The 108704-nt window shown below is 34.5% G+C and overlaps 7 protein-coding genes across 8 annotated transcripts; 2 read left to right on the forward strand and 5 right to left on the reverse strand.

Annotated features, from left to right (window-relative positions):
• The first annotated feature begins 6124 nt into the window (after nt 1-6124).
• Nucleotides 6125-13024, forward strand: LOC132299626 (kinesin-like protein KIN-14I). The gene is made up of 19 exons (XM_059796367.1): nt 6125-6581; nt 7144-7310; nt 7421-7564; nt 7681-7911; nt 8003-8074; nt 8369-8434; nt 8581-8658; nt 8802-8933; nt 9017-9098; nt 9181-9276; nt 9423-9599; nt 9699-9805; nt 9939-10117; nt 10238-10399; nt 10542-10795; nt 10913-11076; nt 11227-11367; nt 11831-12333; nt 12607-13024. The coding sequence occupies exons 1-19, from the start codon at nt 6464-6466 to the stop codon at nt 12722-12724; spliced, it is 2991 nt and encodes a 996-aa protein (XP_059652350.1). The 5' UTR covers nt 6125-6463; the 3' UTR covers nt 12725-13024.
• A 487-nt stretch (nt 13025-13511) lies between these two features.
• Nucleotides 13512-14129, reverse strand: LOC132301141 (wall-associated receptor kinase-like 20). The gene has a single exon (XM_059798420.1). The coding sequence runs from the start codon at nt 14127-14129 to the stop codon at nt 13512-13514; it is 618 nt and encodes a 205-aa protein (XP_059654403.1).
• Nucleotides 14130-18370: 4241 nt separating this feature from the next.
• Nucleotides 18371-23066, reverse strand: LOC132299627 (single-stranded DNA-binding protein, mitochondrial). The gene is made up of 6 exons (XM_059796368.1): nt 22908-23066; nt 22498-22682; nt 21375-21583; nt 21196-21296; nt 18728-18787; nt 18371-18627 (listed from the first exon to the last, which is right to left on the reverse strand). The coding sequence occupies exons 1-6, from the start codon at nt 22978-22980 to the stop codon at nt 18611-18613; spliced, it is 645 nt and encodes a 214-aa protein (XP_059652351.1). The 5' UTR covers nt 22981-23066; the 3' UTR covers nt 18371-18610.
• Nucleotides 23067-24076: 1010 nt separating this feature from the next.
• LOC132299628 (eukaryotic translation initiation factor 3 subunit A) lies at nt 24077-35935 on the reverse strand. Of its 2 annotated transcripts, none has more exons than XM_059796370.1 (14): nt 35863-35935; nt 35121-35218; nt 34219-34700; nt 32617-32835; nt 32123-32491; nt 31999-32028; nt 29417-29644; nt 29145-29306; nt 28456-28677; nt 28162-28368; nt 27877-28083; nt 26706-26786; nt 25807-26008; nt 24077-24841 (listed from the first exon to the last, which is right to left on the reverse strand). In XM_059796370.1, the coding sequence occupies exons 2-14, from the start codon at nt 35164-35166 to the stop codon at nt 24393-24395; spliced, it is 2904 nt and encodes a 967-aa protein (XP_059652353.1). In that variant the 5' UTR covers nt 35167-35218; nt 35863-35935; the 3' UTR covers nt 24077-24392. The 2 variants fall into 2 exon arrangements, with proteins under 2 accessions (XP_059652353.1, XP_059652352.1); XM_059796369.1 differs by having other exon boundaries at nt 35860-35935.
• Nucleotides 35936-37952: 2017 nt separating this feature from the next.
• Nucleotides 37953-47865, reverse strand: LOC132299629 (pre-mRNA-splicing factor 38). Its single transcript, XM_059796372.1, has 6 exons — nt 47342-47865; nt 44918-45039; nt 44712-44802; nt 41541-41670; nt 41341-41411; nt 37953-38839 (listed from the first exon to the last, which is right to left on the reverse strand). The coding sequence occupies exons 1-6, from the start codon at nt 47629-47631 to the stop codon at nt 38380-38382; spliced, it is 1164 nt and encodes a 387-aa protein (XP_059652355.1). The 5' UTR covers nt 47632-47865; the 3' UTR covers nt 37953-38379.
• A 3674-nt stretch (nt 47866-51539) lies between these two features.
• LOC132301142 (uncharacterized) lies at nt 51540-53614 on the forward strand. Its single transcript, XM_059798421.1, has 4 exons — nt 51540-51605; nt 52407-52709; nt 52846-53496; nt 53585-53614. The coding sequence occupies exons 1-4, from the start codon at nt 51540-51542 to the stop codon at nt 53612-53614; spliced, it is 1050 nt and encodes a 349-aa protein (XP_059654404.1).
• Nucleotides 53615-61238: 7624 nt separating this feature from the next.
• On the reverse strand, nt 61239-73755 carry LOC132299630 (topless-related protein 3-like). Its single transcript, XM_059796373.1, has 25 exons — nt 73453-73755; nt 72844-73023; nt 72628-72741; nt 71473-71631; nt 70739-70913; nt 70509-70638; nt 69880-69995; nt 69610-69745; nt 69379-69488; nt 68970-69042; nt 68825-68898; nt 68650-68745; nt 68471-68563; nt 66094-66221; nt 65663-65897; nt 65404-65571; nt 65230-65316; nt 64698-64850; nt 64503-64613; nt 64210-64389; nt 63998-64126; nt 63815-63910; nt 62630-62812; nt 62372-62547; nt 61239-61589 (listed from the first exon to the last, which is right to left on the reverse strand). The coding sequence occupies exons 1-25, from the start codon at nt 73530-73532 to the stop codon at nt 61373-61375; spliced, it is 3399 nt and encodes a 1132-aa protein (XP_059652356.1). The 5' UTR covers nt 73533-73755; the 3' UTR covers nt 61239-61372.
• Nucleotides 73756-108704: the final 34949 nt, after the last annotated feature.

Raw genomic sequence — 108704 nt, forward strand, 5'->3', positions numbered from 1 at the left:
CTTGAGTTAATTCTCTCGATATTACCACGACAAGCCTTTTGTTGAATATCACGGATATAATATCAACAAGCACATTTAGAATTGGTCACACGCTTCAATCAAACTTATATTTTGTCTTCTACAAAGCAGGGACACTTCTACAATCATATTTGTGTCATGTATCGGACGTTAGCTAACCAACCGACACTTTCTGACACTTCTTAGACATTTGACCAACATTTTCCTACATTTTTAACACAAACACATGTAGATATATAGTTATGTACGTTCACGTTGCATCCGTGTCTTTCTATTTTAGAATTTAATGTGTCGACGACTCGACGTATTCATGCCATATTGTGTTTGTGGCCCGTGTCTGTGTCTATTATTAGAGATATTAATCTCTAACCCATCCATAATCGGCTATTATTGAGAGTTAAATCTCTCATTCATTACAAACAACATAAGTATCATTATCACATTAATTACACCAGAATATACGAAGATAAACAATTATATACATCCACATATAATATAATATTTTATTTTATTCACCCAACTCTATGATGAGGTTAAGAGATTTCGGACATTTTAAATTTAAAATAAAATAAAAAATTAATTCAAATTTTAAACTACTTTTTTTTTTGTTTCTATGTTAAATTTCAAAAAGTCAATTCAGTATTTCTAAACTTAACTTAATTTTTTGTTTCTTTTTTACTCTTACGTTCGGGTGTTATCATTAAACCAAGTTGGCACAGATTTTTTTTGTTAGGTAAGTTGGCACAGTTGTTTAGTACGTAGGATGTTTTCAAATGTTAAAAAGTAGCGACTTAAATATATAAGGTGGTGGGCTGATTAGATAATAACAAATAAAAGTAGCTAATCGAAATTTTAAAATTTGTAATACTTAATGACTAAATAGAAAATTTAAATAAATTATTTTACGTAAAATTGAGTCCTATAATCATGGTTACATGGTTAGCCTTGGAACATAAGCAAAGGCACTGTATATTATATGGAGGATTATCATAACATCACAGGGAATAAATAAGGGAGGTTAATTGATTGATCATATGTTGCCATATACAATTGTTCAATTTGTTTTCTTCATAGATATAGTTTAGATATAGATATATAAGAACACATTTAATTATAGATACAAACAAGAACACCCATTAAAATTAGTTGTGCTGAGATAAAACTTTCAAATCAAATCACTACGAAATCTATTGATTTAATATCAAATCTGCGATCTTCTCCTCCTAATAAACGTACACCTTTTGTTTGTGTAATAGCATAACCTAATCCGGTATCCTATCCATCATCTCTGTATCTAATGTAACAATTTGACATCGTAATGCAATAAATTTAAATATGCAACAACTTTAAATCGATAATACAATAATTATGTAAGTATGTTAAAATTTTGATTTAATAGTATTAAAACATTGCAACATTATGTATTTTATTACATGAATTGTTATATTGTTATTGCATTTTGTGATATAATTGTGTGGCAGACGTAAGATAAATAGGAGAGGATCCTGATTCAATCACGTACAGATTGGGGACGAAATAATTAATTGCATAAAATTATGTAATTTGTATCTTTTTTTACTTATAATTTGGCATAAATTTCAAAGATAATATTATTTCATAAGTTCAAATAAGTAAAAATAACATAAAAATGTACAGAAAACAATAGCTATATTTGGACAGTGAAATAAAATCATATTTGGAGAAAGTTATAAAATGGAAGTATATACATGCAATTACCCAATTAATGGTCATAAATCAACAATTTAACTTATAATACACGTACCTTTATCTTTGGCATGCTTGGAGTGATTCACAATAAAGCCAAATAAATCTTTGAATTTATATGAAATAATTATATGAATGTATCCAATTGAGAGGTATATATATAGACACCACTGTATTTTATTCACATTCAATCTGAGCCACTAACCAACCCTAGTACTTGTACACTTCTATTTTTTGTTTTAATGTATGCACCGACCATTTTGTGTGAGGGTAACTTAGATTTAACTCCACTTTACATTAATTTAGATATAAAGAATGTTAGACATATTTCAATAAAATTATAAATGATTATTTATGGTGGGTTTTTAATGAGAATTATTATTATTTTTATTAGCATCATGATTAAAAAAGAAAAAGAAAAAAAGGTGGTCTCCACCTCTCAAAGGCTTTACTAATATACTCTATTTTCCTTCTCCACTTTACTTAGTGTTATATATATATATATATATATATATATATCTCGTAAAATAATAAAGTATTTATGCTACACATAGATGTAAAGCATAGATACTTTATTATTTTACGAGTTGACATATAGACTTTAATATGGAAAATATTATTTTTGACAAGTAAATCTCGACCAACAAAAAACTATTTGCCCACAACACTCTCTCCCTTCCTCTGCGCATAACCCTTCCCTCTCACTCCATTGCAAAACCCACCCCTCTCTTTCTTCACGTGTTTTTCGGCGACGGTAGTGGACTGAAATGCAGAAACGGCACTACTAAACTATGACGAGGCCGGTGATGAACTGAACTTCGAGAAAAGAGCCCGGTGAAGGCAAGGAGGAACTACACTAGCGATTCAAGGACGCAGTTCCAATGTCAGAATGGCGTGACTAAACTGTAGTGAGAACGAACGGTGGCGACGGGATTTTCTTACCGGTGGGTCTGAACGGCATCGACTACTCAACTTCGGCAACGGAGTTGGAGAGGACGAAGGGCAGCGGGTCTGAAGACTCTGAACAAACAAAATGTTATTCCCATGATATCGTCGGATTCGTAATTGGATTCCAACCAAAGGTCTCCGATTGCTTTGGTGGAAAATAATTGAAGCCGGTGAAAAAAAGAAAAGAAAAGAGGAAAGGAACGTAAAGTAATTTTATGAGTCGGTTTTTGTCGGTTGTTTTCTAGTTGGGTGGAGTAGCAACACTCCTTAAATATAAACTTCACCATAAGCTTTAGGACATGTTTATATGTGCATCTCTATCATCCAGCTCTTATATATTGAACTCTATTTCCATTTATTGTTAATTTTAATTATGTATTTTTATTTATTATATATTAATTTACATTTTATTGTTAGTCAAAGTTGTTCTAAATATATGATTTTTCAATTATAAAGTTTGTATCTATTAAGTTATGTAAATCATGATGATCGAAATCTAATAATTAAGAATGCATGCACTACCTATGAGAATTCAAATATAAATTATTCCAACTTTGGGATTAAGTGCATTCATTTTTTTTTTCCCTGAATTAATTAAGTGCATTCTTGTAAAGAAAATAGTACATCTTTCGGATTCGAAAGATTCTGAAAGAAGGTTATGTGAGCGGTAATTTCACATCATATGATGAGATCCATATCTGTCACACGAATTTTATTAATCGGGATCATTTGAAAAAATTTCGTTACTCTTCTTATAAAAGAAATTAAAAAGAAAATAAATGAAAAATTGCAGGTTACACCAAGAAATTCCTTCAGTGGTAAGTGCAACCATTTTTTTTTTTCCCTCTTGAAGTGGTTGCTTTGATTGCTTGGCTTTAACTACTTTTGTAGCCAATGAGAGAAATTATATAAAATCAAAAAGTAGTTTGTTGAAATTCACATGTAAAAATTAATATGGAACTCATTGTAGGCACATGTCGGTGCCCTTTTAATAGCTTAGTTTAAAATTTAAGTTTATATCCATCAATAAAATTTACTTAAACCCATAAATTTTTAACAATTAATTTTATAGAATGTCTATTTCATTTTTAGCATGCATGTCAAAAATCAATTTAATCGGAGAGTAAAGTTGCCTTATCAAAACATCACAATTATATATATATATATATATATATATATATATATATATATATATATAAATAGACTTTTTTTCTCCCAAAAACTAGACTTTTATTATGATATATTATCAAATAAAAAAAGAAGAAGTAGGTTAATGGACTAGACAATATCGATTGATGGTGATAAATGCACTCTCTTTTTAACCGGATAAACTCATTATTAATTATTATTATTATTATTATTTGAAATAAATGACAAATATACCTCTAATGTATCCGATTAAGGGTGATAAAAGTTTTCTTGTTTAAAGGTTTGGAACTACTTTAAAAGTGGAATGCATCTTATGATACATAACCTAACATTTCAGTAGTCCGTGTCAATAAAATCGTTGTGATTTTACTTTAAAAGAGGAATGCATTTGGTTAAGAGTTATGATACATAATCTAGCATTACAGTTGTCTATGTCAATAAAATTGTTAGATGCAACATAAAGGGACCTACACGAATTCCCTATATCAACATATAAGAATTGTTCAACCAAGCACTTCTGTTTGATGAAACAAATCATTTTTCTTTGGTTAAAAAGAGATTGTTAATATCGTCTCCCTATTAAGTTTACTTTATAAATATATGATTGAACAGACAAAAGATAAATTTTAAAGAAATTTAGTTTATGATTTGGTGAAGTATAAGTAATTATCCCTACAATGCATGTAAGTTTTATCTAACCTTTTCATGATTAGTTATAATTATCCTTAATGATTAGATATAATTACTAAGGAATCTAATTGAGAGATGTTAAGAGTTCAAGCTCATTAGCATAAACTTCTGACTTCAAAATATACATATAAAATTGAAGTAACATTTTTGTATAGGTATGACTTATGTTATTAGAAATATTTTAAGTCTTGATGTGTTTGTTATTACGTGTAAAAAGAGAAAAGAAAAGCATAGATCAATAGCTAAATAAAAGGGTTAAAATCATAAAACCTTTCATACTTTCAAATTTTAATCATAAAATTTTAACTTGTTTTAAAAACCTATACACTTTTAAAAAATGATCACATTGTTCCAATATCTGTATCCGACTCTTGAATCGGATTATAAAATGACAAATTTAATCTTATTATTTAATGTTAAATTAAAAATTAAAAATTATTTTTTAAAATTAAGTTACAAAAGTTATGTTTGAGAGAGAGAGAGGGAGACCAACGAGTCAGTGGCTTAGCGGTATCGGTCTCTTACTTTCCAAAGGGAGGTTAAGAGTTCAAGTCTCAGAAGAGACGTGTGTGTGAGTACCAACTAAAAAAAAAAAAAAAAAGAGGGGGTGTGAGAGGTGAAGAAAAAGATTAAAGGGTATTTTTGTAATTTTAAAAAATAATTTTTAGTTTTTAATTTAACATTAAATAATAAGGTTAAATTTGTTATTTCATAGTCCCGGGTCGAATACGGATATTGGGGATCACTTTTTAAAAATATAGGGATTTTTTGAAACAGATTAAAATTTTATGATCAAAATTTAAAAATAATGAAAGTTTTATAATTTTAACCCTAAATAAAATAAATAGTTAATTTTATAGTACCTTATATCTACAACTTCAAAATAGCTTGAAGACACGATAATCATGTAATTAGATTTTGAATACACCATCAAAAGCTATAAAATACAAGTCTATCTAAAATTAATTGACTTTTTCTTTTGCCCCGCAAATACTTTTCAAAATTGTTTCCCTCTTTTTTCAGTGTTTGGTGCAACCCTGCAACCATAATAAAACACATAGCAGAGCATTCTTTTTCTTTTTTCGTGGGCGCAATTTATTAGATTGGTGGTCAATATATATATATATATATATATAAATACCAGTATACCACATAAATATAATGACACCAATATCACTATTATAAAAACATTTTGAGAACGAATCTATAACATTTTTCTTTTTATTATGATAAGTTGCCAAGAAATATACCAATCTATGAACTTAAACTCATCATGATATATATATATATATATATTTTTATAGTCAGATCCCGACAAATTTCATTTTGCCAAAAAAATATATATATTTAATATTTTAACCAAAACAACATATAAGTATATTTTTCTAAAGAAATTGATTAATCACAACTCATATAAAGCAGGGGCAATTTCGGAATAAAGAATAAGAACATGTAAAATTAGCCACTAGTAGTTTTTTCTCAGCCGTCGAATACAAACCGTCAGGGGTCCGAGCCGAGAGGTTCGGAACCTGCTTCGTTGTATAGATTTAGAGAGAGAGAGAGAGAGAGTTGATAAAGATACAGAGAGGTAAAAAGAAAGGCTATGGCGGAGGAGAGAGTGTGACGAAAAAAGATCCAAACACCATTTGTTTCTCTCTCCTCTCTCTATAGTTCCCCACCATTTCTCTCTCTCTCTCTACTTTCTCAATAGATCTTGCCATCAAACCCTAGCCCTCTTTGTGTATATCTGTAACTATATAGTGTATATATATATACACACACACGTACATTCTCTTTCTTTTGAGAATTGTATTCAAATTGGTACACTTGCTTGAATTTGGAAGACTCTTTTAACACAGATGGTGAAATATTGAATTTCAATTTCAATTGTTTAACGGTCAGTTTTGTTCCTCTGCTTTTCGGCGGTGGTCTTATGGCGACGGAGGGTATTTTATCGTTTTCTGTGGCGTCTGTTCTTGAGGATGTTCTTCGGCAGCATGGAAAGCGCTTGAACGACCTCGATATGGCGTCTAGGAGGGTTCAGGAAGCTTGTACGATCTTTTTTTTCTCCATTATTTTGAAATTTGTTCTTGAATTTTCGATAATTTGATTTTTATATATATCTGAATTTTGATTTGAATTTGTGATTTCTAGTCCACAATGATTAGTATGTGACATTTATCTATTGGTTTCCTGAATTCGACTGAATCTTGTTTGGTATTATATATATACGCACACAATTTAATCAATTATATCCTTCTGATGCTTTTATATGAATTTCTCAAAGCTTCCTGAACTGGGAGTTGTTTGAATTGTACAATGACGTTGAAGGAGTTCATCCCCAATCCATAAATTATCTTTATTATTGCATTCTTGATAGACAGTGGCCTTTAAAAGAGATCAGAGTATCATATGAAGCGGGGTCTTTTCTGTTTAATTTGAAAAGATAAATACTCTTCATTTTCTTTCATAATATCGAATTCTATGAGTTAATTGGAGACCATTTCAGTGCAATGCATCTCTTTTTTGTCAGTTTTATGCTGCTAGGTGAAGTTTTTCCTTTTCTTGCCTTGATTTTGTTTGAAAGAATTATGTTGGGATGTTGTTTTGCAGCCATAAGAAGATATGAAGTGGCTGGGTGGCTAAGAAAGATGGTTGGAGTTGTTGGGGGTAAAGATTTGCCAGCTGAGCCTTCAGAAGAAGATTTCAGGCTTGGGTTGCGAAGCGGAATAATCCTTTGTAATGTTCTCAACAAGATTCAGCCTGGCGCTGTGCCAAAAGTACGGTTCATTTCAGTTCTTGATTTTATTTTATTTAATTTGTTGCTGTTATTGCTTCTTCTTTATCATATGTCTTTTCTTTTAATGCTCTTAGTTTCCATTTTGCTTAGGTAGTCGAAGCTCCTTGTGATTCTGTTATTGTTCCTGATGGGGCAGCTCTGTCTGCATACCAATACTTTGAAAATGTAAGGAACTTCCTTGTGGCTGTGGAGGAAATGGGACTGCCAACCTTTGAAGCCTCTGATTTGGAACAGGTAGTAGAGATGTGTGGTAATTCGGTACTGGCAGAAGTATTTTGATCTATTTCAATTACAAAATTTTGCCTAAAATGATGAATGGGGAATTGAGCTTCCATATTCTGAATTTTCAGGGAGGAAAATCTTCAAGGATTGTGAACTGTGTACTTGCACTGAAATCATATCACGACTGGAAACAAGGAGGTGGAAGTGGTATGTGGAAATATAGCGGAAATATGAAATTCACCAGCTCTGGGAAGCATTTTGTACGGAAAAATTCTGAACCATTCATGAATTCCTTTTCAAAGAACTTGTCAAGTGAGAGGTCTCTGGATAGTTTGTCTAACGAGGATGTCAATGAAATGGTAAGAGAGCTTTACCATTTGAGAGTTATTCTAGTCTTTGACGTTATTGAAAATCGTCTCTTTAAACTACTGTTTGCATTTTAAATTGCAGGGTAACACCCGTTCCTTGCATATGCTTGTCCGTGAGCTTCTTTCAGAAAAGAAGCAAGAAGAAATTCCTAGTGTAAGTTTCCTTATGCTTGTTGCACTAAGTAAAATATCTTACCTGAATACCTCAGCCAACTGCTGTAAGTGATGAGGAGTTGGGGTAAGCTTATACACAGCAAACAAGGGGATCATATTTTGACATTTGTTGACTTAGTGAGTAATAATAACCGAAGGAACTTTCTATAGAACGTTTGATTATATCTTGGTTAAATTATCACTATATCACTGATGGATAGATTCTCATCCTTCTTTGACCAGTGCATTCTATTTTTCGTTCTGAGAAAACATGTTACTTTGTTGTTTGTAACAGATTGTGGAGAATATGCTCAGCAAAGTTATGGAGGAATTTGAACGCCGCTTAGCAGGCCAAAATGAGGTAATCAGCTTCCTTTCTACCATGTTTTTGGTTTGACGTATAACATGAGTGTCTTGTCTTTAGAGTAGAAAAGTTTCAAATGATAGGTGGTTAATTTTTCTATTGAGCTTTTCATTATATCTAACATCTTTTTGGTGATTTGACAGATGAAAGCTACTCTAGGAGACATGGATACCTCTGGCCCTAACAAATGTGTCCCAATATCTGATTCTGGGGAAATAAATGTATGGTTTTCATTTTTTTAGAAAGTTCAGATAGAACAAATAAATTGTACAGTTTAGTCCATTTTGCACAAAGCATCTCAATTTTGTCTATAGTTCTTGAATGCAATCTAGTGACATATTCCTCTACTGATGTAATGGTTAAGATGGAAGATGAAGCAACCACAAAGATAGTAAAAGATGAATGCTGCAATAAAAAGGATATTCATGATGAGCAATCAACACACCAGGTTTTGAAACAGCGGATGCTGGTTGAACAACAACATAAAGATATACAGGTAATTGAGTAATTATTGGACTACTATGTGTTTAACTAACTTGCATATGAGTGTAATTGTGAATTAATGTTCATATTTTGTAGGAATTGAAACATACTCTTCATAATGCAAAAGTAGGTATCCAGAATTTGCAAAACACTTATCAAGAAGAGGTCAATAATCTTGGTTAGTTTCAGATCAAATTGTTGCACATTTATGGAGATTACAAACATGAAATAATAATCTAATCCCTTGCAATTTTTAATAGGTAAACATTTGCATGGTCTAGCTCATGCTGCTTCAGGATACCACAGTGTCCTTGAAGAAAACCGCAAGTTATACAATCAAGTGCAAGACCTCAAAGGTAATACTGTCAGTGACTTAAAGCTAACTATAACGGGTGGTTGTTGGGTTATGTAATGACAGTGAAGGCTTAAAGCTAGCTAACGTAAGAAATTGTTCTTAGGATTTTTAATGACACTGAATAATTACTTGCTTATGTTTAAATAGGAAATATTAGGGTGTACTGCCGAGTGCGACCTTTCTTGCCTGGGCAACCAAATCGTTTGAGCAGTGTGGATCATGTAGATGAAGGGAACATTACAATTCTCACTCCTTCAAAATATGGAAAAGAGGGCCGGAAATCGTTCACATTCAACAAAGTTTTTGGTGCATCTGCAACTCAAGGTCGCTAAGGTCCCCATTGTAGTTATTCTTCTTCTTATAAATCCCCCACATGTCAGCAATATTTTAGACCACATTTTTTTTTTTTTTTCCCTCCTGCAGAAGAGGTATTTTCAGACACTCGGCCTTTGATTCGTTCGGTCCTTGATGGTTACAATGTTTGTATATTTGCATATGGCCAAACAGGATCAGGGAAGACTTATACTATGGTAAGAGATTCCATACATGGTTTGCTACACTCACAATGATGAATCCATACATTAAATGCTTTTTAACATTAATAGATTTATGGTCATTTTTAATGACCTTCCTTTTTGCCATTTTGACTATTTTTATACGCAGACTGGACCTGGAGTGATTACACAGGAGGGCCTAGGTGTAAACTACAGGGCATTGAGCGATTTATTTCTAATCTCAGAACAGAGAAAGGACACTTTTTTGTATGATGTTTCCGTTCAGATGATTGAGATCTACAATGAGCAAGTTAGGGATCTGCTTGTGATAGATGGTTCTCAAAAAAGATATCCTTTATATTGGTTGTTTATTTTTTTTTCCTGAATATAATGGTTGTTTATTCACTCACCTTAGCTTGTTTTGTTCAATCCAACTACATTATATTTGTGTTCTTAACTCGTACGCACATTAGAAATTCGTAACAGCTCTCAGAACGGAATAAATGTACCAGATGCAAACCTTATACCGGTTTCATCAACATCAGATGTTATTAATTTAATGAATCTAGGGCATAAAAATCGTGCAGTCGGTGCTACAGCCATGAATGATCGTAGTAGTCGTTCTCACAGGTACAAAATATCAGAAATAAATATAATTTACTGAATTTTTCACAATTTTATGTAACCCAATTATAATATTTTGCAATTATGATTTTGAGACCATATCAGCAGTTTTCTAATCTTCTAGTGCAATTGTATATTTTAACTGCAGTTGCTTGATGGTTCATGTTCAAGGAAGAGATCTGACATCTGGAACAATTCTTCGTGGTTGTATGCATCTGGTTGACCTGGCAGGAAGTGAAAGAGTTGATAAATCTGAGGCAGTAGGAGATAGATTAAAGGAGGCGCAACATATTAACAAGTCTCTTTCTGCTCTAGGAGATGTTATATCTTCTCTTGCCCAGAAAAATTCTCATGTTCCCTATAGAAACAGTAAACTCACACAATTGCTCCAAGATTCACTTGGTAAGATTAAATATCCTCTGGCTGTAGAAAATTCTCTTTCTTTCTTTCTTTTCTTTTCTTTCTTTTATTTTTTTATTTTTTTATGTAATTAGGTTTTTGGCTCTTATATTTTATTAGGAGGGCAAGCCAAGACTCTAATGTTCGTTCACGTAAGTCCTGAGTTTGATGCTATTGGAGAAACAATTAGTACACTTAAATTTGCTGAACGAGTTTCAACTGTTGAGCTGGGTGCTGCTCGGGCTAACAAAGATAGTGCAGATGTCAAGGAGCTGAAGGAACAGGTTTTTACACTCTTTATATCCATGTTACTTGAGGATGCCTGTTGCTTTCATAATCGGACTGTTTACTTTAGGAAGCACTTATCTTTTACCTATCTGGTCTCTTCCATTTTGTTTAATTAATTGCTGTTTTCACTTATGATGTGCTTCCAGATTGCTAGTCTTAAGGCAGCCTTGGCAAGGAAGGACGGAGAAGCAGAGTACCAGCAATCCAGATTCAGCAGCCCTGAAAGAGTGACAGCAAAGTCTCCTGGGTCAGACAGTCGGAGGCTGAGTGATGTTGGTACAGCAGAGGTATGCTTAACTCATAACAAAGTCTCTGATAATTATGCTTCAGTGAAGTATCTGTTTCCCCAAACAGATTGGCAATGTCTCCCAAGCACCATAACCTTGGTTATTAAAGTGGATTCATAATAATTGAATTGAACTTGTAGCGAATTGGATAGGACAAGGGGATTGTTTCAGAAATTGGAGTCATCAAAAAAGAAAAATGAAAATTAGATTATAATTTATTTGAAACAATTTGGTTCTCTGAAATGAATTGAATTTCTGTTATTAGAGGAAGTTACTAATTTATTATATGATGGCAAATAAAAATGAGAAATAAAAAGAAGAAGAAGAAGTCATTAAATGCCAAGTAGAAGGTTTAAAATGAAAAAACAGATTGGCTTTATTTTTGTGTTGTCTGAAAATCAAGTGTTTGGGATATAATAGAATCAATTTAACCAGAGTTCGACTCTTCTCTTCTGGCCTGCAGACTAGGAAGTTGGGAAGGCAAAGAAGCTTAGATCTTGACTTGTTGACGGAATCACCTCCTTGGCCACCCATTGACAGCCCTGGGTTAAAGGAAGACGAGAAAGAAGTGGGTTCTGGTAATTGGGTTGATAAAGTCATGGTAAACAAGCAAGACGGGGTAGGTAGAGATGAAATTTCACCAGGACGTTGGGTAGAAGAAAACAGACAATTGCCTGAGATGTTTTATCAGAGATTTGCCTCCGACCCATCAAAGATATACCCTGAACAATCCTTTAACAAACTTTCAGCCAATAGAAAAGACAGCCAAGACTATGAAGCACAAAGGAATCGGTATGAGACAGCAACCACGGATGAGTCCGATGACTTTGAGGCTGCAACTAGTGATTCATCTGAGCCAGACTTTCTTTGGCAATTAAATGTTCCCAAAGTCAGCAACATACCGAATGGACTGGGATCAAAAATTAAGAGACCTAACGCAAAGCAAACAAAAATCCCAGAAATAAGGTACTATGATCTGTAACCATCATAAACTTTCTTTTTTCTTTGCTGATTTTCTTCTTTCGAACATTCCATTTCACTATTTGGCAAACTTTCCATAATATAATAAGGAACCATTTAGAACCATTCATCCAGTTGGGTGAATTGAATTGATGAAGGGAAAATTTGGTGACAAAGAATAATTATTCTATTCGCAGGCTTGCACTTATTGCTCTTTAACTTTGTCATTCTGCTACATTCCAGCAGTGCTCTGAATGTGAATTATTTTGTTGTCAACAGGAGTTTGATTCCAGCACCACCATCACGGAGACAATCCACTGGTAGTTCACCGTTGCAAAAGACTATAAAGCGTTCGGCTTCTGTTGATGGAAAGCGGAAAGTAGCGAATGGGAAGTAGTGAGATATGCTGTTATGGGGTGTTGAGGGAAGTGTTTTGTGTTGGTCTTTTTCTTTCGTTTTTCCCCATGTGAATTAGTTAGGTATAGAGAGAGAGAGGTGTTCATATGTGAAGTGGCAATACTCTAGTTGCCTGTATTTTCTCCAGTGGGTGATCCCTGAGATTTCTGGTGTCCCATTGACGGTTTCGATTTGTTTATACGAGTGTTGATTTATTTGCAACAATTTTTTATTTTTTTAAATTTTTGTTAGAAAAAGAAAAAAAGAAAGAAAGAACGGATAAAAATCATTTGTATCTTCATACTCTATTATGTGTCACTTAGTTCAGTACATTGTATGCGGCATCTGGATGTCTACTTGAATTGGTTTAGTAGAAAAGTTAAATCTATCTTGTTTTCTAAGTATGGTCAGTTATGTTTTTGGCAAAAATAATGATTTCTTTGGATGCTTATAGAAAGTATTATGTAGTGATACCCCATTTCATGTTACCAACTTACCACATAAAGGATGTAAGCTAATCTCCAAATTTCAGATATTCCTATGATATTTTACACTGAAATATTTAATCTGTGCCTTGTTATTAAATTCAAGTGGAGAGGTTGTACAAGGTCAAACACTCTTCAAAAGCTGTTTGGTGATCAGTGGATCAACCAAAGCCTGCTTATCATGAACCTCTTTGATAGTTGCAGGAACAGATAACAGAAAAGCTAACAAGAAAAAGAAACAAAGTGTTATTCCATTCCTCCCAATGGAGGCACCTTTTCCCTACCGCAACATCACGGCCAGTCTCAGTTAGGAGGCAACCATTGCAGCTCGACGCCATAGTTCCAAGATTCAGGTGACTCCGACTTGATGTCCACGATAGATGTGTAAGCACTGCAGCCTCCAACCCTGATCCTGATTCTATGCGAAGTCATGGATGCATCTTTAAGGTAAGTGCAGCATAGTGTGTTCTTACAACCTCTACCCATTACTACCTTGTCTTCAAAGAGCCTGCAAAGGCTGTTCGAAGAACAATTTAATGGCGACAAGAGAATGTTTTTAGAGCAGTTCAGTAACATGACAGTGTTGCGAGTAGAAATGTTGAAGGGAGACTCCTCATCTAGGCTGAGGCCTCCTAAAGTGAGATCAGAAGACTGGCAAGTGTTTTCTTGTATCGAGGGTGGGCTTATAATGAGCTTATAAGCACTTGGATTGGTGCTGAGGATTTTGTAGTAAAATCCTGTGGCTGATAAGAATTCTAGGTTGCCATTGTTGCAGTAGACTCTGTACTTAGGGTTTCCACAGCTTTCGTCGGTGCTAAGGGGGTATGGAACATCCATGTTGCCACATTTAGGGCAAGCTTCTAGCGACGAGACGCAGATTAGTGAAATGATGGAAAGAAAAATCATAACAAACATGTTCATGGTTAGAACATGAAGAAACACCACAAAGAAGCAAGAATAGCCAACAGTTAGATGCCTATTTATAGTTTAGAACATGAAGAAACACCACAAAGTAAGAATAACCAAGATTTTAGATGCCTATTTATAGGAATAGAACATGAAGATACAACACAAAGACGCAAGAATGTCCAAGAGTTAGATGCCTATATATAGGAAATCATAGAAGTTATAATACAAAAGAATATTATGGCAACGTACCTAACCTTTGTTAATCTTTAAATTTATAAATTATTATATAGTAAAAGAGTTCTATTATGGTTTTAATCGAATGGAACCGAATGCCTCTCTATTCATTAGATCATTCATATGGGACCCAAACAAAAGTCATACTTTCAGTATCTGGATAGGTGTTACAAGGGTCTCACATCGGATCAATGGGCGGGTATATAACACTATTCAATAACTTAAGCTTTTTGATAAATGGGCAAGCTCTCACTCATTACAGTTAATATTAGAGTTAGACTCAATCTTTGATCCGGTACCACGCCAAGCACCTGTCTCAGAAAGCGTCCGGGTAAGTCACCCGGATAGGCAGGGTGGCCTGACCGCAACGAAGGGGTTGCGAGTTTGGGTGGGGGAAAGGGTATTTGTTCCACATCGAATCCGAATGTAAAGTAAAAAACGTATAAATAGGTAAGTATGTAGCACTACCCAATAAGAAGATTATTATTCTGTTGAATTGTTGTCTGAGTGCAAACCTGTTAAGTTCATTCTCATCCTAAATGTGGCCAGATACATTTCTAAATCTGACTAGATACATGTGTCTTATTTCATTTGTAGGTCTTAAATAGGGAATAAAATAGTTATAAGAGTAGAAGCCACTCCCATGAATTTTGAAGCTAATTAGCCACTTTGGTTTACATTATAACAAGTGTTTCAGTCAGGTGATTATTAAAATGGATTTATTTCTCCCCTGCCTTTTAACATGATTTAATGATGATTCCTAGGATTTTGTAAAGGATCAGTAATTCTTTTCCTTTCTCCTCCCTCTTTTCTCCCCTTGATGGAATGCCAGTAAGAATTTTTCTCAGCAGAATTCATAATGAAAAGACACTCTGCACTTACAATGAACCGAGTAGGGTCCTCTCTTATGCAATGGCCGATCCCGTGCATATGAAAAGATGAAAATCTCTCACATGGGGTGAGATTTACTCAACTTGTGGAGATTACATTCCATGTAAGGTGTTCTTCATCCTTTCTTGTGTATTAAATTGTTCAGTGCAAAATAAGAACGGAGCCGGTTAAGGCTTAAGTGGGTCCCCCTAAACTTTTAAAAAAAATTAAAATTGCCCACCCTCAATTTTTAATTTTTTTTTTTAATTTTTGTATGTATAATTCTTTAAAATTTTAAAATTTCCCTTCCTTAAATTTTTTAATTGCATTGTGTCCCCCCTCAACTTTTAAAAAATTTCAATTTTGTATGTATAATTCTTTAAACTTTTGAAATTGCCCTGCCTAGAATTTTTTTATTGGGGGTGACCCCTAAACTTTTAAAAAATTACATTTTTATATGTACAATGTTAAAATTGCCCACCCTCAACTTTTAATCATTTTTATATTTGTATGTATAATTCTTTAAAATTTTAAAATTGTCCTTCCTTAAATTTTTTTTTTTGCATTGTCCCCCCTCCCAACTTTTATGTATAATTCTGTAAAATATTAAATTTGTCCTGCCTTAAAAAAAATTTATTGCATTGTGCCTCCTGAACAAAATTGCAGGCTCCATTGCACAACATATGATCCTAATTGATAATATACATATATGTAGTATGTATACATGTTTGGAATAGGATCTAGACTTAAGATCAAGCAAGTGTGCCCATGAGAATTCACTTTAGGAGTTTAGTAGCTTGGTTTATCTTTAGAACTCAGGAGAATGAAAAATGATTTTTACAATGACAAGATGAACCGAGTAGGTGGGTCCCCACATGAGTGCGTCATGTGGCTGCCAAATTGCCAAATCTACACTCACAATATTACTCATATCAAGACAACGTAATTTTTCGTACAAAAAGAAAAAGAAGAGATCATGTTATCTGAAATAATGTCCATTAATAATGAAGACAAATTTTCTTCGAAAAATCGCAACGTGAAATACAATTTGTCACGTAACTAATACTAATACACAATAATGATCCTTTTCAGGACACATTTGTCATTATGAGTGAACATATGCAGATATTTTTGTTTTCGTTACTTTTCTTATTATTTTCCTAATGCACATATTGGAGAATGACGAATGCAATGAGTTATAATTTCTACTACTTTGACCATATTAATCTTAAAACTCAAAATATAATAGGCTAATAATAGCAACTAAAAAAGTTTGAAACATAATATATGAAAAGTAACACACAAGTGCTCTTAAGAAGAGAACAAAGCAAATTGGTCAACCCTCTCTCTCTTCCAAGTTGTGTTAGGGGCAAAACAATATAAATTACAATCAATCACACACTAATCCCCCACTTTACTTGTTTATGGTTTTTCATTTGCAAAGAGGGCATCCCAATTCCCAAGTGGTTGTACCTTTTGAGCCCTAGAAAATTGTTGAGGTTGATATAAGTGGAAAGGACAGTCTCATCAAAAGTTGTAAAGATAGTGCGAGTGTACCTTAAATAAACAAGTGTGTCGGTCGTTAATGTGTAGATGTGTCAAATGTTTCTTAGGCCATGAACATAAATAATGCCCATAAAAAAGACACTTCAATCATACAGTTTGGAGGATGGCAAACCTTGGACCAAGTCGTGTCAAAATTTTATTGCTGTGTGCACTAAAATTGTTCCAACTAGGCACCAAGGAAATCAGCAATGTCACTTGCATTTGTTTGTTTGATACACACACATACATATAATATATATATATATATATATATATATATATATATATATATATACATATCACTTGAAAACTTATAACCTATGTGGAGAAATGCTTTATGTGACAAGATATGACCTAGTATCATCGGTGCAGAAATGCCTTTCTTGTACCAATAGACTATTATCTTCATTTTATACCCACAAGATATGACTTAGTATCATTAGTGTAGGAATGTCTAGTATCCGAATGTCTTTCTTGTACCAATAGACTATTATCCTATTTTATACTCACAAGATATGACCTAGTATCATCAATGCAGGAATATCTTTCTCGTACCAATAGATTATTATCCTGATTATATACCCCTCCTCCTCAAAAGATAGAAGGGGTTTAACTCCATGATGAACGAGAAAAACTTAATTGAGCCGATTATAGTGATAACATGGTATCACCGTCTTATTAAATAATGTCATGTAGTGATAAGACCACCAAAATAAAACACTTTTACTTGTGTAACATGATACAATCGATTGATGACACATATAACAAAGTATTAAAGGTGACTTTCTCGCGGTGGACAATTTGTGAAGTATGTGAGTACTAAACAAACCCCAGAGAAAAAAATAAAAAATAATTATTATCATTATATAACCTATATAATAAGTGATTTTCAACAAAGATTTCCCTTGCCAGTTATGAGCAACCAAACCCTCTAAAATCATTCAGTAAACCAAGTTAGATAACATGTAGTAGCTGCTACAAACATCAGACTCAAATTATATGCAGATGCATGTCAGATCACTAACACACATAAATTTTGGAATACTAAAGGAAGAAATGCTTTGAATTTCACCCCTATATGTCAGAATGTACAATTTGCTGAGTTGACTTTATAGAGTTTGTAGTGCTTATGGAGGAGTCTAATTACAAAGCTGGGAGAAAAACTACCATAAAAGTATTGTCACAGGAATGAATGATTTTAAGTAATGTCTTCACACCAAATTTACAGTACTCTCTCCTTTTGGTCTCTTATGAAAATGGCTGCACAAAAAAAACCTAGATAATTTTTTTTAAAAAATATTAAAAAGAGTGACATACCCCTGAAACAATTTAGAATAGGAAGAGAAAATTTTACACAGTAGAATGCACACAAGTGTGACAAGGAATAATAATTCAACTTGGTTGTACAGTAACCATTCTGAGGGAAGAATGAGCATAACAAAAATGGAAGACACTTATAAATTTAACCAAAATTATCAGTAACAAGACCGCAACCTTCCTCTCGACAGTGCTTCTCGAGGCTCCACAAAGTTTGACAAGCAGTGATACCTGATTGGCACCAAAATCTATAGTTGTAGAAATAATACCAAGAGAACAAGCACACGAGAAAAACGAGCATCTGATCATATTAATCAAGGTAAGGTTCTCTTTTAAGCTAGGACAGAACATAAATTTCTACATGCCCGCTGAAAAATCAAGTAGATAAAATAAAAACAAGATACCATAACATTCATCTTGGCCTGGTTACGAATCAAACTAAATATATATTTCTGGTGAAAATGTGATTCTTCAGCTGCTGTCCCCCATTCGAGAATTAGATTTTCATGTGTGCCAATTGATTTCTACTACAGCAGCCCCTCTCCTGGCAGCAAAAAATGGGCACATTTTAGCCCAATATGAAGATTATAAGAGAAAACAATCCCCTCCAGTGATAACTTTTAGATTAAAATAAGAAAACTTACGCAGCTCATCGAAGGAAAGCTTGCTGACACTCTCTCCTGATTTTATGAGACGAATCCTCCCTGCAGGAGAAACATGCAAAATAACAGGTAATTAGTGATCATAGTTTTTTTTTTTTTTTTTTTAATTTATCTTCTATTTATGCAACAAGGTTTAGTTTTTTTTATCGCCTTTTACAACCGTCTTCGGCATCAACACCCAAAATTTGCATTAGTTATACTACAAATCAACTTCTACAGAGTTTTCTCTGAACATCTTGCACCTAGGACACTATGTTTGTGACCCAATTCATAAACAGTAACCAACCAGGTTGATCAGAAACATAATAAAAAGTAACACATCATACTTTGAAAGAGAGTACTTCTTATCCCCTCCAAAGGAAATTTAGCATACACTTAAACTCAAATTTTCCTGAAAGAACAGTTAGGACAATCCTTTTTTGCTGTTCGGCTCTATATGGGGCCAAATTCTTCTCTAGCTCATCAAATCAACATTTTGTACTCATCTCCTCAACCCACACTATATTTGGCCTTCTGCTGTCCTTCTGAGACGGTGAGACCTCCAACTTCAGTCTGTTTGGGTCTTTACTGGACATGAACAATATCTTATTTTCCCCCATCATGTCCTTATTAGGCACTACCCTGAACTTCTGACTAATACATGACTAGCCTTACAATAGCCTCAAAATGACAACTGTTTTCTTTAATCCCTCGTTAATAATTGATCATAACAAAAGATGATCTTGTGGGTTTCTCCTAAGCAACTTCAAATTTTCCTTTCCTGTCATTACCCTCACTAATTGAACTAAAGTAACCGGCTTATTCTTTTTTATTATAAAACCATTAGTTTGTAAACTACCCATCCAAGTACTAACTTAGAATCAATCCAAACTTCATTTTTATCAAATTAATGACACACACCCCGAACTACAAATTTCAAGCAAAAGTACAAGCATATGAGATGTTGTAATATACATTGTAACCAAAGTGATAAATAGTTTTTCTTATATTTCCTAAAGGAAGATAAATCTATATATCTCTATTAAATATATTACAGGACTCCAAGTCTCCCACAACATGCAAGGCAACACATCTAACAAGTATCTAAAATATGTGAACACATGAGTATCCATGTGACTTGGCCAATAGGTCAAATAGAAAATTTACCAACAAATAACCAAAGAAATGGCTATATGTGGGGGATTAAAGATTTGCAGCATAACATGTACATTATTATTTTGCCCATCTGCCAGGGGAACCCAATAAAACAGTATAATAGGTTTCCCAGTCAACATATGCATCTTTTTCTGCATATATTGATTGTTCAAGGTAATTGAGATGAACTCTTTTGCAAGTCTCACTCATAGAAGGCACACACAAGTTGATGGAGGTATCATGTTGACCAGTGTCCGAAGCAACATTTGTTGATAGGGACATGCAACAAGAGCCATAAGTAGGGTTTATAAGAAAAGCCACCGGGGTAGAAGTGGCATCCATAAACCAACATCTAAGCAAGTAACAGGAGCCATCAATGGAAACCAAAAAGAAAAAAGAAAATAAAAAGACTAATGTTTTTGAATCATATTAACATGTTCTCGCTCAATTGCTTCTCTTTACTAAAGTTCACAAAATTTTCACTGACTAAGTTTATTTTGATTGGTTGCTATTGTAAGAGAATTACCAGAATAATGAGATTTAAAGCTGCCATGTAGCTCATTGAGAAAATGGAGTGCTTTCCTCTAAGCAATGATGATCACAACAATATATATTTAACAATTGACGTATTCAACATTTAGGGTTAGCGACCTAACATAATTAATTATTCGGTGAAGAATTACCTGTTAATGAGCATAAATAACTTATTAATGCAAAACAATGGGACACTTTTCTTTCAGGATCCAATGACAATACAAGTATAAGAGACCAAAAAAATGTAAAAAGAAACAAGCACAACATGCAGAAAACCAGGGGTTAAAAGAAGAGCACTAAAGGGAACACATAAGAAAGTGGTGTTATGTTAGCAAGAAACCTTAATGAATTTCTTGGGGGGGGCCGGGAGGAGGAGGGGGAAATTGAAAATGTAAATAATGTCAACACTTTGTAAAAATAATGACAACAGAAAAAATAAATAAACAAATTACTCAAAACAAACAAACAATAAGTAATAATTTGATCAATATGTTGGCAAATGACAATTACAACAGGAAGGAGAAGGGAAGACTTTCTAACCATACTGAAATTGAAACCTCAATCATAATTTGTCCTATACCAAACATAACCCTAGGTTCATTGGTAAACAAGCCTAATTCCTTCTACAAAAGATCAAATAAACTAGTTTCAGCTTTGCAGATAATTTGCAAGGTAACAAGAAAGAAATCGAATATATCCATTGCAAGCTAAAGAACGTGACCTTCTGGCTTGTCATAATAATAAAAGACGAGAAAGAAGTAACGCACTACATGCTAACATACCGTCACGGCGCACGCAAACCTCTGGCACACTTTTAATATCGCCATTAATATTATCATTGTAAACTCTAGTTTCAATTTCACCCTCAACATAAACTGAAGAGCTGCAGGAAAAGCTCCACGCATTAGACAGAAACAAAGTAAAAAAATTCCATCTTTTTTGGAAAAAAGTGGATGGATACTTTTTGACAAGTTGTTGAACTGCATAAGCCCCTAGCTGTTCATTATGCACAGCAATTCGATGCCATTGAGCTGGTTTCGGCAAGTCTCTTGCTCCCACAATTCTTTGATCAAACATGCCCCCTGTCCCAACCGTAAAGATGGTTACAGTTCTACCATTTCTCAAGATCTTCTGCACAGGGGATTGGCCGATTTTGCCACATATAATGGCCTATAAAAGCAAACATTAACCCGTTAAATAAAACTCTTAATTTCTGTAATACAGTAGAAACTGAAATTTACAAACCCAAAATTGAGGACAAGAACAGAAAGCATCATGTCTTGACTACAATGTAGTTTTGGTTTCAGAAAAACAAAATTCTCAGCTAAAAGAATAAATAAATCAAGGTTACTTTATCCGAGTTCACCAATAACAACAACAACAATAAACCAAATTAAATTAAATATCTTTTCTTTCCATTTATTTTCTTAGCAAGAAAATGGGAGCACAAGGGTAAGTTTGAATATTACATGTTTAAGCCATACTCACAAACTACGGTAACATATTTAAAACAAAAATATTATACTACAACAACAATAAAAATAAAAATGATTTTACCATTATTTAGGTCATTGCTCCTTTTAAAGTAATAGCTTATTCTAGATCATCTATAAAAATGTTGCAAAGAAAATTGAGGACAAGAACAAAAAGATTTTCTCTTTTCTACAATGTATTTTTGGCTTCAGAAAACAAAAATCTCAGCCAAAAAATAAAAAATTTGTTGTGCAACAGATCAAGGTAAATTTAATTTCTTTTCTTTCCACTTATTTTCTTAGCAAGAAAACAGTAGCTCAAGGGTAAGTTTGAATATAACTAATAACATGTTTAAGCCATAATCACAAACTAAGATAGCATATTGAAACATCATTTCCAGGAATCAAAAAACATAATAATAACAACCACAACAATAAAAATGATTACACCACCATTTAGGTTACAGCTCCTTTTAAAGCAATAGCCCCATTCCAGATCATCTATTATAGATTAAAACCATGTAAAACACAATGGAGCTGTTCAAGTTCCAAAAAAAGGGCATCTAACAGAACACAAAGTTAATTTCTTCAGTCAGAACTAATATCAAATACCTTATGGACGCCCCTAAAACCCCAACCCCTTCTGGGATCCACGCCCTGGGGTTGTAATTCTGGCTTCTCAGGGAGAAAATCGTCATCATTTATTTCAGCTTCACCGACATTAACATCCGCATCATTGCCATCATCAAATGATGCAGTTGAGTAACAAAACTCTGAGCTTCTTCGGACACCCACCACTAGATTTCATCACAAACACACATTAATTAAAGTTGCTCTAATAAACACTATCCCATATATAAAAGAAACCGCACCCATTACCAATATATTAAACATTAGCACAAACCCATAAAAGAACACATCAAAATGGTGTGATTGATCTTGTGACTATCATCATTTGATTAATCAGAAAAAACCCAATAAATAAAGGTAGAGTAATCCATAAGATATAGAGAGAGAGAAACCAAACGAAGAGTTGGGTCTGATAGAAGGTGAGAGTCTCACGAACTTGGCGTATCTCACAACCAGTGAATTCATCGTCAGCAGCTAAAAACGTACAAGTTTGAAGAAGAGAGTCGCAAATGTAAAATAGGGGTGAAGAAGGGTTTTAGACGGTATTTGAGTCTGAGGTCGGATTATCCAACCAGTAATGGGAATAAGGATCCTCATTCGGACCGGAGCAGGCCCAAAACATTCAAATCCAGGGTCCATACCACACCTCATTAGTCTCATCAAAACCTTTAGTTTTCAAATCATTTTATTTATTTATTTACTCAATTACTCGTATTTAGTTAGTCTTGTCCCACAAGAGGATTCATACTGGAAGTGAAATAAGTATAAATGGGTTGAATATTAGTTCAACTTAATAACTTAAGTTTTTGAATTTTAGATCAGATTATGAAACACACTGTTTATTACAGATCATAAAGCACCCGGTCTGTTAGAACCAATCTTCGTCCTTGATACACCCCCGGCCTACCCAGGGGTGCTCACCCACACGCCTAGGAGCCGGGTGATCAAGGACTAAATATGTCAAAAAAAAAAAAAAAAACCTTAAGCTATTAGATTCATTTCACTTTTCATCCGAATCCAACATGGGACTAAAGGCTTTGCAGTTGTTATAACAGTCCACACTGTAAACCATAACAGTCCACCATAAAGACCTAATGCGCACACACTATGCATTTAAGGTTAAAAAACACAGATGTAATTTAGTTTTACGAGATTTTCTCACTTCATATAATCATGATCAAGATTGATTTTATTGTAATCATGATCAAAGCTCGACTCGATTAATCACTTTCAAGGACCAAAATTCTTGTAATTTGGTACCATGTTAGACGCAGTATCTTGTGCTTCTTTTTCACTGAACCTCAAACAAGCACGTTCAAGACTGCAGAAACCTTTTGAAATAATCTTTCTACACATTTTAAATCATTGCGAGTTCAAACAAAATTGTACAAAACAAGTGAAGAATAAACAAACCCACACAAGCACAATGTCGTGGCAATGTTGATAGAAGGCTTTTCAAGTTCCCTAGTTGCGAAATACCACTTTAATTACAATGCAAAAGGAACATTATAATGTAATAATGCACTAAGCTCTACACATTTGCAATAAGAACATTATAATGTAATAAAGCACTGAGCTCTACACAATTTAGCTACAAAAATCAAATTCGAACAAAAAACAATCTCTAGTCTCGGCAGTTGCCTGGCCACGATAACTCGCGTTTCCGAACACATTGTCTGAATTATTCATTATATCTGGAAAAGTGATGACAAAGGCAAACTAACCATACTAAGATTTACCACAATATAGAACTCTGCCAAATTTCAATGCCATCCTCAAAAATTAGGAAAAGAAAGATTCCTCGGGTACCACAGACACAATTTGACAAATACACTTTATAACTCAAATGACCGGAATCCAAGCAAGCCACCTAGCGTTCAACCGCGTGGAGGGACTCTGGAGGATGACCAGGAAGACCTTGAGCCACTACCGCCACCAAATGAGGGTCGACGGTCATCGCGTTGCCACCTATCACTGGTTTGGGACGTGCGATCATCCTGTCGGCCGCTGCCCCACCGGTCAGGTTCTGGAGGTGGAGCCTGACCTGAGCTTTCGACCCGCTCACGACGGAACTTGGGCACATATTTTCCAGCTCCAGAGGATGGTGCTGCTGCTGCAGCAGCAGGTGCTGCAGCTGCAGCAGCTGGAGCAGCAACTCCAGGCTCCAATGGACGAGGCCCGCTAGGAGGCTCAATTCTTCCTAAGAGAGCTTCTTTCCTTTGCCTCTCTCTTTCTTCCAGTTCCTGCTCTCTTTTCCTCTGCTTTTCAGCAATCTCATCCAACTTCGCCCTACGATCCGCTTCTTCTTTCCTTCGCCTTTCAGCCTCTGCAAGTTCCAAAATGCCAAAGGATAATCAATACAAAATAAGTAAAATTTTAGTGGCCAGATCACAGCAATAATTCAAGATTCAGGAACGTCAACCATCAGACATAGCTTGGAAAGGAATAATCAGGAAGCAATCTCATTTTGAAAGCACATAAACAGGAAGTACTTAGTACATTATAGAATTACTGTTAGAAAATAAATTTTAAAAGGTGATTACTGATTATTGTTTTCCAATGTTTAGATAAGAAATGAGGATGAGGTAACTGAATATCTTAAATTAGGAATTACTTTGAATAGACCCTAAGGTTGTGAAACAATAACCTAGTTCAAAAAGGCCAAACGACAAAATAGTGTTGATTTTCAAATTTTGAAATATCAACAAAATCAAGCCACCATTAAGAAAAATCCATTGGGTTTTAAAAGAAAAAAATATGTGCTTTGTTATTTAATAATTTAGCTTAAGTAATAGAACAAATAAATACAGGACAAGAACAGGCTGTTTATGATGGGTTTCATTGTACTGTGTCCAAATTACTTTAAAAATCACAGGTATGCATTCTGAAGAATAAAACTTCAGATTGCTGTTTCCTCTGGACTCATCTTTGAGCTTCATATGTCATATAATGTTTTATTCTTCGAAGAATAAATGGCTTCTACATTCAGTGGTAAATCAAGTTGGTATCAGAGCAACTAAGATCCATCCATATTTGGGCATATAAAATTTCAGATTTATTATTTCCTTTTATTCCTCTAATCCATGTTATGATTTGTTTTGTACACAATAGCACGTGGTATCTGAGCTTTCATTGCAAGAAAAAATAAACCAGTTATATAACAGATTTGCAAGGTTTTCAACCTTGTCTCGGGTTTACTAGTACTTTAGCATCAAATTCTCTACTCTGCAACAACATTTTCTAATGAAGGTAAAAATCTATGACCAAACGAGTTTTAAAACGAGAAAATACCTTCACGCTTGCGAGCTTCCTCCTCTTCACGCAACTTTATCTGTCTTTCCTCTTCAGTCCTCAAATAGAACAGCATTTTCCTCTTGTATTCCCTCTCATGCCTACGCTGCAAAAGGATTTGGTTCATCCGCTCCTCTCTCTCTGCTCTCAGTCTGTTGTATTCCGATTGCCGACGGTTCATGACTCTCTCCCGGAATTGAGTCTGCATAAGAGAATCACAAAAAAAATAATAATAATAATTGCTCAACCATTATTTGAAGGCGACAAAAAACATGCACTAGTGGAGACTAGAAAGCAAAAGAAAAACATCGCAAACCTCAAACAAGATCGGGACAAAATGAAAAGATGAAAACCATTTTTTTCCCAAACCTATGGTGGAAGTAGTCCAGAAAATGGTCCAACAAATTTCCACTCCCACTTCATTATGGCATATATCCTTTAAATGATATAATGTCCCATATTCCAGCTCAATTTCCAAAGGCAGATACATTTCCACAATATATATATATTTTTTAATTTTGAAGAAATAATTGTTTTGAAAATGCTGTCTTGAGAACCGACAGAGTTACTTAATCAACTCATAACCTGCTTTCCATTAAGAACCAAAAAGGAAGGTCTAGATTCAATCAAAAAGCCAAAAACATATGATCAACTTCACCTTAATTAAAATGCAAAAGAAAATTGACATGTGAGTAATTATAGTGCCAACCCATCTCTGGTGAGTCTGGTGACGAAGAATAATAAGAAATGGGAAGAAACAAAAAGAAAAGGAATTTTGATGAATGCTGTAGGCTCACTTGTAAACACACAAAAGAGATTTTGATGGAAATCGTGGAATTAACATAAAACATACTACCACACCAAACATTATGTGAATGAGTCACAACATTGGTACCAACCTTCTGGTCCAACATCCTGGACATCCTATTCTTCTCCTTTAGGTCTCCATCATGGCGCTGTCTGCTTAGCTCAACTTCTAGCTGCATAGTAGCAAAGTGAACCACAGTAAGTATATATATAAGGAGGAGCGCAAAATCATAACAATTATAGCACAAAAATTTTTAGGTGGAATGTATAAAATCCTCAAATAGACAAAAATCACCCAGGTGCCAAAAAAAAACAATATAAAAATGAAACATGAAACAATATTAGGCACTCACCTTTAATAAATTTTAAAATGATTCAATTATCAATTTACATTTTACATTCTTTTCAATAAATTAGGATTTCAGAACAATCCAAGCAATACAAATAGATTGTTTATTGGAAGTGTCACCCTCAAAAGCATGAATTTCACATGCATCTTTAGTCTCTACAGTCCAAACCCAGTTACCCAGATACTTGTGCTCATATTTTTTACATTTTATATTATCTAAAATTTCAAAACTTGTCAAAGACCACAAAGGAATCATTCGGTGCAAGAAGAGTGCCTCGAGATTCAAAAGATAGCATTCTTGCATTAAAATGCAACATATTATTTGGAAAAGGAGATTTGTAATCACTGGTACTGGGACTTTTGCATTTAAAAAAAAGAGGCAGGATCATAATACTGAGATGCTGTAACAAGTAGTACCAGCAATGAACAAGGATTGAGAATTGGTTGATTGAGGTCTTAAAAATAAAAATGAAATGAACTGAACTGAAATGAAATATAAAAGTCGTTGAATACAAGCTTTATTAATTATCTACTGATTTGTTATTATTCCTAGTGACTCAAGAATATTGGAAGAAAGCCAAATCGAAGCAAACTTGGACAAATGGAAGATGTATGCCTAGTGTTATAAATACACACACAAGTACATATAGCCCAACATGGGTCAAGCAACTACTAGTTGGATGAGTAGGACCCTAGGCAACCATGCGCATTCCAGAGAAGAATTTGACAACTATTTATTCAGGATTGAAGTGAGGTGGGATATCGAAAATTTTAAATGCACATATTTAAATATTATGGGTGGTCCCTGAACTATTCAATAAACTTGATAAAGATAAAGAACTTTTGGAAAGAAGACTACTCTTTCAAATGCATATAACTGTCGAGTAAAGAAACTATATAACTTCAAACTATACCTGTTGTTCACGTTCATGAAGCACCTTTTCTTCGACTAGCCTCTGTTGAAACGCAGCTTCAATCAAGGGAGCTGCCTCTTCTCTTTTTGCTCTTTCCAAGTAATCCATTGTTTTAGCTAGTTTCTGTAATTTCTTCTCCATTTCATGACGCTCCCTCAGTTGCTCACTCAGTGCCAACTCCATCAAAGATTGCTTGGTCACTTTTTCCTGGATACATGGATATAACAGTCATTATTAAATCTCTCAACCCAGATAAAGATGGCATAATGCCAAAATTTTACTCACCCCCTCTAAGATAGGCTTCTTTCCCTTCCTTTTAGTACGCTTTTCAGCCTCTTCAAGTAGAGCTTTTGCCTCTTCAAGCTCCCGCTCCTCTATCTCTCTTAGGATCCTTTGATTCTTCCTCTGCTCGTACTCAGAAGCAAGCCTTTTCTGCTCTGCTTCTTCAGTGATTTTCTGTAGCTTTAATCTTTTCGTTTCCTCCTCCCGTTCCTTTACAAAAAATAAATAAAAAATCTCAGACTACAATAAACTATCATCAAATGGGAGACCATCTACTGGGAGTTTAAACACAAATACCATTTCCAAAAGTTGGCGTTCTTGCTCTTCCTTGCGTTTCTCAATAATCGATTTCCGAGCAAGAAGTCTCTTGTGCTCCTTATCCACAATCTCTGCTAAATCTGGCAGCATATCACCAAGTTTAGATGCCCTCTTTAGTGGAGGATATATCATTGCCCTTGCTCTGTTCAAGGATTCAGCAAAAACTGCCAGGTGATCATGCAGACCATCGGATTCAAGGCCCTGAAAAACAAAAAAGCCATCTATAACACATTGAAAACCAAATTTCTACCAAATATGGTGAGAAGCATGAGCAAATCGCACACGAATTCATAATACGGTTTGGGGTGCTGATGAGAATGAACTTTAATATATTTCACTTCCACATACTTCTTGTACATCTCTAATGCGAACATTTAGACATTAATCCCTACCCCATCCACCAAAAATAATAAGGGGCTAGTGAGGACAGAACTTGGTTACCACTACATTTAGCCCCAGTCCAAATTCTAACACACCATATGAATTGCTATTTTAACAATTTAAAATTACAGCAACAGCAATTGTTATTTGCTTATCAGATTAGGAAGAAAAAGCATATAATCCACAATTAATAATTCTTAATATGTTTCATCTATCCGTATAGCATCGGCAAGTGATTTCAATTTCTGTTTAGCAAAGCGACTGAATAAAACATAAAATTAACTTACCAAATTACCGAATATGACAGCACCCTTCATATGATCAACTTTCATCACAACAAAATTGTGTTTCACTGCATCAACAGAAATCTTCTCCACGGCAGAAAAATCAAAGAAGGGGATCATCTTAGATAAACTGGAGACCGTGATTGTCTGATAAACCTGAGACACCTGAAAAAAAATAAAGACGCTTCATGCACAATGAAAAACGTGTATACATAATGTACGATAAAAACTAATAATAATTACCATTAAGAGGAAGCCAAAACACAACTCTGTACCTGCTGAAGTAATCTCAGGGTGGCTAATTTTTCCAATGCAGGAATGCATTTAGACAGTTGCACTTCTGGTACAGAAGATGCTGAAGAAAGTTTACCCCCGAGTTTTGCGATTTTGGTCAACAAGGGCTGCACCTTCAGTGCAAGATCCATAGGGAGAAACTCATGCTCCAAAAGATGGTATAAATCTTTTACTTCCTGAGTTACACAGGTCATTACACCCTTGGATACCTGTAACAGTAAGACCAGAGTCAAGAACAACTAAAGAAACAAGAAACTGTTTTACCATTTTTAACAAGATTGGAGAATGAGGAAAACAATTTCAGGTACCAAGTCAAAGCAAATTTTCATTTTAAAGTCTCTGTGTTGGAGACCTCGAACTAATTCATGGATGCTTGAGTTTAGCACTAGAATAGGGATGATTGGTCAGGTCGAAGGACAACCCTAAGTTCAATCCAAAAGGTTGAAGAGGCTGACAACCCTGCCTCAGCTTCAAGGTACTGCCTTACGTTAAATAGAGCTTTGGGTTATTTCTGTTGGAGGAATAAATATATATCCTTTCCAATTAATTCAATCAGTGTTGTTAAAGGCGCGCCTAGGCTCGAGGCGCAGGTCTAGCACCTGTTGTCATCCCAGGCTCGCTGATGTTTACTAGGAGCGCACCTCAGTTGTGCCTCGTCCTATTTGTCTAGGCGTGCCTCACTGTTTTTTGTTTTTTTTTTTTAAATGATTGTTCTATCTCTTAAGCCAAAAAGGGTACTTTTGGCAACTTCAATAAACAAATAAGAAAGCCTAAGCTTATTAGAGAAGGATCTTTTGTTCAAAAGAATAAACAAATAAGAAAGACCAAGACCGAATATAGAAAGAGTGAGACTGTGAGAGCAACAACGAAGCCCAAGTGGCAGAGACGAATGACGAAGCCATGTCAGTTCTTTCTTCTTCTTCTCTCTCTTCTCCTCTACTTCTCTCTCCTCTCTTCTCCTCTACTCCTCTCTTCTCATCTTTGTTTACTTCTTTCTCTCTGTCTAGTTCTCCTCTCTGTCTTTTTATTTTTTTGGGCTCTATTTTTTTCTCCTTTTTCTTCTTTAACACTTTCTCTCTTTTCTCATCTACTTCTCTATCTTCATCTACTTCTTTTGTCTCTACCTCTTTTTTTTTTTTTTTTTTTTTTTTTTTTTTGGCTCTATTTTTTTTTTTTTCCTTTTCTTGTTAACAGTTTTTTTAATAGATTTATTTCTTTTTGTACTCTATTTTGCCTTTCAAGAAAACAAATTTGTGCTATATTTTATGGTTCTGGAATGCTTATATAGTTGATGGATTTACTTTTTTATATTTGATATTAATTTTTAGAATATTGATATGACTTGTGAGATATGAATGCTATTATGGTAGTTTAAATTTTCAATTGTGCGCCTCACTTCACTCAGGCGCGCACCTCACCATGCGCCTCGCACCTAGGCTCCAAAGGACCTCTTGCGCCTTGAGCCTTTAATAACACTAAATACAATACTCTTTTCTCATGCATTATTAATACATTCATTATTTGAATTTGGAACACCTTAAAAGCATATTTTACAAAGAAAGGTATCAACAATCTGAAGAATTGAAACAACTTGCAAGAAGTAGTATAAAAACTTGTAACAATCTGTAAATAGAAAGAATATATGATAAGGATTAGAGTTAAAAAGTATATAGCGAACCCACACAATTTACTTGGCTGAAATGATGGCTAAAAAATCAAATATCTCAGATTCAACTCATTGGGCTTAAAGATTCAAATTTACTTTTGGGTATTTGCATGAAATAATAGGATTATTCCCATATATCAACTCAATATGTACCTAGAGATCCAGGCATAAAGCAGCCCCGAAAGAATGAACTTGGGGCTTTCTTAAACCCAACCCAAACGCTATGCTGAAAAACCAGTCTATACTTGCCCATTGATTATTTTGGGCTTTGGTATAGATTTGATTCAGCCAGTTCAAATTGCAGCATGTGTCAAAAAGGTTTCTTCTATAAAGAAAATTACTACAAAATTAATAATGTTTAATTATGCCTCATACAGCAATTTAGGACAGCCATTTTTTCATTAGAACTGAAGAATCTAGGAGCTTAATATAACCAAATGACCACTAAGGAGAGAACAATATTTAGGAGGATAAGAAAGCTGATGTTTCAGAGCAGTAAAATAAAGCTATAGTTTCTTCTCTTTTCCTTTCTTTAACTTTTTCCTTTTCAATAGTTTGCTTTTTGGAATTAATAACATTGCCAAACCCAAAATTGTCCACTCAGCAACCAGCAGTCTCCACTCACAAGGCTAAGACAAATATGAACAAGTTCCAAGTAATATATCACCAAAAACTAAATTAATACACAACCAGTAGTTCAGAATGTAGACTCAAATAGTTAAAAACTATATAAACATAATGTGTCACACATGGCATATAAAACCTTAAAACATTTACCAACCAACAAGCCATTAATGTATTAATGATAAAAATTAACCCCATCCTGGCATCCAACCCACCAGTATATATATAGATAACCAAATAAAAATATGATAAAACAGATACATTTGATCTTACCAGTTCAGTGAGAAGAGATGACCTTGAAAGCTGGAAAATGATCCAAATTCAAAATGAGGAAACTGTATTATAAAAACCAATAAAAACCAATATAAAGAAAATAGAATTGAAAGATTGACATTACCACTTCTCTACTCTCAAGCTTAGGCTCAAGATTGAATCCTATCAGATTAGCCATCCTCAAATTGCGCTCTTTCTCATGTTCAAGCTCCAAATGAGAAGCACCGCGTGTGTGGTCATAGGGAGGAACTGAGAGGGCAGCTAAGACAACGGATGATGCAATTAATTGCAGATCCTTTTGGCTTAGGTTCTTATTGAAACTTTTCTGAAGTGAGAAGAGCTTGAACCACGCATAAGCATGATAAAGATGGCTAGACGAAACCCAGAATATCTCTGTTAACTTAGCATAATAAACAACCATCAAGGACGGCTTTGGGGTTTTCTTAACCATGCACATCAATCCATGTATATCTTCCACAGAACGAAAAGCTTCCTGCAAGAAACAATCATGTGCCAACAAAGCTAAACAAAAAAATGTCTAGAACACAACAAAATACATAATCAAATCTATATATGACATTGATATCTATGAATATATAAATGAAAACATAAATAGACCTGCCAGAGTTCAAGTTCAGTGGCAATCTTTAACTGCTCAAATCTTGTATCAAGATACAATTGCAAGCTTTCTGGAGCTGATAGGTCTGGCCGATCCCTCTGATGGTCTCTGTATTTGTTAAGGTTTGCCAGATGATTCCTAATGATTTCACACAGCCTCCGAAACTCTGTTGTCCGTCTGTATTGCTTACAGAACTGGAAAGCACGGTGTGCTGTCATCTACAAACAAAATTTGAAGTTAATAGAACTCTCAGAATCCTGTCATGCCATGAATTGACAAAATTATAAATATAACATGCTAATGAATGATTTTAATATCATCCATTCCTGGTCCATATTAAAATCATAGACACATTCCACCATAGCCCCTTCACTTAGATTTAGCTGCAAAGTCATACCATCCCAAACTATAATAGGAACAACAGGCTCTCAAACTGGTTTATAGTCACGAAACTACAAACTGGGATGGTATATCCCAGCATACTCTGCAAAAGCCTAAGAAGGCATTTTCCACTGGATATGTTTTTGCTAAAAGCCACCATAGGTTAACTATCCTGCATGTTGCCCCCTCACCATTTCTTAGCTGATCTATTTCATAAAAACCTTACTTTTTATAAGTTGATTAATAAAAACCTTGTTACCTCATCTTACTGATATAGAGAAAGCTGTTGTTTTCCAAATTTAAGTTCATAAAGCAAACACCATGTTTTTGTTATGATGACCTCAACTGATGTGAAAAGAAATACAATTCCATGACTATACTGAGTTTCAGTGAGACAAACTGACCCAAGATAATAACTCTCGAAGAAATAAAGGGTAAGGGATTGAGGGAAAGAGAGAAAGTGAACAAGACATTTCTATTAAGATTATAAAAATAAATAACAGAATTCCACACAACTAAATGTCTCGGGCGGCTTCAAGCTAAATAAGAGACCACATCAGTCCTTGACATAGTATCCAACTGTTTCAGCATAATGTATCAACTAAATAAAGCATGCTGAAGCACTCACTACAGTTTTGATTGAAGAAAATGGTAGCAAATTTAACTCTTACACAAAGGAAAATTGTCTCATCATATAAAATATAATGCAAAAAATAAAAAATGACAAAATATGTTACAGGGATTCATCTATGTGTGTGAAGTACATATCTCTCATATGAAATACTAAATATTTACACAAAACCCCCCTTGCACTGTTTTCTTTTACATTATTACTTGAACACCAAAGTTACTGATATTGACACATAAAAGACATCATGCGAGATCAATAATAGAAGAATATTAAAAATATATATATTTAACAATGTCCTAAGGTTTAGGTTTGATAGATTCGACCTTAGACAGTTACCTGCTTTGAAATTTACCAACTCAGGACACAACTACCTGAGTCCATATAGCATGACTGACAAACCATCCCAGATAATTTATCTGATTGAGACTGATTCCATTACTATTGTTAGCATTCCAATGTAGGTACAGCAAGATGAATTAGCATTTAATTAAACCAAATGCATACTTTTGAAAATATGATAAGAAGGGATGTCAATGAACAATAGATCTACTGAAGTTTCCAAAAAAAATCTGTTTGTAGCAGCAATTACCGCATAAAGAGCCTCCAACTTTGAGTTGTTCCTTAGTATTTCAAGAACTGTTCTATAGGTCTCCCACAAGAACTTAAACCATGGGGTCACAAGCTCACGGTCAGACCTATCCTTACCCTTCTCACCACTGACATAGCTTAGCATTAGATCTTCTGGCCTTTTATCAGCTTCAAGGTCATCAACGTCGAGAGCTTCTTCTAAGGCCTGTGCTTGACTACGAGCTAATTCAGCTTTCTCAGTGGATAGCTGCATGAAGTGCTTGATTACCTCCTCCAACGAAGTAACATTCACTTGCTGACATACTATGCGATATTGGATCAGGCCATCCTTAGCAAACCGACCCCTTCTCATGTCAACACACAGCTCGACGTACTTGAACATTATCCGCTCAAGGGTCTTCTGCCATGCCCTGTACCTCTTTGAGGTGATAAGATCATGAAGTGCTTGCAAGGCATCTTGCTTTTGACCAACATTGATCAACTCTGCATCCAAATTTTTTACCACAAAATCACATTAAATTTTCAACTCAACAAAACCTTGGAAAATAATTAACTACCGGAGCATGTAAAATTCCAAAAGCAAGGAAAAATCAACGTCAGAAATATATATATACATATGAATTTCAACACATCAAAGCCTCTTTCCAACTATTTGGGGTGCCCCAAGCCAGAAAAAAGGAGAAGGGTTCCATTATTTTCAAATAGTTGGTCTCAAATCAGGAAAAGAAGGGCTACATTATATAGCTTGACAAGGCAACCAAAAAAAATTATTTGTACAACTATATTAACACAAGTAAAAAGATACTCGTACATATCAGTGACTGGAGTTATAATTCCAGTTATTTTTAGGACACTTATTCAAAAGGATATAAATATTTAGGAAAAGAAAAACATGACACTTGCCTTCAGCGCGCTTCAGAGCATTTTCTGGTTTAGCAAAAGTCGCCATGATCAATCAATCAGCCAGCCGTTCAATCTCAAGAAAAAAAAAATGCAACAACCTGCAACATATCACGGTTGCATTAATTAAAGGTATGCATAAATTTGTACAAATATATGTATTATATATGAATAAAAACAGAGCATAAGGAAAATATTAACAGAAACCCAAAAAAAGTGATAGGAATTTAGTCGAGATGAGTTTAGGAATGGCAAGGGGGTGGGTTTGGTACAGGACGTCTCAGACCCTACCCTGCGGCGTTTATTAAACAAGGGACTAAAAATGAAATTAAATGCCATTCGAGATCTTGCAAAGAAATTGGTCGACCCCAAATGATAAAAACCCAAAAAACAGGAATTACCAATTCGACTAAAAAAACTGCAAAAATCACATGCTATACTATCAAATATAACATAATATATATAGAAATATAACGTATAATTAGATCGGATAGCGCAATTGAATGAACTACTCTACAGGAAACACAAAAACGAAAAAAAAAAAAAATTAAACAAGCACATCAATCACATCATCTGATATTCAAACATTTATATACATATCGAACCCCTAAGTTTTTCCGGATAATCATTCCATACAAATATAATATAAAAAAATTATCAGAGTCTCGAATTTCACTGATTATGAGCTTCGAAATCTATTAACCATGAATCTAAGTTCAGAGATAGACAGAGAAGAGAGTACCACCGCAGAAGAGACTGAAAGAGGAGTAGGGATGGGAATGGGCCGTAGACGAAGAGCGGCTGAAGTGGAGAGAAGGGCAAACTGAAACCCTAACTTTTATATATAGTCCATGTAACATGCAAGGTTAAATTAGTAATATTGTAATAACCCGAAACCAAACCGATGAGGACCAATTCGACCCTGACCCGATGTCATCTAGACCAAATTTGTAAATTTGCGGTTGATCGGGTAGAGCGGGTTAGCCCGCAATGCCCTGTTTTCAGATCGTAACGTAATGCATAAAATTAATCCATCTTTTCTTCTCGTTTTCTCGAGTTTTCTTTGATTGATGGATTTCAATCCTCTTCCCATGGGTACGGAAATACACACATGAGTTTATATATATATAATTGTAGGAAAAAATTAAATAGATTTTTGATAATTCAAATCATTTTTTACATATTGTACATTAAAAGTAGAAACAAAATCATACCTTCGACGTGAATTCGTCACCGAACAAAGTAAAAACACAAGCAAGAGAGCTGAGAATGAAATACAGAACTTTGAAATTAGATGGGGCGAAAGAAAAAAAGTTGAAAATACAATGAATATTATTATTAATATTAGAGAAGGGTTATATGTTATTGATATTAAAGGTATGTTATTGTTTAAGTCGAATCTGAATTGGAATGGTATTAGTGTACATGGCAGGTAATAATCTTATGTCCGAATTTAATATTGGACAAAAACACCCCTCTAAAATTAATTATATGTAGCAGTTATGTACCCTATTGGGTCAGATTTTCCTTTACCAATTCTACCCCCATCTATTATATCTATATATTTATATTCCCAATAAATATATTTAGAATTTTTTATTTAATGTATCTTTTATATTGTTTATCGTCGAAAAAGAAATAGAAGTAAGGCAAACCATTTCAAGCACAAACTCTTTATTCTTTGTTTAATAGTAGCATATTATTTTTATTCAAAAGGTATAAAAGTGAAGGGAAAAAATTCCTCAGTTTTAAACAAATTACACCATACTGATAAAAATAAATTAATAAAAAAATAAAACTCCTCAATATAAACTTTATTATTTGGGATTTTTCGTTAATAAATATATGCATATGTCAGATGAATACGATTGTAATTACCCGGGAAAAAAAAAAAATTAATACAACGTATTCATATCATCATTCCAGAAAATCAGATCCCTAAAGTGAAATTTATATACCATCAATGTAAATATCCAAACATGTAAAATAGCAATAATATTTTCCTTTCCTTCCATTTCATAATTGATAAAAATAAATAAATAAATAATCAAAGATCCAAAATCATATTAGGCGATCAGATGGCTCTTCTAAATAAATAAAAAATAATAAAAAAAGGGCCTACATAAACTAAATACTACTAATTACATATACGACACAGACAGAATATTACCTTTTAAAAATATATATATATATATATATATTTGGTAAGAATAAAATAAGGGTGAAGTACACACCAAACACTTATAATATGTTTACAATGCATATAACACTCTTGGTGTGCCAAAAATACCCTTATATTCTTTGTTTAATAGTAATATTTATGAGAATTCGAATAATTTATAATTTGTTATTTATATCAAATACAATTAAGTGAAGGGTTCTATTTCCTTATTTGTTGCATAGACTAATTAAAAGATATCTAACAATTCACTACAACTATTCAATGAAAGAATCATTTTTCATTATTTTTTTATTCAAAAGGTATAAAAGTAAAGGGAAAAAAATCCTCAGTTTTAAACAAATTACACCATACTCATAAAAATAAATGAATAAAAAAATAAAAACTCCTCAATATAAACCAAGGTCTTATTTTCATGGCCTTCCGCAATTTTGAATTTATCTCGTTTCAACTTGTCTCTAAAGTACATGGAAATTGCAAAACAACTCTGTGTCTATAAATAGATGGAAATATTTTTTTAGTTGAAAGGTAAGCATTATAAATAGATGGAAATTGCAAAACAACATTAACGTGACATTTAAGTCCTCAAAAATGCAGATAAAGAACTTCTTGTATTCACGTGGAATGATCCGCTTTCCAATCAAATGCACGGCATATTCAAATCCAAGAAACAATTCTCGATAAATCAAAAAAACATAAAACTGTTTTAAGACAAACCATGAAAGGAATTTTCTCGAAAACGGTCAACAAAGCAAATTTTTGTACAAATTTCTGATTTTCAGTTCTCAAAAGACTGAACCAAGCTTACCCATAGTATCTCAAGTTCAAGTTGTCTGCTAATACCAAGTCCACGCTTGAGATCAGACCCCAACAAGTAGCTAATTCCAATTAAAAACTGAAGTTATAGGAACAAATGATTTATCTGACGCCAAAGGTAAAACAGGCAAAGCAATAACCAGGCAACAAAGCTAAGGTCCTGCATTAGCCTATTTTTGTGTTTACAGGAACTGAAAACAGTAGTGAGATCCACACGCCTCGCCTCATGTTCCATCCATGTTCCGAGAAACTAGTCAGCCAGCAGATTCAAACGCCCTGCAACGGTTTCAACCCAAGGGAAGCCCGAAGTCTATTTGCTTCTGCTATCTCTGGGTCTGGATGGTCTGTTCCATCACTCTTCTTCTCTTTCTTTCCTCTCTTCTTCTTTGGTTCTTCCCGAGTGCCCCCATCTTCTGGCCCATCCCCGCGCCTTCTGGGGCTCAGACTGCTGCGAGCATGCCTCTTACGGTTATCTCCACCATCACGATCCTTGCGATCCCTACTCCTACTTCGGCTCCTTGAGTGGCTTCTTCGTCTCCTGTCTCGCCTATCCCGTTCCCTGCCTTCCCTCTCACGCTCCCTATCACGACCATAATCCCTGTCTTCTCTCAGGCGATGACGATCCCTGTCCCTTTCCCTGTCTCTGTCCCTATCTCTATCACGGTCCCTATCACGCCCTCTTCCGCGTTCCCTGTCGTAATCTCTATCTCTGTCGTAATCTCGATCCCTGCAAAAGGTAAGTAACAATAAGAATGCCAGAGTAAGAAAAATATTTGCCTTATCAATGTCCCCGTATTTTGTCCTAATCTCTTGTCCATGTTTATGCTTCCTAGGATACACTCGGACCACAAAGCCCTTGGTGGGGAAATAAGGTCTTACAACCTAAAGGAACAAAGGAACAGTGGGAAAAGAAAAATAAAGAGAAAGAAAAGAAAGTTTCAATGAGAACATAAGGGAAATCTGAACATGACATAACAAAAAGAGCAACATCATTATACCGACTTTTAAGCCAGTGCCGTAATCATAATTGAAAACTGGTAATATAAGGTGGAAACTGATTACGTGCACGACATGAATATATAGCAGCCATTACAAAATAGTAGTAAATAAATAACAGAAGTTTTAATAATTTGATATTACAAAATAAGAAATGCAATCATTTCAAGTGCAATTGGAGAAGAAACCACTGAAACTGCAGTTACACAGTTACACAACAATAGAATTGTGTGATCCATCATACTTCTCAGCTGCACACTGCCAGTACAGAGAAACCTGGCAGGATCACAATATATTACTGTAGGAAGCTTGTTTAAACCCACAATGGCTTTAAACGCCATGGTAGCAGAAAGCCTTGAAACGTATGTATGTGTGTGCGCGCGCATGCCCATGTGTTCATCTGTTTATATGCATGTATTGATTTCTTTCTTTAATCAACAACAGCTTCCACGGAGAGAGATCACAGATTCCACATTATAAATTTACCCACTACAGGGCACAGTTCGATTATGGTAAAAAAAAAAAAAAAAAAAAAAATTTAAGTAAACTTTTACTTATCACAAAAAAAATTACCCACTACAGGGGGAATATGATACAAAATGTAAATAAATATGCACCATAACATTTCACAGAGATTATTTTTCCTTTTGGTTTAGTTTGTAGGGGTAGAGAGAGAGAGATACAAATGAATCGATGAGGGGGGAACTTCATTAAAATGACTATTAGGGGGGTGCACACAAGGAGACCATTTCAATTACAACATAATGGAACATATTCTCATCATGATCAAACATTGCCACGATAAGAAGCAGGACCAGTATCTCAAATGACAGACTAGCAGAGAGCACTCCCTTGATGCATTAGCTACTACTAGAACATTACACTCATCATAACTAATGGATATTAAATCCCACTTGATGGGTCCCATCTAGAAGTATACATTCTCGTAAATCTACAATTTGATGATTCGGCCATTCATATTCCACATGCTACCACAGGTATGTAGTTTGAGTGGTGCCTACCCCTGAAGAATAGGTGCATATGGGTTCATGCATATAACTTATCAAAACATTAATATTATAATACTCCCTCAGTCCCATATTAGATGCCCATGCTTAGAATTAGAAGTTGAGTTTGTAAGGGGACATGCAATTAATGCACTGTCTCCTTTTAAAATTACCAACTTGTCCTTTTCAGTTTAAATATATATAGTTACCAAGTTTGAATTTTTTTGAAAATATAAAGGACGATAATGGAAAGATAAAGTTTATTTGCTTTAACTTTTCTAAGGGGACAACTATTTTGGGACATCCAAAAAGGGAATAATGGACTACTAACATGGGACATAGGTAGTAATAATTAATTATCAATAGAGTCTAAAAATATTCAATCGTGCTTCAATTGAATAAGTAAAATGGTTTACCTCATATATTCAAAGAAAACTTTTTCATAAGTTGATCTACTAAACAGAAATACCAATTTGTAATCCCAAACCCTCATTTAACTATTAACATTTTTTGGCTATTATGATTAGATGGAAGTGGTTCCAAGAAAAAGTCGGACATAGCTAACTTGAAAGGAGCCAAGCACACATCTATATGTTCAGAAGCAAAGATCCATTTATATTTGGGGAAAAAGGATGTCCACAGTGCAATTAATTTCAAAAACAAAAATGAACACAACCTTGAATAATTAAAATAAGAAATAGAGAAGGCAAAGAAGTTTCAATCGGCTTTACTTCTCAAAAAAAGAAGAAGTTTTAATTGGTTTCATCCAGTTGGCTTTGTACATCTATATGAATAATTTTTGCCACATCTGTGCATGCTCACATTAACTCAAAAGTGAGGGACCCTGATTATAAATCCTGCTGAAAGTTAAGTTCAGCTTTCATAAGCTAAAATGTGACTATAAGACCAAAATTTCCAACATTAGTCCTAAACTCCCTAATATGCATGTCGCTTATAATAGTAGGCACCAGAGTAAAATCTGGTACATAGAAGTGTTCCCAGTTCCCAAAGTAAAAAAAGAGTGACAAGATACAGTTTTCTGGTTACTGATGTATAGCACTTATGCATGCAGATGAAAATTCAAAGGCGAAGCACTCATCTTTTACCTAAGCAATGCGGGAAAATGTTCAAGCAAGGACCAAGAAACAGAAATAGCTGATAAGAAATAAGTTCATTGCACATGGAACAAAAGAGATGGTACAAAAAGCACAAACATAAGTCATACCTGTATCTGTGACTATCACGTCTTCTATCCCTATCTCTTTCCCTTGTAGGGCTTCGCCCCCGATAATAATCCTGTTATAGGTCAAAACCATTACCGAATCATTAGAACCCCAACCAACCAAAAATAAAAACAAAACAGCAAATGACTGTTTACAAAGACTCTTAGCAAGAAAACTAGAAAAGTAACATAATTGTATTGACCTTCTCGTGGGCATCAGCATCTAATCCAGCCATTAGTTGGTCATCCTCATCCTTTTCTTCTTCCTCCTCAAAATCATCTTCTAGAGCACTTTTTCTAGGTTCCAGTGAACCAATGGATTCAATAGTCCATCTGGCAGTATAGAAAGTAAATGATAAATTTTCCATGAAAAAGTTAACAAGCATAGTCAAAATACAATTATCGCTAAAAACAAACATGGTACAAATAAGAGTACGATAGAAAAAATTATGAAAGGATTTCCACAAGACGTTTGTGAAATATTACAAACTAAAATTTAATTTTAGACACGGCTAACTAGTTCAAAACGAGGTCCGGACTCTTCATATAGACCTATAACTAACCAGACCCAATACCAAAAACCGAGAGAAATTCTTTGACCTGGGATCGGGCTAGTCATGATCCGAGAGGCCCTTTTTCTATCATCTACTAATGTTCTACATCTCCTCATTCCTACAAGAAACTTTTTCCCAGTGACACCTCCAATCAAAGTATAGGGGATGCATAATATCAGTAAAAATGCATTCCACACAATTGATCACCACCAATCGGCCCATAATATTAATTCTGATGCATTATAAACAGTAATTCGGAGAAATTTATACTACGTCCTACTTCAATAGAAAAATATGTTACAAATTAGACATGCAAGTAAGACAATCAAGTTGACCATTGGGTGGTTCAGGCTTATGTCAATTCTGAGGGTGTTCCTTCCCAGCTTGGGCTCAAGTCTAGTCTCACTATGCTTGTTTAAACTTGACTTTAATATCCTCAAACGCTTTAATTCAGCTTAATATGAGCTTGTTTTGCATATCCAGTTTTAAACGGAAAGAGAACCTATATACAACATGCCAAAATAACTGTTCCAAAACATATATCAAACCAGATGGAAAAGTAAAGAGAAACCTAATCCCAATAACAATAACACTGCAAATTAATTAAAGAAAATTTGACAGCTCATTCCCAACAGGTAAAGGGAATCAAGATCCAGGATGAAACATAGTTGTCAAAGGCGCCGGAGGCGCAAGGCGCCTCCAGGCACCATCACATCGCCTCTATTGACTTAAGGCGCTTGGGTTAATGAAGGCGTGCGCCTTTACTTCAAAGGCGCTAGGCGAAAGGCTCTCTAAAGGCGCGCCTGGTTGGTTTTGTATTATTTTGTTTGTTTATTCTTTGTTTATTTGTTATATTGTTATTGTTTTTATTATATTATTATTTTATTAATTAAAACATGATAGTTACAAGTTACAACATAAGAAAAAACAAAAAAGAGAACAAAAAAGTAAACAAAGAAGACAGAGGCAGTCAGCGACGAGGACGACTTGTCTCGGAAGCCGGATCTGCGTTGGATTTGCCGGATCTGTGTCAGCAACTCTGCCGGTAAGTTCTACAACTTCTCTTCTTCTTCTCTTCTTCTTCTCTCCTCCTCCTTCTCTTCTTCTTCTCTCCTCCTAGGCTCCTTCTCTTCTCGGATCTCGGAAGCCGGATCAGTTTTTTTTTTTCCTCTATTCTTCTTCTTTTCTTCTTCTTCTTCTTTTCTTCTCTCGGCCGAGTCAAGTTTGGCAGATTTTTTTTTTTTCTTTTCTTCTTCTTTTTATTTTTTATTTATTTTTATTTTATTTTTTTTTTCTCGAGTCTGGAGACTCTGGAGCATAGTTGTTGCATTGTTGCTATTTTTTATCTTGATCTTGTGCTATTTTATTTTAATCTTAAAATAACAGTTGCTATTTTTTTTTTTTGTGAACTTTTATTTTATTTATTTATTTTTTTTATTTTATTTGTTGAGTTTATCAGTGAACTTTTCCCTTGAAACTTGCAGCATCTTAAAGTCTTTTTTTTTTTTTTTGGGTTTCATAACATGATCAATAGATTTTCTATTATTCAATAGAGGATGAATACTGAAAATTTTAAAGAGCTAAATTTTATACGATGGTGCAAATGGTGAAATTTGCATTAGTGAAGTTACTGTGATTTAAAATGTGAAGTTACTGTGATTTAAAATCTTACAAAATTTAAAGTGATACATGATTTTCGTGATATTTAAAATACATTATAAAATGCACTGAAGCATGGATTTAAAATACATTATCAAATACACTTTTTTTATTATTCACTGTTGAATTTAAGTACTTGATTTAGTTGGCTTTGACATCTTTATGTTGAATATTGAACTTAAGTAATTCATTTAGTTGACTTTTGCATCTTTATATATATACTATTGCATCTTTAATTCTTTATTAGGTGGGTATTGTTTTATTTTTTTTTCAACGTGCGTCTTGCTTCAGTCGGGCGCGCGCCTCGCCTTGCGCCTCAGGCTCCAGGAGGCATTTGCGCTTTTGTGCGCCTTGAGCCTTTAACAACTATGGGATGAAATATGCAAAAGAGAGGAAATACAAATAACCAAAAAAAAAAGAGGAAAGAACTAAAGGATTCACAAGGAGGATGAGCAACAGGAAACAGTACTTAGACCCTGTATCTTCTACCACAACACATAATCTAATTTCTAGTACAGGAGGAGGATCTAGAGTTAAGAGGAGTTCCAAAGCCCATCCCCATCCTCTAAAACAGTACTGACATTACTTTTACATTTCTAGAGGCTACCAACAAATTGTTGTCTTCAAATCCATCATCCAAAAATATTTCAACTTAATATCCTTTTGCAAAGGATTGTGAAATAATAACTAAAATAAATGGCTTGTAAGTTGCAGTATCCAAGAAAGGTGGATTATTACGTGAACAAAGAAGAGGATGATCCTAAATGTGCCTAGTGAACCAACAGTTCCACTGGAGCTTGGTCTATTCACCGAAACAAGCCCATCAGCCTCTTGTCAATCCAAGTCTAAGCTACTATTTAATAGCTTAATTCATCCACAGCTCTACGCATACTTTATCCACAATAAGTACAACAGTCGCTATTCAAGACATCCAAAGAATGATTCAGAAAACAATGACAAACAATTCTAATTGGAGTATTGGACCAGAAAAAACTAATAAGAATAGATGCCAAAAGAAAAAATTATATTAGAGATTATACAGATAAAACTTCTTTTTTTTTTCTTTTGGTAAGTGATTATACGGGATAAAACATAAGAAATCATTATCATAAAACAACATTCACAAAATTCACTTAAAAAAGTATCAAGTCCATCGAGTACCTTCTTTTAATACGTGGCATAGCAATATCACAGGAATAATCTTTTGTCAAGAGCTCATCAATGACCTCATCCACGTGTGTCAAACTGTATTCTACAATTAAAGCAAGACCGTGACATGATAAGTTGATATATTAATAAATAAATAAATACTAATAAAAGATTGCGGCAGATATAAGAGAGGAATACTAAGAGGCAAAAATTCTTACGCCCATCAGCTAATCTGCGCCTCAATTTTCGATAGTCGTTGTACAAAGGTTCTAGATACCGGTAAACATCAATGTCAGTCCCTGTAAGACGTAAATAAAAAGCTCCAAGCACCCGTACATATCTGCAGCCAAACAATGCTTGTTAAATCGTAGAGACTAACATATCAAGAAACAAGAACTTGCATTCACATGACACGTATTTAATCAAGAACATAACTAAAAAAAAAAACGATTAAAAAGATGAATAAATTTTATAATTTGTCAAGCAAAATAAAACAAGATATAAAAATTCCACAAAATTCAAAAACTTGGGACTCAGTTGTTTTAAAACTTTTCATGAAGTCCAAAAATTTAGAACCATTTTGGTTATCCACCAAAACATACCTGAGCAAATCGCTTTCACATTTATGTTACCTTCTATAGATATATTATATTATATGATTCCCTTTCTAAAATATGCACACGTGTACTTGACTCTATAACAGCACCAAGTACAGGTGCCAACCATGAGCAAGAAGATTACTAATCCGACTATCATTCAGCCAACTCTTCCTCCTCCTTTTTTTCATTTTTGGTTTTTTTTTTTTTTTTTTTTTTAACCAATGTTCTAAAAATTTCATATATGAAACCAAAAATATGTCATCCTGTCTATTAAAACCACCGGTTAGATTCATAACAGAATGGACCCCATTTAGGTTCGCAATATAAGATGAATTACAAGTGTCGTCCGTCATTTAAATCAGAAACTGTTGAAGCATGAAAGAGCAAAATAAAACCCGAGGAGAATACAAAATCAATTGTTTTACTAAAACCGAAGGATACATCGTTACAAAATTTGACCCATTAAACCAGGCAAGTTAATGGAAGTCATAAAAATGATCAAATATAATGCAAAATTTTGAACGAATCCCAGGGTAAAAAACTGTTCCAAAATCAAATTCTAGAGAAGAAGAAAGAGAATTAACGTACAAAAAAAGAATTAAATCGGATCTTCACTCTTAATCACTAATGTTGTGTTTGGAATGGAAGGATTTCACCGGAATTGGATTTGAAATTAGATTTCAGATGTTTGGAAAAGATAGGATTTTAAAAAGGTTGGTTTTTGTTGGAATTTCATGGGAATGGGAAAAATGGAAGGATTCGAGGGGATTTGGTAACTGATTCCTACTCTTTTTTTAACTTGCCAAAATTACCCCTCCATATTTTTATGTCTCTCCTCTTCCGCTCGAAATTATATATCAGTCTTACTCTATGCAAGCCACAACCTATCAGTCTTTCATTATTCTATTTGGTCTACTGACTCTACTGCACAAACCACATTCCATCAGTCTTTTATTTGAAGTTATCTATCACTCTCTCATTCCCTTTCATCCTATGCATACCACAATCGATGCTATGCTCTGATTTATATAAAAAAGTTGTATGAGATATAGACAGACGTACTTGGCTTATATAAGAGGAATTATATATATATATATATATATATATATATATATAAAATATGTTTGCCAACTGACGAAAATATACGTTTATCATATACTCATTTTTATAGGGATAAAATGGTACAAATTTTATTTTCCTTTAAATACCTTTTTACATCTAAATATAAAAATTAATTCATTTAATTTGAGTTACAGTTTATTCAAAAGAAAATCTAGACATATATTATTTTGGTCTAAATCAAGAATGCATCATCTCAGAATCTTATATAACCAGTATGATTAAATATTAAACTGGCTCACCATACCAACCCATTAAAAAGTAACACGAATTATTCATTCTCATTCAATAAAACAATATTTTTTGGACAACTTCGACAATATACAATTTCAAACCATATACATCAGAACACCAAATCTTCATTGTAGTTGACTCACTGGCAAAAAAAAATCTACACCGACTTAATGAAAATACAATACCATTGATCAATTTCATGAATAAACAATGTAAAATCCCTGTTGCATTAAATAATTCATAATCAACAGTTACCTAATTATAGATGCATTCCCTCTAAAAATCCAACCCAAGATTAAAAAATGTTTCAAAATCCTAATCCATTACAAAGGAAATAAATCATTTTAACACCCAATACATTTTCATATTAAACTGCACAAATTTAGTGATAAATTGCTCCAAGACAATGTCAAGAATTACTGTGATCGTCAATATAGAAACAACAAAATTAGTGCTTGTAACTAGTGAATTGATTCTGACTGCTAATGTACATATATGCATATATATGTGTGCGTGTCCTTGATTGAATTAGAAATACTGTAATTGTCGATACAGAAACAACAAAATTAGTGCTTGTATCTAGTGTATTGATTCTGACTACTGATGTACTTATATATATATATATATATATATATATATATATATATATATATATATATATATATATGCATTCGGAAAAAAAGTACTGACTTGTAATCTTCGTTCTTGATGAACTCGACGACAATGTCCTTCTCAGGTTGGATCTGGAGCATCTTCATGACGAGGCACATGAAGGGGGTCGGCTTGCGGTTGCCACCGAAGGTGCCTCCGAGGTGGTCGAGCTCCATGGCCTTGTCGACGAGCGTCTCGGCGGTGAGCCCAAAGCACTGCTCCTTCCAGTAGGTGTTCTGGTATATCTTCGACCTCAGAATCTTCTCCACCAGATTCTGTGGGTTCGTCCCCCTTATGCTCTTCGCCGCTGGGTCAGTACGGTTCGCCATCGATCCAAGAACAGTTCTAGGGCTTCAATTATATGGATATATTGTACATCAATAGAGGTGAAGATTGAGGAATAGTGTTTAGAAACAAATTTCTTTGAAACTCTGACCTAAATTAAATGGAGAATTTCGAGAGAACCAGAAACCCTAACCCTAGCGAAACGAAGAGAGAAAAAACCAACCCCAGAGAGAAAAGGGCAAAAGCCCGAGAGATGAGGAAATGCTCTGAGAGTAACTGGTCTTGTAAAATTATAGAAAGCCTATCGGACTCGGGTTCGGTGTGGTTCTTTTATACGGATTGTCAAAATTCTTTTTATTTGTACTTTTTTTTAAATAAAAAAAAAAATCCTAAAGACATTGTTGGTTTTATAATTTTTGTAATAGTTTTTTAGTTTAGAAAACAAAATTTAAAATTACTTGGTTGTGTTTTTTAAACCAAATTTTTAGAAAAGGGATTTTTAAAACACCTTTTTATAGTTCTTGGGAAATTTTATTATATTTTCAAAATTCTTGGAAATTGATTTAAAATAAGGTTTTATTTCCTCATTTTCACAATATTTTGCAATTATCCACTAAATTTTTTTTTTTGTGAGTTGATTGAAAATGCATGAAAATATTTTTCAATGTTTTAAACTTAAGTATCCTCAATTAACTAAAACCACACTAAGTAACTTTTTAAATTCATGCATGTTTGAAATTTATGTTACTAGTAATCAGTTAACAAACGTTACGATGATAATATTTAACTCATTTGACCAGATCGTTTATTATGATGAATATTTGAGAATGAAATCAACCAAATAATTCGAATAAATTATGTAGTGTTTGTTCAATTGGTTTTTTAAATTCTAACTTATTTTATTTATTGTAAATCTTTTTACTTATTTTATTTAATTTGAATAATGATGGGTTCAAAATATAACATTAGTTCAGCTTTTGGATTAGAACTTGACATGTTAACAGTGGCAAACCCATAATTTTATTTTTGCGAAGATGATACTGAACAATGTTGAGATAACTTCTTCTTTTTCCTTCTCCTTTTTATCAAAATAATTAAAAATGAAAACTAAGATATTTATAATACTATTTTTATCAAAATAACAGTGGCAAAGCCATATTTGGAAAGCCAATTTAGACAGAGAGGAGCCTATTGATATTAACAAAATCCTTTTATTTTTTTAATTTTTTATTTTTTAGAGAAAGACTGAGAAGGTAAAGGAGAGATATGAATGACTAAACTCTAAATAAAGGAAATAAATACATTAAGAATGAGATTCAACATTTTATATAAGTATCCTTAGCCCATTTGAAAATTAATACCTAATATGGTATAGCCATGGAGAGCTCTCTCATGACAAAAGTCATGACTTCTCCATTTATTAATTGTTGAATTTGTTGGATTGAAACCATTTTCGAGATATGTGAAAACTAAAAAGTAAATGAATCTTTTAATAAAAATGTTAATTCAAAGACTTGTCCCTAAGGACTCTCTTGATAGCATTTCTCAAATTTACGGTATATTATTTAGGGTAAAATGCAAGAAACCCCCCTGGACTATTGGGGTTTTGCAACTAACCCCCCTGGAGTACAAAAAAAAACCCCTGGACTTTGATTTTGTTACATATTACCCCATCAGGTCACCAAAAAAGAAAAATGACATATTTGCCCTTACTCTGAAACGACACCGTTTGAAGCAACTAACCTTATTAGCTTGCTGACGTGGCAAGAAAAATCTCAACAGCAAATGGGAGCTCGACAGCACACCAAAGAGATAAGGTATGTTATCTCTTATACTGTATCACCACCACCAACCAGTTTATTCGCGCCACAGACCCCCAAACATCCATTTGTGGTGTTCATCTATACTCTGTGCTCGGCAAACCTAATCAACAAAAGTGACATTTCACATATGTGAAACCCTATATCACGCTGGCGTTAAAGAGCCCAACTTGTGATCAGTAACTCTCTTTCTCTATTCAGCTAATTTTTTTAATTTCTGTGTGCATCAATTTTTTTTATATCTCGTGCAGTTTGGATAAGTAACTCTATAAATGATGTTTCTTGCTTTTTACAAAGTCTAAGTCGACATAATGAAGTATGGGACTAAGAATATATATTTGATGGTCTGTGATTTTATCTTTTTGTTTTTGTTTCTTTGTGCTGAAAGACTTTTGATAATATCATGTTTTTTTCTATTTTTTTTTTTTTGTTGAAAGGTCATAGTGTTTTGCTTTTCAATCTTAATCGACATTTTGTTTGTTTGTATGTTGGTGTTGTTTGCATCAAACTTTGTACGTTGTTGTTGTCTACATCAAATAGTATAAAATGTATTTGTTTACTGACTTTATGTTAAATAGTAGTCCCTTTGTGTTAGTCAAATGGCCTTTTATGATATGAAGTGGTCTTGTTGTGTGTTGAATTTTGACCCACCATTATTGATTGCATAGTTTATAGTGGTCCATTTATATAACTGAAATTGTAATTGCATACTGACATACACACTGAACATGTGCTCTAATTATTTGTTGATACTGACATACACACTGAACATGTGCTCTAATTGTTTAATGATTGCATTATTTCTACTATTTGTAAATTTGCTGCCTATACACTATTTGAATGTTGTATATGTACATTTTTTAAGTAAGCCCACTTGTTGTTGTAGATGGATGCTATGCTTACTATTGAACTTCATCATGGTGGTATCTTTGAGAAATCACCCCCAATGACATATCTAAGAGGAAATATAACTCAGTTTGAGAAAATAGACTCTGACAATATGTCATTTCTTAAGATTCAAGGGATGACAACTGAGTTGGGGTATGGGGTGATCAGTGAAGTGCTTTACAAAGTACCCTATGAGTGCTAACAATTTAGAGAAGTGAAGTATGATTTAGATGTGTTTATAATGTTTTATGACCATGAAGCTCATATGAAAACTTCTGTTATAAAATTGTACATTACTGCACCCTTGTTGAATGGGGCAGAAAATGAGGTCAACTCAAATGCTAAGTTTGGGTGGGATTATCCAGTGGGAAAAACATAACTCATTCCTCCTATGTGTAGTGATTATGGTCCTAATACTGAGTTGATAAGTTTATGTGAATCTGATGATAAAGGTATTGATAGTGGTTCTATGCATTAGGACTACATTCATTCAAGAGATTTTGGTGAAAAAGAATTTGAAATAGGAATGAAATTTGGGTCAGCTGCTGATTTTAGGTTGGCTCTTAGGGAAAAAGCATTGAGAAACAAGTTTGATATCATGCTCACAAGGAATGATGGAGATAGGATAACTGCAGTGTGCAAGGCTGAATGTGGTTGGAGGATACATGCAAGCAAACCTGAAAATGAAGATTGCTTGATTATTAAGACATATGTGCCAGATCATACTAACTATTTATGGTTTCATACAAATGGACAAGCCTCATCATCCTACTTAGCAAACAAACTGTGAACAAGTGAGGTTGAACCCTAAGAATCCTTTGGGTACACTTAAGAGCACCATTACAGCTGATATGGACATTGATGTGTCCAAACACAAAGTCTATAGGGCAAAAAGAAAGGCATTAGAAATGATTGAGGGGAATGATGCTGAGCAGTATGGTAAAATGAGGGATTATTGTATTTTAATATTAAGAACTAACCCTGGCAGCATAGTTGAACTGCAAACTGAGACCACTGGTTTTGAAAATGTTAGAAGGTTTCAAAGAGTCTTTATTTCTTACTCTGCAATGATAGCTGGTTTTAAGGTAGGTTGTAAGCTACTAATTGGTGTAGATGGATGCTTCCTAAAGGGACCATATGGTAGTCATCTACTTATTGCAGTGTCCATTGATGGTAATGGTCAAATGTTTCCAGTTGCATTTGCAGTAGTGGAGTCAGAGACTAGAGATTCCTGGGAATGATTCATGGGAGAATTGATGGAAGCTGTAAGGCCATACCATGATATAACCTTCATATCAGACAGACAAAAGGTATAATTTATCTAACACATTTGTATCCACACACACTTGCAGTCACACACACACATACACACTTGCAGACACAAACTTGTACTCACACACACTTGTAATCACACATTTATATCCACATACACTTGCAGTCATGCACATACACACACACACACACACACTTGCAGTCACACACAATTGCACACACTCTCTCTCACACACACACACACTTGCAGTCACACACTTGTATTTATTGACATTTTGCAGCCACACACACACCTGCAGTCACACACACATTTATATCCACATACACTTGCACTCACACACTTGTATCCACACACACTTACAGTCACACACTTGTATCCACACACACTTACAGTCACACACTTGTATCCACACACATTTGCAGTCACACACATTTGCTCTCACACACACAAACTTGCACTCACACACTTGTATCCACACACACTTACAGTCACACACTTGTATCCACACACACTTGCACTCACACACATACACACACACACTTGTACTCACACACATTTTGCAACCACACACACACACATTGTCATACACACTTGCAGGCACACACACACACTTGCATATTGTCACACTTACAGCCACACACACACACACACACACACTTGCAGTCACACACAATTGCACTCACACACACTTGCAGCCACACACTTGTATCCACACACACTTGCAGTCACACATTTGCACTCACACAGTTGCACTCACACACACTTACAGTCGCGCACACACACACACACTTGCAGTCACACACTTGCATTTATTGACATTTTGATGTCTCATTTATAGGGTTTAGTAGAAACCTTTGATTCACTTATGGAAAGGTCAGATCACAGGTTTTGTGTGAGACATCTTTATGAGAATTTTAAGCTGAGGTTCAAAGGCCAGCAACTAAAGATAGAATTGTGGGAAGCTGCAATGGCATACACTGAAGCACAATTTCAACAACATATGAGAAAAATCAGAGACTTGAATGTTGAAGCTTATGATTGGTTAACAAAGGTGCCAGCTAAATCGTGGGCAAGGTCATCCTTCACTGAAACTTCAAAAAATGATGTGCTCATTAATAACATTTGTGAAAGTTGGAATGCTGTAATTCTTGAAGCAAGGGATAAACAAATAATCTACATGCTTGAATGGATTAGAATACATCTAATGCTAAGGTTCCATTGTAAGAGGGAGTGGATGCATACACAATTTGGCTTCTTATGTCCCATATATACAAAAGGCATTGAACAAAGTCAAACAGCAAACGACCATGTGTAAAGTTCATTATGCTGGTGAGAATAAGTATGGGGTGCAATGTTATGGCATCAGTGAGGCAGTTGACATTGATAAAAGAAGTTGCAGCTGTAAAGTTTGGAACTTGACTGGTATCCCATGTAGGCATGCTGTGGCATGTATTTTCATTAAGAGAGACTCTCCTGAGGTATGTGTTTACCCATTTTATCAGAGGGAAACCTATATGAAGTGTTATAGTGGCATGATCCTTCCTATTCCAATGGAAAGGTTAATGAAAACTAACACCATTGACCCATTACTTCCACCACATTATAGGAAACCCATTTGTACGCCAAAAAAGGCTAGAAAGAAGAAGAATGATGATCCCAAAGGTTCAACCAAGCTTAGCAGGAGGTCAATGGTTGGTCTAAAATGTACCAGGTGCAAAGAGAATGGGCACAACTCAAGGACTTGCAAATTACCTGAGCCTTTGGTAATTGACAGACCTCCACCAAGAAGGGGAGGTAGACCACCAACTGTTGGAAGAGGGGGAGCAAGAGGACCTACTGGGATGCCACTAAGAGGAAGAGGAAGAAAGGCTGGAAGAAGGAGAGAGAGAAGAGTTGAAGTTCCTGCTCCAACACCTTCAAACCAAGAGGTATGTCCAATTTTATGTTATGTACACACACTTGCTATGGTTTCTTTATGTTGGAACTTATTTGTTTCGCAACCAATTTTATTTTCAGGTTCAAAATATACCATATTCTCAGCTGTAACAAACTCAATCATCAACTTCTTATAGATATATTTTAATTTTCAAGTTCAAAGCATACCCTACTTTTTCAAGTTCAAAACATACCATATTCAGATTTAATGTTATGATTTGTTTGTTGTTATTAAAAAATTTCTTGGTTGATTAACAACTCAATGATGGATAGTAAGTATGCATGTTAGTAGTTAATATTGCCACGGAGTTGATGATGGTTTTGTCACTCTACTGTTGCTGATTTGAAGAGTCTGATTTTTTGGTGATTGTTAAAGGTAATGAGTGAAGACTCCATATGTTGGCTTTTTTGGTGTTGTCACTCTGTGGTTATGTGAAAGATTAGCTCAAAACAGTCTTCTTATGTACCTTTTGTGAATGTATGGTTGTTTTATCAGTGTAACTGTTCTAAACTTTTTTGAATGTGTATGGTTGCTTTATCAGTGTAACTGTTCTAAACTTTTCTGAATGTATGGCTGTTTTATTAATATGAAGTGTTTTCTTTTCTTTTTTTTTTTGCAATTGAATGTATGATAGGCTATGTTTGAGAGAGAGGAAAATTCTGTATGTTATGTCAATAAGAGAAGCTCCACTTATTTACCCTTATTGACTGGTTTAATCTAATGATATAACCTTATGGCACACACAATCAATAAGAGGGTATATCATGATATGCGTGGTTTAACCATTGTAATAGGCAGTGTTATTATGGAGTTTCAATAAGATAAGCTCTTATTGACTGTTATTATGAAGTTCCAATTGCAATGAATGAAAACTTAAATGGATATCAGCTGAGTCTTCTCTTATTGACTATTATTATGGAGTTTCTAAATTCTGTTATGAATTTAGAAATTTTTTGATCCATAACAGTTTACATACGAGCATGTGTATAATATTATGAGGTTTTTCCCTTATCGTGTTGGAGCAAATTTGGTTTTGCTAAGAAATTTTCAGTGAGGGAAAATTGATTTTATGGGTGGGGGTAAAAATGGAGAGATGAGCATGTAGTGTTAAGTCTGTTTTATCACACACACTGTACTGTCATTCAGTCTTCATCAAACAACCAAGTGCACTGCACTCTCATTCATCAAACCACCAAAAATACCTTCTTGAATTTTTTGTCATTGCACAACACATACAACCAGAAAAGAGATACAATTGCATTACACTGTCATTCAACAAACAACCAAAAACAGCTCCTTGCATTTTTTGTCATTGCATTGCACAACATATACAACCAAAAAATAGACACAATTGCATTGCACTGTCATTAAACAAAATAGACACCATTTTCATTCAACATACTTAAAGTATACAAGAGGTTTAAAAGATACATAAAGATACAACATTACTAAATCCCAACCAACCAAAAAATTCCACTCCTAAAATTGATCTTCAACATACAACACTATCAAGTCCCACCCAAAAAACTCACTTCATAAAAAGGCAACCAAATAAGATCATAACTGACAACCCAAAGAAGAACATGCTTCCAATAAACATTAACTTAGCAATTGCAATGAACGAAGCAAGAGGCACAACATGACCTACTCGAACTTCATCTTCATCTTCAATGGCTTCACCGAAACCTGTTGGAGAAGTCCATCATTGGAAAAAATTACATTCCTTATTCTTGCAATTGAAATAGAGCTTGCCAGGATTGTCGGTTGACTCAGATATGAACACAGCTGCCCTTTTGTCACAACAACATTTCCTATTCCTGAAAGAACCCCTTTGCACCTATCACGACCCTTAACCGTAATCCAGGTTGTGAATATAAAATAGAACAAAGAAATACTCGTATTCAAAAATGTTTGACCGAGCCTTGGAACAATGTCAAATTTTTTTTTTTTAATAAAACTTTAATGTCCATAGCTGATAATAGAAAAATCCATTGATTCAAAATCATTTTAAATAAAGTTTCCTATTCTCACATTATCTAAAAATATGAAAGTGGGTTTCATACGTAAAATCTCATAATCCTTTAATTACAATATTTAAACACGATCTATTTGGAAAAATATTTACAAATATACATACTGGTCTCAAAATATACATTTTCCATTTAGACAAAGATAAATAACCAAATAGAACCCAACATCCATCCATGGCTATGGAGGAATCTGAATCTCTCTACGACCTCTTGTCCATAACCTGAAAAAAATGTATATATAATAGGAATGAGCAACCAAAGCTCAACAGGAAATGCCTAACCACCACTCCTTAATACCCCCATGAATCCAAACAAAGAATAGGAATCAGAAAGGGAGTCATGCTAATCAGGGGGAAAATAATCATCACATAATCATGCTATCACACAAAAACAGTCAACACAGAATAATATAAAGTGCCATATAAGCAGACTCAAAATCATTCCCCTTAATACAATCTTCTATACAAAGTATCACCTTTTTAATTAGCATAACCATTAGTCTAAAGGTAAACCCCTGTACCGTGAAAAGACTATCTTTCTATTAATACCTAAGGAACCCTTTAGCATTAATGATTTACTGCACCTAGACAAAAGGATAACTACCCATGTCTAATCATAAATACAAACTGAGAATATCCATCTCTATTACTCCATAATTACCACATTCATGTCGGGAGAGAAATAACCACAATATCACATTTATAAACCAAGTCATGAATGGATATGCCATGCAATGGGTGCAATGTCATGCGATGTGGCTCCCCATTTTTCCAAAACCAACCGTCACTTTTCAAACTGTTAATGTAACCCCCTTCGGTAACCCCTCAGCGCCGAGAGAAGGATTGGCAACTGTCCTTGACCCTTGGTACCCCCGCGACGTCATTTGGGCCCAGATAGCTCAGTCACGCTAGGGCGATCTCCCTAGTTCCCTCTAGATTACATTAACTCTATGGACCGTTGGTACCCCCGCGGCGTCCGGGTTTTCATAAAAACTATTTTATCAAAATTTCTTCTCCCAAACATCCCTTTCACTTTCATTTCAAAACACTTTCCCCTTTTCTTTCATGCCCAATGCTATGGATGAATGCACATGCTTCACAATATTATAATACCACATCATTACTCACATTAAAATCCAATTCTATAAACATACTTTGGCAACAAATATATCATGGCAGCAAGCTTCATAATGACATACTATCACAGCCTTCAAGAAGTCAACTCAAGCATGTTGTCTTCTAATCTATACAACATAGAAGTTATTAGACATCGAAAACATATAGAAATTCTATGAACACACTTTGGCAGCAAATTTATCATGACAGCATGTTTCAAGGACAATGTATCATTCAGTTCTTTGAACATTATTACAATACCAAACTTATATCAAAACAACCCATAATTGAAGTGAACTAAATATATAATTTCCAACTTGTCAAACAATAACAATACAACCATTGTGATTACTAGAATTTCAGTTTTTAGGCGCATAAACATCAACAACATTTTAAGAGCTCAAATTCCATATTTGAAACACATAACGCATCATTTCTGTCTAAGCTACAAAATTTCAGATTTTAATTACACAACCTGCTTGTAAAGAAAGCCTAATTCAAGTCATATAATGGTTCAATTTACAAGATTTAATTCACAAGGAAACAAAGGGTGTGAGGGTTAAAACAATCCCTACTAGTTGTTAACAATTCATACGCAGCTTGTTATCTCCATCTTTGAAAATTCATAATAATTTCAATTATATGTCAAATTGAGTGATTCTAAAGCCTAATGAAAGCTTAAACAATGTACTTTGAAAGTGTCAATTTAGTTTAACAAAATCCCTTCCCAATTGGAACAGTTTTGACCCAAAATTTTGAAATAAATTCTGCCCAGAAAATTAATTTCCAGCCTGTTGCTTCCAATTTTGAAAAATCATAAAAAATTCAATTCTCATCCAAATTGAGTGAATCCAAAGCCCATTGAAAGTTTAAAGACTATATTTTCAAGCTAAAATCTCACTTCACCAAAATCCCTTACCATTTAAATCAAGTTTGATGAGAAAAACTTGGACAAAATCTGCCTCCAACCCAGAATTTCCAGCAAGAACACTATAACTTCAAAAATTCGTAATAAATTCATTTCTCAACTAATTTAAATGAATCCAAATCTGAATGAAAGCTAATTAACTATATTATCATAATATCAAATCATCTCTAAAAGATAAATTACGAATTTACATGAATTTGAGCAAAACAGTAGCATGTAATTAAGTTTCAGCAGCACAGAATTTCAGTTTTATTTGTATACACTTTGCAACTCAAAATTTGAAAGAAATTAACTCACTAAAGACAAAGGAATTGAGGGTTAGACAATCCTACCTCTTAGCAGCTTGATAACCTAGCTACCAATAATTTAAAGCAATCCAAAGTAAGCTACCAATTTTGCAAAAAGATGAAAAACACCTCTTGAAATTCAACCAACCCTTCCCTTTTCAAATCAAATTTTAAAATCCCAACAGTGAAGAAATTATTGCAACTTTGCTACCAAAATGAAGCCCAAGACATCAACTACACTTTTCATTCACAAACCCTTCTCAAAATCCCAACACAAAAGCTTCAAACTGTCATGTAAAAAAGACTACTATGAAAGAGAACAAAAGGGACGGAAAATGGCATTCTGTAGATTGTGTTTTGTGTCTATCCCATTCAATTGTAATGCTATATGTCATCACACACACACACAATATGTGGCCATGTGAACCCCCATGTGTCAAGCTCACAATTAGTCAAATGCAAGACCAAGCAAAAATGACCAAAAAGTCCTTCCATTATTTCCAAATGCCAATTATGCCATGTGCCTACTAAAAGTCTACTTTGCCCTATATAAAATGATCAAATACCATATATACCATTTGTAAAACAAAAAGTTCATAATGCCCTTTATGAAATAAACAAATGACATTTAACTAAATTAAACACATTTGCAACTTAAATCATAATTTCCGGCAATAAAATAAAAATGCATGAATATCAAAATGACCAGAAAAATGATAAAAGTGCAAGTGCTCACAGCACCACACCCTGAAAACTACGACTTATAGATGATTCAAAACTCATTTTCTGTAAATTATACCATATAAATGAAAATTAATAGAGAAAATAATACCATATATATATACCATACATAGAGACAGAAAATGAGATGGATACGCTTAGAGCACGATGATGAACAAAGTGAAATAAATTTGATCGCTCTTTCCAAAATACAGACCTACAGATGGGTAACAACCCTTACCAAGATGCACAGCTGATTGGCACGAAAGTACGATGATTGTATCTTGTTTCTGACCACCAAACTCAAATGCACAGCTAATTGAAAACGAAGACAAACCCTAGAAGGTTGCAAAGTCATCGATTTGGGGAATTTTTTATAAAGGTTTGTTTGGGTCGGTTCAATTATAAGGAATGGCTGTCAACGGTTGGAAATTAGGGACATTATTGTCCTTTCATACTTCTTTGGGCAATATGGTCATTTAAAATTAACAAACCAATTTTAACGGTCATATATCACCGGAAATTGGACGGATGGGGTCATCTGCAATATTTTTGCATAGTCTAGGGGGTTTCTTGAATTTTTGGAAGTCCAAGGGATTAGTTGTAGGTTTCCCAATAGTCCAAAGGGGTTTATTGCATTTTACCCTATTATTTATTTAAGAGAATTAACTGTCTATATTCATTAAAAATATAGAGAATCAAGTCTAATAAACAATAATATTTGGCAATTACCTCATATAGTTGTAATTAACGGTCTGTATTCATTAAAAATAATTTTTTTGCATAATTTTCTTCTCTTCTTATTTTTTTGTATTTCAAGTTAGAAGGGCACCGGTGCAATATATATATAATCACGGATTTGTTAAGGGCTTAGTGGGAGGGGAAAGGGAGTCGAACCCACTGAAATTTTTTTACTTACAAAATTACCAATAAATTTTAGAAGTGTTCCTACTTAATTTTTTGATAAGACCTTACTATATATTCAAGTCCGTCATCTCTCATATAATTTCCGGAGTTGTCATTGCGTGCGTGTATATATATGCACCTTAAAAGTTGATAATTTAAGCATTATTTTATGGGCAAATAATCTTGCTTTATCACTTCTCAACCTCGCAAGAGAGATCCAGTTTTTGTGGGATCAATTTATTGGCACATATTGCCATTTGTTCATCCATGGACCTTCACTATATGTTGTGTATGTATTAATAATGTTTTACAAGTTGTGTATATGTATACGTGTGTGTGTTTTCGTACATGTATCCTTGTGTAATTACACACACACACACTTTTGTTGTAACTTGTAACCTCTAATGATCATTTTGTGTACTGTCAGGAGTGGGTTCATCTCCAAGCAAAGTTATTCTTCCGGATATTTCCATACGAGGATGAACCTACTAGCACAATGGACTCCCTCCGAGTCGTCACGACATTCTATGTTCATTTTTTATTTTTATTTTTTACAGGCAAGAAGGGTTAGAAGATAAATTAGTAGGTGCAAAGAGTCAAAGGGCTATCAAGGCATTTGCTATGACATTCTATGCGCATTTTTGTTTTAACTAATTATATACATGTATATATATATATATATATATATATATATATATATTCAAAATTCATTACATCCATCGCAGTAATATTGTTATTTGTTGTAATATTGTAATAATACATGGAGATTAACTGATGTGAGGTTGGGTTTAATGACAGTTAAAGTCAAGTCCAGAAGATCATGACTTGATTTCAAGTTCTTGGTTTGATCCTGTCAAACATTTTCATGACCATCAGATTCTTTGGAACCAACATCAAATAGTGTGTGAATTCTCTCTCTCTCTACCCAGGGCAAGAGACTCCCGTCGGTTTAGGAAGAGTCATTTACACAACCTTACCTCCACCGCATAAAGATACGGAGGATTTACACAACCTTTTACACAACCTTAACTCCACCATATAGAGATACGGAGAATGTTTGTTGTTTCGAATTCGTGACCTGAAGTCACAATGGAACAACCAGGTTGAGCCAAAGATACTCAGGCCTATTTGTTAGGCCATGAGTAAACAAGTAGGCCTAAGAATCATTTTCATATATATATATATATATATATACCTCATTCATATTTGCTGATATAGTGCCATTGAATGTTTTGGTGTTTTCTACAGGTTTTATGTGGACAAAATTCCATAAGGGTGTTTAAAAACAACATAAAGATTGGAGGAAATTACTTTTCAAACCCTATGCTGGGGATTATATGCACAGCAGAGGAAGAAAATAAACTGGACTGATGCACCCTTCAAAGCATGCTATAGAGGATTTGAGATTCAAGGCTGCAAATTAATCCAACCCTCAAGCCTCACCAGGCTTCGAAGAGAAATTAATATTCCGACTCCATAAAATCAAGAACATTTTTTTTTCCCTCGGCAAGAAAAACACACACACACACACCCACTTGCCCTTGCACAGACTTGAACCCTCGACACCACTAGGCTACAGCCTCGGAACATAAAAGACATTATAGATTTAAGGTTATTTTTCCTATGGATTAAGGCATACAACCATTTGATTTTCAACAAGCACAAGAAACACTATTGGTTTCTTTTCTTTCATATTTTCATTTTTCCTCCACAACTATCCTTTCTACAAATTGAATTAGAGAACAGGGTACCGAACAGAACAATGTTAATTAGCTATATATATCACAAGCATTAAACTAGATCTCTGTAAACAAGGGAGTATAAAAACCTAAAATCTACAATGACAAATTACATGAGTTCAGACACTAAATTACAACTATTTTTATCGTTGAACCTGATCAGGTGTGTGGTTGCTTGTGGTGGATGAAGACGCCGTCCTACCATTTAGCATCCCATTGTCAACAGGTGGAGTTGCTCCCCATTTTCCCTCGGATTCTTGAGGTTCTATCACTTTAACAGTCCCATCTGTCAACCCAATAGCAAATTGGTTCGACTCTTGTGGATGTGCTGCAACGACAACCGGGTACACAGCTTGGCTTCTGCAGTAAAGTAGAAGACAAGTTCCGTTGTAATAACCAAAACAATTATGCTTAAAGTTTACTACAGCGAGACACAGTTTCCAAGTTCTATGCAGTACAAGCTTAGTAAAATATATACTCAACTCAACAAAACATTTTTCCAATCATACTAGAAGCCTTTTCCGAACATACTATACATATCACTGCTAGCTACTAACTTTTTAAACCCTATATAACATTTGCTATACTAGTAATACTATTTTAGACAGGATTCAGATGGTAGGGAAATGTATCATATTGTGTAGTTTAAGTTATATCATTATACATGGCAGAACGGTGAAACAGAATTCATGTATGGACACCAAACAGTTAAAACAAGGCCCCGTTGAGTTGAGCTGAGCTGAGCTTTATTTTAATTTTCAAACCCAATTCTTCGAAGTACTTCTACTGTCGTACAAGGAAACTAAAATTAGAAGAACAAAAACCAAAACAAGGTAAAGGAAAAATCCAGTAAATACGTGAAAGATTTGACATTAGAATAATAGTTGGGCCTGAGGAATGGCTATTGACTAGATGGAGTAATGATAAGAGAGAACCAAAATGCAGCAACAAATTGTTAATTCCATAAGTTCAATAGATAAACAATGTAAAGAAAAAAAGACGTTCAGCAGACAATCAAATTTGTAAGAATCCATTACGTTAATATTTAGCGAGCATCAATAACAACTCCATTAGTTCCACAGCACTACGAAGCTAAACTGCCACTTAAATTTCAGGGAACAAGCTTTGATGCTCTTACTTACCCATTTAATACAGACTGAGACAAGTATGCAGGTGGGGCAATGCGGCATCTCAGTCTCAGACTATCTGCATCGAAGACCCCAATATTACCATCACAAAAGGAAGTAAAAACCAGTTGACTGTTGCAGGAATAAGCCGCATATGAAATGGGAGCAGAGAGAACATCTTGTGGGACCCACTGCAATGGAAGAATGCCAAGGAAAAGAAGTTAATGTTGTTAAAGGCAATCATAAACCCAGAAATGTAGATATGATTTCTACCTGCCGTATACGATCCATCTTGGTGGCATCATATATTGCTAACTGCGTTTCATGGGATACCAGCAAGCGGATTTGATCGAAGTGGAAATGTACTCGAGTATCACCACTAGGCGCCTTACCAGCAGGCAGTTGTAATGGAACTGATTTCCTTTTCTCCCATGTATCAATGTTCCAAGCACAAAGCTGAAAGATACAAATGCATTATGAGTAATAACAAAACAAAAATTATTTCACATTCCGGTGCACCAATGAAATATTCTCAATATTGTTCTCAATCAAGAAAAATATTTGCCTAAGCAAGAATATGAATTTAACAGTATGGCAGCAACGAATAGTCAAAAGGATTGCATCAGTAGCTGATGCTTGAAGTATTGGGAAATAGAACTATTTAGTGTAAATTACACTGACCTCCCAGAGATTTGGTAAAATTACATGGACTCTCCTAAAAATAACATTGACCTACCATGTCTGTGACATCCCTCTGACGGTGTTAACAATTGGTGTGGTATCACTAAAATACTCTCAGATAATTTTATTATTTTTTTTAATAGAGATATCTTGTAAAATGAGGATACTATTGAAAATTCAACATTTTTTATGGCATGACGTAATCATTTTCCATCTTTAACTGTTAATGGAGTAAGATATCTGTAACCAGGTATTGTTTTCAATAGAGGTCAGGGACTTCTAAAAATAACAGGTACAGTGGATAGTGGCTCGCCACAGATCTCATCTCAAATTAATTTCGTTGAGTTTCAGGCAAGGCCCATCCAACTTTAACATGTCACAAGTCCAAGCCTGCTTGATGCCTGACCCTAATACCAGGGAGAAGAGCATATGAGGATGTGAAATAGGAACAGAGATTGAATAATCCACAGAAAATAATAATAAAAGACCAAACACAACGCATGTTTCGTATATTTAGATTTTAATTCAGCAAAATTCTATATCCATGTGCCAAGTTGTGTTTAAATTTTTGTCCCTAAGCAGGGACTGGATTTAATACAAAGCGAAAAATTCAGAGGAAAGGCTTTTTGTTGAGTTATATCAAATAAATAAATAAATATATAATAAAATAAAAATAAAACAAAAACAGCCTTTACAATTTTCTTAGCTAAAAAATAATCAGGCGATGAATGTTCTCCAATTTAGCCAAAGAAAAAAAAAAGTTTAAAGTCAGCTTACCTGAGCATCAGCACCGGATGAAACTAAAATATTAAGATTAGTAGAAAAAGCTAAACCAGTTATGCACTTCTGGTGGCCTTTCAATTTTGATTTCACCTAGAAAAGGCAAATACAATCACATCAATTCTGGTCAAGTAAGCTGTACAAACATCCAACACTCGAAATATCATAAAAATAAAGTACCTCATCCACCCTAACGTTGTATATGTGGATAGTTGAATCCTCCATTCCAATGGCTATGATGTTATTATCTTGAGGATGAAATGCTAGGAAGGTTGAAGCAGGTGGAGGTGGCATGAATGTTGTCATTACCTGCATATAAGAGCAATCTCATGCCCGGACATGTATATCACCAATCTTGACAAAGTGGGCAACCTATGCATGGGCAGACATACCTTGAATGTCATCATGTTGAACAATGAAACTTTTCCACCACAGGCCGACATTACGTAAGAGTCATTCTTTGAGAGCGCGATGCATGGCACTGCTTCCTCGAGTTTGACACCTGAGACATCATTAGTCATAACAAGACCACTGTTTGGTTGCCAATGCTGTGGAACAACATTGGCAGTGGCCTTTAAACACACACTGACTTCAGAAATCTCCTCCACAACTATCCACAAATAATAAAATCTGAAACAAACGACAAACAGACATATTAAAGCAATTAGACCCAACAATTAATTACCTTTCCACTTGGATTTTGATCATTGCGGACCCACTTCCACAACTTCTGAGTACCATTTGACCCAAGCGCCAAAATTCCAACACCAGAATTTGTATAAAGAAGTCGGGTGACCTAAATATATACGTGTCAGTCAAAGCATCATATGACAGAAAAATTATGCCATAATGAATGAGGAGTAGAAATTGCTGAACACACCTTGTTGACAGAGTCTGTGCTTTCTGGCATGGTAACCAGCCGGCACTGAGCAGGATCAATGATTTCAGCCAACTGCCATGGTTTTGTTTTATCAATTGCATCATCCAAAGTTCTTGGCTTTTCCATGCTTCTAGCAACAGGATCAACTCCATTCTTGGAAAAGAAAACCAAAATAATAATAAAATAAAAAAATTCAGCAGAAGACTTCACCAAGCTGCAGTAGTAGATGAGAATTATTTGCCAAATGAAGAAAGAGTGACACCATAAATAGAAACAATGGTGGCCTTAGAGGCACCAATTCTGGTCCATTTTCTAAGTTCCATTTGCATCAGTGTAAACTCAACAGTTTACGAAAACACTGTAGGATGGGAAAGAAAAGAAGGTTATCCAATCCTTTCTCACAAGCTTGTGGCAGAGACCTAGAAGGTCTTAGATAGTATCTGTCTCTAACATGGTACTAGGGCAGACCAATCCATTTAAAAAAAAAACACGCGTTTAACAGAGAAAAGATATCAGTGACATTACGACATACAAGAATAGCAGAAGGCCGGACGGGGGAGCTTCTTTCCATTTTACAATTGACTTGACTGACATTTGCAACAGCAGAAGAACCAGAAACCTGATCCATGAGCACAAAGGTTTCTGTAAATCCCATAAAGTATATATTCTTAAGGAATAAACTCAAGACGGAAAAAAATAACTGTACCTTGATTGCAGCAAGTTCAACAGGTGTTCTTGATGCTTCAAAAGATGAGGCTTCAACTGCCCTTAATGATCTAAGACCAGCGGCTGTTGCAAGTATCTTGATTCCGTTGTCTGCTGTTGAAACAGCTAGAAGATTTCCTTCCTTGTTGAACCTCAAACGAGGAAGACCCTGAGGCAATAAATGAAATGATTAAGTGCATGATTCAAACATTGTGGATATCCCTCAGAAGAACTACTAAATTAACATATGTGATACTAACCGGGAGTCCACCTTCTGCGTCCGTGTTTGTGAGAATGTTAATATTGTCCACATCCCAAAACTTTATCTGCTTATCTTCACCCACAGCCAAAAAGTGATTTTGAGTTGTGTCAAACTGCACCACACCAGTTGATTTCTTTCTAAACCCAGAATATGTCCTCTTAATAGCTCCCTCACTTTCATTCCATTCAACCAAAAAAGATTCCCCATCTTTACTAGTTCCACATGAGAACAATCTGAAAGAAAGGATCATAAAGTGAAGAACAATCTGAATTTTTGATAAAACCAATTGTAAACCGCACATCATTTGAAAAGCCAAAATTCTTCAAGAATTTAAAAGGTATGCAGAAACATGGATCCAAAAAACATTCAAGGAATCAAATGGCATCATCCTAAATATCTTGTCTGGTATTTGAATTTTGCTCATCTTACCTACTTCCATCAGCACTGTAAAGCATAGTAGTACACCAGCGACCAGGAGCATCATAGTCAACTCTAGATCCCATATTGTCGTACAGCCAGGCCTTAATTTTTCCATCAATAGCAGTAGAGAATATAAACTGCAAATGTACGAGTGTAAACCATGATGTCTTTTTCAATCGGGAAAACCATTATGTTACCAAGCATGGTCTCAATAGGAAATAGAACTTCATAAAACAATGTACATCTTACAGACGCAAATGTACAAGCATTGCATCCTTCTAATCTCTAAAATTTAGGATTTTAACACAGAAAAATGTCAAAAGAGTGCACAAAATAAGTGTAAGTTTTTAAAAAGAAAATTAAGAGGAAGGGTAATACTGAAAAAACATAATTATTGGGAATTGTAAGAATAAGGGCTATTATTCTGGAGAATTGTACCACATTGTGTATGGTGGTGCATTTCGAAGGAGAGAAATAGCAGAATGTTCGAAGGTCGCCCACAGCAATGGTCAAACTTTACATTCTTCGTTCTCTTTTCAATTATGTGAAGGGGAGCTTTTGTTCTTCTTCTGATGATTTAATTACTTTCTTGGATTCTTTGGGGCCTTAGTCCCGGTTCCTCTTTTGTAATTGAGAAGCGTTCCCCTTTTGAACACCTTTTTTAATGTTATTTTTACTTATCAAAAAAAAAAAGGGCTATTATTGAGGCAGTTTTGTAATTATAAAGAAGTACGGACAAAGATTACAATTGGAATTCTGCAAAAATAGAAAGATGAAGGACGGGACTCTTTCGTTTCGTTTTGCTAACTGGTTCATGGAAGGTACAAAACTCTTGACATATTTACTTTCAGAAGAGATGAATCACAATAAAAGGACCTCCAATTTTCTTTATCTCTTGTTTTCCTAAGTTCAACAAATCCTTTTTACTATTTTTTCTGCAATCTCTATAATATCTAATTCCAAACTGAGGTTCCTATATTGCATTGCTCTTATTGTATGTAAGGCAGCCATGTTCCTCAATTTTAAGGGTTGTGTTGCATCATGATGGTGACACGACAATGTGTCATGGTAACAGTCCTAGCAACGGTGGCGACAATAAAGAGCAGCGACACATGTAGTTGTCATGGTATACTCAATTAGGTTTTCTTGTAGTTGGCCTAAAATAAAATTTTATTTAAGTATCTCTTTATCCATAGTTTTAAGTACGATGGTTATGGTAGTGCTTGTGTTCTAGGTGGTATTATAAGCTATTGTTGTAATTTGTGAAAAGCATATTGAAAAATATATAACAAGTCCACTTAATAAGAAGTATATGTTAGGTATTTAAAAAGTAGGCTCAAAACAATAGCAAATTGATATTTTGTTTAATACTTCCTTGAATTTTTAATATTCAGTATTCAATGTCACTTGAAATTTTACCTCATTTAAGGGCCACCAGTTTTTTAAGTGCCATCCAGATTGCGCTATCAAATGCACTTAATTGGATAGTCAGTTAAGAATTAAGTGCCGAATTGGGTTATCAAACAACAAAAATTTTAAAAGTAGTCTTAAATCTTAATCAGCTCATATTACTGTCAGATGTCTTTTATTTCTTCACTAAGAAAAAACTGTATTAAATGAAGTAAGGGTATTTTGAAGAGAAAACTAGAGTAGCTTCAAGTCTTTCCTGCTTTAGGCATTCAATGATTACACTTTTAAGAATAGGTCTACAGTATCTCAGTACACGAAGACATATTTAGCAGTTTTAAGTCTTGGTTAAGGTTCCAAGATAGTTAGATCTCAAATTTAATAACATGACAAAATGAATATTTAAATAAATGCAAGGCAGATGCAACAGAAAAAAAAATTAAGAAATACAATCTTTACATAAAATTTAGATAAACAATGAACAGTTACAGGTAAATTAATACAGCTTCTAGAATATTCTTCTGATTGGCAAAAAAAGGAGGGGGGCAAGGAGAGCTGTTAAGCAATTCCAACTACAAGCACTCAAAAGGCGCCAGCAACCATAGACCCAGAGCACATGATGGTCATCAGATTGATAAGCTATCATAATTTTTTCATTAGATAGGACAAGAAGGAAAATTAATAAATCTAACACATGCACTTTCTAAAAGGTTTTAAGGTGCTTTAGATAATGGTTAATTAAAAGGACGAGTACTAGTTAGTGGTTAATTAAAAAAATCTATATATTGTCACCGATGAAAATAAATTACACACTGAAAACTTTTTCAGACTATTATTGCCACTAAATTAGATACATTTATATATATAATTTAACAAACATTCTTCCAAATCAATCAAGTAGCAATGTACGCATGAATAGGTTATCAACTACAGAACTTTTTTTAATAAATAACCCGGAAAAAAAAACCTTCTGACACACCTGAATACTCTCTTTCTGATGAGGGCATATTGAAAATACGGGTGCTTCATGCCCTTCAAAATTAAACAGCTTTCTTCCAGTTAAATCCCACACCTGTTTCCACTCTTTCATTTAGAGAAAACAAAAAAGAATATAATTTAAAGAAATAAAAATCATAGAGGTTAAAGTTCATCTCTTGCCTTTATTAGCTTATCATCTCCGCAGGTTACTACACATAGCTTGTTGTTTGGATGAGCAAAAGCTAAGTCATTCACTCCACCAGCATGGGCATCAATCTGCAGGCAGAAAGGATGCAAGTTAAGTAGTGAGTTATAAGTTTTACCTTCTTGAACATGCAGGAATATCCCAACTCACCTCTAAATGGTGGCGTAAATCGTTTGATCCAGAATAAGCATACAAATGGATTAAATGCTTAGTAAACGCAGCCCCTGCAACATGGAAAACAATAAGAAAAACTCACGCGCACTTTCTGAAGATGGTCTTGTTGAACTGCACATACCCATAAAATTTCCATCAGGACTCCATGTAACACGGGTTACTGATACTGGTGCATCTTTGTTGACAAAGGAAGCCTGTTCAAGTTCCACATTGTGAGAATCCATCAAGAGTAGTTGCTTCAACTTTTTAAAGCATCACAATGGGAATATCCAATGCAACCCAAACATAGTCACAGCAATATTGTATCCTAAAGGCTTATTTTACAAAAAAAATCACTATGATATCAACAATTCCAAATAGGATATCAAATGATGAATACTAGGGCACAGCTAAGTAGTAATAATTTTAGAATTATAAGCATCACTACAAATGCACAACGACAACAGAAGCAGCAAAGGAATGGGAGGAAATAAAAGTTTTTGCCGATAACAAAAGGAAATGCAAGGACAACTGAAATATGATATAAAAACCTGAAATGCTAATGAACACTGTGTCATATCCCATATCTTGAATTGCTTTGAAACCAACTTCTCTCGCGTCCCAACTTCCCAAAGTGTTATTTCACCATTGCTAGAACCGACTGTTTGAAAGACCATCAAAGTTAAGATAACAGGAAGTAGAGTAGTAGCACAATATATCTGCTAGGAGCTCAGCTACAAAATCATCCATATAGACGAATCACCAATCATAGACTATCATACCAAGAAGCAAGGTGTGTTGCGAAGGATGAAAATCCATGCTTGTGACAGTGGATCCTTGATGCATGGTAAAAGCTACTGTTCTTGGCAAGTCATCCAGGGACCAAGAAACTTGTTGACGAGTAGTTGGATATGTAACCTGAATTAAAGGAGAAAAAGTTGACCGGTAAGTAATAATAATGTTAGTGAGGAACAAGTGGCACATTGCAAAATGAAAATGGCATGATGAAGTATCAAGGACAGCATAAAGAAACAGTAAGTCCTGAAGATCACCTCCTCAACAGATTGTGCAGGCCGTAAGCGTTTCATTAATTGTTCATGATCAGTACTTTGATAATCAAGCATACCCAGAGTTGCTGGAGGAGTTATTGGACGCTTCAAGAGTTGAACTGTTCAAAGGAAAAAGTGAATAAAATAACACTCTCTCTGAGAAACAGAGGAATAAAGGAGTTGAATTGACAAACAATTAAAATTTTATATAAAGATAAATCATACATTCAAATGAGTATTATAGTCAGTTGTTGCAGGAGAGTCGAATAAAAACCAACAAACTCCATTATAGAGTAATATTTCATATAGCTCAGGCATTACAAATTTAAAGCTTCTCAAGCATTCCTTTAAGGAAATACTAGAACTTTTGTCCATAATTAGAAACAATGACAACAATATCAATATTTTGGATATACCCCATTTCCAAAAACAAGAAATTGGAAACACCCTTTCATTTATCTTTATATATGGATAACATTCAAAGGCCATTATATATATTTATCTTCCAAAAGCTGCATAAAATCAGAAAAGCTATTATAAGCATGACTGTGCAACAATAGCCTCTTTTTGAACTATGCACTTCAAGAATATCAAATTAATAGAATACCAACTCATCCTGAAAATAAAGTAACCTTGATTTGGTGGAACAGGTAAGGAGGATGCAGTAACAACAGCTGCTTGAACAGATGAAGACACAGCAGCATTTGCCATCCAACCTGCTAGAGCACTAGCATTAGCAGCTGCGGCAGTGGGTGGGAAAGGCTACACACACAAAATGAGACAAAACAGTAATCAGTAATGCTTTAAAAGAGTATGTACTTTATCTGGGAAATTTGAAACTCCTAAGACAAAAATATCATACACCATGAGCGCCAAGTGATGTATAAGCAGTAGGCTTCCCAACTGCAGCAGCTGGAAGATTGACAGGAGAAGGTGCAAGAGCCCCATTAGGAGGTGTACATGTGTGGTCTGTGAATAAGGTTTTAATGTCCGGGTTTGGCCTTGGATTCTTGCACAGCTGGTGCTGCCAGTTCAAGCTGGATAAGCCAAAAAAATCAGATATCAGTCATTCACATCAAACATACACGGTGAAGAGTAAAAGTATATCTACTGTAATACATGCGATAATGGAAAGAAAATCACCATCACCAGATTTCTAGAATCAAGAAAATTAAGGGTCACGAGTTGATTAATTTTCTGCGTTGGATATTACTAATGAGTGCGTTGGAATATCAAAAAATCAATTGCTACAGTAATGCAGTTGATCTCCTTAAAGGGCACAGACGCACACAAATGGTAAGAACAATATCAAACCCTCACTTAGGAAAATAATTCAATAGTATAATGAAAAAGATGAAACATTTAAAAAATAGAAATAGAAAAAAATAAGCTGGAATAAGATGGACCTAATATAGCTGGTTTATTGCCACAGGGAACAAGAATTTCTGCTTAACTAACCAGGAAAATGAAGGCATAAAAGGAAAAATAAAATAACAACACCGTTGGGTTTCCTTAATATAACAGCATGCAGATTAAAGCTGACTCAAAAAACCAAGAAATAAAAAATTTCTTATACACTATTACAAGCCAACTTACCTTTGATTGATTAAAGTCCGTAATCTTGATGACTTTAGAGTAGGAAAAACAAGCTTCTCACGAAAAAGGGGATTTGCTTCTATTAGTTTTTTAAGCTCTATCAACATTATGCTACGAGCTGTTTTGGTGTCACCATACTTGGATAACTGCTCATTTTCCCTGACACAACAATGAAAAAAAGTCAACTTGAAATTTTCATATTTCACAAACAAAAGGCTAAATTTAGAACATGTAATTCTAGCAAATATTTTTACTTAAATCTACTAAGAGTTAAAGTTGCAAAAAATTATCAGGACTTTTGTTCCATGTCAGCCAAAAAAAAGTAAGTCTCTGCTTGGTTCTTGAGAATAAGGGTCCATTCCTTGGTGTAATGGTAAAAGATCAAGTTTCCAAGCATGAGAAGGCATGTTCGAGTTCAGAAGTACCCACTTTGTACAAGTTAACGACAAAAATTAGCCCCTTTCTAATTCTTGAAAATAATTAGAAAACTAAAATGAGAAAACTTCAAATTGCTTCCTTTTATAACAATTTACTTCATATCCTCAGGTAAACCAAATGGAGCGTAAAGAAGCTAAGTATTGAATCTCATACAGGATATTGGCCGACCCCATTTATACGAGCTAAGGCAAGGATGATGATGACGACGAAAAAGCCAAATATTTTATCAGGCTCAAAGTTGACTAGGTTTTTGGTTTCCTGATGAAGAGAATTAGAAGGTTCAAAATATCACTTTCTTTTCTTTTCTAACCAATTCCCTGCACTAACAGAGTAAGAGTAACTAACTTATCTTTTTTTTTCTTTGCTAGTTGGTACTCACTCACCCCCCCCCCCCCCCCCCCCCCCACCCCCCGCGGCACTCAAAAGGAGTCGAACCTTAGACCTGATGCTTCACAACGCACCATGGTAAAGTGACTTACCCACCTGAGCCAACTCCTTGGGTTGACTTCTCATTTTCCTAATTTGCTAATGCATTGTCGTTTTACCTTTATACGTCATGACAAAGTGGGCATTAAGAGTTGAGTGATTTCTTTGTACAAAGCTTCATTAAAAGCCGAGAACAATTTCAAATCATTCACCAGCATCTTCTCATTTTCCTAATTTGCTAATCCATCGTCATTATACATTTATACCTCGTGACAAAAGTGAACATACTACCTGAAATTGCCAAGAGTTAAGAGCTGAGTGATTTCTTTGTACAAATCTTCATTAAAGGTAGAGAACACTTTCAAGTCAGTCACTAGTATCTCAACCGCCTTCGCCTTGTCTTGCCTAATCATATCAATTAAACAACCAAACATGACAAAAATTAAATTCTTCTTAAATAAACACAAGTAGATTAAAAATCATAAACATAAATAGATTATAATATACCGATCAAGAGCTTCGAGATACTTCTGTTTCCTGATTTCAAAGAATATCTTCATGGAGTATCTGTTATCGTCAACTTTAGTAAATCCAGACAGGTACTTCTCCACCTCTTCCCATTCACCAGCTTGTACTTTCTCCTCAAAGTATTTCATGTTGAAGAAAAACCCTGATTCTTGTTCAAGCCTACAAAACAATCAACATATTTAAAAAAAAAAAAAAAAAAAAAAAAAAAAAAATCTAATCTAATCAATCCATAAACTCACTCAAATTAAATTAATTAACCCAAAAAATTAAAAACTTCCACTAACCTAAGCCTTATACAACTATTTAGCTACCCCAATTAATAGATAAATAAATAAATAAAAACTTCCACTAAACTAAGAAGTATACAACTATTTTAGCTAGATTAAACTCAGTTCATTTCTACAAAACCAAAAGATATCAAGTATCAGATTCCTAATTTACTTTACCTTCCTTTTTCTTTCTTTTCTTTTTTTTTTTCTACAGAAACAAACAGAAATTGAAGACTGTTTCTTTTAAAAAAAAAAAATTACAAAAAGTAAATTATTTTTGTGTTTTGTGTATGCTAAATATATATAGAGAGAGACTTACTTGTGAACAGATTCCTTAAATTTCTCCTCTTCGAGAAATTGGAGTATGAGGAACACCAATTCTCTGCTGAGAGAGGACATTTTCACCAATCAGAGCACGAAATCCACAAAAACGACACTCAAAACAGAGGACTTTGAATCATAAACAAACAGATCTTGAGAAAACAAGGTTAGGGACGAGAGAGAACAGAGAATTTCTAGGGTTTTCTACTCAGAAAAAGCTTGAAAAAGAGAGGCTGCTGAGAAGAGAGAGAGAGAAGATTTATAGAGAGAGAGGACTTGGTCTGGTCTCGCAATCTTCGATGCATTTGGCAGGAGTCTATCTATCTCTTTCCACTGTACTTATCATTGATAAGCAGATACACTTATCAAAGTGAGTTAAATGAAGGGTGATAAGCTCTGGTGGTTATTGCGTTTCGGAATCGAAACCCCAAATTCAAATCGAGTGGATATTCGGTGGTGACGTCCGGTCTAGTCGTGCGTGTTCACATTAAAAAGTGTTGTCGCTTTCGTCCGCGTTTTATCTGTTTCGGCTAAGTTCTCGCGACATTTTGCTTTCCCATCACTTTTCTCTCTTTTTTGGGGCTTTAATTTGTGCTTACGATAACGCTGTAGTGGGTTTAGAATGGATACGCGCGCGGTGTGTACTCGCATCAGGAGATAAGGTGGGGGCAGCATCTTTCTTTGTCTCACTTGTGACAAGGATCAACCCATAATAAATGTCGGTCGGAAAACAAAATATATACAAATATATATATATATATATATATATATATATATATAATTTTAATGCAAGAATTGGAGGGCGAGTCTTGGCGAGCACATGTTCAAAATCAGCCAACAGTCTCTCTGATCTTACATTAGCAAGAGTTTTGTATAAATAAAAAAAAATAAAAATCTAATATACTAGAAAATAAAACTTGGAATAAAAAAAAGATAATTCATGTGGCCAATTCTATTTGTATAGGACAAAAATTAAGAATTATGGGATCGTAATTACTAAGAGAATAGTGTTGAAACAATGTGTTCTTAGATTATGTGGGTGCCAACAAGGCAGCCACGCGCTATGTGGACAAGGAACAAACAGCATGGCAAATAATTCCTTAAGCTTTAAAAAAAATAAATAAAAAAAAAAAATCCTAAGACTTTTTGAGATCAACAAAACTTCGAGGAAGTAATCATCGAGTCCAAAAAACTCCAAGACCTTTTCAAGTCAACATAATCTCCAGGAGTAACTCTCGAAACCCGAAACCTTGTGACACTCTCAGGTCAAAGAAACCTCGAAGAGCAACTCTCTAACTCTCGAAAATCCTGAGAAACTTTCAAGTTAAACAAACTTCAAAGAAGGATCCTCGAGTCGTGAGGACCTTGAGATATATATCCCTGGGTTCCAAAAATCCTAAGGTCAACAAAACCTTGAAAGTTAACCCTCGAGTTAATAAAAATATTGAGGCCCTTTTAGGTCAGTACTTCAAGAGGCCCCTTGAGTCAACCAAACCATGTGAATAGATTCACAAATATCTAAAGGTACGGTCAAAAGACCCTCTTGGGTCACTCGAACCCTGAACATTTACCCTCAAAAGACGAACTCACAAAAACAGGAATGATGATGACAAAGGAACACAGGTAAGATCCCCGTGCAGTACTTATGGAATGACAAATAAGAAGTTAGAACATGCCTCGAATATAAGGCCCAACCGAGAGAATAGTGAAACACGTGCTATAACGTTAACCTTTACAATCATAACATCTAAGCCATTAATGCTCAACTGTCCCCATTATCAAGAAATCGAAAAAAATTTAATGCGCCACTGCCATTCTAAAGAAGATCAGAAGAAGAGATTTGACTCCTGGGTAAAGGAAATGTACCTAGTTTATTCATGACCAGGCATCATAGGTATTGGGAAAAGCCTGATGGAGATTTAAAAACATGGGTATTAACTAGGAAATCTGAGACTATAAATACAAGTACGGTGCAACATTAAACGCCATGACTCAAGCATGCAACCAAAATATCACCATAACTACAGCCACTTTTACATGGGTATTAACTAGGAAATATAAGACTATAAATACAAGCACGGTAGAACATTAGATGCCCTGACTTAAGCAACCAAAATATCACCATAACTACAGCCGATTTTACTTTTCCTCATTGGTACAAACATTCCTACCTTTACCATTAATCTATTTAGTTTTCCTTTGTAAAATCTCATTCGATCAAATCTAAGTACAAGTTGATTGTAAAATCTCATTTGTAGATTGAACTAATTACAAACTTACCTCGACACTCTTGCAGGAAACAACCTAAGTTAAAATCTAATTTTCATTACTTCATTTGTTAGAGTACAAGCTTACTACTCCATACAAGCTTACCTCAACGCTCTTGCAGTAAACAAGCCATTACTTTCTTTGATAAAAAAGAAAAGGGTAAAGTACAGAGACACCTCATGAGATTTGTTAAAAAGACACTTAAATGAAAGTTTGTTTATTTTGGGACAACCACAGCCCCTTGTGAAATTTGCCATCCAAACAGGGCCTTAAAAATCTGTAAAGTCCATTTTACCCTTCACTATTTTATTAATTTTAATTATAAAATATCAAAATACTTAAATGACAAAATTACCCTTAGCCCCAATCAATCCTACACAACCAGATGTGGCGCCACCACCACACCAAAATCACCATCATACTCTCTCCAGAATTTTCTCACTCCATAATTTTCTCTCTCTTCATCCTCCTCCTCCATCACAACCCTCAGATCATCATCAGAGCTTTGACTAAACCCATTGCCCACCTCTGTTTTCACCCCCATCAAACGAATTAAAAAAATTCTACCCAAAATCAAACTGTGGTGATGGCATCAGTGGGTCCTCACTGCCATAAAAATGCTCACAAACCTCTCCTCCTTCATCCTCATTATCATCCCCTTCTCTCTCTAAATTTTCTCTCTCTAGATTTGAGGAGTGAAAAGAAACCATATTAACAGGTTACTGGGTTTTCGTTAAAACTGGGAAATTTTGGATAAAATTGAACATAACCCATCGCTGATTCACTGCCAAACTTGGATTTGGGGAATTATCTTTGATTCACTGCCAAACTTGGATTTGGGGAATTGGGTTATGCTAAAAATGGGAAAATTTTGAATTACATTGAAGAAAAAGTTGGTTTTTGATGAACCCAACAAAGGCAGGCCGCGGATCTAGAGTTGGCGCCAGTCGTTGTAGAGGCGGAGGACGACGATGACGCCGACGGTGGAGGAAAGGCAGTTCGCCGCCGTCGTCGCCGCCTTGTGTGTGTATATATATATGTATCTATACAATATATATGTGTGTGTGTGGGTGTGTATATATATGTGTGTGTGTGTGTGTGACAGTATGTGTGACAGTGTGTGTGTGTATATATGTGTGTGTGTTTTGGTGTTAGGGCGGAGAAAGAGAGAGAACAGAGAGAGGGGGAGAGAAATGGTTTTTGGTACGAGGGTAGAAAGGTCATTTCAATATTCAAATTGGTCTATATAAAAATTAAAAGGTAAAAATATCAATTTATTATCATTATGATGCCTTTGGTATCTGTATCAAATTTAAGGGGGTGTCATTGTCCCAAACAAACTTTCATGTAAATGTTCTTCTTTGTTTTTTTTTTGTAAAACTCAGGAGTGTTGTTATACTTTGCCCAAAAAACAAGAAGATAATAAGGTATATATGTATATACACACACATATATACAACACATGTCTTAATACATCCTTTTTAAATCTTAATTATATTCTGTACTTGATAAAATCGCATTAACTCAAATGACCAAATAAACTCGTGTGCGTGGACTTCAATCGCGTACTTTTGTATCCTTTTATAAAAGTGGGTGCAGTGTGAAGCGTCCTCGTCATGTTGCGTCACATTACTTTCTTAATTAGATGGAGTAACAATCATCTATGCCACAGACAGACCACCGTAATTGACTGCTCTGCTCATTGAGATCCTCCCACGTGGCTGAAATTTTTTGCCCAAAGTACAAAGCATTATAGTTCTAAACAAACAACACTTTCATTGGTTAGACCACCTACTTAAAGTGGTCTCGCATACAGCAGAACTCACCTCACAATGGATCACTTGCCAGTTCCATTACGTCTTTTTTTTACCATCTCGCGAGTCCATATCCTCTCGAGAGCGAAGCAAAACAAATTACAAGTGGGGTCCACATATGTGCCAGGTAGATGCCACGTGCCTAGTTGGATTTTTAATGCATTTTATATATATAGAAACCTCACTCGCCCGCGGGCTGTGAGTGTCGGGTGAATTATAAGGTACATTTTTTTTTTTTCTTTTTTTGAGTAAGTAAAGTAAACGAAAAGTAACGTATGGTGCGCACGTTGTGCGGTAAATAAAACAAAAGATGGACAGCGATACTTCGTCAAAGCGCGTTGTCACCGTCGCCAAACGCGTCCTGGGAAAAACAAATTCCAACTCTCATTTATACCAACGTTGTAAAAACAGTCCACTTAACCACATTTTTCAACGATTAGAAGGTTAAAATTATCAAAATACTTTCACTTATTAATTTATAAAAAATTTATAAAATATTATAAATATACAATACCCATAATACTTTTTGGAAATCATCTTACAACTAATCAGTAGTTCAAGGAGTTTTTTGTAATTTTGCCTAATAAATAATAATAATAATAATATAATTTTGAAAGAGAATTTAAAAATCAAAATAAGTCCAAAAGGTGCAAAATTGTTAAGAGAAAAAATAAGTAAAAATAAGATAAAACTACTTTTTGATTAAAGAAAACTTCTATTTATTTGGTAATTAATAAAATACACTAAGTATAAGTAATTCATCAAAAAATATATATAAATAATATAATGAAATAAGGGGTCTCTTCTCCATTGGAGGCCTTAGATGACTCACAACTGCCTTAATTGCTTTATGGTGGTCAATATAAAAACATTTGTATTTATTTAATTGGTTATTAATAAAATAAACTAAGTATAATTAATTCATTAAAAAAATATATAAATAATATGATGAGATTAGGAAACTTTTCTCATTAGAGGCCTCAGTCGACTGCCTTAATTGCTTTATGATGATAGTCAATAGAAAAACAATTGTATTTATTTGATAATTAATAAAATAAATCATTCCCATTGAGGCCTTAATTGCTTTATGGTGGTCAATAGAAAAACAGCTGTATTTATTTGATAATTAATAAAATATGTCCAACATAGTTAATTTATTAAAATATATAAATCACTAATATAATTAGATATGCACCTCTTTTCGCATTGAAGACCTTAGGTCTCTGACTTATTTGACTTGTGATTGAGTTTCTCGTATGATTCTATTTATCATTGTATCCTTACATATATAAATTAAATATAATGACCCTCTTTTTTTAAGTTTTATTAAACATATTGCTTTCTTAATATATATATATACATATATATATATATATATATAATATTCTCTAATTTTGGATATAATATTCTCTAAATCAACGTTGGCAAAGTATGATTGTTGTGAAGACGTCTAGGTGGGTTTAAAGTAGTGAAGTACTAACCAATTTATCACATGACGTGTAGGCCAACTACAAAGCGACTCAATGGATGTGAAATGCCAACGGAGAAATAATAACAGTGGGAAAGGCGAATCAGTATATCACACACAAAAGAGGAGTAGGTCCCATTTTAACATTTTTGAGTTACTGTGACGGGCAACTCGAAACTCAATCCGAGTTCGTCTCAAATTATACTAAAATTTAATGAACCGGATTTATGAACCCAATAAATATGTAAATTATTAGTATTTAATTTTTGTTTGTTTTTGATTCATTTATTATTATATTATTTCAATAAATTTGGCTCATCTCCGCTAAAGTCTTCTCTGCGACTGTAACAAGGAGGGGTTTGTCCTCCACTAAAATGACTGCATTCTGCACGTGATTGGCCACCTCAATCCAAGACTTTCCACCTGTCTTACACGCCATCTCATTAGCCAATCAAATCAAGAAATTTTACTACATAAGTGGGTATACGGATCATGAAATAGAAATATGGGTACAGTATTTAACACCACCCACTAATGCTCTGCTCCGTAAAAAGGAAGGAAGAGGGGTGAAAGGAAAATAAGAGGGAATGAACAAAATTCGTTTGTTCGATAAGAAGGAGATACGGAGAGAAAGGATAATAGGAGGGATACCTTATTCCTCATTCTTTACAAATTTTTATCCGCCTAAATTTGGGCGGAAGACATGAGAGAAAATAAGTGGAGCTATTATAAAAATACTAAATTACAATATTATCCTTCCCAAATATTTTGTTTAAAAGACACGGAAGATTTTATTTTTGGTTTAATATCATTGACATCATCATTCTCTGTCTTCTATCCCTGTTTGCTGGAAAGCATTACCTTATAGTCCTCTTTACTTCCATAGCTATAAGAAAGTAGAAGCACCATTTCCTTACGTTTGCTCCCCTTTATTATATTAGTAGAGTTTCTGGGACTACGTTGAAGGGACCAGGCATACTTTTGAGTTGCAGAGACTAATCGGTCTAAAGTCTGTAATCATAGTTTGAAGCCGAAAATATACAGTTTGCTCAATTTGTATCAAATTAATCTAACTGCTAGGAGTGGCATCAAGTTTTACAAACCAGAAAAACAATTCTAGACTACTTGACTAAGGATCTGCCTCTGAGTCCCTTGAGTTGAGTGCCACCAGCCAGTGTATAGTGGGGTACTTTTTTATATATTATTATTATTAGTGATAAAATATGATTCTATACATATATATATATATACACATATAAAACAAACAACAAATTAGAGTGAAATTAATGGTACTGTTCAAATGAGTACTAAAGATGGAAAAAAATAATAATGAAGGGTATGATGGTAAAAATAATTTTAAATTATCTATTTCCTTCTCTCGAACAAAGGAATTTGGTAGGTTCTTCTCTTCTCTTCCATCTAACCAAATAAAACGAAGGAAGTTCATAATCTCTTCCCTAGAGATGTCTCATCCTTCCATTCTTCTCTCCCTTCCATCCAATTTTCTTCCTTCTTAACGAACGGAGCCTAAGGTGGCCACTGATTAAATTAAGTATCAATCTAAATTCGATTCCCTCCCAAACAAATCTTAATTTGTCACTAATTCATTGTCTAACAGATTAAATAAGATCAGATCCGTTTAATAATAAAACGGATCGGATTGGATCTGCAAATTAAGTTTTATCTAAATTATTCATTATTATTTTTATAATTAATATTATTTATTATTTATTTATCTTTTAACTATAAAATTTTAATTTATTAATATTAATTCATATATTTAAATAATTATTAACTAATACATCTCTATTAAATTATCATTAACTAATTAAATTAACTAATATGTTATTTGAAAAAATATATATAAATTTCATGGGTTGGACTCGCGGATAAGATTGGATTTTTAATAGCCCAATCCGTGATCTGATCTGTGAGTTACGGATTTAATTTTTTTGAATCCGTCATCGATTCGTGGGTGTAGCAATCCGATCCAATTTACACAGATTGGATCGGATCGGATTCACGAATTCATAAATTATTTGCCCACCCTTAGAAAAAGGGGAAATTGTGGATTCTTACCCAATGCACGGTAAAATATTATTTTATTTTACTAATTCATGGATAAGTTATTTTTGTTAAATTTTAATATTTATTTTCTTCCTAAATATTTTAGGTCAATCAATCACCGAAAAAAAAAAAAAAAAAAATTACATTCAAACAAATGGAGCGTAACGGCCTTACAAATTTTTGGTATACAACAAACACGTCAACACTAACAAATCCAAAGGCCTTATGACACGCAGAGTCATTTGACCTTAATATGGTATCAGGTCTAAGATTCCACACCCCTTAAATCATACTATAACAATGTCTTTAATCAATAAATTTATTATTTGGATTTTTTCTTTGATAAATATATGCATATGTGAGATGAATACGATCGGTAACTACCAGGAAAAAAAAAAGAAAAAAAGAAAAAGAAAAAGAAAAAGAAAAAAATACAACTGGTATTCACATCATTCCAGAAATCAGATCCCTAAAATGAAATTTATATCCAATCAATGTAACATGTAATATAGCGATAACATTTTCCTTTCCTTTCATTTAAAAATTGATAAGAAAAGATCAAGATCCAAAATTATATTAGGCAATCATACACCAGTACATTCAGACAAGTAGAGGTATACCAACAATGAAGTCCCAGATTTCAAATTAACCAAATATATGTTACATATACAACACAGATAGAATATTACCTTTTAAAAAAAAGAATATTAGATAAGAATAAAATAAGGGCAAAGTACACAAAATACTCTTATAATATATTTAAATGCATATCACATACCTGACACATTTAAGATGGTCTTGTCCAAATTACCCTTATGGAATTTACATATTATTTTGTGAAATGACGAAAAAGGACAATGACATTAATGTTTTTTGGTATTTATCCATTCATCTTAATATTTTGATCTCTTTTTGCCTTACAGAAACTTGCATTAAGCCAATCTGGTTGCCTTGGGCCTCAACTCGGGTGGGTTGAGGAACAAATGAAGCTCAATCCAAAGTACAAAAGTTTCAATCCAAGTTCAATATAGCCCAACCTTTAACCCTATTCCAACCCACATTCAAAATTTGGATTTAGGAATATCAATCTGAAAATTTGGTTGATCTTGGGTTACTTTTGGGCTGGACTACTCCTAAAGTCCTATGCATAAAATAAATAAATAAATAAATAATATACAATAATTCTCTAATTCATTAACATACAATAAATTAAGAAATTTATAAAGCTTGCTTGATTTGTAACTATGAAAACAGTTCTTAATAATTCAAAAAATAGAAAAATATTCTTAGAGAAACAGTTTTCTGTTCTCGAAAAACAGAAAACAAAAAACTGTACAAAAAAACTTTACTTGGTTCAATTTTCTGAAAACTGTTTTGTAAAAATTCAGTTATAAAAAAAGGCATTTTAGATAACAATCTTTTATAGTTCTCAGAAAAACTGTTCTCTATTTTATGAATTTACGAGAACTGTTTTCAGAATTACAAACCAAGCATGCCCCAATCTTTTATAGTTATCTGAAAACAAGTATTTTTATAAGTTTATAACTGAGTTTTAAAACTAAAGCAAACATAATATCTTGTACAGAAGTTACAAACCAAACAGGCCCTATATACTCTTAACTTTCCGTTATTTTCAACCATAGGAGAAATATTAGACAACCATTCCACGTACTGGTGGTTTTTATGAACCCAGCTTTCGAAAGCCTCTCAATTTCTTCCTTTACCTTATGCTCCTCTGAACTTGGGAGGCTACGGTTGGGTAAACCAACTGTACTTCTCCTTACTCCTTGCTAAATATTATTATTATTTTTAAGGTAATTCTTTAATTTATTAATATACAATAAGTCAAGATTTTATATATATATATATATAAAAATTGAAAAGAAAAGGCTGATCATGATTTTAAAAATAAAAATAATATATAACAATTGACTTAGAATCCAAGTTTGAGATGGGCTCTGGTGACATCTCAACCAAACTTCAAAACTAATTAAGTTCGGATTTAGAATTTACAACCTAAGCGCAACCCTAATTATAAATTTGGTTGCCTAAATCCATGAAAAGTTGGACTGGGCTTGACCCGTCCAAGATGCAGCCTTAGGTTGGCTTTCGAGTTTGGACTTGAGAAATATCTTAGGCTGGTGTCAACAAATTATTTGTTCCTTCCAATATAGCACATGTGCCCACGTCCACTTATTATTGATGCTAATTGCTTATTTTATATGTAAAATAAAGATATTAAGTAAGATTAATAATTGCAAAAGGGTCAACAGTTTATGCAATAATGATGATTGTGCTGGTTTGAAGTGTTTAATGATTTGCATATTTGCATGATAAATTTTGTATTGCTTCATGGTTTTGGTATGGCTTGTGTTTTTTCCTAGACCAAAACCACAAGTATAGTTTGTACAGAGGGTAGAGAGACAACCATGACAATAAACTCACTCATATCGTACTCACATATCCACTTTGCTCATTTGAAAACTCTAACCCTCATCATCTATTTTGGAAGATAGAGGAGATACTATTAGACCACAAAATCCTTGGTAACCATTACCTTTAGTCATTTGAATGATAATTTTAATCTGAAGAGTAATAACAAGAAAATGAGAGATTTGTTATTCAAACAGGAGAAGCATTAAAAAAATTTTAGATTATGGTATTCAGACAATGGCAGTTCTTGGATTATAGATAGTGGGCGCACCATATTCAAGGGCTAGGATAACCCGGAGTATCATACTCCCGTAATCCCCAAACAGATAGTAAGATATGTAATGAATATATAAGAGAGACTAGTGAGACAATTTTTGAAATTCATAAAAAGATCAAATAATTATTTATTTTGTATGAAAAAACTCATAGATCTTATCAAGAACAACTCAAATCTATTTATTTTGTATGATATGATCTAATTATATTTTTGTTTACATAATACAGGATCATTAAACAAGATCATGAGATTCTCAAAATGAGATTCCGTTTCAATTTCTAAAAGTAGTCATTTGCTAAGAATAATGTTAAATTATTAAAATCTTAATTCCATTGATTGACTGTCCTTTATCAATATACTATTCATCCTGTATCAAATCTACCATTTGATCATAAAGATTATTGGATAACAAAACAATAAAAAATGATGAATGAGAAATAAAATCATTATTTTATCTTTATATAAACTAACTATTGGTAGCGTATACCTTCTCACTCTATCTTCCAACATGTTTTCTACTCATGACAGTATCAGCTATTTATAGGCATCCTCTCTCTCCTGAGTAATAGAGTGGGTTAGAATGCATGAAAGTACTCTTCAGAATTCTCCACCTAATTATCTACAATCCCATGAATTAAATTCTCCATCATTGTCGAATATTATTTACACCCCACAAGTGCTACAAATATATTTACAAGCTCTCCAATATTGTACAATCTTCCAACCCTCTTCCACTATTTTAGAACTCAAGTTCAATAGCCAGCCATGCCACGCAGATTTAAAAATTTTCCCTTTTTAAAAATCTCTCTGACTATTTATTTTTTTCAAGTTGTTTGATTCCTTAAAAAAAAAATTTTGCATTCACTCTCTTTAATAAAACTCTATTTATTTATTTATTTTTTTCAAGTTGTTGGGAAACGTGCAATATTTAAAATTTTTTCGAGGGATTTAAATTCATAGATCTTGATTCATCACATAGAGACAAGTTTTATGCAAAAATAAAACATGATGTATCATTCAATTAAAAGATTGAATACTTACATCAAGGTTTGAGTAAATCTTAGATCTCTCCTCTAAAGTGAATGTTCTCACTTATTGTAGATTCCTTTTGCTAGACACATTTTCCATTGATCTCCATCTTCTTGGTAATTGTTTTACCTTTAGGAATCACTCATAAGCCTCTATGAATGACCTTGGAAAACTAGTCTTGTGGGAGCCTCCATTAGATGAGAACACTAACCCTAATTTTCTAGAGAGAGAAAATATATTCCTTTTTTACTTCTTCCAAAAATCACACCTAAAAATATACATAGACCATGTGAGGCAACATAAAGATAAAGAAAAGGAAATAATAAATCCTTCTCAATCTATAATTTACATGTCTTAAATCTAATATGATTCCAATATCAAGTTGGGCTATGAGTGAGAATCCATTGGGCCTATTATTTTATTGGCTACAATGAATTAATAATTGGCCCGGTCCATGGACCCAATTCAATTAATTCATAAATTAATTTCTACTCCACTAAAAGAAATTAATTGAACTCCAATTAAATAATAAATAATCTCTAAGTCAATATTGCACTTTGACCCCTCTATGCATAATTAGTTATCGGATAAATAAAGCCATCAATCCGACTACTTAATTAATATATTTATTTTGGTACATTTGATTATTTCTGGCTCGATCACAATAAAACATTTGTTTGACAAAAATAATAATTTAAATAAATAAATATATAATAAATCATTTTGTCTAAAAACACACGAAGGCCTTCGAATTTACTTTGTGATCAACCATAATCAATACAAAATAAATACAAGTAGCAATGATGCAAATATTGAAAATATAATCCTCTAACTATTAATTACATAACTACCTAAAGTGTCGGTCTAAGGATCTCGAAAAATCTGCCGAACAAATCAAAGTAATTATTAATTAATAAAAGAGTCTATACTTTTCTCATGCTTAAGAGTCAAATGCCATGACGGTGATAGGAAGCAATTGTATACGACGGCTCTCGCAATATATCTCAACCTAACGCGGATCCAGTTCTAGTCTTAATTAATTATAAGTCCATCCATAATTACCGACTATGAACAATTTATAATTACTATTTATATATCATGCATTGATTGCCATCGCATACATATATATAAATATTTCTTGTAATTACAGGGATACTATCAATTTCATAGTGAATCGAAATATAATACATTGAATTCCCCAATTATATAAATCATAAATATTTCAGATATGTCAGGAACATATGTCACTATAATCCAGATAGGAATTTGCTATGCCAGGGCATATAAATCCCAACAGCTCCCACTTGCCCTCATAGCCAATTCAAATTGCACCTAACTCCAATGTTATCTAAATGACGATCAAAACTATTGATCAATGACACCTTTGATAATGGATCAACAAAGTTATATTCCAATGCAATGTTCTAGCTACAAGTACATTTTCTTGCCGGACAATATCATGTAGAACATGATACTTCCTCTTAGTGTATCTTGTTCCTCTATAAAACCTTGGGTCATTGGTTTGGACTACTTCTGCACTATTGTCGCAACATAGTTCAATAGGTAGGCTAGTATACTCCACAACTTCTAAATCAGTGAGATCAAACCAATAGGTTTCTTTTGCCGCCTTTAAGGCTGCAATGTATTCCACCTGCAGGTTTGAGTCAGCAGTTGAAATCTGCTTAACAATTTAACAACTGATTTTCCTTCCATTAAGTGAACATACACTAAGTCATGAACCTCATAGTATCTACTTCTGATTGAAAATCAGAACTAGCATACCTGACTAGAACCATATCATCACATCCATAAATGAGTATGATATCATTGATTCTCCTTAGGTACTTAATGATATTTTTCACAACAGACCAGTTATCAAGTCCAGGATTGGACTGATACCATCTAATTATCCTTATAATGTAGCGGATGTCCTATTTGGTATAGAACATCGCATATATGAGACTCCCATATGCCAAAGCATATAGTTCCAGTCTCATTTGCTCAATCTCCTCTGCTAGTCTTGGAAAACTACTTACTAGATAGAGCAATCCATATCAATAAAACAAGAACTCATTCTTTGAGTTATGCATACCAAACCTGGTCAAAACTTTATCAATGTAGGATTATTAAGATAAGCCTATTTTCCTTTTAACCTGATCTTGCAAAAGCTTGATCCTAGGAATATAGCTTACATCTTAAAAATCCTTCATTTAAAAGTAATTGAACAACTACCTCTTTATTGATGACAAAACTTCCACATCATTCTAAATGAGTAGGATGTCATCAATATATATAGAATCAGAAAAATAATGACATTCCCTTGTACACTCATGATTTATTCACTAAGAAATCTTCTGGTATCTTTTTGTAGATTAACTTGCCTTCCATAGGAATCACCCTACTAGAAAGTTCTACAAGATCTCAGAATTTATTAGAATACATAGATTCCAACTCTGATTTCATAGTAACTCGCCAAAACGATCTGTATCCATATCGGTTCACGCTTCGGTGTAGCTTATTGGGTCCAACTCATGTTTAACAGGGATGTCCATAATGGTCTCACCTAAAAACATGATTCTGTCTGATTGGATGATAATTCTCCCACTACATCAATGTACCGATGCAAGAATCTGTGTAGTAGATGATGCTAACGCATCAATAGGGAATTCATATATTATTCTCAATCTCTATAATAAGTGTGTTCACATGTGGTACATCTGGTACTCATACCAAATCCTCTAACATTATGCTACTAGGTATGTGATTCATAATATGATTCTCCTATAGATAAACAGTGAGTGAAAACAATCAACTTTTATCTTTGAGATCATAAAATAATCCATCCTAGTGACTTTTGAGTAGCTATCAAATCTAGCATGCATATAATCTGCTTCCAACTTACTTGTCTATATCAAGCGCACATGTGCAAGACTACCCCATATATGCATATGATTCAAACTAATATTTAGTAAAAAACACAGCTCAAACAGTATCCTTGAGACAGACTAAGATGGAATGCAGTTCATAATACGCATCGACATCATTAACGCTAAACTCTTAAATGAAAGAGATAATGTAGCATAACTGTTCATAGATCTAACCATGTTAAGCAGAAATTCTGTTATTCCTATTTGACACCTCAACCCATTGAGCATCAATTGCGGAAAACTGGTACACAATACCCTCATTGACTATATAGTCTTTGCACTATCCCAAGAAATACTCATATCCACGATCAGATCAAAGTGTTTTGATAAGTTTACCTAATCTGTGCTCCACGTCAGTCTTGACACTTTCGGAATATACCAAAAATTTAAGACTTGTGTTGCATCAGATAAATTTATCCAAAACGTGAGTAATCATGCTTGGATGTTCATAAGACCATATGTGTCAGTGTGTACCGACTCCCATTGTCCTTTATGTCTATTTCATTTGGCTGATTAAGCCCTTAGAATTATCTATCCTTCAAAACAGGGTTCACAAGTTTGGTTTAGGCTCCTCTGCCTCACTAGGTAATAAACCTTCTTTGACCAATCTTTGAATCTCATTTTGATTGATAACAACCCAAAAATAGACATTAAAAATACAATGAGTCAGGAATAACAAATTTTCTTTTAACATTCAATCTAGAAGATGCAACATTAGTTTCTACATCCTGCAAATCTTAAGAGTTTGTGATTATAGTATATTAACCATCTTTCAATGCACTAGAAGCAATCGCATATCTATTCAATTTTATAAAACCAGTTTCAGAAAATAACAACACAGTTTTTATAAACCACAAGTGAAACAAGAATTAGATAGTGTCTAACTTCTGTGCATAAAGATAGTTCTCTAATACTAATATCCTCATACTCTCTAATTTCAGATGTAATACTCCCACTGACTTAACTACAACCTTGACATCAGGTCAAGTACAAATATATTCCATATCATCGAGGTTTCTGGATTCCTGAAATCCTTACAACGAATTACAAAATGTTTAGTGGCTCCAAAATCTATCTATCAGGAATTAATAGATACAACCACATAACATGGCTCAATGATTAAATATATATTTTCCTATGCCACGTCATTACTTAGATAGTTCGTCCTTTAGTGTCTTCGTTAGCAGCAAAATAAACAATTTAATTTGCCCTCAACATACACTGCCTTATTCCCTTTAACCTTTTGGATACTCATGTTTTGTGCTAGCCTAGTCCTATGATCATCCTTCTTCTTTGCTTTGCCCGTCCACTTGGGCCTAGAAGAAGATGGTATAGACTAGGTTAGATTGATAGGAACGCCCATCCTCTTGATTATCTCTTCATTTGTTATCAATTCTATAAGAATATCAGCGAGTGTGAACTCAAATTGATTCCTTATTTAGTTCACTCTAAAAACCGAACCAGTTTGGTAACAAGGCAATAATCATGTCAATTTGAAACTTACCATTCAAGTCAGCCCTATTGACCTCCAGTTCAATTTTTAAATAATAAACAATCATTTTTCAAAATCCGATATCAAAACTGGAGTTCTTCAGGCTATCTTGATGATATTTAAATTTGACACAGTACTTAGGCATATACTCTATCTAATTTCACCAAAACATCTCATTAAGTATCTTAAAGTAAATGAATTAGGTATAGGAGTATACAATACATTTTGTACCCTTACGTTGTGAATAAAATATCTAAGTTCCTTTTCCAGTCATTATAAATGAGGTCCAGTTACATTGAATATGTAAACAAGCAGATAAACTGGATTATACATAATTAATCTGAATATAAATGCATTCATACAATATGCAAGGTGAATTATTAATAATGTCATGTATATTTAAAATTAAAATGAGTTTGTTAACCACATAATATAATAAATCTCAATCGAACAAAAGATCATTATCATTATTGGTGAACAATCCCTTTTAATTAATGTGGGTCCCTCAACTCTGTAGCATAATAAATCAACCAATCAATATGTCAATAACTTATCTTGTTGGAGGAGTTCATTATTACTATTGTTGTGATTCATTTACTATTAGGCGAGCACTTCCATTAAAATAGTATGTGGGTCCCTTAACCACTGCATGAAAAATCGGATAACCAATACGCCAATAACTTATTCGGTTGGCGAAATTCATTATTGCTATTGGCGGGCAAATCCCATCATCTCCATATTTCTTAAGACAGTGCCTTGTCTATCTATATGAAATGATTCCCGATTATGTTTAGCCTTTCTAAAATCACTTAGTGTAGACCACTCCGTTGGGGAGCTAACATTATTGATTTTAGATTGAGTGTATAACGTTATTAAAGCTCTAATAAAAAATAAAATATTAAATATCTTGTCATTATAATCTAGACTCTTTAAATCATGCGCAGGGCCTTATTTTGAAAGATCTAATTACAATAAACATTTAATATTATTATTTTCATGAGATAACCATTCTTGTAATATTAAGACTCTTCAAATCATGCGTGGGGCCTTATTTTTGAAGATCTAATTACAATGGTGTTAATAACGAAGGTCATGGGGCAATGTATAAAAATCCCCGCTCCCACTCAATTTTTTAATCATTCCTAATTAGGGTTTTCATTTTATTCATTTACATGATATAATGCATGCAAAACGTCTTGATTTTAATCCAATTAAATTTAGAAAATATTTGGACTTTCAACAATTCACTAATATTTAACTTGAAGCACACTTTAAAAATAATTTACAAAAATAATTTTTCGTTTCCCAATAAGTGCTCTCAAATTAATTAGTAATCAAATCTAATTAATTTTCATAATTTAATTAATATAAATCAAGTCATTTAATTAAATATTATGGATCCAATGCATGAATAATAATAATAAACAATTAATTATTCCATGCATCAGTTAAATAAATAAATAACAGACAGAAGCAATTTAAATGGCCAATGGATTCAGCTTTTAACATTTATATGCTCTAAGTAATGCGCGAGGGTCTATCATAGGCTTGTATACACTTGCAAGAGGCTATAACTCAATCCCACGCGCCACCGGACACAATTGGACGCCTCAAAACTCATCTGATGCACCTGCACGCACTTCTGGAGATTACCAGCGTGTGTCACGCACTCCCACGCGCCTGCACGAACTGGGAGGAGGTAGGAGAGTCTCTCGCGCGCCCCTACACGCCTTCATGCGCGTGGGAGCACTTCCACGCGCCTGCACGCGCGCGTGGATGTTGCAGCTTGGTCTGGCGCATGCTAAACACACGCCAGTAAGCTACTAGATACCGGCGAGTGAGAAGGTTATTTGGTCTGCGTCCCTTGGCGCGTGATGTTCACGGTCCCCTTCATTGGGTGTAACTTGAATTTGTCATGTACCTGCGCTACATAGGATCCTTTCTCAGCTTCCATAAACTGATCCAATGGTTCATGATTCGGTTGCAATAAAAGCTAGTGTACCATGCTACACTGGATCAACAGACTTTATTCCGGCGCCATTCTTGCCGTCGGCAACACTCCGGTCGCCGGAAAATCGCCGAAAATTTTCAGAAAATTATTTAAAAATTCCAGAAAATATAAATTTAGCCCAAAAAATTCCAGAAAAATTTTGAAAAATTCCGAAAAAATTCCAGAAAATTTCTGAAGCCTAATTTAACCCTTTTGGATCTTCTTGAAGCTTCATAGCACCCTTTGATGAATATTACATGGCTTTAAATAAATTTACAATTTAAAATACAATAGAAAAAATTAAATTACATCATTGAACTTTCAAACGGCTAAATCAAAGCCTTAATTACATTCATCTAAAGATAAAATTACATTCAATTGACCAATAAGCTTCATCCATGGCCCAAACATACATCATCATTCTTTTACAATTATACATACATCATTATATATCAATATATAAAATCATACATCAACATACATCAATAAAAATATATATGAATATTTTGGATCCATGATGATGATTTTGATAAAAACATGATCTCTAGTAATGAATCAAACCATGCTCTGATACCACTGTTGGGAAACGTGCAATATTTAAAAACTTTTCGAGGGATTTAAATTCATAGATCTTGATTCATCACATAGAGACAAGTTTTATACAAAAATAAAACATGATGTATTATTCAATTAAAAGATTGAATACTTACATCAAGGTTTGAGTAAACCTTAGATTTCTCCACTAAAGTGAATGTTTTCACTTATTGTAGATCCCTTTTGCTAGACACCTTTTTCATGGATCTCCATCTTCTTGGTAATTGTTTTGCCTTTAGGAATCACTCATAAGCCTCTATGAATGACCTTGGAAAACTGTGCTTGTGGGAGCCTCCATTAGATGAGAACACTAACCTAATTTTCTAGAGAGAGAAAATATATTCCTTTTTTACTTCTTCCAAAAATCACACCTAAAAATATACATAGACCATGTATATTTATAGGCAACATAAAGATAAAGAAAAGGAAACAACAAATCCTTCTCAATCTCTAATTCACATGTCTCAAATCTAATATGATTCCAATATCAAGTTGGGTTATGAGTGAGAATCCATTGGGCCTATTATTTTATTGGCTACAATGAATTAATAATTGGTCCGGTCCATGGACTCAATTCAATTAATTCATAAATTAATTTCTACTCCACTAAAAGAAATTAATTGAACTCTAATTAAATAATAAATAACCTCTAAGTCAATATTGCACTTTGACCCCTCTATGCATAATTAGTTATCGGATAAATAAAGCCATCAATCCGACTACTTAATTAATATATTTATTTTGGTACCTTTGATTATTTCTGGCTCGATCACAATAAAACATTTGTTTGACAAAAATAATAATTTAAATAAATAAATATATAATAAATCATTTTGTCTAAAAACACACGAAGGCCTTCGAATTTACTTTGCGATCAACCATAATCAATACAAAATAAATACAAGTAGCAATGATGCAAATATTAAAAATATAACCCTCTAACTATTAATTACATAACTACCCAAAGTGTCGGTCTAAGGATCCCGAAGAATTCGCCGAACAAATCAAAGTAATTATTAATTAATAAAAGAGTCTATACTTTTCTCATGCTTAAGAGTCAAATGCCATGACGGTGATAGGGAGCAATTGCATACGACAGTTCTCGTAATATATCTCAACCTAACGCGGATCCAGTTCTAGTCTTAATTAATTATAAGTCCATCCATAATTACCGACTATGAACAATTTATAATTACTATTTATATATCATGCATTGATTGTCATCGCATACATATATATAAATATTTCTTGTAATTACAAGGATACTATCAATTTCATAGTGAATCGAAATATAATACATTGAATTCACCAATTATATAAATCATAAATATTTCAGATATGTCAAGAACATATGTCACTATAATCCAGATAGGAATTTGCTATGCCAGGGCATATAAATCTCAACAATTTACACCCCACAAGTGCTACAAATATATTTACAAGCTCTCCAATATTGTACAATCTTCCAACCCTCTTCCACTATTTTAGAACTCAAGTTCAATAGCCAGCCATGCCATGCAGATTTAAAAATTTTCCCTTTTTAAAAATCTCTCTGACTATTTATTTTTTTCAAGTTGTTTGATTCCTTAAAAAAAAAAATTTGCATTCACTCTCTTTAATAAAACTCTAATTATGCTCTTCGAGGTTCTTTCATTTTTATTTTCTTCTTTCATTTTTTTTTCCTAATATTATTTTTTTTTTTCTTGTACTTTTATATGATGTATGTTCAATAACTTTTTTTTCTCTCTACCTTTTTTTTTTTTTTTTTTTTTTTTTTTTTTTTTTTTTTTTTTTTTCTTTAAATTTTACTCTAATTTTATGAACTTAATGTTTATATTTTGTATTTAAAAACTTTAATTAGGTAAAAAAAAAATTAATTATGCTCAATCCGCCCCGGGCTCCATCCCGGGGTACATGTCTATATGAGAATTAATGCATATTGTTGATTTGCAGTGGTGCGGATTATCGGTTTAGGGGTTAGGTTCGAATCGTCAATTTAGAATTTGAATTCCGACTGTTGATTTAGGGTTTGTTCTTGTTCATTGTGATAGTAGTGAAAATTGAACAATTTGGTCTAAAGTGTGTATCTGATAATAAATAATGGAGATAGAGAAGAGATTGATCTACTGATTTCAGGATTAGTTCAAGGATTTTGGGGTTGAATCGGGCAACAACAGGGCATGTTTGGCCTTAATTTAAAGGTCATAAAGGAACAATATGGCCCTTATGTATCATAAAGCCATGGGTTGAATGGTATACGCACACGCGATTTAAAAACTAAAAAAATAATCCATTGTTGGCTGAAATGGGTAAATTGTCAGTATTTTTAGAACTAGGACTTATTTGCTCGTAGGACCATAATGGAAGGGAGTTTATTACACTTTACTCTAAAATTAATATAATGTTATTGCATGATAGACTAATAAACCTTCTATGCTTGCAGACATTTATTCTTGGAAGGGGCAATAAATTTAGAATTTTGATTTTTAACCACCAAAAAATTAAGAAAAATTGATTGTTTTGAAATCATATTCAGCTCCTTGACCCAAAAAAGTCATATTCAATGTGCCTGTATTATTATTTTGGTGGTCAATTTAATGATAGATTACATTGGAAAATATTGGATTTCAATTGGTACATCCTTATAGCATAGGTTGATTATATGCTCTTAAAATGTCCTTATATATATATACACACACACACACAAATGCGTGGTAAAGGTTCAAACTTGGTTACCTTGTGACCTAATTTTGCTCGTTAGTACAACACAAATTTCAATTAATCATTTATGGTAGTCTTTAAGGAAAGTCCATTTTTCAGATTTTTAGGTTAGATATATTCTATTGCTTCTGGACAGTGGACAGTGTGGACAGTGGACAGTTTTTTATATAAGATGGGCTAGACCCATTTATATAATAAAATCCCAGAGGTAGTATTTAAACTTTTTTTATTTTTATTTTATTTTTTCTGATTTTTTCCTTCGTTTAAAATAATCTCTAATACTTGATTATTTGAATTAACTAAGTTAGAGACAATAATATCAAGTGTACTAGTACATATTAAGTTATCGGACAAATAAAGCCATCAATCCGACTACTTAATTAATATATTTATTTTGGTACCTTTGATTATTTCTGGCTCGATCACAATAAAACATTTGTTTGACAAAAATAATAATTTAAATAAATAAATATATAATAAATCATTTTGTCTGAAAACACACGAAGGCCTTCGAATTTACTTTGCGATCAACCATAATCAATACAAAATAAATACAAGTAGCAATGATGCAAATATTAAAAATATAACCCTCTAACTATTAATTATATAACTACCCAAAGTGTCGGTCTAAGGATCCCGAAGAATTCGCCGAACAAATCAAAGTAATTATTAATTAATAAAAGAGTCTATACTTTTCTCATACTTAAGAGTCAAATGCCATGACGGTGATAGGGAGCAATTGCATACGACAGTTCTCGCAATATATCTCAACCTAACGCGGATCCAGTTCTAGTCTTAATTAATTATAAGTCCATCCATAATTACCGACTATGAACAATTTATAATTACTATTTATATATCATGCATTGATTGCCATCGCATACATATATATAAATATTTCTTGTAATTACAGGGATACTATCAATTTCATAGTGAATCGAAATATAATACATTGAATTCACCAATTATATAAATCATAAATATTTCAGATATGTCAGGAACATATGTCACTATAATCCAGATAGGAATTTGTTATGCCAGGGCATATAAATCCCAACAATTTACACCCCACAAGTGCTACAAATATATTTACAAGCTCTCCAATATTGTACAATCTTCCGACCCTCTTCCACTATTTTAGAACTCAAGTTCAATAGCCAGCCATGCCATGCAGATTTAAAAATTTTCCCTTTTTAAAAATCTCTCTGACTATTTATTTTTTTCAAGTTGTTTGATTCCTTAAAAAAAAAAATTTGCATTCACTCTCTTTAATAAAACTCTAATTCTGCTCTTCGAGGTTCTTTCATTTTTATTTTCTTCTTTCATTTTTTTTTCTAATATTATTTTTTTTTTCTTGTACTTTTATATGATGTATGTTCAATAACTTTTTTTCTCTCTACTTATTCTTTTTTTTTTTTTTTTTTTTTTTTTTTTTCCTCTTGTTCTTTAAATTTTACTCTAATTTTATGAACTTAATGTTTATATTTTGTATTTAAAAACTTTAATTAGGTAAAAAAAAAATTAATTATGCTCAATCCGCCCCAGGCTCCATCCCGGGGTACATGTCTATATGAGAATTAATGCATATTGTTGATTTGCAGTGGTGCGGATTATCGGTTTAGGGGTTAGGTTCGAATCGTCAATTTAGAATTTGAATTCCGACTGTTGATTTAGGGTTTGTTCTTGTTCATTGTGATAGTAGTGAAAATTGAACAATTTGGTCTAAAGTGTGTATCTGATAATAAATAATGGAGATAGAGAAGAGATTAATCTACTGATTTCAGGATTAGTTCAAGGATTTTGGGGTTGAATCGGGCAACAACAGGGCATGTTTGGCCTTAATTTAAAGGTCATAAAGGAACAATATGGCCCTTATGTATCATAAAGCCATGGGTTGAATGGTATACGCACACGCGATTTAAAAACTAAAAAAATAATCCATTGTTGGCTGAAATGGGTAAATTGTCAGTATTTTTAGAACTAGGACTTATTTGCTCGTAGGACCATAATGGAAGGGAGTTTATTACACTTTACTCTAAAATTAATATAATGTTATTGCATGATAGACTAATAAACCTTCTATGCTTGCAGACATTTATTCTTGGAAGGGGCAATAAATTTAGAATTTTGATTTTTAACCACCAAAAAATTAAGAAAAATTGATTGTTTTGAAATCATATTCAGCTCCTTGACCCAAAAAAGTCATATTCAATGTGCCTGTATTATTATTTTGGTGGTCAATTTAATGATAGATTACATTGGAAAATATTAGGATTTCAATTGGTACATCCTTATAGCATAGGTTGATTATATGCTCTTAAAATGTCCTTATATATATATATACACACACACACAAATGCGTGGTAAAGGTTCAAACTTGGTTACCTTGTGACCTAATTTTGCTCGTTAGTACAACACAAATTTCAATTAATCATTTATGGTAGTCTTTAAGGAAAGTCCATTTTTCAGATTTTTAGGTTAGATATATTCTATTGCTTCTGGACAGTGGACAGTGTGGACAGTGGACAGTTTTTTATATAAGATGGGCTAGACCCATTTATATAATAAAATCCCAGAGGTAGTATTTAAACTTTTTTTATTTTTATTTTATTTTTTCTGATTTTTTCCTTCGTTTAAAATAATCTCTAATACTTGATTATTTGAATTAACTAAGTTAGAGACAATAATATCAAGTGTACTAGTACATATTAAATTGAGATATCGTTAACATCTTATTATTATAAATATTAATTTTAAATCAAGAAAATATATACTAATATAAGGGTAAAGCAAATTCAGCACTACTAAGAGAGTGAATTTATTGAGAGCACCATTATGTAGCTTCTTCCTTATATATATATATATATAATTGTCTCTAACTTAGTTAATTCAAATAATCAAGTGAATATATATTTATAGATTTTTCGAATTCTTTCAAAGTGATATCTTATCATATATTCATCCGCACATCCCATTATAGAGGTTGGATAATGGCCTAATTAATTAGCCCTAAGCCGCCTCTATTCAACTAAGCTTCAAGCATTTCAATGCTTTATAGTATAAAAATATTTTTTTTACCCGCGTTTAAAAAATAGTAAATATTAATTTTGATCTTAAAAATAAAAATTTGAGAAAATATAATTCTTTTGATTTCAATTTATGTGAAAAAAGTGCTGAGTATCGTTGTCACATGATGTTATAATGAAATTCATATAATGGAGCTTACATAAATTAAATTGTATTGAGTATGGATACTTAAATTCATTCATATATATATATGAAAAAAATAATTCATTCATAATCTAATAATTCCTACCACTTTGTCCTGCCAACTTTTTTTTTTGAAAAAAATAAAAATGAGGCATGGGATTTGTAAATTGGAGTTTTAATTGGCCAACATTGGTCAAAGATATATGATTTTAGATTGTGGATTGACTAAATTCCAAGGCGTGGCATGTGTCATCATATGGATGGGCACGCTTGGTTTAAATAATAGACTTATCAATTATAATTAAATTTATGACATATTTTTTTTTTTTGAAAAATTTAATTATAAACAAATACTTTACTATTTTAACAATTATAATCATGAATTTTATTAACTTCTTAGCTAAATTAACAATGAAGACGAAAAATAATATTGACATATATATATATTTTTTAGTGTCATGTTGAACCACGATTTAATATGCTGAAAATAGAGACTTTAATGCCATTACTTAAAATAATTGTATCTGAGAAAGATTTAATATGCTAAAATAGAAATTCCAACACTATTATTTCGAATTTCAACGTTATTACTTTGACACAATATGATAACACCACTCAAACATGATATGAGATAAGTGAATTTTGGTTTGGCTTAATCGTGTCTATTCAAATTGAAACAATAATTAAACGCTTTGTATTGGTATTTGATTAGTCAACCTATTTAATTACATGTGTTAGATAAGCGTATCGTGTTGGTATAAACAATGACCCGTTTAGATAACGTATTGAATAAATGTGTCGTGTTCGTATCAGAAATAACTTATACGTGTCTTGTCTTATTGTTTTGTATTATGTCAAATTTTGACCCATTAATTTAATATTCTGTCAAAATACTTATGCTCTAACACGATATGGAACATGCCCATACGAATTCCCATCCTTATTTTGGATCTTTTGCTAATTATACACGTGTTGAACCTTAATTTAGTGTGTGGGCGCATCTCTACTACTACTACGGAAAAAAAAAAAAAAAAAAAAACTTATAACAAATCAATTAAATTGGCATCCCTAATCATTAACGACCACTAATTGTGTTAGATTTTGGTTGAGAGGGTCCTACACGCGGCTACAATTTGAGTGGAACCAAAAGTGGTGCAATTATGATTAAATGGACAAGGATTTTTGTTGTGTGACCCAAACATTTCAATAAGAAGTAGAGACCAAGATTACTCAAGATCTAAAATTGGTACAAAATTCAAACCTACCAAAGCTGGACAAAAATTTAATGGGGTTTTTGGAAAACACTAGACGTCGTTTTCACATGCACCGTCCCACGTGATTGTTTTCATGCGTACACGTGTCAGATTTGATTTGGTGTTCTAAGATCATCATGTGACTTGTTAGGTTTTTAGTGGTGTTGTGTTTCACAGAATCCTCTGCTGTACAGTGTGCCGACAGTAAATTGCTGTACCAAAGTGAAAATGGTTCAGATCAAACCATGGAGTTGTTGTGCCCATACATTGGAACAGGATAGTTGGACCTACACCAAAGGGGTTGAATCCTCTGCTATATGAAAGAATTCAGACCGCACATCACCCTGAATGTTACATAATTCTTCTAAACATTTTTGTTATATAATTGGATCAAAATGAACTTAAACCGATTAATTTATCTGAATTTAAGTCACATGATTTTTTTAAATGAGTGTGTATGCTTTTCGGTTATGTAATTGGATCAAAATGAATCTAATCCGATTTAATTTGCCAGATCCACCATTATTATTTTCCAATTTACACAACGCATTTTTTTTTTTTTTTTTCTGAGTGGAGAATGTTTTGGACATTCTTGATGACACAATTGTCCAACTAGAGGTTTCAAAAGAATCTATTGCACCATCAACATATTTCATTAATGTTGACCATGACTCATGAGATTGGATAACCATGAAAATGTACGAAGACAATAAGATTTTTTGTTCTTAGGTTGGTATTCAATGATTAGCTTCATATATATATATATATACATACACACACATACATACACTTTTTAGTATGGTAAAGAGATTCTCATTCCTACAATACTCCTAATTATCTAGGTTGCCAACATAGTGTGAGTTGTGTGTGTAGTCATCAAAGTTATCATGTTTCACATACATAATTAAATCAAACATGAAGTTGTTTAAATATGTGATGGATTTGACCTAATTTTTTTTATATTTTATTTTTGGTGCATGAAGAGAGCTGCTAACTAATATGTTGCCACTTGTACGGTTGATATTTCTCGACAAATATTATGTTAATATTCTACATAATTAATTTAAATTAATGGTGTGACCATTCATCATAATTTCCTTATAAAAGAGGGGAAAAAAAAATAAAAAATTTGTGGGCCTTCATTTTTAAAAAACTAATAATAACTTGTATGGCCAAGCAATGCTGTCCACACATTATTAATTTGTAACTCAGCTAATCATATAACATTCCTTTCGAGAAAATGACTTTTATATTGGAGACCAATAGTTTATTTATTATGTTTCCGCATAATTCAACTAAAATTAATAATTTAAGCTTAAAATATTTAATCTCTTTGACAATCAAAAAGAAAAGATTAAATAAATAATATCGAGCTGCGGACCTTCAATTTTTTTATATATAATATCAATCTTGTTCAGCCAACCAAAGTTATACAAACATTATTTTTTTAGTCTATAGCTCAATCGTTTACTAAAAAACACCTTATTTATTTATTTATTTATTTTTTATAATTATAGATATGTTATATATATAATGTGTTGATCATATAACATAACGTTCGTTATAAGAAAATGACTTGGTAGACCTGAGACAAAAAAAAAAAAAGAAAAAAGAAAAAGAAAAAGAAAAATTCACTTTTACCTTTTCACAAATTACGCTGATTATTTTGCTAGAAACCCCTTAAAATACAAGGCCTTCTAGTCACCCTTATAAATAATGACCATTATTTCTTTTTCTTAATTAGAGATTTGTTGTATTTAAGGTTAGTTATAAATGATATAAAGTTAGTTTTTTTTTTTTTTTTTTAAAAAAAGGTCCATAAACTTTCACCTTTTCATAGAGGAAAATTGATATGCATTTCAAAAATTAGATGCATTAGACTGCGTTATTTGAAGGAGATGTGACGTTATCGTAATTAATGAAGTCATGATTATATTATTTTTTTCACTTATATAAATGCAGTCCGATGTATTCGACTTTTGAATGGTGTATGAATGATTGTTTCACAAATTATAATTTCTTCTTCTTATTTTGTTAGAAATGTATTCAACTTTCACAAAAACTTAAAATATCCCGTCTTTTAGTGGCAAAACAAATACAAATTGTTATACTATCTCTGTCAAAAAAAAAATGTTTCTTTAGACTCACAATTCACAGTTTTCCAAAAAAAAAAAGACATTTATTTTGAAATAATGGAAATATTTTTTTACATCATAACCATTTTACATTATTCATTGAAATATAATATCCTATATTTTTAGACAACACTTCATATTAAATTTTTTTTTAGGAATGTTTTGAACTACTCTATAAAATATAATATCCTATATTTTTAAACAACACTTCAAAGTGTTGCTCTTCCAAAATTACACTTGATCTTAGACCTATTAGGACCTACAAATGAAGGGTAAAAGTGGACTTTTCAATCCCATATTCTAACGGACACAGAGTTACGGTAAAAGGCCAGTTTTTTCTTTGAGTTCGCCAACGAGAAAATACACGTACACTATGTGTGACTCTGTGTGTCTTTGCATACAGAAAAGCCACCTCCTTTATTTTATTTTATTTTATTTTTTTATAACTCAGGAACTCCCCCACGCAGGGCCCTTAGGGACCCATCATGGGGTATAAACCTGGGGGGTGGAGCCTTACCCAAGGACACCTCCGGGTGAGTCCGGGAACACAAAGGCTAGGAGTTGAACCCGGGCCTCGGATGTGGAAGCCCAAGCTTTAACCATCACTACTACGCCCCAAGGGCAAAAGCCACTTTCTTTGTTTTCTTCTCCTTCACATAAAAAGATCCAAAACAAGCCAAACAATGGACTAAGAAATTATTAGTTGATTTTGGTCTATATGATACTTGATGAACTAATTTAATGAAAAATTTTCGATCATAAAATTTTGTATTTATAAATATACTTTTGTGGGGCCATTTTTTCAATTTGAAAGTCTGTATTTAACTGGTTCATTAAGTGTTAATGGATCAAGACCATCTAATAATTTATTGAATGAACTATTATCGGTCTCTCCCTTCCATACCTCGAGATCTAAGCTCCAACTGTCGGAATTTCGTGAGTTGTCTAAAGAACCCGTGTAAAAATTTCTTCAATTTGTTTTCAAGATTCAACACCACTCTGAATTGAATTTTGCACGGCTTGGTCTCGAATTCAAATACCCAGATAATCCTTTGAGGCAATGATGAAAATAATTAATCTATGTTTAGCTACCCATTGAGAAAAGAATAGGGTACATTTGACATTATCTATCACCATTTAATCCTAAACTTTTGGGCTATATATAAGAACCATTTCATTTGAAAGATCAACTTTCATATCCTTTTTAGCTTTGAATTTCCGTTCAATGAACTCCTGATTTAAAGGATCCTGCAACAATCTAAATAGAGGGTTCCCTACTACGCACTCTCATTCATAGATATGTTTAATCACTACGCAGTTTCATTCGTAGATCTGTTTAGTATTATATATCACCGATTCCTGGTTATGCCAAACTTACAAAAACTTGAGATGCTTAGGATTCTCTTCAATGTTTGAAGCTAAGGAGAGCATAATCTTGCAGTTTTGAAATTGAGCTGACCAATTAGCTTTCACCAAACCTCGTCCAACTTAACATATATAGTATAGCAGTCGATTTCTCTTTATTACACCAAGTACAACATTCAATAATTGTAGGAAATCAATAAGAATAGGATGATTAATGGCAATATAACATGCAATCTTACTATATTCCAATCCCCAAAATACTAATATAAATAATACATTCGTGTTGTGTGTCATCGTTTTCCTTTAAGTTCTTAACATTATTAGCATACTGAAATTGAAATTGAGACTTGCTGCTAACTACTTGCAGTTACTTGTTTGGATTTTATATCATGGAGAACTGTCTGAAAAATTGATAGTCAACTTGTGCCAAGAAATGAACAATATAAAGATGGACGAATTGGAATGTTAGTGAGGAGGCCCAGGACGACATGGGCCGGATCTGACTTGCAAGCACTACATCCGGTCCGTACAGCTGGGTCGGCCCATATAAAGACACTGCCATATGGGCCGAACGAGAGTAAGCCCATCAAAGGTGACCAAGACTTATGGAGGAACAGGCCCAGATCCAGCAATCAGTCAATATTTGTAAATATCTTGTAAATATCTATAAATAAGGGAAGGAATGGGAGAGAAAGGGGGATCTTTTGGTTGAAGTGTAAGAATTCTAGAGAGAGAAAGGGGGAATGAATTTCTTGCATCTTCAATTGGCGCCGTCTGTGGGAATCGCATGGAAGTTTGGTTGATCAATGAGGAATATCGAGGGGATTCAGACCAATTCGGTTGATCGAGACTCGATCTTTGGGATTTGGATCCAGATCTGAGCGATTGTGACCTACTCTGGAGGAATTACAATTCTTGAAGCTTTGGTAGAAGTGGCTTCAGATCTACGCAACAACGAGTTGTTCGATTGTGGCGGGATCTGACGGATTTAGAGTTCAGACAATTTAGATCTCGTAAACGGTGACCGTAATTCGGAGAATTCGAAACCAGATCTGAAAAATTCCCACTCACGAAGCTCAGATCTACTCGCGAACTTGAGATTAATGCCTTTACTCCGTTCAGGAATAATGATAGGTGAAAGCTCCAATCCGATGGAGGCTGTCCAGCAGACAAAGCTTGAGGAGTTGATGAACTTGATTGAGGCTCTTAGAAAAGAGAATGCAGAATTGAAAGCTGGAATGCAACATCGGCAAATACCTGCGGTTTCGCATCCACTTCCGGTCGGTGAAGGAGGTGTTCAATCTAATATCGCGCGTCAAGGCGAACAGGACGAGAACAATCAGTCAGCTCACCACCGTGATGAAAGGATGATGGACAATTAGCCGCCAAATGTTCGTCGAGTTGAAGATCACGAAGGGTCGACTTACGTTGATCCGCATCGGGAAAGGTTCGACCGAGAGGAAGTGATAGAGGTTGATCGCCGTCGAGTAGCGTCGCCTTGGCAAAGAGAGTTCATAGAGGAACGGTCGTTCGATCCGTCTTACCGGCCCTCCATGGCTACTATCACTCATCGCGGTTCGGAGGGCAGAACCGTAACTCACAGAGCTACCGCTGGACTCCAGAGAGAGAATGAAGCTATCCGATCCGCAGCTCGGACGGTTGATTCACCATTCACCGACGAGATATTGAATGCCCCGCATCCAAGGAAGTTTGCTATGCCAGTCTTTATTCTGTTTGACGGAACAACCGATCCGATCGATCATGTGTACCATATCCAGTTGAAAATGGCCCTGAATACGGAAAACGACTCTTTAATGTGCAAATGTTTCCCTACAAGCCTGGCCGGACCGGCGCTCAGCTGGTTCAAAAACTTGCCTAGGAGTTCCATTGGTAGCTTCAGAAACCTGTGCGATCGGTTCATAAGCCAGTACTATGGGAACAAGCGCCCGCCGAAAGACATCTCGAGCCTATTCACGATGAGGCAGCACAAGGATGAACGTCTCCAGGCTTTTCTTACCAGGTTTAATCTCACTAAGAGTATGGTGATCGAATGCCACCCTTCTACAGCAGTTCAAGCCTTCAAGTTAGCCATGACACGTGGAACTCCGTTTCACACCAGTCTGGTAGTGAACACGCCAACTACTATGGATGAACTCAATGAAAGAGCCGATGGCTTTGTGCGCCTAGAAGAAGAGGAGGCAGCTAATGCTCGGACAGCGTCGCTCGTGTCGACCGAGGAAAAGTCCAAGGCAAAGATCAGGCAGAAGCAGGCTCAGCCGCAACGTCAGACCTCTTGGAAGGCAGAAAAAAGGTCCAGGGAGGAAGAGCTGATTACTCCGCTGAAGGTCACTCTGGCGAGGCTGTATCAGGAGAACAAAGATAAGTTTCATCCACCACTGCCAATTAGGCAACCCCTCGAACAGAGGGATCAAACTAAATATTGTGCTTTCAATTCCGATTTCGGTCATCAAACTAATGAATGCAGGAACCTGAGGAGGCAGGTGGAGATGTTGATAGCTAGAGGGGAGTTCGCGAGTTATGTTCAAGGCTCGGCGATAGAGCAGAATCGACCGGTGGAACAAATAAAAAGGAGTCATAAACAAAGCTCCCATAATTCACAACCAGTTCGTATAATCAATGCTATCCATGGTCGACCCGAGCCTAGTGAAGAGTCAGATGAGTTACTCCGGGCGCGTCTGCGGCAGGCGCAGATGAAGAAAAGGGTCAGCAGTGTGAATACTCTACACCAGCAGAGCCCGTCGATGCAGATAAAGTTCGACTGGACAGACCTGCAGCGTGTTCAACTGCCCCATGAAGACCCGTTGGTAGTCAGTTTAACAGTGGCGGACTGCTTGGTGCGCAGAGTTCTGATCGATCCTGGGAGCAGTGCGAATGTCATGCCGAGGGACACATTTGATAGGCTCGAGATTAAACCAGAGAGGCTCAAGCCCACTGGAAATCCCTTGTTAGGGTTCGATGGGAAGAGGGTGGAGCCCGTCGGGATGGTGGAAGTGGAAGTTCAAGCTGCAGAATGAGCTCTTATGGAAACTTTTGTGGTTGTAGAAATTCACCCCTCGTATAATCTCCTGATGGGAAGAGGATGGATTCACAGAGTCCAAGGTGTACCCTCAACTCTGCATCAGGTCATGAGGTGCCTCGGACCCGATGGAGATAAAGTGATAGACATTCGGGGGGATCAGGTCGCAGCCAAAGAGTGTTATTCCGTCACACTAAAGCATGCTGGGAAAGGCAAGGCGCCCGTCCGTTCGGCAAGCCCCAGATAGCAATTACAGGAGCCTCCGCCCGAGCAGAACAGGGTGGAGGAGTCAGTCGACTTGACCGCAGAGCCCCTTCTGGATGTGCAGATCGATCAGTCCAGGCCAGAAGAACTACCAAAGTAGGTATAAGACTAACCAGAGAAGAGCAGCAAGAGCTAGTGGATTTCTTGTCCCACAATGCCGACGTATTTGCATGGAGTCACCTAGACATGCCTGGAATTAGTCCCTCCGTATCCTGTCATTCCCTGAATGTCAATCCCAATTTCAAACCGGTGAAACAGAAGCAGCGAAGATTTACTCCAGAACGTAATCAAATCATAGCGGAAGAGGTCGATAGGCTGCTTGATGCGGGATTTATCAGAGAAGTGCACTACCCTGATTGGTTGTCCAACGTCGTTATCGTGCAGAAGAAGAATGGGAAATGGCGAGTATGCATTGATTTCACCAATTTGAACAAAGCCTGTCTGAAGGACAGCTTCCCGCTGCCTAAGATTGATCAAATGGTGGATGCCACCACCGGGTATGAGCGTTTAACCTTTCTGGACGCTTATTCAGGTTATAATCAGATCCCTATGGACCACGCAGATGAAGAAAAAACTTCTTTTGTCACCGAGCGAGGAACATACTGCTACAAAGTTATGCCTTTCGGACTAAAGAATGCGGGAGCAACTTATCAAAGACTTGTTAGCAAAATTTTTAAGAATCAAATGGGTAAGATTGTGGAAGCCTATATTGATGATATGGTGGTAAAGAGTAGGAAGAAGGATGATCATCTGAAGCATCTGCAAGATGTATTTGATGTGCTGAAGCGATATGGGATGAGGCTCAATCCAACCAAGTGCTCGTTCGGTGTGAGTTCCGGACAGTTTCTGGGACACGTGGTCAACCGCAGAGGCATCGAAGTTAGCCCCGCTCAAGCAGAGGCTTTGATTAAGAATGCCGAGCCAAAGACGATCAGAGAGGTGCAAGCCCTCACAGGACGAATAGCTGCATTAAGTCGATTTATTTCAAAATTGTCAGATCACTGCAAACTGTTATTTGACACGATTCGGAGCCATGGAAGGCAGGTCTGGGGGGATGAGCAACGACAAGCATTGACTCATTTGAAGGAATATATGCAGAATCCACCAGTCCTGTCAGCCCCAGATCCGGAAGAAAAGTTATTTCTATATCTTGGAGTATCTGGTGTCGCGACGAGTGCCGTTCTGATTCGTTGCAAGGAAGGGGTGCAATACCCGGTATTTTATGTAAGCAAAACACTGACAGAGGCAGAAAAAAGATGCTCAAAGGCCGAACGGGTGGTACTTGCACTTGTAAATGCAAAAAGAAAGTTGAGGCATTATTTCGAATCCCACCCCATAGCTGTTCTAACAACTTTCCCAATCAGAACGCTTATGCACAAGCCAGAGCTCTCAGGCAGAATGACAAAGTGGGCCATAGAGTTGAGTTCATTTGACATAACGTATGAGCCGAGAACAGCTGTTAAAGGGCAAGCGGTGGCCGATTTCCTGCTGGAATGTGATGCCGAAGATACGGAAGAAGACCTTAGATGCGGCTCTTGGAAACTTTTTGTGGATGGCTCCTCTAACTAGATGGGGGCTGGAATTGGGATCAAACTGCAAACCCCAGAAGGTACTTCCTTGAGCCAAGCACTCAGACTTGAGTTCCGAGCCACCAATAATGAAGCGGAATACGAGGCGTTGCTAAATGGATTAAAGTTGGCCAGAGAGCTACAGATCAAAAGTTTGACTGTGTATAGTGACTCGTAGCTGATTGTTCGGCAGGTAAATGGTGAGTACGCGACCAAGGATGACACGATGGGGGCATATCGTTCTGCCGTTCTGCATAAAGCCAAGGACTTTGCAAAGATTGAATTCATACAGCTGCCGAGGGAACAGAATGCAGATGCGGACCGGTTAGCATGTAGTGCTTCGAGTTGCGGTGAAACATTGGCGAGGGTGATTCCAGTAGGAATACTGACCCAGCCATCTATTTTCGAAGAACCGTTGGACTCTGAACCTTGGCAAGTCAACGTCATACCGTATGAACCGAGCTGGATTGACCCCATCATTACCTATATTCGAGATGGCGTTTTGCCTATGCAGAGGGATGAAGCTAGGAGACTCAAAAAGAATGCTGCAAAGTACGCCATCGTGCGTAACCAGCTGTACAGAAGGTCCTACTCTGGCCCATACTTGAAGTGTGTCACCCCCGCGGAGGCGCAGCAGGTATTGCGAGCTATTCATGAGGGTGTGTGTGGCAATCAATCTGGGGGGCGATCGTTAGCGCATAAAGCAATGACACAAGGGTATTTCTGGCCAAACATGTCAAGAGATGCGGAGGAGTTCTCTCGAAGGTGCGATAAATGCCAACGATATGGACCATTGATCCACCAACCACCTGAGGAATTGCACGTAATGGCCTCGCCATAGCCTTTCGCGCAATGGGGGATGGATGTGGCCGGTCCTCTGCCAACTGCAAGAGCTCAGAACAAGTATGTGTTACTGGCCACGGATTACTTCACTAAATGGGTGGAAGCAGAACCATATCCTAGCGTGACTCAGACTCATGTGAGACGATTTATTTGGAACAATATTATCTGCCGTTTCGGTGTTCCCAGATCAATAGTCATGGACAATGGCACAAACCTCGACAGCAGGCAAGTAAGAAAGCTGCTGGAAGAGTATGGAATCAACCAGAAGTTGGCTGCAGTAAGTCATCCTCAGGCCAACGGACAAGCAGAAATCACAAACAGAACCATTTTCGCTTGCATTAAGAAGAAGCTGGAAGATCATAAAGGGAAGTGGTTGGATGAACTCCCGAACGTTCTATGGGCTTACAGAACCACCCCAAGGCGGCCGACTGGGGAGAGCCCGTTTGCAATGGCGTATGGTACCGAGGCAGTTATACCGGTTGAGCATTTGGTCCC

Source organism: Cornus florida, unplaced genomic scaffold (genome assembly GCF_030987335.1).
Source record: "Cornus florida cultivar Cherokee Brave unplaced genomic scaffold, ASM3098733v1 CherokeeBrave_3.0.0_Hap2_Chr03, whole genome shotgun sequence".
NCBI classification, from domain to species: Eukaryota; Viridiplantae; Streptophyta; class Magnoliopsida; order Cornales; family Cornaceae; genus Cornus; species Cornus florida.

Bases quoted from the DNA above. Each gene is read 5' to 3' on its own strand.
- LOC132299626 (XM_059796367.1), top strand. From the start codon at position 6,464: ATGGCGACGGAGGGTATTTTATCGTTTTCTGTGGCGTCTGTTCTTGAG. The intron at 6,582-7,143 runs GTACGATCTTTT...GTTGTTTTGCAG, and splicing joins TAGGAGGGTTCAGGAAGCTT to CCATAAGAAGATATGAAGTG. The intron at 8,934-9,016 runs GTAATTGAGTAA...CATATTTTGTAG, and splicing joins AACAACATAAAGATATACAG to GAATTGAAACATACTCTTCA.
- LOC132301141 (XM_059798420.1), bottom strand. From the start codon at position 14,129: ATGAACATGTTTGTTATGATTTTTCTTTCCATCATTTCACTAATCTGC.
- LOC132299627 (XM_059796368.1), bottom strand. From the start codon at position 22,980: ATGAATTCACTGGTTGTGAGATACGCCAAGTTCGTGAGACTCTCACCT. The intron at 21,584-22,497 runs GTATTTGATATT...TTGCTTTTATAG, and splicing joins GTTTTAGGGGCGTCCATAAG to GCCATTATATGTGGCAAAAT. The intron at 21,297-21,374 runs GTATCCATCCAC...CTTTTCCTGCAG, and splicing joins GTTCAACAACTTGTCAAAAA to CTCTTCAGTTTATGTTGAGG.
- LOC132299628 (XM_059796370.1), bottom strand. From the start codon at position 35,166: ATGGCGACTTTTGCTAAACCAGAAAATGCTCTGAAGCGCGCTGAAG. The intron at 32,836-34,218 runs GTAATTGCTGCT...TTTTGTTTGTAG, and splicing joins AGTTGGAGGCTCTTTATGCG to ATGACAGCACACCGTGCTTT. The intron at 32,029-32,122 runs GTAATGTCAATC...ATCATTTTCCAG, and splicing joins AGCTTGAGAGTAGAGAAGTG to CTTTCAAGGTCATCTCTTCT.
- LOC132299629 (XM_059796372.1), bottom strand. From the start codon at position 47,631: ATGGCGAACCGTACTGACCCAGCGGCGAAGAGCATAAGGGGGACGAAC. The intron at 45,040-47,341 runs GTCAGTACTTTT...GTTTGGCTGCAG, and splicing joins ATCAAGAACGAAGATTACAA to ATATGTACGGGTGCTTGGAG. The intron at 41,412-41,540 runs GTCAATACAATT...GACCTATAACAG, and splicing joins ATGCTGATGCCCACGAGAAG to GATTATTATCGGGGGCGAAG.
- LOC132301142 (XM_059798421.1), top strand. From the start codon at position 51,540: ATGGGAGAATTGATGGAAGCTGTAAGGCCATACCATGATATAACCTTC. The intron at 51,606-52,406 runs GTATAATTTATC...TCTCATTTATAG, and splicing joins TCATATCAGACAGACAAAAG to GGTTTAGTAGAAACCTTTGA. The intron at 52,710-52,845 runs GTAATTCTTGAA...TATATACAAAAG, and splicing joins TTTGTGAAAGTTGGAATGCT to GCATTGAACAAAGTCAAACA.
- LOC132299630 (XM_059796373.1), bottom strand. From the start codon at position 73,532: ATGTCCTCTCTCAGCAGAGAATTGGTGTTCCTCATACTCCAATTTCTC. The intron at 72,742-72,843 runs GTATATTATAAT...TGATATGATTAG, and splicing joins TATCTCGAAGCTCTTGATCG to GCAAGACAAGGCGAAGGCGG. The intron at 68,564-68,649 runs GCAAGAGATGAA...GAGTGGAAACAG, and splicing joins GAGATGATAAGCTAATAAAG to GTGTGGGATTTAACTGGAAG.